This window comes from Oncorhynchus kisutch, linkage group LG24 (assembly GCF_002021735.2).
Source record: "Oncorhynchus kisutch isolate 150728-3 linkage group LG24, Okis_V2, whole genome shotgun sequence".
Taxonomy (NCBI): domain Eukaryota; kingdom Metazoa; phylum Chordata; class Actinopteri; order Salmoniformes; family Salmonidae; genus Oncorhynchus; species Oncorhynchus kisutch.
Genome location: NC_034197.2, coordinates 26,121,891 through 26,232,871, shown reverse-complemented (window position 1 = coordinate 26,232,871; position 110,981 = coordinate 26,121,891). Strand labels below are relative to the sequence as shown.

At 43.0% G+C, this 110,981-nt stretch overlaps 6 protein-coding genes and 1 pseudogene across 22 annotated transcripts; 3 read left to right on the top strand and 4 right to left on the bottom strand.

The window, feature by feature from the left end:
- The first annotated feature begins 15,241 nt into the window (after positions 1 to 15,241).
- On the top strand, positions 15,242 to 37,414 carry LOC109868972 (cadherin-like protein 26). The gene is made up of 19 exons (XM_020458759.2): positions 15,242 to 15,334; positions 19,346 to 19,417; positions 19,518 to 19,610; positions 19,868 to 20,029; positions 20,209 to 20,356; positions 20,616 to 20,788; positions 21,466 to 21,594; positions 21,740 to 21,925; positions 22,312 to 22,589; positions 22,714 to 22,859; positions 23,036 to 23,263; positions 23,635 to 23,856; positions 24,218 to 24,348; positions 26,749 to 26,832; positions 29,671 to 29,739; positions 33,207 to 33,314; positions 33,517 to 33,549; positions 33,689 to 33,760; positions 35,823 to 37,414. The coding sequence occupies exons 1-19, from the start codon at positions 15,305 to 15,307 to the stop codon at positions 36,027 to 36,029; spliced, it is 2,571 nt and encodes an 856-aa protein (XP_020314348.1). The 5' UTR covers positions 15,242 to 15,304; the 3' UTR covers positions 36,030 to 37,414.
- Positions 37,415 to 45,943: 8,529 nt separating this feature from the next.
- LOC109869422 (uncharacterized protein SCO4629) lies at positions 45,944 to 48,700 on the bottom strand. 3 transcript variants are annotated; one of them, XM_020459559.2, is made up of 6 exons: positions 48,563 to 48,700; positions 47,955 to 48,043; positions 47,457 to 47,580; positions 47,172 to 47,324; positions 46,366 to 46,548; positions 45,944 to 46,160 (listed from the first exon to the last, which is right to left on the bottom strand). In XM_020459559.2, exons 1-6 carry the CDS (start codon positions 48,588 to 48,590, stop codon positions 46,042 to 46,044), a joined length of 696 nt encoding a protein of 231 aa, XP_020315148.1. In that variant the 5' UTR covers positions 48,591 to 48,700; the 3' UTR covers positions 45,944 to 46,041. The 3 variants fall into 3 exon arrangements, with proteins under 3 accessions (XP_020315148.1, XP_020315149.1, XP_020315150.1); XM_020459560.2 differs by having other exon boundaries at positions 48,191 to 48,582; XM_020459561.2 differs by having other exon boundaries at positions 48,470 to 48,569.
- A 2,825-nt stretch (positions 48,701 to 51,525) lies between these two features.
- On the bottom strand, positions 51,526 to 56,287 carry mtg2 (mitochondrial ribosome-associated GTPase 2). Its single transcript, XM_020459409.2, has 6 exons — positions 55,556 to 56,287; positions 55,083 to 55,230; positions 52,889 to 53,004; positions 52,493 to 52,711; positions 52,192 to 52,330; positions 51,526 to 52,104 (listed from the first exon to the last, which is right to left on the bottom strand). The coding sequence occupies exons 1-6, from the start codon at positions 55,787 to 55,789 to the stop codon at positions 51,704 to 51,706; spliced, it is 1,257 nt and encodes a 418-aa protein (XP_020314998.1). The 5' UTR covers positions 55,790 to 56,287; the 3' UTR covers positions 51,526 to 51,703.
- Positions 56,288 to 60,414: 4,127 nt separating this feature from the next.
- Positions 60,415 to 87,274, bottom strand: LOC109869495 (calcium-responsive transactivator-like). 13 transcript variants are annotated; one of them, XM_031804242.1, is made up of 11 exons: positions 86,848 to 87,274; positions 81,437 to 81,513; positions 69,254 to 69,350; positions 68,968 to 69,115; positions 68,083 to 68,322; positions 66,888 to 67,049; positions 64,303 to 64,404; positions 63,617 to 63,709; positions 63,263 to 63,382; positions 62,893 to 63,085; positions 60,415 to 62,733 (listed from the first exon to the last, which is right to left on the bottom strand). In XM_031804242.1, the coding sequence occupies exons 1-11, from the start codon at positions 86,914 to 86,916 to the stop codon at positions 62,640 to 62,642; spliced, it is 1,395 nt and encodes a 464-aa protein (XP_031660102.1). In that variant the 5' UTR covers positions 86,917 to 87,274; the 3' UTR covers positions 60,415 to 62,639. The 13 variants fall into 13 exon arrangements, with proteins under 13 accessions (XP_031660102.1, XP_031660106.1, XP_031660103.1 ...); XM_031804246.1 differs by having other exon boundaries at positions 62,958 to 63,085; positions 86,848 to 87,273; XM_031804243.1 differs by having other exon boundaries at positions 69,266 to 69,350; positions 86,848 to 87,271.
- Positions 87,275 to 90,446: 3,172 nt separating this feature from the next.
- On the top strand, positions 90,447 to 94,857 carry LOC109868947 (proteasome subunit alpha type-7-like; annotated as a pseudogene).
- Positions 94,519 to 98,750, bottom strand: LOC109868946 (protein LSM14 homolog B-B). Of its 3 annotated transcripts, none has more exons than XM_020458719.2 (9): positions 98,186 to 98,750; positions 97,712 to 97,875; positions 96,888 to 97,017; positions 96,561 to 96,749; positions 96,175 to 96,252; positions 95,858 to 96,019; positions 95,449 to 95,587; positions 95,149 to 95,315; positions 94,519 to 95,055 (listed from the first exon to the last, which is right to left on the bottom strand). In XM_020458719.2, the coding sequence occupies exons 1-8, from the start codon at positions 98,304 to 98,306 to the stop codon at positions 95,168 to 95,170; spliced, it is 1,131 nt and encodes a 376-aa protein (XP_020314308.1). In that variant the 5' UTR covers positions 98,307 to 98,750; the 3' UTR covers positions 94,519 to 95,055; positions 95,149 to 95,167. The 3 variants fall into 3 exon arrangements, with proteins under 3 accessions (XP_020314308.1, XP_020314307.1, XP_020314306.1); XM_020458718.2 differs by having other exon boundaries at positions 95,157 to 95,315; XM_020458717.2 differs by having other exon boundaries at positions 95,161 to 95,315.
- Positions 98,751 to 99,246: 496 nt separating this feature from the next.
- On the top strand, positions 99,247 to 110,737 carry LOC109868945 (transcription initiation factor TFIID subunit 4). The gene is made up of 16 exons (XM_020458715.2): positions 99,247 to 99,607; positions 99,762 to 100,556; positions 102,385 to 102,533; positions 102,619 to 102,744; positions 102,837 to 102,965; positions 103,055 to 103,177; positions 103,301 to 103,390; positions 103,515 to 103,757; positions 104,230 to 104,365; positions 105,802 to 105,916; positions 106,027 to 106,196; positions 106,284 to 106,414; positions 106,679 to 106,804; positions 106,920 to 106,976; positions 107,748 to 107,867; positions 108,597 to 110,737. The coding sequence occupies exons 1-16, from the start codon at positions 99,376 to 99,378 to the stop codon at positions 108,759 to 108,761; spliced, it is 2,907 nt and encodes a 968-aa protein (XP_020314304.1). The 5' UTR covers positions 99,247 to 99,375; the 3' UTR covers positions 108,762 to 110,737.
- The last annotated feature ends 244 nt before the right edge of the window (positions 110,738 to 110,981 follow it).

Sequence of the window (110,981 nt, the reverse complement as noted above, 5' to 3'; positions counted from 1 at the left end):
CGTTACCTGAACGCCCATCTGCGGCCTGCTAACCGTTAGCTGTCTTACCGGCTGCTATCTGAATAGACAATCGGACAATTTTTTTTATATATATATTTTTTTATTATTTTTTTATTATTATTATTATGTTTTCTTCTTGGGCCTCTATAACTATATCTATTGTTTTTATTTTTGTTGTTGTTGTGTGATTTGGATTAATCCCCTCTACCACACGGAACCCCACTAATCTACTGACGAAACGCAAGAGGTAGCTAACAACAGACCTCCATCCTATGCTAGCTTGCTACCGATGCCCTGGCTAGCTGTCTAAATCACCAACCAACCTCTCCACTCACCGGACCCTTTTGATCACTCGACTAAGCATGCCTCTCCTTAATGTCAATATGTCTTGTCCATTTCTGTTCTGGTTAGTGTTTATTGGCTTATTTCACTGTAGAGCCTCTAGTCCTGCTCACTATACCTTATCCAACCTATTAGTTCCACCACCCACACATGCAATGACATCTCCTGGTTTCAACGATGTTTCTAGAGACAATATCTCTCTCTTCATCACTCAATACCTAGGTTTACCTCCACTGTATTCACATCCTACCATACATTTGTCTGTACATTATACCTTGATGCTATTTTATCGCCCCCAGAAACCTCCTTTTACTCTATGTTCCAGACGTTCTAGACGACCAATTCTCATAGCTTTTAGCCGTACCCTTATTCTACTGCTCCTATGTTCCTCTGGCGATGTAGAGGTGAATCCAGGCCCTGCAGTGCCTAGCTCCACTCCTATTCCCCAGGCGCTCTCTTTTGACGACTTCTGTAACCGTAATAGCCTTGATTTCATGCATGTTAACATTAGAAGCCTCCTCCCTAAGTTTGTTCTATTCACTGCTTTAGCACACTCTGCCAACCCGGATGTTCTAGCTGTGTCTGAATCCTGGCTTAGGAAGACCACCAAAAACTCAGACATTTTAATTCCAAACTACAACATTTTCAGACAAGATAGAACTGCCAAAGGGGGCGGTGTTGCAATCTACTGCAAAGATAGCCTGCAGAGTTCTGTCCTACTATCCAGGTCTGTACCCAAACAATTTGAACTTCTACTTTTAAAAATCCACCTCTCTAAAAACAAGTCTCTCACCGTTGCCGCCTGCTATAGACCACCCTCTGCCCCCAGCTGTGCTCTGGACACCATATGTGAACTGATTGCCCCCCATCTATCTTCAGAGTTCGTGCTGCTAGGCGACCTAAACTGGAACATGCTTAACACCCCAGCCATCCTACAATCTAAACTTGATGCCCTCAATCTCACACAAATTATCAATGAACCTACCAGGTACCTCCCCAAAACCTTAAACACGGGCACCCTCATAGATATCATCCTAACCAACTTCCCCTCTAAATACACCTCTGCTGTCTTCAACCAAGATCTCAGCGATCACTGCCTCATTGCCTGCATCCGTAATGGGTCAGCGGTCAAACGACCGCCACTCATCACTGTAAAACGCTCCCTGAAACACTTCTGCGAGCAGGCCTTTCTAATCGACCTGGCCGGGGTTTCCTGGAAGGATATTGATCTCATCCCGTCAGTAGAGGATGCCTGGATATTTTTTTTAAATGCCTTCCTAACCATCCTAAATAAACATGCCCCATTCAAGAAATTTAGAACCAGGAACAGATATAGCCCTTGGTTCTCCCCAGACCTGACTGCCCTTAACCAACACAAAAACATCCTATGGCGTTCTGCATTAGCATCGAACACTTTACAGTGTCCCAGAACTTTTTTGAGTTAGTGTTGCAGGAAGCAAATTTCTGCTTGAAAAAGCTAGCCTTGGCTTTTCTAACTGCCTGTGTATAATGATTTCTAGCTTCCCTGAACAGCTGCATATCACGGGGGCTGTTCGATGCTAATGCAGAACGCCATAGGATGTTTTTGTGTTGGTTAAGGGCAGTCAGGTCTGGGGAGAACCAAGGGCTATATCTGTTCCTGGTTCTAAATTTCTTGAATGGGGCATGTTTATTTAAGATGGTTAGGAAGGCATTTTAAAAAAATATCCAGGCATCCTCTACTGACGGGATGAGATCAATATCCTTCCAGGATACCCCGGCCAGGTCGATTAGAAAGGCCTGCTCGCAGAAGTGTTTCAGGGAGCGTTTTACAGTGATGAGTGGAGGTCGTTTGACCGCTGACCCATTACGGATGCAGGCAATGAGGCAGTGATCGCTGAGATCTTGGTTGAAGACAGCAGAGGTGTATTTAGAGGGGAAGTTGGTTAGGATGATATCTATGAGGGTGCCCGTGTTTAAGGTTTTGGGGAGGTACCTGGTAGGTTCATTGATTATTTGTGTGAGATTGAGGGCATCAAGTTTAGATTGTAGGATGGCTGGGGTGTTAAGCATGTTCCAGTTTAGGTCGCCTAGCAGCACGAACTCTGAAGATAGATGGGGGGCAATCAGTTCACATATGGTGTCCAGAGCACAGCTGGGGGCAGAGGGTGGTCTATAGCAGGCGGCAACGGTGAGAGACTTGTTTTTAGAGAGGTGGATTTTTAAAAGTAGAAGTTCAAATTGTTTGGGTACAGACCTGGATAGTAGGACAGAACTCTGCAGGCTATCTTTGCAGTAAATTGCAACACCGCCCCCTTTGGCAGTTCTATCTTGTCTGAAAATGTTGTAGTTTGGAATTAAAACTTCAGAATTTTTGGTGGTCTTCCTAAGCCAGGATTCAGACACAGCTAGAACATCCGGGTTGGCAGAGTGTGCTAAAGCAGTGAATAGAACAAACTTAGGGAGGAGGCTTCTAATGTTAACATGCATGAAACCAAGGCTATTACGGTTACAGAAGTCGTCAAAAGAGAGCGCCTGGGGAATAGGAGTGGAGCTAGGCACTGCAGGGCCTGGATTCACCTCTACATCGCCAGAGGAACATAGGAGGAGTAGAATAAGGGTACGGCTAAAAGCTATGAGAATTGGTCGTCTAGAACGTCTGGAACATAGAGTAAAAGGAGGTTTCTGGGGGCGATAAAATAGCATCAAGGTATAATGTACAGACAAATGTATGGTAGGATGTGAATACAGTGGAGGTAAACCTAGGTATTGAGTGATGAAGAGAGAGATATTGTCTCTAGAAACATCGTTGAAACCAGGAGATGTCATTGCATGTGTGGGTGGTGGAACTAATAGGTTGGATAAGGTATAGTGAGCAGGACTAGAGGCTCTACAGTGGGTGCCATTGGTTGCCATTGGTTTTGCACATTAAACCGCTCCAGTTATTACCCAGTTCTGCTCTCCTGCGCCTGACTTCCCTGCAGCAAGTCACACACCTCTTACAGAATTTCACACCCGAATATGGAGTCAGCAGGAGCAGGTGCCCCTGGTATAGGGGTTGAGGAGCGCGTCCGGGAACATGCGGCGATGCTCCACCATCTCGGTGCAACCTTGGACCACGTCGTCCAAACCATGGACCGCTGGGAGAGACAGGGAGTTCCTCCAGCGACTCCACCAGCACAACCGGGGTCTACACTACTCGCACCCCCTGCACCCAGTCCCAGTGGGATTCGTCTCGCCCTTCCCCGGGAGTACGATGGGACGGCTGCACGCTGCCAGGGTTTCCTGTTGCAGCTGGATCTCTGGCAACCTGGCAACCGTCTACCCGGCTCCTTCTGGACGTGAGAAGGTGTCCGCCCTTGTCTCGTGCCTCTCGGGAAAGCCCTGGAGTGGGCCAACGCCATGTGGGGAGAAGGAGATGCGGCGCTGGACCATTTTGAGGATTTAACCCGCCGCCTCCGAGCAGTCTTCAACCACCAACCCGAGGATAGAGTCTCCTTCCTAGGGTACCGCATTTCCACATCAGGGGTGGAGATGGAGAGTGACCACATTTCAGCCTTGCGTAATTGGCCGACTCCCACCATGGTAAAGGAAGTGCAGTGGTTTCTAGGGGTTTTGGTCAGGTAGCAGCATCCATTACCTCACTGCTGAAGGGGGTACCGGTGCGGCTGCAGTGTTCGGCTGAGGCGGACAGGGCTTTTGGTCACCTGAAGGCTCTGTTTATCTCGGCTCCCGTGCTGGCTCATCCGGATCCCTCTTTGGCGTTCATGTGGAGGTGGACGCGTCCGAGGCTGGAATAGGAGCCGTGCATTCTCAGCGCTCGGGCACACCACCAAAGCTCTGCCCCTGTGCTATCTTTTCGAAGAAGCTCAGCCCGGCCGAGCGAAACTGTGATGAGGGGGACCGGGAGCTGTTGGCTGTTGTCAAGGCTCTGAAGGCGTGGAGACATTGGCTTGAGGGGGCTAAACACCATTTTCTCATCTGGACTGACCACCGCAATCTGGCGTACATCCGGGCGGCGAGGAGACTGAACCCTCAACAGGCTAGGTGGGCCATGTTCTTTACCCATTTTGTTTTCACCCTGACCTAAAAGACCAGGTTCCCAGAATGCTAAGGCAGATGCACTGAGCCGGATGTATGACAAAGAGGAGCGGTCAATGGATCACACTCCCATACTTCCGGCCTCTTGCCTGGTGGCATCAGTGGTGTGGGAGCTGGACGCGGACATCGAACGTGCGTTACGCACAGAGCCCACTCCCCACCAGTGTCCAGCTGGGCGCCTGTACGTTCCGTGTGCTGTCCGTGACCATTTGATCTATTGGGCCCACACGTCACCCCGTTCTGGTCACCCTGGCTTCGGTCGGACAGTGCGTTGCCTTAGTGGGTACTGGTGGTCCACCTTGGCCAAGGACGCGAGGTTTTATGTTTCCTCCTGCTCGGTGTGCACCCAGTACAAGGCTCCCAGGCACCTGCCCAGATGGAGTTTACATGGTTGCACCCATCGGTGGACTTCCTGACGGATCTTCCTCCCTCACAGGGCAACACCTGTGAGGGTGTTGGGTGCATCCCTTTGGGTGCATCCCTTTGCCCGGTCTCCCTACAACCCTACAGACTGCGGAGGCCCTGTTCACTCACGTCTTCCGGCACTACGGGTTACCTGAGGACATAGTCTTTGATCGGGGTCCCCAGTTCATGTCCAGGGTCTGGAGAGGGTTCATGGAACGTCTGGGGGTTCTCGGTCAGCCTTACCTCAGGTTTTCACCCCGAGAGTAATGGGCAGGTGGAGAGAGTAAACCAGGATGTGGGTAGGTTTCTGCGGTCATATTGCCAGGAGTGGGAGTGGGCGACATTCATCCCCTGGGTAGAGATGGCCCAAAACTCACTTCGCCACTCCTCCACTAACCTCTCTCCCTTCCAGTGTATACTGGGGTATCAGCCGGTTCTGGCACCTTGGCATCAGAGCCAGATCGAAGCTCCTGCAGTGGATGAATGGTTTAAGCGCTCGGAGGAGACCTGGGACCCCACCCATGTGCACCCTGATTATAATGTTTTTTTTTTTATTCTCATCAATCTACAAATAATACCCCATAACGACTAAGCAACATTTTCAACATTTTTCAAAATGTATGAAAATAGACTGAAATAACTGAAATGTTACAGTATTCAGACTCTGCACTCAGTACTTTGTTGAAGCACCTTTGGCAGCAATTACAGCCTCGACTCTTCTTGGATATGACACTACAAGTTTGGCACACCTGTATTTGGAGAGTTTCTCCCATTCTTCCCTGCAGATCCTCTCTAGCTTTGTCAGGTTGGATGGGGCGCGTCACTGCACAGCTATTTTCAGGTCTCTCCAGAGATGTTTCGATTGGTTTCAAGACGGGGCTCTGGTTGGGCCACTCAAGGACATTCAGAGACTTGTCGCAAAGCCTCTCCTGCGTTGTCTTGGCTGTGTGCTTAGGATCATTGTCCTGTTGTAAGGTGAACCTTTGCCCCAGTCTGATGTCCAGAGCTCTCTGGAGCAGGTTTTCATCAAGGGGTCTTTCTGCTCCGTTAATCTTTCCCTTGATCCTGAATAGTCTCCCAGTCCCTGCCGCTAAAAAGCGGTACCGGAGCACCAAGTCTAGGTCCAAAAGGCTTCTTAACAGATCTACCCCCAAGCCATCTTGAAGCATGTGGGGACAGCAGACTGGGACAGGGAGAGATTGCATATGTCCATAAACACACCAGGCAGCTGGTCTGCGCATGCCCTGAGGACGCGGCTAGGGATGCTGTCTGGGCCGGCAGCCTCGCGAGGGTTAATACATTTAAATGTCTTACTCATGTCGGCCACGGAGAAGGAGAGCCCACAGTCCTTGGTAGCGGGCCGCGTCAGTGGCACTGTATTATCCTCAAAGCGGGCAAAGAAAGTGTTTAGTTTGTCTGGAAGCAAAACGTTGGTTTCTGTGACGTGGCTGGTTTTCCTTTTACAGCCTGTGATAGTCTGTAGACCCTGCCACATACATCTCGTGTCTGAGCCTTTGAATTGCGACTCCACTTTTTCTCTATAATCACGTTTTGCTTGTATGATTGCCTTGCGGAGGGAATAACCACACTGTTTGTATACAGCCATATTCCCAGTCGCCTTTCCATGGTTAAATGCAGTGGTTCGTTCTTTCAGTTTTGCACGAATGCCGCCATCTATCCACGGTTCTGGTTAGGGTAGGTTTTAATAGTCACAGTGGGTACAACATCTCCTATACACTTCCTTATAAACACACTCAACGTGTCAGCGTATATGTCAATATTATTCTCTGTGGCTACCCGAAACATCCCAGTCCGCGTGATCAAAACAATCTTGAAGCGTTGATTCTGATTTGTCAGACCAGCGTTGAGTAGCCCTTAGCACGGGTACTTCAAGTTTGAGTTTCTACCTATAGGAAGGGAGGAGCAAAAATGGAGTCGTGGTCAGATTTGCCAAAAGGAGGGTCAGTGGTCCTGCGTTTTTCAGCTTGAGTGCTACAGATGATATGCTGATAGAATTTGAATAGCCTTGTTCTCAAATTAGCTTTGTTAGTCCCCAGCTACAATAAATGCAGCCTCAGGATATATGGTTTCCAGTTTGCATAAAGTCCAGTGAAGTTCCTTGAGGGCCGTCATGGTATCGGCTCGAGGGGGATATACACGGCTGTGACAATAACGGAAGAGAATTCTCTTGGGAGATAATACGGTCTGCATTCTAGGTTAGGTGAACTAAATGACTTGAGTTCCTGTATGTTGTTACAATTACACCATGAGTTGTTAATCATTATATAGACTGTTGTGTGCCTTTCCAAATCATGTCCAATCAATTGATTTTACCACAGATGGACTCCAAGTTGTAGAAACATCTCAAGGATGATCAATCAATGGAAACAGGATGCACCTGAGCTCAATTTCAAGTCTCATAGCAAAGTGTCTGAATACTTACAGGATCAGTCAAAAGTTTGGACACACCTACTCATTCAAGGGTTTCTACATTGTAGAATAACAGTGAAGACATCAAAACTATGAAATAACACATATGGAATCATGTTGTAACCAAAAAAAGTGTTAAACAAATCTAAATATATTTTATATTTGTAGCCCTTACACAGCCTGAAGGTATGTTGGGTCATTGTCCTGTTCAAAAACAAATGATAGTCCCACTAAGCACAAACCAGATGGGTCAAACCAAGGTGGCATAGCAGTTCAGACGTCTTTTGTCCTCGTCTTGTCGTGTCCTGTATATATATATATTTACAACTTTTTCACATACATTTTATTTTTATTTTCCATCAACTCATCTTCAAAACACTCTCCTGCAACCCGCCTCACCAATGTATATTTATAAAAAAGTATTATTTACCTCAGATCTGTAATCCTCCAAGAAGCTAGCCAGAAACTCCAAGAAGCTAGCCTGAAACTAGCCAGAAGCTAATCCAGAAGCTAGTTCAGAAGCTAGTTAGCTCCTTTACTGGCAAATCGTTAGTATTCAGCTAACCACGGTTTGTGGTCATCAGCTATCCTTTAGCTCGAAAATCTATCGCCAGTTCTGTACGGCGCAGCGCGGCTCGGAACGGAACATACCGGACCAATTTTTCTCTCCATGTCCCTGGATTTCGACTGCTCTCTGGACATTCATACCCAGATCTCACAGCTAGCTAGCTGCTATCCGTGTGACTATCGGCCTTCGTCGATTCCGGAGCAAACATCAATTATTCCGGAGCTAGCAAGCTCCGTCAATCACTCCTGAGTTCCATCAATCACACCTGGGCTGCAGTCACCTATCCGGACCCGTTTTACTGCCTTCGCGGAGCCCCACCGGGCCTTCACAACTGGACTGCCGACGTTATCTACCCGAAGGAGTTATTCGGCTGGCTCCTCCGTCGCGACGTTACCTGAACGCCCATCTGCGGCCTGCTAACCGTTAGCTGTCTTACCGGCTGCTATCTGAATAGACAATCGGACAATTTTTTTTATATATATATTTTTTTATTATTTTTTTATTATTATTATTATGTTTTCTTCTTGGGCCTCTATAACTATATCTATTGTTTTTATTTTTGTTGTTGTTGTGTGATTTGGATTAATCCCCTCTACCACACGGAACCCCACTAATCTACTGACGAAACGCAAGAGGTAGCTAACAACAGACCTCCATCCTATGCTAGCTTGCTACCGATGCCCTGGCTAGCTGTCTAAATCACCAACCAACCTCTCCACTCACCGGACCCTTTTGATCACTCGACTAAGCATGCCTCTCCTTAATGTCAATATGTCTTGTCCATTTCTGTTCTGGTTAGTGTTTATTGGCTTATTTCACTGTAGAGCCTCTAGTCCTGCTCACTATACCTTATCCAACCTATTAGTTCCACCACCCACACATGCAATGACATCTCCTGGTTTCAACGATGTTTCTAGAGACAATATCTCTCTCTTCATCACTCAATACCTAGGTTTACCTCCACTGTATTCACATCCTACCATACATTTGTCTGTACATTATACCTTGATGCTATTTTATCGCCCCCAGAAACCTCCTTTTACTCTATGTTCCAGACGTTCTAGACGACCAATTCTCATAGCTTTTAGCCGTACCCTTATTCTACTGCTCCTATGTTCCTCTGGCGATGTAGAGGTGAATCCAGGCCCTGCAGTGCCTAGCTCCACTCCTATTCCCCAGGCGCTCTCTTTTGACGACTTCTGTAACCGTAATAGCCTTGATTTCATGCATGTTAACATTAGAAGCCTCCTCCCTAAGTTTGTTCTATTCACTGCTTTAGCACACTCTGCCAACCCGGATGTTCTAGCTGTGTCTGAATCCTGGCTTAGGAAGACCACCAAAAACTCAGACATTTTAATTCCAAACTACAACATTTTCAGACAAGATAGAACTGCCAAAGGGGGCGGTGTTGCAATCTACTGCAAAGATAGCCTGCAGAGTTCTGTCCTACTATCCAGGTCTGTACCCAAACAATTTGAACTTCTACTTTTAAAAATCCACCTCTCTAAAAACAAGTCTCTCACCGTTGCCGCCTGCTATAGACCACCCTCTGCCCCCAGCTGTGCTCTGGACACCATATGTGAACTGATTGCCCCCCATCTATCTTCAGAGTTCGTGCTGCTAGGCGACCTAAACTGGAACATGCTTAACACCCCAGCCATCCTACAATCTAAACTTGATGCCCTCAATCTCACACAAATTATCAATGAACCTACCAGGTACCTCCCCAAAACCTTAAACACGGGCACCCTCATAGATATCATCCTAACCAACTTCCCCTCTAAATACACCTCTGCTGTCTTCAACCAAGATCTCAGCGATCACTGCCTCATTGCCTGCATCCGTAATGGGTCAGCGGTCAAACGACCGCCACTCATCACTGTAAAACGCTCCCTGAAACACTTCTGCGAGCAGGCCTTTCTAATCGACCTGGCCGGGGTTTCCTGGAAGGATATTGATCTCATCCCGTCAGTAGAGGATGCCTGGATATTTTTTTTAAATGCCTTCCTAACCATCCTAAATAAACATGCCCCATTCAAGAAATTTAGAACCAGGAACAGATATAGCCCTTGGTTCTCCCCAGACCTGACTGCCCTTAACCAACACAAAAACATCCTATGGCGTTCTGCATTAGCATCGAACAGCCCCCGTGATATGCAGCTGTTCAGGGAAGCTAGAAATCATTATACACAGGCAGTTAGAAAAGCCAAGGCTAGCTTTTTCAAGCAGAAATTTGCTTCCTGCAACACTAACTCAAAAAAGTTCTGGGACACTGTAAAGTCCATGGAGAATAAGAACACCTCCTCCCAGCTGCCCACTGCACTGAAGATAGGAAACACTGTCACCACTGATAAATCCACCATAATTGAGAATTTCAATAAGCATTTTTCTACGGCTGGCCATGCTTTCCACCTGGCTACTCCTACCACGGACAACAGCACTGCACCCCCAACAGCAGCTCGCCCAAGCCTTCCCCATTTCTCCTTCTCCCAAATCCATTCAGCTGATGTTCTGAAAGAGCTGCAAAATCTGGACCCCTACAAATCAGCCGGGCTAGACAATCTGGACCCTTTCTTTCTAAAATGATCTGCCGAAATTGTTGCCACCCCTATTACTAGCCTGTTCAACCTCTCTTTCGTGTCGTCTGAGATTCCCAAAGATTGGAAAGCAGCTGCGGTCATCCCCCTCTTCAAAGGGGGGGACACTCTTGACCCAAACTGCTACAGACCTATATCTATCCTACCGTGCCTTTCTAAGGTCTTCGAAAGCCAAGTCAACAAACAGATTACCGACCATTTCGAATCTCACCATACCTTCTCTGCTATGCAATCTGGTTTCAGAGCTGGTCATGGGTGCACCTCAGCCACGCTCAAGGTCCTAAACGATATCTTAACCGCCATCGATAAGAAACATTACTGTGCAGCCGTATTCATTGATCTGGCCAAGGCTTTCGACTCTGTCAATCACCATATCCTCATCGGCAGACTCGACAGCCTTGGTTTCTCAAATGATTGCCTCGCCTGGTTCACCAACTACTTCTCTGATAGAGCTCAGTGTGTCAAATCGGAGGGTCTGCTGTCCGGACCTCTGGCAGTCTCTATGGGGGTGCCACAGGGTTCAATTCTTGGACCGACTCTCTTCTCTGTATACATCAATGAGGTCGCTCTTGCTGCTGGTGAGTCCCTGATCCACCTCTACGCAGACGACACCATTCTGTATACTTCCGGCCCTTCTCTGGACACTGTGTTAACAACCCTCCAGGCAAGCTTCAATGCCATACAACTCTCCTTCCGTGGCCTCCAATTGCTCTTAAATACAAGTAAAACTAAATGCATGCTCTTCAACCGATCGCTACCTGCACCTACCCGCCTGTGCAACATCACTACTCTGGACGGCTCTGACTTAGAATACGTGGACAACTACAAATACTTAGGTGTCTGGTTAGATTGTAAACTCTCCTTCCAGACCCATATCAAACATCTCCAATCCAAAGTTAAATCTAGAATTGGCTTCCTATTTCGCAACAAAGCATCCTTCACTCATGCTGCCAAACATACCCTTGTAAAACTGACCATCCTACCAATCCTCGACTTTGGCGATGTCATTTACAAAATAGCCTCCAATACCCTACTCAACAAATTGGATGCAGTCTATCACAGTGCAATCCGTTTTATCACCAAAGCCCCATATACTACCCACCATTGCGACCTGTACGCTCTCGTTGGCTGGCCCTCGCTTCATACTCGTCGCCAAACCCACTGGCTCCATGTCATCTACAAGACCCTGCTAGGTAAAGTCCCCCCTTATCTCAGCTCGCTGGTCACCATAGCATCTCCCACCTGTAGCACACGCTCCAGCAGGTATATCTCTCTAGTCACCCCCAAAACCAATTCTTTCTTTGGCCGCCTCTCCTTCCAGTTCTCTGCTGCCAATGACTGGAACGAACTACAAAAATCTCTGAAACTGGAAACACTTATCTCCCTCACTAGCTTTAAGCACCAACTGTCAGAGCAGCTCACAGATTACTGCACCTGTACATAGCCCACCTATAATTTAGCCCAAACAACTACCTCTTTCCCAACTGTATTTAATTTTTATTTATTTATTTATTTTGCTCCTTTGCACCCCATTATTTTTTTATTTCTACTTTGCACATTCTTCCATTGCAAAACTACCATTCCAGTATTTTACTTGCTATATTGTATTTACTTTGCCATCTTGGCCTTTTTTGCCTTTACCTCCCTTCTCACCTCATTTGCTCACATTGTATATAGACTTGTTTATACTGCATTATTGACTGTATGTTTGTTTTTACTCCATGTGTAACTCTGTGTCGTTTTATCTGTCGAACTGCTTTGCTTTATCTTGGCCAGGTCGCAATTGTAAATGAGAACTTGTTCTCAACTTGCCTACCTGGTTAAATAAAGGTAAAATAAATTTTAAAAAATTAAAAAATGTGATGGCATATCGCTGCTGAATGCTGTGGTAGACATGCTGGTTAAGTGTGCCTTGAATTCTAAATAAATCACTGACAGTTTCACCAGCAAAGCACCCCCACACCATCACCCCCACAACATCACTCCTCATCCTCAATGCTTCACAGTGGGAACCACACATGCAGAGATCATCTGTCCACCTACTCTGTCTCACAAACACACAGCAGTTGGAACCAGTAATCTCAAATCTGGTCTCATCAGACCAAGGATAGATTTCCCCCAGGCTAATATCCATTGCTTATGTTTCTTGGCCCAAGCAAGTCTCTTCTTCTTATTGATATCCTTTAGTAGTGGTTTCTTTGCAGAAATTTGAACATGAAGACCTTATTCACACAGTCTCCTCTGAACAGTTGATGTGTCTGTTACTTGAACTCTGTGAAGCATTTACTTGGGCTGCAATTTCTGAAGGCTGTTAAATCTAATGAACTTAGCAGCAGAGGTAACTCTGGGTCTTCCTTTCCTGATGGTTTTTGCGACTGCACTTAAAGAAACGTTCAAAGTTCTTGAAATTTTCCGTATTGACTGACCTTCATGATGTCTTAAAGTAATGATGGACTCTCGTTTCTCTTTGCTTATTTAAGCTGTTCTTGTGATAATATGGACTTGGTATTTTACCAAAAATGGCTATCTTCTGTATACCACCCATACCTTGGCACAACTCAACTGATTGGCTCGAACTAATTAAGAAGGAAAGAAATTCCACAAATAAACTTTTAACAAGGCACACCTGTTAATTGAAATGCATTCCAGGTGACTACCTCATGAAGCTGGTTGAGAGAATGCCATGAGTGTGCATTGCTGTCATCAAGGCAAATGGTGACTAATTTGAAGAATCTCAAATATATATTTGATTTGTTTAACATTTCTTTTGTTACTACATGATTCCATATTTGTTATTTATAGTTTTGATGTCTACACTATTATTCTACAATGTAAGAAAGAGTAAACATTTGACTGGTACTGTATGTAAATAAGGTTTTTGTTAATAAATTAGCAAAAAAATTAATAAAAAATGTTTTAATTTGGTCATTATGAGGTATTGTGTACAGATTGATGAGGAACACAATTAATTGAATCAATTTTAGAATTAGGCTGTAACGTATCAAAATGTGGAAAAAGTCAAGAGGTCTGAATATTTTCAGAATGCACTGTATCATGTGGCTTGCAATGGTACTGATTTCTGTCTGTGTGTGTGTGTTCGTGCTTGCATGCATGCGCAAGTTAAACAAAATAATGTTGACTCACCCTACTTGTAGATTAGTTGAATGCCAATGCCATTCTCCTTTCTTTCATGTTTGCAAAATGGTTTATGGTTCTGTCATACAGTACTCTTTTAGTTTTAGTTTTCATAGGCTACCTTGCTAAAAATGCATGGGCAAAAAGGAATCAGCTAAGTTAGCTAGCTAGTTAAGGCTACATATTGAAATTAAATCATCACAGACCAGTGGCTCAATATATTAATTAATGGTTAGATCAGAATCGCCTTCATAATCATTGGACTGTACAGAGAATTCAGTCAAAACCCCAAGTCCAAATCCAATCTCCATCCATGGCTTAGGAAAGGGCTGATTTAGCAAGCTAGCTACTGCAGGACATCAACACAAGCAGACCAGAAACAGACACGTTTGACTGACAACGATGACGCTTAGCTTAGGATGTGACTTGATTGGTGTAAGGCAAATCCAAACTGACTTTCCTTGGGGGGCATTTTTCTGTGCCAGGACAACCCACAATTGAGCTCAGCTCAACGCTGATTGGCTAATTATTTTATTTTGAAAAATTATCAAGGGAGGCCAAATGCTTGCTAGCATCAATCAATCAAATGCTATGGCGGCAACATGTCATTCTCTTTTGTTCCAGATAGCATCAGATACATGGGCTACACATACTGAGACAGAGGGGCACTGTTTCCCTCACTCGGATGATTTCTCCTGTGAGATTCAGCCACATGCTAATTGACACAGAGAGACGAAAGGTAAATTAATTTAGAATTTTTATCAATTTTATTGGTCAACAATGTCTAGAAATGCACATGTTTTGTGCTCTTGTAGGAGGTAATCACTCCTCCATTGCTGACTACACATTATCTGTACCGGAGCTAATAAATCACTTACAAGCAAAGGATATGAACAAATGTACAAATGTGCTCACGTCGCTACATGTAGCTCTCTCTTTGATCTCAAAACAAGCTCATCTAATTACAACCGCTGAAGGGCACAGATCCATACAGCACATTGCACTGGTCTATTTGCATATAGGCGTACTGCAGCTCTGACTGGTTATGACGCACAGGTCTGTGTAGAAGAGTATGGGCCTGAGTAGTGCCTGTCAATGCAATAGAATCCTACTCTCCACTGCATTCTGCCTACAACAAATGCATAGTTAGTTTTGTTTCAGTATGTTGCATTGAAAGTGGCTAATATTGCGTTGATTCGATCACAATTCCCACAGTAAAGGGAAACGTTGATAGTGTTAACTAACAGGGAAATCTCTAGTGGACTGAAGTTCACTCTGGTTCTTCTCTGCCTGGGCAGTCCCGCGCAGTCCTGTGCAGCGAACAGCTTAGAGAGAACAGTGGGTAGAACCCTCTGTGGAAAGTGTTTTACATGGAACCAAAAGGGGTTGTTCAAAGGGTTCTCCTATGGGGACAGCCAAAGAACCCTTTTAGGTTCTAGATAGCACCTTTTTTTCTAAGAGTGTAACCCTTAAGCCTAAAATAGCATTTTAACTCATTCAGAACATGATAAAAGTTAAGAATTTTCTAAAATCTTCTTGTTTTCCTACCTTGTTAGGACATTCTGGTGATTTGTTAGCACATTAGGGTCCTGATAATGTACACACACACACACACGCACACAGGATCAAACACGCCTGTTCTGCCTGGAGGGATAGTGGGCCGTCCCTCACATACATCCCTCACATAAGTGTCTCAAGCTGAGTTGTTGACATTCACCCAGAGGATATCAAGCGGGAACGGTCCAAAATGGGGAAGTTGTCCTTGCTTCAGCTGATAGTGAGTACAAAACCATCTTCTACAGAATTAATTGTGCTAAAGTAGATTAGCATTGACAAAATAGGCACATTTGTCTAAACCAGGGGTTGGAACTAAAATTATTTTCCAATCGTTTCGTTCTGAACAGAACCCTAATTTTTTGTGTTCAGTTTCACTGTTCTGACCAGCAAAATAAAGTTCTGAAACGTTTCGACCCAAAATAAGTCATGGTTAATATTGTTCCTCTCTGTTCCTTTTTAAATCTCAATTTTAAAAAAACATTTTTTTTACATTTAGCTTGACATTAAATTGCTTCACCAATGGATAGAGTAGCTTGCTGTGGAGCGGGCTAGCTATGTACATGCATTGTTCTTGGAAGTGTAGTGTAGGGTGCGACATGCGACCTACATTTTGAGGATGAAGAGAGCTCTTGGCATGAAGCACTGGGCATCTTGTTGTTATGACAGGCATTATCTGAATTAGACCCACAGAATTATACCTACGGAGGATCGGCTTCTATGGAGGAACTTTGAATGTCTTTGAACTTCAGAGAGTTGGCTTAACTAATGTTGGACCAGAGCTAGCTCTTGATCATGAATCTCAGATCCATTACATTACACATAATGTCACCTAGAGTTTTCCAGAGCTAGATCAGAGCTAGCTAATAAGCTAGCTAGCTAACAAGATTGTATGTGTGGAGCAACACCAGAATTCAAATAAAAACACTTCTTACCTTTTTGTAGTTGATAAATACAATGTGAAACGTGATAACTATAATATTGTTAACTGGCATTGAAAAAGTGTATCCATTGCTCTCTAATTAAAATCTCTCCCTAATGTCTGAATCACGCCTGTAACGTCAATAGCTACAGTACCCTATGCATGCTTCAGAGGGAGGGGCAGGTGGGCTTCACACACACACACACACACACACACACACTAGCAAAGATTTTCAGCAGGCAGACACATTTCTGAGTGACAGTGAGGGTTTTGCATAGGCGCTTTGTTGTGTTTTTTTTGTGGGATTGGAAAAAAAATGTCCAGAGTGTAAAACAACATTATAACCTGTTCCCATGCTTTAAAATAACAGTTCTGAACAATATAGATCACTTTTGTTCTCGGTTCTGGTAATGTTCCTCAAAAAAATGTATTTTCTGATTTTCGGTTCTGTTCTATGAACCGGTTCCAACCCCTGGTATAAATGTAAACATACCTGAAATATTGATCACAGAAGTGTCATCTGGGTGCAATATATCATGTTATAACATTAGTATGCCACTCTGCAATGCTTTGAGTGTTTTCTCTCTGAATGTTGAAAGGTTTTTAGTATATCTAGCCTACCTTATAAACAATGGCACAAAATACCTACCAGGGGTTTTAACCCTCCAGGCAGTCCTGGGCAATTCCAGTCCTCAGGGCTTGATTGGTGTCACACTTTTCTCCATCCCTAGCAAACACACCTGACTTAAACTAATTGCATTTTTAACTGAAGATCCTGATTAGTTGATTATTGGAGTCAGGTGTGTTAGCTGGGGCTTTTCATTGTATTTAACGAGGCAAGTCAGTTAAGAACAAATTCTTATTTACAATGACGGCCTAGGAAGAGTTGGCTAACTGCCTTGTTCAGGGGCGGAACAACAGATTTTTCCTTTGTCAGCTCAGGGATTCAATCTAGAAACCTTTTGGTTTCTGGCCCAACACTCTAACCACTAGGCTACCTGGTGCTGTTGATGTTCAGTTAGGCTACATATAGGCATATACCCATTACACTTTGGACAAATGGGAGATTTCATTGCCATCTGATTGACATTGTCTTGAAAACTTCATCGGGATCGGTGTCCCTTCCACGGGACGGTTGAGCTGGCGTAAGCTAATAAGATTAGCATGAGGTTGTAAGAAACAAGAACATTTCCCAGGACATAGACATATCTGATATTGGCAGAAAGCTTAAATTATTGTTAATCTAACTGCACTGTCCAATTTACAGTAGCTATTACAGTGAAATAATAGCATGCTACTGTTTGAGGAGAGTGCACAGTTTTGAACATGAAAAGTTATTAATAAACAAATTAGGCATATTTGGGCAGTTTTGATACAACATTTTGAACAGAAATTAAATGGTTAATTGGATCATTCTGAAACTTTGCACATACACTGCTGCCATCTAGTGGCCAAAATCCAAATTGCACCTGGGCTGGAATAATACATTATGGCCTTTCTCTTGCGTTTCAAAGATGATGGTACAAAAAAATACACAAAAAATGTTTGTTTTTTTCTCCTACATTCCTTTCACATTTCCACAAACTTCAAAGTGTTTCCTTTCAAGTGGTACCAAGAATATGCATATCCTTGCTAAAGAGCCTGAGCTACAGGCAGTTAGATTTGGGTCTGTCATTTTAGGCGAAAATTGAAAAAAGGGGCGGATCCTTAAGAGGTTTTAAGTGAGTGTGCAAGGATGCCTATTATTTTAGATTCAGCTGCGAAGTGTGCTTCAGGCCAGTAGACTACAAATCAAAACATCAACAACTGATGGGAAGAGACTATTTTCCCTAGTCTTCGAATCTCTGCTTCTGTCTGTTGGAGCATCAGTCAAGTTCATCCAAGTTTTACAAAGCTGATTATGTCCATATTAGCTGTCTAGCTAGCCGAATCACCTCAGAGAAATTAGCTAGCTGTACTGTAGGCTAGCTGAATCTAGCTTGCAAACTGGTATTATCTGGTGAACTTTTTTCAACTAGACTTTCCGTTGAAAATCATGTCAGGCGTAAGCATCACTTACTGAAATATGCTAAATAACTTTCTTGGAATGTTAATGCAAAACTACTCTCTACTAAAACGACCAGTCTGAGCATGTAGGGAGTTCACTGAGCTTTGAATCAATAGTGACTTTGAAAATCTCCCATGATAATTGGGACATCATTGAATGGGTGTTGATAGCTGAGTATGCAGGGCTTCTGGAGGATGAATAAACCTGAAGTCTTTATCAGAGGCCGTGGTGGTGAGAATGCAAGTGCCCTCATTTCACGTCCTACTTTGTAACATTCTCCAGAATTTAATCGGTCACAGATCTATCGAATTGCGTTTTCACTCTGAACTTCTTTACTGGACTGAGCCAAAACTGTCAATGTGACAGCCTTCATTGGGGTGTAGCCCCACATTCTCAAACGTTTAATGCCTGACCCTGAATAAACATATTATTCAGCTTTTTAATTTGTTAATTTGTGGTGCAACTTTTCAATTTGACCATCCCTTGACCAACTACAAGTGTCCACCTCTTAGTTTTCCTTCTAATTAAATGTACATTTGAGTAATTTAGCAGACAGTCTTATTCAGAGCAATTAGGGATAAGTGCCTTGCTTAAGGACACATCAACAGATCTTTCACTTAGTCAGCTCAGGGATTCAAACACACAACCTTTTGGTTACTAGCCCAATGCTATTAACCACTAGGCTACCTCATTGGATGATTCATTAGGTATAATCTGTGTTTTTTTTCATTATGTCTATACAAATGGAGGGAGAGAGAGAGAGAGAGAGAGAGAGAGAGAGAGAGAGAGAGAGAGAGAGAGAGAGAGAGAGAGAGAGAGAGAGAGAGAGAGAGAGAGAGAGAGAGAGAGAGAGAGAGAGAGAGAGAGAGAGAGAGAGAGAGAGAGAGAGAGAGAGAGAGAGAGAGAGAGAGAGAGAGAGAGAGAGAGAGAGAGAGAGAGAGAGAGAGAGAGAGAGAGAGAGAGAGAGAGAGAGAGAGAGAGAGAGAGAGAGAGAGAGAGAGAGAGAGAGAGAGAGAGAGAGAGAGAGAGAGAGAGAGAGAGAGAGAGAGAGAGAGAGAGAGAGAGAGAGAGAGAGAGAGAGAGAGAGAGAGATCATGTCTCCCAGATGTCTGTCACCTGCAATGACTCACCTGCAGGCTATTGGATCGAACACAGGGTGGGAATATGACTGGATGAACCACACCTTCATCTTTATGTATTTAATTTTTTTACTATGCACACATATATTCTCTCTAATTGCATGTTTGCACTGTTTATGTCATCAGGTCTCAATCATGGTTGCATTAGCACTGGCACACGATACTGGCAACTATACAATGAACAAGCGGGAAAAGCGGGTATGTCATGGGCATTTCCAGAAAAAAAGAGAGAACAATTTGAAATACATTTTTGAGTTTAAAGAAAGAAGTACAATGGCCCTCATCCCCTTTCCTAAAGGAGCTGCTGGTGCGTTCCAAAAGAAGGTGGGTCCTGTCCACCATTGAGCTAGTGGAGGAGGACCCTGGACCTTTTCCCAAGATAGCCACACAGGTAAAAACATCATACACCACCAAACAAGGTACAAAAGCACTGGGCACATAAATAGTCTAATAGTCATTCATCAGAAGAACAGTTGCTTCCAACATAACTCTGTAGTAAGTCATACTGTAAACCCTGGACCCATTTTGGGCTTCTCCTAAACCAGGGATCCAGTATTCATAGCACTGCAAACTGCTCATCAACAAGGCTGTCTTTCCAGATATTCAACGATAGAACACCAATGCTCATAAACAAGGCTGTCTTTCCAGATATTCAACGATAGAACACCAATGCTCATAAACAACTACCAGTTCCGAATAAGTGGAACCGGAGTGACCGAGGAACCGATGGGCGTGTTCTCCATCGGCGAAACGGACGGAGTAGTTTCTGTACACAAGCCCATCGACAGGGAGAAATACCCCTTCTTTCACGTGAGCATCAACACACGCAGACAGAAGGACGGACAGACAGACAGACGGACGAACAGACAGATAAAATATAAAACCACAGATAAACTACAGAACAGAGAGATAAAACTATCTTCACCAAAAAGAATATCTAAACATAAATGACAATAATAAATTGACAATCATAATATTATTTCCTACAGATTAATTTTGACATCATGGACAAGGAGACTGGTAATCCCGTGGACAGGACTCTGGGGTTCGACGTGGCGATTAAGGACATCAATGACAATGAGCCTTACTTTGAGAACCTTGTCATGAAAGCCAGTGTGAAAGAAAGTTTACCAGAGGGTCAGTACACAGAAAGGCTGTAAATCATATGCCTGCATATAGGCCTTGCACAAAATATACTTAACTAGACTGTTCGCACAAGAACCAATCAGTCATTGCGTTCGGCTGAGAAATCAAGTGGCAAGTGGGTGCTCTTTTTGAGCAGAGAGAACATGTAAAGGGGAACTAATTTCCCCTTCTCTCCTCTTCTCTCCTCTTCCCCAATATTTCTCCTCATCCTTCCTGATCTTCCCCTCCTGCCCTCGTCTCCCCGTCTTAGGCTATCTGCCAGTGCCTCTGATAGTCAAGGACAGGGATGAGGCGAAGACAGAGAACTCCGCCATCAGTTTAAGGGTGTTGTCTCAGGAGCCAGCTGAGCCCCAGATCAACTTGAAGCAGGTGGAGGGCACCAAGATGAGCCAGCTCATCTTCACCGGCTGCTTTGACTACGACGTGAGATTCCACTACAACACACACACACACTCAGACAAGCCATTACATGCACAGACACACACCCACTTGACGCACCCACGCACAAACACACCCACGCACAAATACACAAAACATTATGAACATGACATGGGGAGTCTGACCAGGGGAATCCAGGTGACAGCTATGATCCCTTATTGATGTCACTTGTTAAATCCACTTCAATCAGTGTAGATGAAGTGGAGGAGACAGGTTAAAGAAGGATGTTTTAGCCTTGAAACAAATGAGACATGAATTGTGTATGTGCCATTCAGAGAGTGAATGGGCAAGACAAAATATTTAAGCACCTTTTTGAATGAGGTAAGGTAGTAGGTGCCAGGTGCACCGGTTTGTGTCAAGAACTGCAATGCTGTTGGGTTTTTCATGCTCAACAGTTTCCTGTGTGTATCAAGAATGGTCCACCACCCAAAGGACATCCAGCCAACTTGACACAACTGTGGGAAGCATTGGAGTCAACATGGGCCAGCATCCCTGTTGAACACTTTCAACACCTTTTAGAGCCCATGCCCCAAAGAATTGAGGCTGTTCTGAGGGAAAAAAGGGGGTGTAACTCAATATTACAAAGGTGTTCTTAATATGTATATTAATCTGTATTTTAAAATGGTGGAATCAATATTTAATTTATTTTGTTCTTCATGTAGAAAGTAAAGATGTATAAAGTGACTGTTGAAGCTAAGGATCATGGGAAACCAGCCCTGTCCTCAACTGCAGTGGTCAACCTCCACATAATGGACTCCAACACTCACCAGCCAGTGTTCAAAAATAAGACTGTAAGTTCCAAGTTGGTTGACTGGTTGATTGACTGATTCAATGATTTGTTGGTTGATTGATCAATTGATCAACTGATTGATTGAGTGAACATGTCTTAAGTAATTTGTGAAACACAAATATTTACTTTACCTTCTTTCTGTGCAGTACAATACTCAGGTTATGGAGATGGAGTCCAATAGGGAGATACTCCGAGTGGCTGTGACTGATGCAGACACCCCCAACACCCCCGCATGGCGGGCTGTTTACTCCATTGTGAAGGGGAACGAGGAAGGGAACTATAACATTGAGACCGACCCCAAGACCAACGAGGGTATACTGAGTGTCATCAAGGTGAGTCTGTTTGACCTTATGACCTTATACAAGGTTCTGAGCATCAACGTCACTTACAGATATGCCATTTTAATTTGATCACTCTGTTGTTGCAGATCATTTTCCTGCACAACAGTAAATACAAACTTCTAGTGTATTCAAAGTTTAAAAAGGCTTCAAAAGTTTGTAATTTCCACCTTAAAATGTCAGACTTGATTTGCCCTGATGAAAAATGTATAAACCCCTACATAAATGACCATTAATTATACTCCACATATTAACTCACATGTCTTGTTGCTGCAGGATTACTTTCCTGCTGTGAGAAACTGGTCAAATTAAGATAGTATTAGTTCCAAGTAGTTTTTAAAATTTTTGTTCTGTATTGACTTATTGACTACATTTCCCAGGGGAAGGATTTTGAGAAGACGACGGTGACCAACGTGGAGATCGCCGTGGAGAACGAGGAGCCTCTGTTTGTGTGTGGCTCAGGAGGGCCCAACTCCCCTAAAACCCTGACCGCACTCCCCCAGACAGTGAACGTGGCGGTGAAGGTGATTGACGTGAACGACCCCCCGGAGTTTGACAAAAAGGTGGTAGACGTGTACGTGAAGGAGGAGGAGGTGACAGGGAAGGTGCTGTACACGCCCAAGGTCACTGACGTTGACTCAGATGTGGGAAAAATCAGGTAGGTGGCAACATGTGATGACTCAGATTCACCTGGGTTGTGAAATTGATTACCACAACTTATTTTGTATGTACAGTATGCATTCAAAGTAAGCATCTATCTGTCCCATCCATGTCCTGACCAGGTATGAGTTAGTTGAGGACCCAGCAGGCTGGGTCACCATAGATAACAAGACAGGAGCGGTTACCACAGTGAAGAAGATGGACCGGGAGTCACCTCACGTCAACAAAGACAACATATACACTATCCTAATCCATGCCATAGATGACGGTTAGTGCGAGGTGTGCGTTTGTCTGTGTCTGTGTGTGAGTGTTTGTGTGTGTGCCTGCGTGTGCACCTGTGTGCGTGTGAACATGCATGTAGCTGTGTGTGTACGTACGTATGCATATGTACAGTATATGCTATTGAGCATAATAAAGTATTTAAAGAATCTCTTCCTTTCTCAGGCAAACCTCCTGCCACAGCTACAGGCACCATTCTGGTTCACCTGGGGGATATCAATGATAACACACCCTCTTTGGTGGAGAAGGAGCTGGTTATGTGTGGTAACAAAGTGATTGTGCCAGTAGAAGACAAGGACAAACCTCCCTTTGGATGCCCCTGTTCCTTCTCCCTGGGAGTGGACAATGGAGACAAAACACTGAAGAGCCACTGGAAACTGGACCCTGCCAATGGTCAGCAGAATCACACACACCCATAAACACACGCACGCACACACACACACACACACACACACACACACACACACACACGCACGGACACACACACACCCACACACCAAAGCACTGCTTTTATACAACTACTATCTCCATACAACCTGCTAACCTAGAAAATACCACTACTCAGACGCCAGGTCCTTACGGCCAATAAACCACAGCTAAGGGCTGTATCCAGGCACTCTGGGTTGAGTCATGCGTAAGAACAGCCCTTAGCCATGGTATTTTGGCCATGTACCACACCCCCTCAGGACTTATTGCTTAATTAACCTCCTACCTTCTTTTCCTCTCCGTTCACCACTCTCCGTTGCTCTCCCCCCGGTGGTCAGGTATGGAGGCGGGTCTGGTCAGTCTGAAGACCCTGCCATACGGTAACTACACGGTGCCTCTGGTGATCCTCGACCAGCAAAGCCAGGAGGCACATGACATTGTCCAGGTGATAGTGTGTGACTGTGGGAAAGGAGACAAGTGTAGGGCCTCTCTCCCCCGGAGCTCCAGCCTGGGCCCTGCCGCTATAGGACTACTGCTGGCTGGACTGCTGCTCCTATTACGTGAGTTAGAAGGGAATAGGAATGGAGTACTGTATATAGGGATAAGGGATAGTTATAGAGTAGAAGGGTAATCAGTAAGTTAGTTACTCAGACACTCGTAGAACTTAGTGCTTGTGGCCTGAAATTCAGAGTGGAAAAAATGAAAAGAGACACCAATTCAGTCTAAACTAAATCACATCTATCAAATTGAGAGCAAACCTTTGATGCATTATTGTAATTAAAACATGTTGATAGATAGCAGTGATACAGCATGCTATGAAAAGTTATAAAAACATGACTAAACATCCATTCGTTTTTGTATGGTAAAATGCTATGAGATATGACTGTTAGTGGTGACTGTGGTTGTATGTCCCTCTCCCAGTGCTACTGCTTTTCCTCCTGCTGTGTGAGTGTGGCGGTAAGACGTTCACACACCTCCCCCTCAACCTGCAAGAAGAGGGCAACCAGACTCTCATCAAATACAACGAGGAGGCAGGGGGCAGTGCATGCAAGGTGTGTGTGGGTGTATATGTTCACGTGCATGCGTGCATGTATATCTACAGTATTTGTGCCGAATGTATACATTAAGTTATGTGTCTGGGTGTTCAGCACAAAGACAGGAGTGTACAATACAATCACTTACTGAGCTGTCATGTGTAGGGTTGCAAAGGGAGGGTATATTAATAATGGAAACGTTCTAAGTTTACCAGTAAACTACCAGAATTTGTGTGTCTTTCACAGATGTTATGTTATCTATCACAAGACATCTCGCGGCCTTCTTGGGTACTTCAGAATATCACAGGTGTCTGTAACTATCTATGGCACTCTGTGTGGCCTTATCACATGTAAAATATGTCATAATTAAACAAGATTATTTTAAAATAAAAAATAGAATGACAAAGCTGTAAAACATCATCCTAAATATAAACCATCAACTTAGTGAATACCATTGGTGTTTAATATGAGGGTTTCAGCATGAAATATCCTTTATATATATTTTACACACTTGTAGTTATTTTACTATGTCAGTATGTAGTTATTTTACTATGTCAGTATGTAGTTATTTTATTATGTCAGTATGTAGTTATTTTACTGTGTCAGTATGTAGTTATTTTACTATGCCAGTATGTAGTTATTTTACTATGTCAGTATGTAGTTATTTTACTATGTCAGTATGTAGTTATTTTACTATGTCAGTATGTAGTTATTTTATTATGTCAGTATGTAGTTATTTTACTGTGTCAGTATGTAGTTATTTTACTATGCCAGTATGTAGTTATTTTACTATGTCAGTATGTAGTTATTTTACTATGTCAGTATTTCGTTATTTTATTATGTCAGTATGTAGTTACTTTACTATGTCAGTATGTAGTTATTTTACTATGTCAGTATGTAGTTATTTTATTATGTCAATATGTATTTGTTGTCAATGTTTTGGCGTCAAACTGGTGGCAGTTGTGAAAAAGTCAATAGTTGAAGAGTTTCAGAGGTAATTGAAAATAATGCCATGTTAGTTAGATGCTTTATTCATGAATTGGGCTATTTTCTTTTGAAACATATGGTCTATCTACTAGATACTCATGGATGATATTGACACAGATATATAAAATATATATACATTTAAGTTATTCAAGTATAATTGACCAAAGTTACAATAGGTTGCCATAGATGTTCTGTAAATAACCAAAATTACTGAAGATTCTGGTAGATTTGGTAAATCACCAGTAGCTTTGAAACCCTAGTCATGTTATTGTTGTCATTGAGTCTGGGTAAGACATGTTTTTACTGTTGGCAAGACAGGTATTCTTCCTCTGGTATATGAACAGTTTGTAGTCTGACATGATGTTTCATCTTGTAATAACTTTCAATGTTCATTTTCTCTCCTCATCTCTTTTCTTCTTCCTTTCCTCATCTCTTTCCTCTTCTTGTCTCTTTCCTCTCCTCATCTCTTTTCTCTTTCCTCTTATCTTTCCTCTCCTCTCCTCATCTCTTTCCTCTCCTCATCTCTTTTCTCTTTCCTCTTCTCTTTCCTCTCCTCTCCTCATCTCTTTCCTCTCCTCATCTCTTTTCTCTTTCCTCATCTCTTTCCTCTTCTCTCCTCATCTCTTTCCTCTCCTCGTCTCTTTCCTCTTCTCTCCTCATCTCTTTCCTCTCCTCGTCTCTTTCCTCATCTCTTTTCTCTTTCCTCTCCTCATCTCTTTTCTCTCCTCATCTCTTTCCTCTCCTCATCTCTTTCCTCTCCTCATCTCCTTATCTCTTTCCTCTCGTCACCTCTTTCCTCTCCTCATCTATTTTCTCTCCTCATCTCTTTCCTCTTTCCTCTCCTCCTTATCTCTTTTCTCTCATCTCTTTCCTCTTCTCATCTCTTTCCTCTCCTCATCTCTTTTCTCTTTCCTCTCCTCGTCTCTTTCCTCATCTCTTTTCTCTCCTCATCTCTTTCCTCTTTCCTCTCCTCATCTCCTTTCCTCTTTCCTCTCCTCATCTCCTTATCTCTTTTCTCTCCTCATCTCTTTTCTCTTTCCTCTCCTCATATCTTTCCTCATCTCTTTTCTCTCTCCTTATCTCCTTTCTCTCCTCATCTCTTTCCTCTTTCCTCTCCTCATCTCTTTCCTCTCTTTTCTCTTTCATCTCTTTCCTCTCCTCATCTCTTTCTTCTTTTCTCTCCTCATCTCTATCCTATCCTCATCTCTTTCTCTTTCCTCTCCTCATATCTTTCCTCTTTTCTCTCCTCATCTTTCCTCTTCTCATCTCTTTCCTCTCCTCATCTCTTTTCTCTTTCCTCTCCTCTGCAATCATAAACTCTTGTTCTTTTCTTATCCTCTCTACTTACCTCTCCTGTCTCCTCTCTTCCGCTCTTATACCCATATCCTCCTTTTTTTCTTCTCTCCCTCTCCTCCTGTCCCTACCTTTTAGGGTGAGCCCATGTTGATCCTGACCCCCACCACTCCTAACAGGGAAGTGATAGATGGAATGAAGCAGGCCACCCCAGGCATACCGGTAAACTGGCCACTATTCTTACTTTCTTCTTGTCTTCTTTTTCATTCTTTCTGTAACTCATATTTTTCCATGTCACAACCCTTATTTAAAAAGACAAAAAACAGTCTATGGTCAACACAGGGTCTGAGATTTTTCAATGTCGTGTCTGTGGGTGTATTCTGCACGGTTAGATGGAGTTGTGTGAGAGTGTGTGAGAGAGCGTGTGAGAGTGTGTGAGGTGTCATATGATGGAGGGGAAAGGAATTAATATCACGACAGTTACAGGTAATTAGTGGTTTCTGTGTAGGGTGTGTGCTTCCCTCTAAAACGTACTGTATGTATGGTAATCACTGAATGAAGCAGGTTCGGTCACTATTAGCATCATTTAGTTTCTGTAGTACCAATGAGAGAGTTAAAGAGATCACATCCATGATTTTGGTGTGACTCATGAGAACATGTGCCACATGCAGAGTGAGTAAGCCTACAACACTGACCACATTCTCCAAACCACATTTATATGGTAAGGCTGACTGTGCAGGGAAGATGACTCATCTGCTCAAAGAATGTGTTAGAGCGCCCAGAACAGGTGGCAGTTCCACTGTAAAATGTGCTTTTAGAAACCTAAACATTTGCTTACAAGTCTTGGAGGAGACTTGCATTTTGTTAAGGGTGAATATTAATTATAGAATACAGTACAGATGTGACTACTAAAGAGCTAAGTATAGGCCACATCTAAGTAGTGTGTACCAGAGATGTATAGAGTGTACGGATATTATGGGGCGAATTAGTATGCACTAAGATATTGAGTGTATTGGATTGTGTAGGACACAGCGTGCATGGTGAAGTAGGCCCGGTGGACCACATCAGTGAGATTCAGAAGATTTAGAAGGGCGCTGACTGACATACACTACATGTCCAAAGTACGTGGACACCTACTCATTGAACATCTCATTCCAAAATCATGGGCATTAATATGGATTTGGTTCCGCCATTGCTGCTATAACGGCCTTCACTCTTCTGGGAATGCTTTCCAATAGATGTTGGAACATTGCTGCAGGGGACTTGCTTCCATTCAGCCACAAGAGCATTTGTGCGGTCGAGCACTGATGTTGGCCGACTAAGCCTGGCTCGCAGTCGGTGTTCCAATTCATCCCAAAAGTGCTCAATGGAGTTGAGGTTAGGGCTCTGTGCAGGCCAGTCAAGTTCTTCCATACCGATCTTGACAAATCATTTCAGTATGGACCTCACTTTGTGCATGGGGGAATTGTCATGTTGAAACAGGAAATGGCCTTCACCAAACTGTTGCCACAAAGTTGGAAGCACAGAATCATCTAGAATGTAATTGTATGCTGTAGCGTTAAGATTTTCCTTCACTGGAACTAAGGGGCCTAGCCCGGACCATCAAAAACAGCCCCAGACCATTATTCCTCCTCCACCAAACTTTACAGTTGGCACTATGCATGGGCAGGTAGCGTTCTCCTGATATCCGCCAAACCCAAATTCGTCCACCGGACTGCCAGAAAGTGAAACGTGATACATCACTCCAGAGAACACATTTCCACTGCTCCAGACTCCAATGGCAGCAAGCTTTACACCACTTCAGCCGACGCTTGGCATTGCGCATGGTGATCTTAGGCTTGTGTGGGCGGCTGCTCGGCCATGGACACCTATTTCATGAAGCTCCCGATGAACAGTTATTGAGCTGACATTGCTTCCAGTGGCAGATTGGAACTCGGTAGTGGGTGTTGCAACAGACAGACATCTTTTACGTGCTACTCGCTTCAGCACTCGGCAGTCCCGTTCTGTGAGCTTGTGTAGTCTATCACTTCGCGGCTGAGCTGTTGTTGCTCCTACACTTCAGAATAACAGCACTTACATTTGACCGGGGGAAGCTCTAGCAGGGCAGAAATTTGGCAAACTGACTTGTTGGAAAGGTGCCATCCTATGACGGTGCCATGTTGAAGGTCACTGAGCTCTTCAGTCAGGCCATTCTACTGCCAATGTTTGTTTGTGGAGATTGCATGGCTGTGTGCTCTATTTTGTTCACCTGTCAGCAACGGGTGTGACTGAAATATCTGAATCCACTAATTTGAAGTGTCCACATATCTTTTGTATATATAATGTAACATTAAATGATAGTTTCCTAAGATTTAGGGATTTACAAGCAATATGTATCATATGCTTGCCCATGGAGAATGAGTTGGAGCCAAGTATCCTATCTGTAAGATAGTGCTACTGTTTGAACAGAACTACCTATTATATACTTGTCCCTACCTTTCTATCTGCTACAGAAGTAGGATTCTAATTTGAGCCAGTTTGCTACAGCAGGAAAATAATTCTGCAGCAACAGGAAATGTGATTTATTATGTGGATTATAATTAATGGACAGTTTTGTAGGGGTTGATAGATTTTCGTAAGGGAAAATCAAGTCTGAAATTTCACAGTGGAAATTACAAACTTCCGAAGCCTTTTAAAACCTCAAATACACTATAAGTGAAAAGTTCTCCTGCAACAGGGGGATCAAATAAAGATCCTACATCTGTACTACACCACTTCATTTGCCACGGTTAGAGAAATTCTACTCCACATACCTGTATATCATATTATGTGGCTCAGTTGGTACAGTAGAGCATGGCGCTTGCAATGCCAGGGTTGTGGGTTTGATTCCCACGGGGGACCAGCATGGATAAGAGTGTCTGCTAAGTGACTCAAATGTAAATATTATTATATTCTTAATTCTGTCACCACCAACAACAAGACTAGTTACTATATCTTCTACCATCTTACTACAACACTTTGATCACAGTCTAAATAACTGCTGTTTATGCTGTGCTTAATTCTTGCTCTCTGATTGGACAGTTTACTCAGAAGACTAATGAGATGACCCAAGAGACCAATGAGATGTACAGAACCACAGGGAGGACCATTGTGAGTGACATCCTTACTGACAATGACAATTTTCAAGCATTGAGGTATCAGCCTTAGGTCCACACAATGCAAACATGAATGCATTATTTTAAAACTTTTTGTTAAAAGTATGTGTTTTTAAATACCTTGATGGAAGTCTCACATTACATCAAACCACTTGGGCAGTGTGAAATACTTGCAGTTCACTGGCTACAGCTCAATCTGAACTGTGGGAAACATTGTTTCAGGGAGGAGATGTTTTATTTAGCTTGCCCCCGTTGGACTATCCTGACTGGTCAATAGCACTGATACGCATTGCATTTGACCTCTGTCAACTATTTGTGAGAGACATTTCAAAGAGTGAAGATAAATGCCCTACCTGTCTCAGTGGTATACTTTCCGTAGTTCTACACTGAGTGGTACTACATCACAGTGTACATAACAGAATTTAACTCTTCGTAATCCTCAGTTATGCTTTCATTTTGCACATTTTCCCTTTTACTATGTCATTATCTAACATGCTCATACCATGTTAGATACTTAACGCAACAAAATAGTGGTGACAACAGTGGTACACAATTCAGTCAGCTGATGGAGTAGGGCATCAGTCTACATTAAAATGTATATAACCTTTCAAGTTTTGATGTCACATGCCTTTCTTGCAAACTATAAACAATGCAGTAATCAATATCGATGTAATACTAAAACAAATAAAAAAGTAGAACAAAAACACACAAGAAATAAAAATAAGAAATAAGAAGAACATGAGAAAGTAAGTAAGCATACGAGATACAGGGTCAGCTCCAGTACCATATTTACAATGTGCAGGGATACTGGATCACTAGAAGTAGATATGTACTGTATAGGGGTAAGATGACTAGGCATCAGGATATATGATAAACAGAGTAGCAGCAGAGTAAATTATGATTGGATATGAGTGGGTGAGTGTAGCGTCAGTATAAATGTATGTGTGTGAGCAAACTATGGAGTGAGTGTTTACGTGTGTTGGAGTGTCAGTGTGTGTGACAAGGGTTAACTCAGATAGTGCGTGTAGCCATTTAGTTAGCTACTTTGTTAGCTATTTAGCAGTCTTATGGCTTGGGAATAGAAGATGTTCAGGAGCCTGTTGGTGTCAGACTTGATGCACCGGTACCACTTGCTGTGTGAAAGTAGAGAGAAAAGTCTATGGCTTGGGTGGCTTGAGTCTTCAACGATTTTCCAGGCCTTCCTTTCACACCGCCTGATAGAGGTTCTGGATGGCGGGGAGCTCGGCCCCAATGACCTACTGGGCTGTTCATGCCACCCTCTATAGCGCCATGTGATCGAGGGCGGTGTTATTGCCATACCAGGCAGTCATGCAGCCAGTCGAGGTGTTCTCAATGGTACAGCTGTAGAACTTTGAGAGGATTTGAGGGCACATACCAAACCTTATCAACCTCCTGAGGTGGAAGAGGAACTGTCAACATTTTAAGTCCTGAGTGATTTAGACACCCGCTCTACTGCAGCCCTGTTGAAGTGGATGGGGGTGTGCCCCCCGTTTCCTGTTGTCCACGATCAACTCCTTGGTCTTACTGACGCTGAGGGATTGTTGTGCCAGGTCACTGACCTCTTCCCTGTAGGCTGTCTCATCAATGCCGAAGATCAGGCCTACCTACATCGTGTCGTCAGCAAACTTGATGATGGTGTTGGAATCATAGCCACCAGTCGTTGATGAACAGGGAGTACAGGAGGGGACTAAGCACACACCCCTGTGGGGCCCCCATGTTGTGGGTCAGCGTGGCAGAGGTAATGTTGCCTACCCTCACCACCTGGGTGTTTAGTCCCAGGGTCGTAAGCTTGGTTACGAGTTTAGAGGGGACAATGGCATTGAACACTGAGCTGTAGTCAATGAACAACATTCTCACATAGGTATTCCTTTTATCTATGTGGGTGAGGGTAGTGTGGCGTACAATTGAGATTGTGTCATCTATGCATCTGTTGGTGCGGTATACAAATTGGAGTTGATGTGTGCCATAACAAGCCTCTCAAACCACCACATGATTACAAATGTGAGTGCAACAGGGCAGTAGTCATTCTGGCATGAAGCCTTATAGTTCTTGGGAAGAGGAGTGATGGTGGTTATCTTAAAACATGTGGAGATTACAGACTGGAACAGGGAGAGGTTGAAAATTACTGTGAATATGCCTGCCAGCTGTTCTGCACATGCTCTGAGAATGCGCCCTAGAATACTGTCGGGCCCCGCGGCCTTGTGAGTGTTGACCTGATTAAAGACTTTAGTCACGTCGACCTCTGAGAGCGATATCACCCAATCATCTGGGTTCGGTGACGGCCCTCACACCCGGCACAATGTTGGTATTTTCGAAGCATACATAAAATGCAATGAGTTCGTCTGATAGAGAGGCAATGTTGGGCAGTTTACGGCTGGGTCTTCCTTTGTAATTCGTAATGGACTGTAGCAACTGCCACATGCGGCGGGCATCTAAGCATGTGTAATATGATTCCCCCTTATTCCTATATTGTCCTTTTGCTCGTTTGATGACTCTGCGGAGGACATAGCAGGACTTTTTGTACTTGTTCCAGTCCTCAGCCGTAGCCTCGGGGTTGGCTGCGAAAGCCCTGTCTGTGGTAGCCCTATCCTTTAGTTTAGCGCCAACCTCAGTGTTAATCCAGGGCTTTTGATTGGGGACGCAGCGAACCTTCACTGTGGGGACAAATTTGCCGATGCATTTCCTAATGAAGCCGGTGAGGGAAGTTGTTAGCTTGTTGATGTTATCGGCGGAGTCTCAAAACATATTCCAATCAGCGCTAGCAAAGTAGTCCTGTAGCATATTCTCTGATTCTTGTAACCATTTTTCAATGAATTGTGTCACGGGTACTTTCTGTTTGAACTTCTGCTTGTAAACAGGAAGCAGGAGTACAGAGTTATGATCTGATTTGCCGAATGGCGGATGAGGGAGGGCCTTGTATGCTTGCTTGTGGGTAAAATAACAGTGGTCAACGACTTTATCACCCCTAGTGGTGAGGGAGACCGAGAGCCATGTTTCAGAAATGCAGAGAATATTGCAGTTCGAGAATCACTTTAGATGCAAATTATTATCAAGTGACATTGGAAAGTACAATAGAGGGAAGAGGTGGCCGGTTTTCCCTTTGCCTTACACTCTTCAGGATCCTTCCTCTCTTGCCTCTGTAATGGCGGCGTTTCCTCTTGCGTATCCCAAAAATTGGGTCGGAATTACAAAAAGAGCTCAGGGCAGATGAGTTGAAGATGAAGGCTGAATTTAGGTAATTAACTGCTGATCTGATGTTCAAATGTTCTTGTCGGTTGTAAGAAATGATAGAGGATACATTTCATGAAAATAAAGTTAAAATTAATGACAAAAGAATCACAAAATAGTGAAGTTGGGTCAGAGCTTGCAAAACAGCGGCCATCCAGTACAGTCCCAGCAGCAGCGCCTGTGTCTCAGAACTCAACCTCCATCTCTCCCCAGGTCACCCAGATGTCCTCGTCAGGAGAGGGAGGGTTCTCAGGAGGGGGAACATTCCAGAGAATGGGCGAGGCCAACGGAACTCTGAGAAGCCAGGGTGGGCGGGGCATGGTGAGTGACATCTCCAGGCAGCCACTAGAGGGAAACATAACCCTCCTTTTATGAATTCTTTACCATAGTGCTGTATGATTTGACAGGTGTATAGATACAGGTTATTACAGATTAACTACAGGTTATCAAGGTTTTATACAGTGAAGTGGGTGCATTAATGCAGTCGATCCTTATAATATGAATGTGTATTTTCTAATTGCAGTACCAGACTACAAACAGGAACAATACCATGAGGGTAAGTGTTGCCGTGCACTATCAGGATGTGGTCGACTTGACACCACACCATTGACACATACATACACACGACATACACTGTTGTTCCTCCATCAATCATCCATGTTTGTTTTTTTGTGTTTTCTCCACTCTCTCCTCAGAGTAACTCTTCGAGGTATTCCCGTTCCTTCGGCTTGCTGTCAAACCAGCACATCTCAGAGCACATAGACCGGGTAAGAGACCAAAAAAGTGTTCAACAAATTCAAATATATTTAATATTTGAGATTCTTCAAAGTAGCCAACCTTTGTCTTTATGACAGCTTTGCACACTCTTGGCATTCTCTCAACCAGCTTCATGAGGTAGTCAGTCTTGAAGAAATTCCCACATATGCTGAGCACTTGTTGGCTGCTTTTCCTTCACTCTGCGGTCCAACTCATCCCAAACCATCTCAATTGGGTTGAGATAGGGTGAATGTGGAGGCCAGGTCATCTGATGCAGCACTCCGTCACTCTCCTTTTTGGTCAAATAGCCCTTACACAGCCTGGAGGTGTGTTTTGGGTCATTGTCCTGTTGAAAACAAATTATAGTCCCACTAAGTGCAAACCAGATAGGATTGTGCATTGCTGCATAATGCTGTTGCAGTCATGCTGGTTAAATGTGCCTTGAATTCTTAATAAATCACAGACAGTGTCACCAACAAAGCATCACAACAACATCACACCTCCTCCTCCATGCTTCACGGTGGGAACCACACATGCGGACATCCTCCGTTCACCTACTCTGCGTCTCACAAAGACACGGCGGTTGGAACCAAAAATCTCAAATTTGGACTCATCAGACCAAAGGACAGATTTCCACCAGTCTAATGTCCATTTCTCGTGTTTCTTGGCCTAAGCATGTCTCTTCTTCTTATTGGTGTCCTTTAGTAGTGGTTTCTTTGCAGCAATTCAACCACGAAGGCCTAATTCACGCAGTCTCCTCCGAACAGTTGATGTTGAGATGTGTCTGTTACTTGAACTCCGTGAAGCATTTATTTGGGCTTAAATCTGAGTTGCAGTTAATTGCCGATTTCTGAGGCTGGTAACTTATCCTATGCAGCAGAGGCAACTCTAGATCTGCCTTTCCTGTGGTGGTCCTCATGAGAGCCAGTTTCATCATAGGGCTGATGGTTTTGGGGACTGCATTTGATGAAACTTTCAAAGTTCTTGAAATGTTCCGCATTGACTGACCTTCATGTCTTAAAGTAATGATGGACTATCGTTTCTCTTTGCTTATTTGAGCTGTTCTTGCCATAATATGGACTTGGTCTTTTAACAAATAGGGTGATCTTCAGTTTTATTTTTTTATTTAACTAGGCAAGTCAGTTAAGAACACATTTTTATTTACAGTGACGGCCCACCCTGGCCAAACCCTAACATTGGGTCAATTGTGCTCCGCCCTATGGGCCTCCCAATCACAGCCGGTTGTGATACAGCCTGGAATCGAACCAGGGTCTGGAGTGACACTTCTAGCACTGAGATGCAGTGCCTTAGACCGTTGTGCTACACTGGAGCCCACTGTATACCACCCCTACCTTGTCACAACACAACTGATTGGCTCAGATGCATTACGAAGGAAATAAATTCCCCAAATGAACTTTTAACAAGGCACACCTCTTAATTGAAATGCATTCCAGGTGACTACCTCATGAAACTGGTTGAGAGAATTCCAAGAGTTTGCAAAGCTGTCATCAAGGCAAAGGGTGGCTTCTTTGAAGAATCTCAAATATACAATAGATTTTGCCTTGGTTAACACTTTTTTGGTTACTACATGATTCCATATGTGTTATGTCATGGTTTTGATGTCTTCTCTATTCTACAATGTAGAAAATAGTACAAATAAAGAAAAACCCTTGAATGAGTAGGTGTGTCCAAACGTTTGACTGGTACTGTATGTGACATGCATGGTGTCATGGTGACATGTGGAAAAGGTTACATACAGTAAGTAGCCTGTGGTGTTGGAACAGAGAGAGACATTTAGGTAAAGATGTGTGTGATGCACCATGTGGTCTTGAAAACAAGAACAAATGGTGGTAATATTTGTCTTATCATTAATACAAATTCTGTAATGTAAGAAGTATCCCTCTATTGGATCTATTACATATAAATAGCCTACTTGTTTAGTTACTAGTATTGAGAGTTTTATAAGATTTTGTAGAATCTAATTCAAATATGATATATAATATAATATATAATATTAATATAATATAATATTTAAGATAACTTTTTTCTAACATTGACACATTGGATCTCCAGAAGCTGCATATGATTGGAGACGAGGTGGACTACCAACCCTACGGGTATGGCTACGAGGGGACAGGCAGCAAGTGCCAGTCACTGGACGAGCTGTCGCTAAACAATCTAGATGACAACCTGGAGTTCCTGGGGGACCTGGGGTCAAAGTTCAACACCTTGGGGGGCATCTGTCGGCAGGACATGCAGGAGAGGAACATCAGGCTGTAGACACGCATACACATGAACACAAACACAAACACAAACACACACAACTGGCTGGACAGGGACTGGAGATGGTTCTAACGTAACTGCTCTACGACACTGATAGGGTGAGAGCCATCAGCTGGAGAAGAGGACACACCAAACATCGTCCATTGAGATTCTGGATCATGCTTTGCGTCATATACGACAGAGGGGGAAAAAAATACCGACCAAAACCAAGCTGGATTGGCTTTTACCCACACAAGGAGGGACTGGGAGAGACACTTTCGATATTTTGGATGTCTGAAGACACAATTAATCACTGCACTGAATAAACCACATCATGCTCGGATGGATTTATGGATTTATGTTTTGACAGGGCCGGGGTGTGTTTGTATGGTGATTGTTTTGCAGTGGTGTAAAGTAAGTACTTGAGCATAAATACTTTATAGTACTTTTTGACAACTTTTATTTTTACTCCAATACATTACAAAAGAAAATAACTCATTACATTTTGAATGCTGGGCAGGACAGGAACATTTTCCAATTCACACAATTGTCAAGAGAACATCCCCTGGTCATCGATAGGGTCTTTAATCTGGCAACCTCACTAAACACAAATGCTTTGTTTGTAAATAATGTCTGGGTGTTGGAGTGTACCCCTGGCTATCCGTACATTTTACTGGGTGACTTTCACGTTTACTTGAGTACTTTTTTATTAAGGTAACTTTACTTTTGCTCAAGTATTACAATTGGGTACTTTCCCACCACTGTTGTTTTGTTGTTTCATGTGTTTTTTATCATCACGCTTCACAGTACTTTTCAGCAGCAGCTTTATCATCTCTTGATCTACGAGCTAAGCCAGAATGGGATAACTTCGATGCCAACACTTGAATGGAAACGTCAACATCACCTCTGTGGGAGTTTTACTATTGTGCGAATGATAATTCATAACCTCTCTCTGTTTAGGATAATGATTTACACATGTTGCTTTCAACTAATTTCTTGACCTCGATGGAGTAGAATCCAACACGATATCTGGTAGTATAGAATTGGGACACAGCAGATTCAGGAGAACAATTGATAGCTATTTTGGAATCATCACCTATCTGCAGAAAAGTGACAATGCCTAACCATGGCTAATCTGAGAGCCTGGAACCAGTGTGTGCCCTGCCCTCACCAAACCTTTAAGAGCAATCAAAGCTGTGCTGTTGTGTATCCTAAACATAACGTAAAGGTTCACTGTATAATACTAGACTTGGTTTCCTTCACTTTTGCGCACTGGTCTTTTTTAAATTTTTGACTTGCTTCTCTTTTACTCCCTGCTAACGTCCACTATGTATCAGTAGTCAATATATCAAAATGTTTTTGTTTATATTTCAAATTTGATTAAAGTATGCACATCATGGAAATGTGTCTCCGTATCTCTCAGCCATACCTCACAACAAACACCATTATGATCCTAAACGGTTTTCAAGGTTAGTCACACTAAACATGACATGAAATCACTTCAATGACATGGATTCCTTGGAACACCCCCTTGTGTTCTCTGTAAAACTGACACACCCACTGTAACAATTCATGTGAATAGGAGAACGTCATTGTTTGTGTAGTCCTGGCACTAATTTGCCCACTCTTTTGCAGGATATCTTAAAACGTGTAGTGTATTTGAGGTTTAATAAAAAGGCTTCGTAAGTTCATCATTTCCACTTTGACATTTCAGACTTGATTTTCTCTTATGAAGAATATATCAACCCCTACAAAAAATGGCCATTAATTATAATCCACATAATAATGCACATTTGCTGTTACTGCAGGATTATTTTCCTGCTATAGCAAACTGGCTCAAATTAAGATCTAAATTTGTACCCATATCTAACCCATTCTAATGATCCCTCAGCAAACTGAGTTTGAATCATGCTGATAGCACATGCTCTGACCCTACCTTCTTGTTGATGCTACAGACAAAGTTGTAGAACAGGTTCTGTAATACTACAGAATAGAGGAGTGGAGAGACCTAGGGTGTAGAGGTGCGGTACAAGACTTGATTCTGTAAAGTTTGTGCCATATAAAAAACAGTATGCACACAACATCAAGCACTAGATAATATTGTCCTCTATGTTGCAGTAGAGCTGCAACTTTATGTAATACATATCCTAAGCAGAGGATCGATAAGGAGCTAACAGTTTGATTTGTTTATAATATATTATGCATTTGCTAGAAAACCAATTTCTATTAGTAACATTATTGCAAGTCCTAATATTTTTTTTTATACAGTATCCACCTTCTAAAGTAAATGACATTGGGGCTGAATTGACTTCCCGTCACGGATGGACTGGGACAAGAATTCAGCCCTGGCATTTTATCCTATTAGACCGTCCTAGAGACATTAATGACGCTCAGGTGTGTCCAATTTATCAAATCAAATCATACTTTTGTAATGAAACAGCAGGGAACAGGTCTCGAACCCTTGACCTTCGAGCCCGAGGTCCGGCGCGCTATCGACTATGCCAAAAAAGCATGCTCGAGCGGCAGGGTCGATTTCCGCGCTTATAAACCCAGGGTCGTTACACTTTATTTGCCACATGCACCGAAGACAAGAAGTGTAGACTTTACCATGAAATGCTTACTTACAAGCCCTTAACCAACAGTGCAGTTCAAGAAGAATAAAATATTTACCAAGTAGACTAGAATAAAAAGTAATAATAAAAGTAACACAATAAGAATAACAGAGCTACAGTATATACAGGGGGCACCGGTACCGAGTCAGTGTGCAGGGGTACAGGCTAGTTGTGGTAATCTGTACATGTAGGTGGGGGCGAAGTGACTATGCATAGGTAACAAACAAACAGCGAGTAGCAGCAGCGTACAAGAGGGGGGGGGGTCAATGTAAATTGTCCCAATTTTTATGAATTGCTCAGCAGTCTAATGTCTTGGGGGTAGAAGCTGTTGAGGAGCCTTTTGGTACTAGACTTGGCGCTCCGGTACTGCTTGACTTAGGGTACTGCTTGCCTTAGGGTTTCAGAGAAAACACTCTATAACTTGGGTGACTGGAGTCTCTGATGGTTTGGAGTTCTGCCTGGCCATGCAGTCGAGGGTGAACAGGAAGTACAGGAGGGGACTGAGCATGCACCCTTGGGGAGCTCCAGTGTTGATGATGATCAGAGTGGCAGATGTGTTGCAACCTACCCTCACCACCTGGAGGCAGCCCGTCAGGAAGTCCAGGATCCAGTTGCAGAGGGAGGTGTTTAGTCCCAGGATCCTTAGTTTAGTGATGAGATTTGAGGGCACTATGGTGTTGAACGCTGAGCTGTAGTCAATGAATAGCATTCTCACATAAGTGTTGCTTTTGTCCAGGTGGGAAAGGGCCGGGTGGGGTGCAATAGAGATTGCATCATCTGTGGATCTGTTTGGGCGGAATGCAAATTGGAGTGGGTCTAGGGTTTCTGGGATAATGGTGTTGATGTGAGCCATTACCAACCTTTCAAAGTACTTCATGGCTACGGACGTGAGTGCTACCAGTAGGCAGGTTGCCTTTGTGTTCTTGGGCACAGGGACTATGGTGGTCTGCTTGAAACATGTTAGTATTACAGACTAAATCAGGGACATGTTGAAAATGTCAGTGAACACACCTGCCAGTTGGTCAGCACATGCCCGGAGCACACGTCCTGGTAATCTGTCTGGCCCCGCATCCTTGTGTATGTTGACCTGCTTAAAGGTCTTACTCATGTCAGTCTCAGAGAGCGTGATCACACAGTCGTCCAGAACAGCTGATGCTCTCATGCATGCCTCACTGTTGCTTGCCTCGAAGCGAGCATAGAAGTGATTTAGCTCATCTGGTAGGCTCATGTCACTGGGCAGCTCACAGCTGTGCTTCCCTTTGTAGTCTGTAATAGTTTGCAAGCCCTGCCACATAAGACGAGTGTCGGAGTCGGTGTAGTATGATTCGATCTTAGCCCTACATTGACGCTTTGTCTGTTTGATGGTTCGTCGCAGGGCATAGCAGGATTTCTTGTAAGCTTCCGCGTTAGAGTCCCGCACCTTGAAAGCGGCAGCTCTACCCTTTAGCTCAGTGCGAATGTTGCCTGTAATCCATGGCTTCTGGTTGGGGTATGTACATACAGTCACTGTGGGGACGACATCCTCAATGCACTTACTGATAAAGCCAGGGACGGATGTGGTGTACTCCTCAATGCCATCGGAAGAATCCCTGAACGTGTTCCAGTCTGTGATAGCAAAACAGTCCAGTAGTTTAGCATCTGATTTATCTGACCACTTTTTTATAGACCGAGTCAATGGTGCTTCCTGCTTTAATTTTTGCTTGTAAGCAGGAATCAGGAGGATAGAGTTGTGGTTGGATTTACCAAATGGAGGGTGAGGGAGGGCTTTGTACGCATCTCTGTGTGTGGAGTACAGGTGATCTAGAATTATTTTCCCGCTGGTTGCACATTTAACATGTTGATAGAAATTTAATAGAACTGATTTAAGTTTTCTTGCATTAAAGTCTCCGGCCACTAGGAGCGCCGCCTCTGGGTGAGTGGTTTTCTTGTTTGCTTATTTCCTTATACAGCTGACTGAGTGCGGTCTTAGTGCCAGCATCTGTCTGTGGTGGTAAATAAACAGCCACAAAAAGTATACCTGAAAAGTCTCTAGGCAATTATTGTGGCCTGCAATCTATCACAATATGCTCTACTTCAGGCAAGCAAAATCTAGCGACTTCCTTCGATTCGAGCTGCTGTTGTTTACAAATATGCACAGACCACCCCACCTTGTCTTACCGGGGTGTGCTGTTCTATCTTGCAAGTGCAGCGTATATCCAGCTTGGGTGGGGCAAAAAAGTATTTAGTCAGCCACCAATTGTGCAAGTTCTCCCACTTAAAAAGATGAGAGAGGCCTGTAATTCTCATCATAGGTACACTTCAACTATGACAGGCAAAATGAGAAAAAAAAATCCAGAAAATCACATTGTAGGATTTTGAATGAATTTATTTGCAAATTATGGTGGAAAATAAGTATTTGGTCACCTTACTTACGTAACTTACTCTTTAAGAGGCTCCTCTATCCTCCACTCGTTACCTGTATTAATGGCACCTGTTTGAACTTGTTATCAGTATAAAAGACACCTGTCCAAAACCTCAAACAGTCACACTCCAAACTCCACTATGGCCAAGACCAAAGAGCTGTCAAATGACACCAGAAATACAATTGTAGACCTGCACCAGGCTGGGAAGACTGAATCTGCAATAGGTAAGCAGCTTGGTTTGAAGAAATCAACGGTGGGAGCAATTATTAGGAAATGGAAGACATACAAGACTACTGATAAGATCAGTGATTTGATGTCATTTTATCTGTGGCTAATGTCCTTGACCCTTCTTGGATGGGCACTTCTAATGTAACTCTATGGCATCTCCCAAGGGGCTAGAATGTTTGAGGTCTCCCCTTCGACTTTGCAGTGATGTATGGCCCCATGAGTGACAGAATACTGTCACTCATGGGGACACTCCGTATTTTCTGCTGGCCAGCCCCACCACCACAGAAAGCACTGAGCTAGGCTGAATCACCTTCCAGTTTGTAGCTGCCTTATTCAAGAAAACAAAAAAAGAGACCATGTTTGTACTTGGTTTTATTAACTCAATTATATATATATATTTTTTTTTTTTTACATTGTTTGCAAACTGATATGTGACACGTATTAATACCAAAATAACATGCAAAACAGGCAAGCCCAAAGAATGTTATAATTTTTTTGCAAAAAATGTGGGGGTCCATCACTCTCGTTCTTGGTCAAATAGCCCTTGCACAGCCTGGAGGTGTGTTTTGGGTCATTGTCCTGTTGAAAAACAAATGATAGTCCCACTAAGCACAACCCAAATGGGATGGTGTATTGCTCGTGTTTCTTGGCCAAAGCAAGTCTCTTCTTCACATTGGTGTCCTTTGGTTGTGGTCCCATTGCAGCAATTCAACCATGAAAGTCTGAATCACGCTGTCTCCTCTGAAGAGTTGATGTTGAGATGTGTCTGTTACTTGAACTCTGAAGTATTTATTTGGGCTGCAAATTCTGAGGTGCAGTTAACTCTAATGTTAACTATAATGAACGTATCCTCCTCCAGAGGTAACTCTAGGTGTTCCGTTCCTGTAGTGGTCATGATGAGAGCCAGTTTCATCATAACACTTGATGGTTTTTGCGACTGCACTTGAAGTTCTTGAAATTTTCTGGATTGACTTACCTTCATGTCTTAAAGTAATGATGGACTGTCATTTCTCTTTGCTTATTTGAGCGGTTCTTGCCATAATATGGACTCTGACTTTTAACAAATAGGGTTATCTTCTGTATACCAAACCTACCTTGTCACAACACAACTGATTGTCTCAAATGCATTAAGGAAATAAATTCCACAAAGGCACACCTGCTAATTGAAATGCATTCCAAGTGACTACCTCATGAAGCTGGTTGAGAGAATGCCAAGAGTGTGCAAAGCTGTAATCAAGGCAAAGGGTGGCTACTTTGAAGAATGTCAAATGTAAAATATATTTTGATTTGTTTAACACTATTATGGTCACTACATGATTCCATGTGTTATTTAAGTGTTGATGCCTTCACTATTCTACAATGTAGAAAATAGTAAAAAAATAAGAAAAACCCTTGAATGAGGTGGTGTGTCCAAACATTTGACTGGTACTGTAGTTACTGCATGACTGACTAAGGCCTCAGAGAGAGAGAGAGTAAAAGAGAGCAAAAGAGCGAGATAAATACTGAAGCCAGGACACGTCTCTTGAGCAGTTTTTTCACCTCAGGTGGACTGTATCTGTATTGTACTTAGGGATCAAGTCCACACTGTGGCATTGGAGTAACATAATTTCACACATCTGGATACATGATGGGGATGACTACAACTACATGTCTGCTCATGATACTGGTAAGGGTTGATGTTTGCTATCGATTATCTGCTGAATAGAGGGATGCAGGGTCACTGGACTGACGGGCAGACAGACACAGTGGTTTATCATGCGCAACTATTAGTTTGGGTGTATGGGTGTCCCCATAGGAGAACTCTTTTTGGTTCGAGGTAGAACCGTTTTTGGATTCAGATAGAACCCTTTTGGGTTCTCATGTAGAACCATCGGTGGAAAGTTAGACCTAGAACCAAATTGGTTCTACCTGTAACCAAAAAGGGTTCTTCAAAGGGTTCTCCTATGGGGACAGCCGAAGAACCCTCTTAGGTTCTTGAAAGCACCTTTTTTAAAGAGTGTACACACTATCTGGAATCTCATTCCTCATCCATTATTACATATGGTCTCTTTGACCTTTACACACCACTCTTGTAGGTTTCACACACCAAGTAGGCACAAGTCTCATACTATTAGCCTACACTTCATGCAGTCATAAACTAGCTAAACTAATGTTGTTAATGACTCTTTCTTACTACACATCCCTCCAGGATACACAGTGAACCTGGTGAAGGAGAACCCAGGGTACGCAGGTCACTACGACCTGCTGCTCATGGTGTTGGACCAGCAGGGTCCGTCACCGTGTATGACTGCTCTGGTGGCCAGCTGCAGTCTCGGCAGGGCCTCTGGAACCAAGATTGGAGCGAAGGCTGTAGGGATTGTCATCTGTGTCACGCTGCTACTGCTAAATAAGTCAATCTTAGGAGTAGGGTGAAGATTCCCCTAGATGTTAATTGTGGGCCAGTTTTGCATTTTCCCCACTAATGGTTAAGGTTAGGATTGGGAAGGGGAAGCTGATCCTAGATCTGTGCCTAGGGGAAACTTCACCACTGATCTGAATCTTACACTTGAGAAAGACATACTGGCCTACATCCCCACCTAGTGTTGATTTGGTATAGTTTGTTAGAACTTCAGTGTGTGTGTGGAGATTATATTTGTATTTATTAAAGTGTGAGTTCCTCCTAGGTTTTCTACGGTTGTCCCTCCTGTTGACCAGTAAAAGAACTGAAGCTGATCCCTACAGATGAAAACTCTGAAGAACGTCAGATCAAATCTAACATTGAGATCCCAGGAACTGATTGCAAGGTAACAACAGACAACATTACTATCACATTTATCTCTAGTCATTGCTTTTTTCCATCACAATATGCTATTTTGATCATAGGTGCCTACATGTATCACACTCAAAGTGGACAGTCTGCTGGGAACAAAAGCTGCTTTTCAACCAATCAAGATGCCAGTTAGGAAACCAGCCATATTTAATCACCATTCATCAGTACTGTTTTGGTTCACATTGGGCATATTTGGCAAATGGAAAATTGTTGATCCATGCAAAGTAAATATGATACTCTCTTTCCCCAGGCTGAACAGAGGTCCACCAGTATGAGAGCACCGGTATGTTCAGGATATTTTCCTCATACCAAGAGCAACGGGAACAGTTTCAACAAGGAACCTCTCTGCGCAAGGTAGGCTATATAAGTCTAAAATCTACTACCTTCATCCACTTTTGACCTGCCAATTACATTTTCAGTGGCACTGAACTACAGCAACCTTTTGAATTTGGTTTCAGAGTGCGCCCACAAAATTACACTCCAATGGTTATGGACAGGTATTTCAAGATCTAAAATTTCAATTAAACTTGTGGAACTCTCAGAAAAAGTAGTTGACTTGATTAATGTTGCATTGTATTGGTTGTGTGTGTAGAGTATGTTTCTGATCACTCAGGGGTCAATGATGAGCAGATCAATGATGACAAAAACAAGATACTCCTCATGGGGAGAAAATTATTCTCTCTAACACCAGGCCCTTGGTGACTCTACTCAATCATGTAACAATGTGCAACAGTCATAAACAATCATGACTGTGACAAAAAAAACAACTGTTTAATGTTTATTTTTTAAATCTATCTGGTGAACTCTATCCCTTCATTAACCTTTTTGTGACCTCCAATCCCTCTCCAGAGGATGTTAATTCTGCAGATTCCCGGAGAGGAGCTGGGGGACTATGCCCCCCACCCCTACGCTAAAGAGGGGGACCTAGAGACCGACCTCCAGCTGGGTGCTATTGCCATCCCCGAGACCCCCTTCAACCAGGAAAAGCTACTCTACTTGGGCGCCAGGTTCAACACGCTGGCCTCCATTTGCAACACCCCATACCCCAGCACATCCTAAGCCCACCTCTCCCTCACCCTCTTGGGCAAGAGGCTCTGCCAGGACTGGCTAGTTAGCATGGGCATAACAGGCTAGGTCTCATGGATTGTAAATTGAACTGGATCACTCATGCTTAAAAATGAGGTAGAACAGCAAACCTGCTCTTGGAAAATCTGGATAACAACAAGCAATGTTAACCTTACTTTTTTTTAAAGCTTAAAATACACAGGACTATGGAGATCAATGACCAATACAAAGACCAAGATGGAACTCAGTGCTGGAAGGAAAATAAATGCAATTTACAAATGGATCTTACATGGGCAGTAGCTATGTACAGCTGTGCCGTAGGGAGCCTGGTTGTACATATCAGGCATGCTACATTCTACTCTATTGTACACTAGCTAGGGCCCACTGGTTTGACCAGCCAGCAAAAAACAAAAGGATTTCTGCACCGAGAACAGACCAGGGAAGTGAGCAACGTGGAGAGGAAAATACTTGAATGTCAATTACTTTTTAGCTCGGATTTTACAAATGCGATGGCTGCAATGAAATAGTGCTATAATGGTGAATGAGAGAGAAAGAGGTCATTCTTTTAACATACCATCTCTTACCCACATATGGCAAGACAAATAGTCTGTTATATATGATGGTCATGTTTAAGATTATCATCAATTAAACACTTGGGCTTAAGTCCAGTTGTTTTATTTGGGTGTATATTTTGAGGTTGTCTTTTAATGTATATTCTATATGGCATGTAAATAAGGGTAAGCACAAATTGAGTTCTGTGGCATATTTTCATACGCCTCAAGTCACGGTATCAATAAAACAACGATCTTCGCAAAATATGATTTACTGTAATTTAATGTTAAATTCCCAACCATCAGCAGCATCAACATGTCCATAGCGAAACTTAAGCACAAGTGTGTGTGTGTGTTGTGTATTCACTTGGGAATGTAGCCAGCCTGCAGGAACCAGTGGTAGGCAGAGAGAGCACTGGGTGTGATCTCCTGCTCCACCTGGAAACCTTTCTGTGGGTAGTCACGGATCCTCTCTAGAACACCTGGAACACACGTTTACACCTTACTCACCGCATCACTCTGGTCTGTTGTTTCTACACGTCTTTTAGAATATTTTATTCTGAAATCCTTCATACATTCCTGCACTAGAAAGATGACAGGTGGGCTTACCATATAAATATTTATTTTACATGGGCTAAATGCTTTAAGACAACACACAAGTCCTGGGATTATGGACAGAGTACATACCTAGCATGTATGTGATGAGGTCTGTGGCAGTGCCCACAGTGGGATGGGGGTAGGCAGAGATGCCCATCTGGGGGGAGGTAACGATGGCATGCGTGTGTTCCCCTTGGTCAGGCCACTGGCGCAGGAATGTTGCAGAGACCCTGCGCTCCATAAAGGGCTGCTGGACCAGGATCACCCTGTTGGCTGGGGTAGACATGACAACCACAAATGGGTACATGACAAAATACACATCGGCATACTGTACATAGGAATCACAGAAGGTTGGTGGCACCTTAACTGAGGAGGACGGGCTCGTGGTAATGGCTGGAGTGGAATGGTTGGAATGGTTTCCATATGTTTGATGCCATTCCATGGAAACCATGTGTTTGATGCCATTCCATGGAAACCATGTGTTTGATGCCATTCCATGGAAACCATGTGTTTGATGCCATTCCATGGAAACCATGTGTTTGATGCCATTCCATGGAAACCATGTGTTTGATGCCATTCCATGGAAACCATGTGTTTGATGCCATTCCATGGAAACCATGTGTTTGATGCCATTCCATGGAAACCATGTGTTTGATGCCATTCCATGGAAACCATGTGTTTGATGCCATTCTATGTTTTCCGTTCAGGCCATTATTATGAGCCGTCCTCCCCTCAACAGCCCCCTGTAATAGGAATACAATATTGGCTTGGCTGAAATGTGTTCCAGTGATTCAGTTGTGCCGTCCTGCCCCCTAGCTGTAGAATAACGCAACAACAATAACAGACATTTCATAAGAAAGGTTCTCCATCATTGTGTCTAATGAGGAGAGTCTCACCTGGGATGTTTCTCTCCTTGAGGAGCCTGTATGAGAAGCAGATGTTGTCTCCAGTGTTGGTGGCCTCTGTCTCCAGCAGTATGTTCACCCTGGGCACTCCCATCCTCAGAGCCACATCCAGGAACACGTCAGCCTCTGGCCTTGACCACACACCTGGACCACACAAGACACACATCAGACATTAGAGACATTGGGTAGAAAAATGTAATATGTGCATGCCTTTGTGCTTTCTTGCATTGGCAGAAAGAGGGACAGAAAGAGGGAATGATGCTCAGTCTTGCTGACCTGCAGTCTGGTTGCCTTGGTAACCAGTGAAGAGCAGCCAAGGAGCCCACCCTTCCAGGAAGAGAGCGGCTGACCTCTCCGCCACACGCACATCATGGCAACCCAGGCCTATTATGACATCACTCTGAGATCAGACAGGATTATGATGCAATTTCAGATAAATAAATTATGACATCACTATGACAGGATTATGGCACTTCAGAGGACATCATGGCATTTCAAATTATGACATCACTGACAGAACATACATGATTATTCAGAGGAGACAGCATTGATTGTTACAAAACCCTGAGAGAAAATCTAGGAGTATGACATCATCCTAAAAGAGTACAGATCATTATGTTGTTAAGCCAGAAGAGCATATCATATAATCATATCAAATCAAAAGATAATGGGGAAGGATGTAGCATCATAATGCTTACAATTCTGATTGCAGTTCATTTTAAATCCAGTCAAAACGTATCTTATGTGTCTGTACAATCAGATATGAAGGCTTGCCTTTTCCAGAGAATGAGGCAGACAAAGGTAGTCCCACAGAATTCTGGCCCACTTCTCACTCTCTTTGTCCATTTCTCTCACATGCTGGTCTGTGGGAGAGAAAGACACTTCAAATGCAGAACCAAATGGAATAAACAACATGATACTGAATGAATCAATACTTAAAAGTAGACCTTTTCACAGGTCAACAATGTCCTCATTAAATACATGTGTGGAGAGGAGGCACTCCACCTCACCTCAGGGGAGAACAAACTGAGCTGTAGTGGAGGCCCGTCGAGTTGACAATGAACATGTGACGCAACAGCAGCATGCAGACCACAATAACAGCGCCCTGAGGGCAGGTGTCGTGGGTCATCCTTTAAAAGTACAGACGTCTGGTGCAGAAGTGGCCATGCTCAACACACTACACTACACTGCACCAGTGTTAAACTCATTAACTCCCCGAACATCATTCAGAAGCCATTAGAATTGTCGTTCTATTTCTCATTTGTCGCAAGGATGAAAGCTTTACACACCCCAGCGGCTCTCTATCCAGGTCTCTTTCTTTCATCCTGCGCGATACTCTCCCTATCTCGACTATTCTCATTCACCTGTCAATGTTTTCTTACCCAGGATGCACTGCCAATGTTCCGGCATATTCCGCTGCAGATTCCACTCTATGGCATTATTGTGATTGGCTAGTCTAAATTATATCCAGCTGCTCAGTCTAACTCTCATTGGCTAATTTGCATTTCACTCTTTATGCGACCGGCTGATTAGGCCTCCTTTCTCTTATTCGATTGGTTGGTGAGTCTCTGTAATGCCGCGTTCAAAACAACTAGGAACAGGAAAATCTCCGGCTATAGCGTGTTCAAGACAACTGGAAACTAGGGGGAAAACGATATCCGATTAGGATAAATCGTTTGAACGGTCATCCAACACGGAATTCTAAATCGGAAACTAGAGTTCCGACTTTCTGACCTGAAGATCACTGATGTCATGATTTGACCACATTTCTTTCCGAGTTCCCAGTTATTAGCTAGCTTGTTTAACATTGACATATGGTCAAATTAGCTACATTATACATATTGATAAAGTCAATATGTATTGTAATAAACTGATTTATTGTCATCTTTTGGTTGAAAAGGTAAAAGGTCAGTGAGTGAAAAGTCACAACTTGGCAAACACAAGTTTCCCACTTGTAATTACGATTTGGTGTGTCTATCAAGCGAAATTTCCCACAGGGAACTTGGAGCTTCCGATAATTCTTATAGCACGAACGCTGCATTAGTGTATAACTGTCTTTGTCCATTTTTATTTGACTCTGACTGGTCTGAGTGTAGGCTGATGATTGTGTTTCTAAGTGGAGTAGAAAGAAGTAGACACAAATCTGAAAGGTTCCAAAGTGAAAGATCTGTGAGAAACCATCAACAGAGCTCTACTGCTGTTAAAGCCTAGCTATTTCCTGCTAACCTGCTTGCACACCCACTCAAGTTTAAATTGGATGTTGTTTTGTTTGTCACATGACTAGACCCAACCCCATCCATAACACAAGCGCTACATTTGATCCCCTTCTATTCTCTAATGGTTTCCCCTTTACATACATTAGCTCCACCTAGTTTCTGCCATATAACAAGGACAGAGGGATCAGTTTTCTAGAATGAAACCTATCCATGGTGTGCCAGCCCATACCTGATCTCGTTTGCTCCGAGGTCAATGGTCAGCAGAAACTCACGGTTTTGTTTTTCAACCAAGAAACACAGAAAAATCCTTTAGCGAAGGTGACAGATGCAATGAGAATTCCTGTCATTATACTGAAATATATAAAACGCAACAATTTAAGATTTTAATGAGCCACAGTTCATATAAGGAAACCTGTTGCGTTAATATTTTTTATCAGCGTAGTTAAAATAATCCAAATGTCTAAGATGTACCAGTACTTGCATTTTTGATGAAGTGTGTTTCTAGACATCCAAGGGGTAAAATGTGTGATGTTGATATAAGGGAAAACACAAGTACATATGACATCACAATAACTATCTGATGTAATCAATACTGACCCTTGTACACAGATCTCAGTACTTGTGTAAATAAAACAATGAGGAATCAGATTTACTGAAACGCATTTATTAAATCAATTCCATTTTCACAGTTGAATAAATACACTGCTCAAAAAAATAAAGAGAACACTTAAACACAATGTAACTCCAAGTCAATCACACTTCTGTGAAATCAAACTGTCCACTTAGGAAGCAACACTGATTGACAATACATTTCACATGCTGTTGTGCAAATGGAATAGACAACAGGTGGAAATTATAGGCAATTAGCAAGACACCCCCAATAAAGGAGTGGTTCTGCAGGTAGTGACCAGACCACTTCTCAGTTCCTATGCTTCCTGGCTGATGTTTTGGTCCCTTTTGAATGCTGGCGGTGCTTTTACTCTAGTGGTAGCATGAGACGGAGTCTACAACCCACACAAGTGGCTCAGGTAATGCAGCTCATCCAGGATGGCACATCAATGCGAGATGTGGCAAGAAGGTTTGCTGTGTCTGTCAGCGTAGTGTCCAGAGCATGGAGGCGCTACCAGGAGACAGGCCAGTACATCAGGAGACGTGGAGGAGGCCGTAGGAGGGCAACAACCCAGCAGCAGGACCGCTACCTCCGCCTTTGTGCAAGGAGGAGCACTGCCAGAGCCCTGCAAAATGACCTCCAGCAGGCCACAAATGTGCATGTGTCTCCTCAAACGGTCAGAAACAAACTCCATGAGGGTGGTATGAGGGCCCGACGTCCACAGGTGGGGGTTGTGATTACAGCCCAACACCGTGCAGTACGTTTGGCATTTGCCAGAGAACACAAAGATTGGCAAATTCACCACTGGCGTCCTGTGCTCTTCACAGATGAAAGCAGGTTCACACTGAGCATGTGTGACAGACGTGACAGAGTCTGGAGAAGCTGTGGAGAACGTTCTGCTGCCTGCAACATCCTCCAGCATGACCGGTTTGGCAGTGGGTCACATGGTGTGGGGTGGCATTTCTTTGGGGGGCCATGTGCTCGCCAGAGGTAGCCTGACTGCCATTAGGTCCTCAGACCCCTTGTGAGACCATATGCTGGTGCAGTTGGCCATGAGTTCCTCTTAATGCAAGACAATGCTAGACCTCATGTGGGTGGAGTGTGTCAGCAGTTCCTGCAAGAGGAAGGCATTGATGCTATGGACTGGCCCGCCCGTTCCCCAGACCTGAATCCAATTGAGCACATCTGGGACATCATCTCGCTCCACCAACGCCGCCACAGACTGTCCAGGAGATGGCGGAGGCTTTAGTCCAGGTCTGGGAGGAGATCCCTCAGGAGACCATCCGCCACCTCATCAGAATGCCCAGGCGTTGTAGGGAGGTCATACAAGCACGTGGAGGCCACACACACTACTGAGCCTCATTTTGACTTGTTTTAAGGACATTACATCAAAGTTGGATCAGCCTGTAGTGTGGTTTTCCACATTCATTTTGAGTGTGACTCCAAATCCAGACCTCCATGGGTTGATAAATTTGATTTCCATTGATCATGTGTGATTTTGTTGTCAGCACATTCAACTACATAAAGAAAAAAGTATTTAATAAGAATATTTCATTCATTCAGATCTAGGATGTGTTATTTTAGTGTTCCCTTTATTTTTTTGAGCAGTGTATTTATTTAGTTCTATAATTTAAACAAAGTACACTTAGCAGTGAGGAAAAGGCATGGAAGTCTTTCAGTCCTTTTCCAGGGCAGACCTACCACCTGGTGGGCATGTCCTGCCCACTGCCCTGTCCATGGGTCTGTAGATAGCCATCATATAACTCCCTGAGGTGCAGGATCAGCTCCTCTGTGTTCTGGCCTGTGAGGGCAGACACAGGGATCACCCTGTGGGCCACGTGGCCCCGGAGGGCCTCAAGGTTTCCCCGAGCCCCAGGCAGGTCCATTTTGTTGGCTACGATAGCGTGGGGCCGGTGGGTGAGGCCGGGCTCGTACTGGTCCAGCTCATAGCGCAGTTGTTGGAGCTGAGTCCAGGGTTCTGGGGAGGACAGGTCCAGGACAAAGAGAAGGAAGCGACAGCGCTCAATATGGCGCAGGAAGGAGATCCCTAGGCCTCGGTTCAGATGGGCCCCACAGATGATACCAGGAATGTCAGCCACTAGACAAGAGGATGGGGACAGTAAACTACAACACCAACCTTTGTGCCCAACATAATATTCAACACTAAAATCAAAAACTCCTTTACCTGCCACTTGCTCATGGTCCCTGTAGTTGACAATACCCACATGGGGGTTAAGGGTGGTAAAAGGGTAGGCAGCCACAGCAGGCCTGGCATTGGATATGGCCCTTAGAAGGGAAGACTTCCCTGCATTGGGAAACCCAACCTGGAGTGGAAGACACACACCAACAGGTAAATCAAGAAAATGTTATACATTTTGGGGGGGATAGACTACATACCATTTATATTTCTACAATATTATTTTAACCAGCCCACATTTAATAAGATGGGCCTAGTCAGTGGAGTGAGTCCCTCTTCCGTGTCTCACCAGTCCGGCATGGGCCATGGTGCGCAGCTCCAGCTGGAGGACCCTCTCCTGTCCCCTCTCTCCCAGGGTGGCCGTCATGGGGGCGCGGTTCTCATTGGACAGGAAGAAGCGGTTTCCCTTTCCCCCTGCCCCCCCAAACACAGCCACATACTCCTGGTTGTGCTGGGAGAGGTCTGACACCGTCTTCCCTTGCTCCTTCACCACCGTGCCCACTGGCACCTGCACCATCACAAAATACCAAACAATATTCAGTTACACTATTTTACAGTCAGCATTTTAGTATCTGGTATTTGTGGCAATTACACGGCTAAACAATAGTTTTAAAAAAAAACTAATAATATAAAGAACCCCTAATTAAAAGCAACACCCCAGCTGTAGTCATGGGAACTAACTCACAGCGATGTAGGTTGAGCTGGCGTTGCGTCCGTAGCAGTTCTTACTGCCTCCTGAATCGCCGTTGTCTCCTTTGTAAACGGGGGCGACCTGCGCCAGGGATTTCACCTGGAGGTCGACTGGAGGCACGCAAATCACAGATATTCGGAAATAGGACTTGATGGCTTGAAGTACACATACGAAAACCGTCTCCAATGCCCTGGTTAAAATATCCCTACAAATTTTTTTTTTTTTAAGTTCTTCGGCCTGATTATATCCTTGTGTGAAATTGTAAGCCTATTGTGGATCTCCTGATGATCAAAATATTGATCTGAATAGCCAAATGAGAGCACCTCAGAAGACCAACACATTGTAACGAGATTATAAACAATGTATAAACAGTAGAGGTCGACCGATTAATCGGAATGGCCGATTAATTAAGGACGATTTCAAGGTTTCATAACAATCGGAAATCTGTATTTTTGGGCGTCGATTTTGCCTATTTTTTATACCTTTATTTAACTAGGCAAGTCAGTTAAGAACACATTCTTATTTTCAATGACGGCCTAGGAACGGTGGGGTAACTGCCTTGTTCAGGGGCAGAACGACACATTTTCACCTTGTCAGCTCGGGGGACCCAATCTTGCAACCTTACAGTTAACTATTCCAACGCTATAACCACCTGCCTCTCGTTGCACTCCACAAGGAGACTGCCTGTTACGCGAATGCAGTAGAAGACAAGGTAAGTTGCTAGCTAGCATTAAACTTCTCATAAAAAACAACCATAATCACTAGTGATAACTACACGTTTGATGATATTACTAGTTTATCTAGCGTGTCCTGCGTTGCATATAATCGATGCAAAGCTGGGGGATGATTTAACAAATACGCATTTGCGAAAAAAGCACAATCGTTGGACGACTGTACCTAACCATAAACACCAATGCCTTTCTTAAAATCAATACACATAGAAGTATATTTTAAAACCTGCATATTTAGCTAAAAGAAATCCAGGTTAGCAGGCAATATTAACCAGGTGAAATTGTCACTTCTCTTGCGTTTATTGCACACAGAGTCAGGGTATTTGCAACAGTTTGGGCAGTCTGGCTCATTTCGAACTAATTTGCCAGAATTTTACGTAATTATGACATAAGATTGAAGGTTGTGCAATGTAACAAGAATATTTAGACTTAGGGATGCCACCCGTTAGATAAAAAACAGAACGGTTACTTATTTCACTGAAATAATAAACGTTTTGTTTTCGATGATAGTTTCCGGATTCGACCATATTAATGACCAAAGGCTCGTATTTCGTGTGTTATGTTATAACTGAGTCTATGATTTGATAGAGCAGTCTGACTGAGCGATGGTAGGCAGAAGCAGGCTCGTAAGCATTCATTCAAACAGCACTTTCGTGCGTTTTTCCAGCAGCTCTTCAAGCCTATCAGCCTAATGGCTGGTGTAACCGATGTGAAATGGCTAGCTAGTTAGCGGGGTGTGCGCTAATAGCGTTTCAAACGTCACTCCCTCTGAGACTTGGAGTAGTTATTCCCCTTGCTCTGCAAGGGCCGCGGCTTTTGTGGAGCGATGGGTAACGCTGCTTCGAGTGTGGCTGTGGTCGATGTGTTCCTGGTTCGAGCCCAGGTAGCGGCGAGGACAGGGACGGAAGCTATACTGTTACACTGGCAATACTATAATGCCTATAAGAACATCCAATAGTCAAAGGTATATGAAATACAAATGGTATAGAGAGAAATAGTCCTATAAATACTATATTAACTACAACCTAAAACCTCTTACCTTGGAATATTGAAGTCTCATGTTAAAAGGAACCACCAACTTTCATATGTTCTCATGTTCTGAGCAAGGAACTCAAACGTTAGCTTCTTTACATGGCACATACTGCACTTTTACTTCTCAAACACTTTGTTTTTGCATTATTTAAACCAAATTGAACATGTTTAATTATTTATTTGAGGCTAAATTGATTATCGATATATTATATTAAGTTAAAATAAATGTTCATTCAGTATTGTTGTAATTGTCATTATTACAAATAAAAATGTTTTTAAAAAAATAATTAAAAAGATTGGCCGATTAATCGGTATCGGCTTTTTTGGTCCTCCAATAATCGGTATTGGCGTTGAAAAATCAATCGGTCGACCTCTAATAAACAATTCTGTTTGGGAACAGTGCAACACTTGAGTGTCTGACACACCTTTGATGATTATGTTCCCACCATCTCCTCCATTCCCTCCGTCTGGTCCACCCCACTCTTTCCGGGGCTCACTGTGGAAGGTGCAGGCCCCTTTTCCACCTGCTCCAGCCAGTAGCTTTACATTGCGGTGGTCCACAAAGTGGCGAGTCTGAGCAACACAGAGAGAGACCCAAAGTGAACATTAACATAAGCTTCGTTAACTAGCCACCTGCAGTCTATATACACAAGTCATTGGTCTAAACTCATATTACACTGGACTGGCATAGCACCAAAGTTTCATCTTAACTCATTGTGTCATCAATATCTACTTATCCATGTGTGAGTGCATGATAGAGCAGAAGACCAAGAAAACAAGCAATCTAAACAAACTAGCTAACTTGGGTATTGCAAATATAAACAAACCAACGTGTTTGGCTAGTGTGATGAGGACAGAGGATATGAGATAGCAATCTGCCTAGTATATCATGACATACCAGTTTCTTTTCTGAAAGTTCTTTCTTTTTAGAAATTCGAGGTTTGGCGCACAATGCACAGGACGTGCTGACATTCATGATTCCAGTTGTTTTCCTCTGTGCTGCCAAGTTGCTTTTGAGCCCTAGCAACAAGCTGCCAATGAACTCGTGCCTAACGCAAACTTGTGCAAATAGTCGACTTATCTCTTGGACAAACCATCTTCGGCTTTGAAATCTGGTCAATGTAGTTAACATTGCAAAATAATCAAATGTAATCTCAGAGCATAGACCGTAGTTATTTCGTAGTGAGACAGCCACTACGAAATGGCTGTCTCGTTTCGTTAAAGCAGGGTATCCCGAACTCTGTCCTGGGCACAGTTTAGTTTTTTTTGCCCTAGCACTACAAAGCTGATTCAAATAACCAACCAATCTTCAATCTTCGATTATTTGAATCAGCTGTGATGAGCTAGGGCAAAAACCAAAACGTGCACCCAGAAAACCCTGCGTTAGACCAGCTGTAGCCTGCAAGCGAATGTTAGCTACTATTGCTAGTTAACGAAATCACCGTCAATAAACCGACTAGCTAATTAAATCGATAACAAATGACAACAATAATCTATCTAGAGTTTACACATAACATCGCCATCTGCAACTCTAAGTCATATGTAGCTTTTAGATCAAATGAGCTAAACAGTACCTATTTTGAATGTCATCTTCAACGAGATCTACCTACGGGACCTACAGAGGGTCAAAAAGCACAGCAAATCACAGCGATGGGTCTACACATGGCTTCTTAATAAATAATGCAATACGGATACAAAACTAGCGGAAAGTCGATTTATTTTACGTATTAAAACAGTAAAATAAATCGAAGCTGAACAAGCAGCTAAACATTCATAATTGGTTATATATATACAGTACCAGTCAAAAATATATATTTTATATTTGAGATTCTTCAATGTTTATTTATTTATTTTATTTCACCTTTATTTAACCAGGTAGGCAAGTTGAGAACAAGTTCTCATTTACAATTGCGACCTGGCCAAGATAAAGCAAAGCAGTTCGACACATACAACGACACAGAGTTACACATGGAGTAAAACAAACATACAGTCAATAATACAGTATAAACATGTGAGCAAATGAGGTGAGATAAGGGAGGTAAAGGCAAAAAAAAGGCCATGGTGGCAAAGTAAATACAATATAGCAAGTAAAACACTGGAATGGTAGATTTGCAGTGAAAGAAAAATAATGGGGTGCAAAGGAGCACAATAAATAAATAAATACAGTAGGGAAAGAGGTAAAATCAAAATAAAATAAAATCAAATTTTATTTGTCACACATACACATGGTTAGCAGATGTTAATGCGAGTGTAGCGAAATGCTTGTGCTTCTAGTTCCGACAATGCAGTAATAACCAACAAGTAATCTAACTAACAATTCCAAAACTACTGTCTTATACACAGTGTAAGGGGATAAAGAATATGTACATAAGGATATATGAATGAGTGATGGTACAGAGCAGCATAGGCAAGATACAGTAGATGGTATCGAGTACAGTATATACATATGAGATGAGTATGTAAACAAAGTGGCATAGTTAAAGTGGCTAGTGATACATGTATTATATAAGGATGCAGTCGATGATATAGAGTACAGTATATACAGTGCCTTGCGAAAGTATTCGGCCCCCTTGAACTTTGCGACCTTTTGCCACATTTCAGGCTTCAAACATAAAGATATAAATCTGTATTTTGTTGTGAAGAATCAACAACAAGTGGGACACAATCATGAAGTGGAATGACATTTATTGGATATTTCAAACTTTTTTAACAAATCAAAAACTGAAAAATTGGGCGTGCAAAAATATTGAGTGGAGGGGGAGCCAGGCCATTGAGGATCTTGAATACAAGACATGCGTCGGTGTATTGCACAAGATTTTCCCAACTCAAGAGCTCATGCTTTCTAAGGATGTGACAATGATGATGGCTATTGGGCTTCCTATCAAGCACTTTGAGAGCCTGTTTGTAGACAGACTGAATAGGTTTTAATGTTGTACAGCAAGCTTGGGCCCAACTAGTCAAGCAGTATGTTAAGTGGGGGAGTATCATAGATTTGAAGTACAGTTTTGCTACCTCTGTAGTCAAACAATTTCGTATAAATCGGAAATTAGCTAGGTTGAATTTGGTTATTTGAATGACCTTTTTCACATGCTTTTTAAAAGAGAGGTTGGAATCAAGTATGATGCCAAGGTACTTAAAATCGGATACCACCTGGAGCTTCTCCCCTGACACATAGACATCTGGCTCAGTAGCATCTGTTGCCCTCTTTGTGAAGAACATGCAAACAGTTTTTTTCACATTGAGATGCAAACACGAGTCACTGAGCCACTTTGTAACCTGGACCATTACAGTAGTGAGTTCTTGTGCAGCTTGTTGTTTGCTCTTTGCATGCACATATATCACTGTATCATCTGCATACATTTGAACTTCAGACCCAGTACAGACAGAAGGCAGATCATTAATGTACAGGCTGAACAGGAGGGGCCCCAGTATTGACCCTTGGGGCACGCCCACATCATAGCTACGAGTGGGCGACAGCTCATTGCTCACTCTGACACACTGAGTTCTGCCTTCAAGGTATGATTTCATCCTCATGGTGGGTAGTATATGGGGCTTTGGTGACAAAACGGATTGCACTGTGATAGACTGCATCCAATTTGTTGAGTAGGGTATTGGAGGCTATTTTGTAAATGACATCGCCGAAGTCGAGGATTGGTAGGATGGTCATTTTTACAAGGGTATGTTTGGCAGCATGAGTGAAGGATGCTTTGTTGTGAAATAGGAAGCCAATTCTAGATTTCACTTTGGATTGGAGATGTTTGATGTGGGTCTGGAAGGAGAACCAGTCTAACCAGACACCTAGGTATTTGTAGTTGTCCACGTATTCTAAGTCAGAGCCGTCCAGAGTAGTGATGTTGGACAGGCGGGCAGGTGCAGGCAGTGATCGGTTGAAGAGCATGCATTTAGTTTTACTTGTATTTAAGAGCAATTGGAGGCCACGGAGGGGGAGTTGTATTGCATTGAAGCTTGCCTGGAGGGTTGTTAACACAGTGTCAAAAGAAGGGCCAGAAGTATACAGAATGGTGTCGTCTGCGTAGAGGTGGATCAGAGACTCACCAGCAGCAAGAGCGACATCATTGATGTATACAGAGAAGAGAGTCGGTCCAAGAATTGAACCCTGTGGCACCCCCATAGAGACTGCCAGAGGTCCGGACAGCAGACCCTCCGATTTGACACACTGAACTCTATTAGAGAAGTAGTTGGTGAACCAGGCGAGGGAATCATTTGAGAAACCAAGGCTGTCGAGTCTGCCGATGAGGATATGGTGATTGACAGAGTCGAAAGCCTTGGCCAGATCAATGAATACGGCTGCACAGTAATGTTTCTTATCGATGGCGGTTAAGATATCGTTTAGGACCTTGAGCGTGGCTGAGGTGCACCCGTGAACAGCTCGGAAACCGGATTGCACAGCGGAGAAGGTACGGTGGGATTTGAAATGGTCAGTGATCTGTTTATTAACTTGACTTTCGAAGACTTTAGAGAGGAAGGGCAGGATGGATATAGGCCTATAACAATTTGGGTCTAGAGTGTCACCCCCTATGAAGAGGGGGATGACCGCGGCAGCTTTCCAATCTTTAGGGATCTCGGACGATACGAAAGAGAGGTTTAATAACAGACTGGTAATAGGGGTTGCAACAATGGCGGCGGATAGTTTTAGAAATAGAGGGTCCAGATTGTCTAGCCCAGCTGATTTGTATGGGTCAAGGTTTTTCAGCTCTTTCAGAACATCTGCAATCTGGATTTGGGTAAAGGAGAAGCTGGGGAGGCTCGGGCAAGTAGCTGCGGGGGGGACGGAGCTGTTGGCTGGGGTAACCAGGAGGAAAGCATGGCCAGCCGTAGAGACATGCTTATTGAAATGTTAGATTATCATGGATTTATCGGTGGTGACCGTGTTACCTAGCCTCAGAGCAGTGGGCAGCTGGGAGGAGGTGCTCTTGTTCTCCATTGACTTTACAGTGTCCCAAAACTTTTTGGAGTTAGAGCTACAGGATGCAAATTTCTCTTTGAAAAAGCTAGCCTTTTGCTTTCTTGTCTGACTGTGTGTATTGGTTCCTGACTTCTCTGAACAGTTGCATATCACGGGGACGGGGGATGTTATTCGCAGGAACTATTCACGGGGACTACTCTTGTCCAGATGAGATAGGGCAGTGTGACTGCCATTGTATTGTCTGTGGATCTATTGGGGCGATATGCAAATTGAAGTGGGTCTAGAGAATCAGGTAATGTGGAGGTGATATGATCCTTACCTAGCCTCTCAAAGCACTTCATGATGACAGAAGTGAGTGCTACGGGGCGATAGTCATTTAGTTCAGTTACCTTTGCTTTCTTGGGTAAAGGGACAATGGTGGACATCTTGAAGCAAGTGGGGACAGCAGACTGGGATAGGGAGAGATTGAATATGTCTGGAAACACTCCAGCCAGCTGGTCTGCACATGCTCTGAGGACACGGCTAGGGATAATAATACATTATTATGCAATTTAAAGAAGCCTATGATTGTCACTGTATAGTTAATTTAACATACAGGTGACCTGTTTGACTGCCAGATATTCCCACTGTCTTGGTAAGTTATGGCAACTTCCAGGTTGTGCTGTCCCCTTTTGAGATTCATATAATTTCAGCACCATATAGGAGAGTTCTAGTCTGACATTACTACAATTATTACAGAGGATATATTAATGGTGGCCTATACAACAAAGCATACCATGATTTTCAAAAATGATAAAAATCTTTTGAGGTAAATAAAAACCACCACAAAATCTTTTTACAAAATCTCTTTATTGTACTTTGTCAATAAATAATAAGGCAATGTGTTTGTGTGACAAACTGATTTGACAATTGTCTTCTATAACACTAAGGCCTTACCCCCGAACTTGATCTATGATCACGTCAAATATAGTCAATTGAGCAAGACAAATGGCAAACTTTTTAGTTGCTGGAAACCAAATATGTCAGTATGTCATATGCACTCACAGATATAGGCTATGACTACATCAATTTCGTAAGAACGTAATTTTTTTAAAACAAAAATCCATTCATATGGGCTAAGACAGTTGAAGCAAAATCCAAACCCAATTGGCAACAATAATACTTTGGGTTATGTATTCAACAAGACACAAGGCTAATAAGACTTTCATTTTTGTACTCTAATAGGCTATAGACTCAAAAATGTGTGGTGGCACACAGAAAATCTAATTACAAGCCTACTGACAATATCACTCTGCTCCAATGACTGACTGTATTGCTCGTATTGAAAAGGTGTTGTACCGATTGCCAAACACATTCTTCTGTTTGGAAATAATTTCTTAGAAACAACTTGAATGACACTATGATAAATAAAAGTGCATTACAGAGAATGAAACAGAATAATAAACTGAAACATCTGATAATTAAATCAAATTATTGTATATTGATAAATAAATATAGGATGGAAAAAGTTCCAATATACCATATAAAAGTTAAATGATTTAGCTTAATTTAAAAAACACTTAGTTAAAAAATAGAAAGGCAATCAGACCAAATTTAAGAATGAACAAAAGGGGTTGATCATGGACATGGATTTTCCATACTGTATTATGTGATGAGATTATGATGGTGTTGATACACTATATATACAAAAGTATGTGGACCCCATCAAATTTGTGGATTCAGCTATTTTAGCCACACCCGTTGCTGACAGGTGTATAAAGTCGAGCACACAGCCATGCAATCTACATACACAAACATTGGCAGTAGAATGGCCTTACTGAAGAGCTCAGTGACTTTCAACATGGCACCATCATAGGACGCCCCCTTTCCAGCAAGTCAGTTTGTGAAATTTCGGCCCTGCTAGAGTTGCCCCGGTGAACTGTAAGTGCTGTTATTGTGAAGTGGAAACGTCTAGGAGTAACAACGGCTCAGCCGCGAAGTAGTAGGCCACACAAGCTCACAGAACGGGACTGACAGAAGCTGAAGTTGCAACACTCACTACTGAGTTCCAAACTGCCTCTGGAAGCAACGTCAGCACAATAACTGTTCGTCGGGGGCTTCATGAAATTGGTTTCCATGGTCGAGCAGCCGCACACAAGCCTAAGATCAACATGTGCAATGCAAAGCGTCGGCTGGAGTGGTATAAAGCTCACCGCCATTGGACTCTGGAGCAGTGGAATCACGTTCTCTGGAGTGATTAATCATGCTTCACCATCTGGCAGTCTGTTCGATGAGCAGGTGTCCACATACTTTTGGCAATGTAGTATAGTTGATGCACACTTGTCAATTCACCAGCTATTGTGTCTATTACCTTACTAAAACATTGGTTCTTCTTACACAAAGAGAGTGTTTACACAAAACAGTCGGTCACACCACACACTGACCTACACAACTTCACAGATTTAAAAAAACAGGTTGAACACCACCGACAAGCCCCATTTTCACCTTAATCAAAGTACACTTATCAAGAGTCAACTCTAAGTTATTCTCTACACTGAATAATAGATGCTGAATGTATTATATTAGATGAATCTTATGTAAATGTGAACAACCTAATTGGCACATTTCCAATTACATTCTTAAAGAGAGGAAAGCACTTGTATTGTGCACCCTGTGAAAGACAAAGACAGAAAGGGAGGATATGAGGAGCCAGGTAGAGGCTGATAGAGGTCATAGACCAAGGAAGGAAGACATTTAGAGGCAGGTTTAACATTTCACATGAGTTTAAAACACATATAGTGCCCATGTTAATATAATAATAGTATTGAGGATGCCCCGATTTGTTACCAGATACCCCCCTAATTCAAAGCCTCTTATAGAGGGTGAGGAGAGAAAGCAGAGATGAGAGGTGCTTCATACAGGATCTCCTGAACCAGTTAACCTCTACTCTGCTAGAAAATATTGAACAAGCGGACAATGGAGCTGATATTCTAGCCTTCTAATCTGTCTCTCAGCAAACTAAAAGGATTCAGAGCTTAATCTAACTAATTTACTCAGACTGGTTTACACATGACTGTTAAGGGGCATTCACAGAAGTGTTCCCTTGCCTAACCTGTCCACCAGTTTGCCCAGGAGGTGGTGCCTTATTGCTGGTAGTTTCCATATTGACCCTAAGGGAGTGGGAGGTAGAAAAGAAAACACAAATCTTTAGTCATTTCAGGTCAGCATGAGATGGGGAATACTTTCGATCATTAATACTTTCTCATGATTAAAAGCAACCCATGGGCATCGCCATTGTGGTAATTTGCGGTGTGAGTTGCCCAATTTACCCAATGTTTGGTTGGACAGCACCGTCCTCCTCAAAACGTGGGGTCAGGGGTAGCTGTAGCTGTACCTGTTCGTAAGCGTAGGGCCTCTGTGTCTGTGCCCCAGGGGCAGCCTGGGAGGAGCGGTAGGAGCTATACTGCTGGCCCTGACCCTGCTGGTACTGGGAGTACTGGGACGACGCACCCTGACCTGGACCTGGAGACCAAATCAGTCAATCAACCAAGTATTCAATCACTCTGACAGTAAAACAATCATCTTTTCAAAATACCAATTTACTGATTTAATGTTCAATTCCCAACCATCCCAACTATCTGCATCAACATGTCCATAGCTAAACATAGGCAAGTGCGCACCTGTGTGTGTGTTCCTTACCATAGCCCTGTTGCTGTGTGCTGTAGCCCTGCTGTGAGGGGTACTGTTGTTGGCTGAAGGGCTGCTGCTGACCTGAGCCATGCTGGTACTGGGCTTGCTGCTGACTGTACTGGGAGTTGCCTGGGGGTCAGAAGTAGGGATGAAACTACTTCAAGATTGACTTCAGACTTGTATTAAGCGGACTGTAGTTCCTCGTGGACAGATGCACATAACATAAATAGTAATCAAGCATCTGCTATATTTTACATCTGGGTGTCTGAGATTAGGCCTAGTGTGGCAGATAGCTAGCAGCTACAATACTATCACAACCTTTATGCTTATTAGGCATGAGTCTGATGTAGTTTGGGAACATACCTCCTTCGTAGTAGTGCTGTGAGGACTCGTCAAAGGGCCTCTCATAGCCCTGTTCGCCGTAGGACGACTGTTGGTAGGAGTACTCGCCATGACCTGAAGTGGGCAGGAATGAGCACGTGCCAAAACCACTCTATTATAAACAATGAGGGTCCTCACAGATATGCTAGAGAGCTTGGTCCTCTCACAGTTCATAAAGCTTATACATACATAGGTGTGCACCCATAAGATGACAAGAGAACAAACAGACATTTGCCGTGCCTCTGACACTCAAATACAAACTCACATTTAAACAAAGCACACACAAACACCCTACATTCAGTTGAGGCTTTGGGAAATCTCTGGGACCAACTGCAAGTTTAGGTACACCAAAGGGGAACACTACTAACAGAGACACACCAGGAGGTAACAGTTCTGGGACCAACCTCTGCACTTTGCCATAACAATCACAATCCATCCATATTATGACCATACAAAAGACTCCCATTAAACTCCCACAAGAAGATAAAGAAAAGACAAGAAGCCAGAGGATTGATTTATTGAGTTCAGCGCTGAAGACAGGGCAGTGGGATAACACAGACGGGAAGGCATGTATATGTGTGTGTGTGTGTGTGTGATTGAGATGTCTGAAAGGTGTGTATGTGTTTGGATTGTGTGTGTGTGTGGGGGTCAAGGCTCTGAATGATTACCATCAGGGTAATACTGCTGGTTTATGGGCTCACTGGAGCTCTGAGTGTGTCCATACTGCTCTCCGTAGAACTCGTCTTGTCCCATGTACTGCAGTGCACATCCTGCAAGACAGGCGACACCAGGATTGGTTAATCAGCTGGTCCGACCAATGGGGCTCTGTTGGTGACTAAAGGAGGCTGGGCCAGGACACTTTGGGAGTTGGAGAGTTGGAGGGGAGTGTCTGCGTGTTTGGTTTTACTATCCTTCTGGGGACCAGAAGTCCTCACAAGAATAGTAAACAAGGAATATTCAGACAAGTGTGGACATTTCACCGGTTCCATGAAGGAAAATTACTATTTTAGGCTTGGGGGTCAGAATTAGGGTTAGGAGTTTGGTTTAGGAGTTAGGGTTAGGGCTTAAGAGTTAGGTAAAATAGGATTTGTTATTCAATTGTTTGGTCCCCACAAGGATAGTAAAACAAAAGTGTGTTGGTTCTTCTATCTTTGTGGGGACCAGAAGTCCTCACAAGGATAATGAAACAAGGAGAATTCAGACATGTGGGGACCTTTCACAAGTCCCAAGAAGGAAAATGACTATTTTAGGTTTAGGGCTGGGGTTAAGGTTAGGGAAAATATTTTATTTTACGAGGCAAGTCAGTTAAGAACAAATTCTTATTTTCAATGACAGCCTAGGAACAGTGGGTTAACTGCCTGTTCAGGGGCAGAATGACAGATTTGTACCTTGTCAGCTCGGGGATTCGAACTTGCAACCTTTCGGTTACTAGTCCTACGCTCTAACCACTAGGCTACCCTGCCGCCCCCATGAGGATAGAATAGCAAAATGTGTGTGAGTGTGAGAGAGAACGAGAGGCACGAGAGTGAGAGATGCACAATGCGTGCCTGCGTGCATTAGTATGTGCATGAGTGTGTGTCTGTGCATATGAGAGTGAGAGAGAGGAGAAGTGGCGTCGTATGGGTGCTAATGATGTCATGAGAAGCTTTTTTTGTGGTTGAATGACTGAAGTTCAAGTAGAATTAGACTGAATACATGATAGTGTAGGAGGCGGTAAGTAGACTGAAGTCTCTTTGTTGAAACCCACGTATTCTGGTTTTCACTTATTTTGTTCCGAAGGATGGCTATTCCCTATCTGAAATGTGAATTGATAATGTTTGTGTTGGGAAGAAAAAGCATCAAAGAACTGAAGGATTTTGGCTGCCATTTGAGTCCAATCATTCTCATTTCAGAATGTTCAGCCCTATCCAAACCATGATCTGAAAAATTATAGATTCCTATGAGAATTAAATTAAATATGACTTTCTGAAAAGATCAATGACAGAGATGGAAGTTTTCAGAAATCTGAGCGGGTCAATCACATGAGAAAGCAGTGGTGTTGGTGGTGGTCTTGGTGGTGTTGGTCTTGGTGGTGTTGTTGGTGGTGGTGTTGTTGGTGGTCTGCTAAAACTAGATGCCATTCCTTCCTTTTACATCACAAACTACCAACTCAAACATTTTTTTAAATTTTTGTTGCCAAATGTATTCCTGGAAATATCGTTATATCTGCAAGATAGAAACTCACAGTCTCGCAAAATATAAATATTCTACAACATATTGATCCTATGACGTAATGCAAAAGGCCCATTATCACAGCAGTCAACAGCTAGAGAAGAAAGCATCTTCCATGGCAAAAGAAAGTCTTCTTAAATCTCCAATGATAAATCTCCATTGTCAGAGATGAACTATACACCGGCAACAATTTGCCACAAAAAAAGTCTGACAGTGTTAGAAAGACAATCTCCAAGCGTGATATCCGACAATACAATACCCAATATCACCAGACACAGTCGAGAGAAGCGCCTTAGCAACAACCATTCGACCAATCAGAGGATGGCTTGTGAGCTGGTCACTTAACCCAATTCGGAGTCAGAACAATACAGTCCATGTAGACAGGACCCAGTGACTGTACCTGGACAAGCTGGGATAAGACCAGGGTAAGTCACAACATACAACCCAGGGCTAGTGACCTCTGTTGCCCTGGAGACAGTGTCTCAGAAATCCAGTACAGACAAGCTACTGACGAGTCTCTGTGAGGAACGTGTCTAGCCCACATCCCACACCAAACAAGGGGATGTTGGGGGACTATTTTTAGGCACATGCTGACACAGCGTGGGTAAAGTGATTTACAGAGACTGGGACTCCAAGTGACAACAGCCATAAATCTTCAGTCTGCTTCTTCCTAAAGTCATTGGCAGACCATTTCCATAGGTCAGATCCTCTAGGCTACACACCTGCAATACCATGGTAACGTACGTGCATCATTGACAGATTACATCCACCCTACATATCATAGTCTGTTTTTTAGGCGCACACTTCCTAAACGCCTGCTAACTATTAACATCTCAAAGTTTCACCCCACATCCATGTCCTTTGCAATCACTTTGGCTACATCTTTCACAAGTAATCACCTACACCCAAAACCATACAGCCATCTTCTCCACCGATAGATCACAGTGAGCCACATGCATCCCTGCAGACTTAGCATGCCCCTGCAGCCCTTAACCAAAACGCAGCAGCCTGTAGGAACACAGAGAAAGACATGGTCACCTACCTTGCTGTGTGGGTCGGTAAGTCCCCATGGGCCTCTGGCTCACCATACTGTTGCCTTGTCCGCTCTGCCCCAACATGCCCATAGCAGTCTGTTGGCCCTGGTAGTGCTGCTGCCCGGCCCCAGTCTGGGACGACGGGTAATGAGGCTGCTGCATCATGGAGACTAGAGGATGGTGGGGGGGAAGGGCCATTATAGGGTGAGATCTTATACATCAACACACACACCCAATGTCAACATCATCATCGTCTTCATTATTGTCGTCATCATTCATAACCAGAACAGAAATTGGGGGAGTAAATCTCTGCAGTAAATGCAAAAGAAGCCAGAGAGGGGTCAGTGCATAAAACAGAGATAAATACACATTGACAACCAGGGAGACGAGGGCGGGCTGCAGGGATGCATGTCAGGGGTTAGAGGTCAGGAGAGGAGAGCCTGAAGCAGGGTGGTGACTGGGATTAGGGACGATACTAGACTCCAGAGGGAGGAAGGGGATGCCTAACAGTCTGATGAACTGAATATGTTTGGATCTTCTTGTCGTTCATACGGGACAATGCGATATTCAGAGGTTATGGATTGTGAAGTTCAAGCGTATAAAGACTAGAGAAGGTTTTCTAAAAGCTAGGGAAGAGAAGGGAGGTTATAGAGAACGATGTGGAAGAGTTGTGGAGGTGGAATACCTTCAGGGTTCCCTGGATCAGTCAATAATTCACTGGTGTCCTGTCTAAATCATTACAATCGTCATTTTCTAGAATCCTCAGAGAGAGCACAACTCCCTATCGCTCCCTCCCTCTCTTTGCCCTGCTGAGAGCTAGGCCAAAACTACAACCTCACGCAAACTCCAGAATACACTCCACTCTCAGATTCACATCTTTCATTCTAAGATTCATCCTCCAATGTTCATCCTCTCAGCTTCCCTTTCTCCTTGATCATCCCCCCTTCCCCTCCAGAGCTCTGACATTTACTGTAGTGGGGGCTGGCCAATCACACTCCCTGATCTAGGAGTGGACTCGTCATTCACTAGTAACGTACTTAGCAACAAGACTCACTAGAGGCAAGTAAAATAGAACAGCCAAATTAGAAATCATGTATTTCCAAAGGAATTGTGTTTTCAATTATTGAATATCATTGGCTTTGATGGCGTATTGCTATGCCACTGGTCCTTGGTCTCTGGTTCCTCTGCACCTGGCTGGCTCACCTGGGTTGGACTGCATGTTGAGGTTGCTGCGGGAGGAGGAAGAAGAGGAAGAACCGTAGCCTGGGCTTGGGCCAGGCCCCTGGATCATGCTGCCCTGGGAAGAGGGGGGCACGGGGTGGCTGTAGCCCAAGGCTGAGCAGTGGGTGCTGGCCGGCAGGCTGAGGGGCGTGGAGGAGGGCCCAGCCGACTGTGTCTGACCCGCATGCTGCTGCTGCTGCTGCATGGGAGCGTGGCTGGGGCCTGACAACACACTGAGCAGTCAAAGCAGCCGGACCCTCAGGCACACGCAATGCCACCATGGCCACAGGCACCACGGCAACGCAACAAATTCAGTTCATCGCTACACCACAGGAGGCTCGTGTAGGACTAAATTAAGAGGTTTGGGGTGCTGAGATTATGCAGAGACACTTAACGAGAGAAGAATTAGTGGAAACAAGGAGGGACAGATTGACAAGAGGAAAAAGACCTGTATGGATACATAAAGGTGCATCTCAATAGTCTAAAGTGGCTTCCTCTCCATTTTTCCATTCCTTAATGTGCAATACCATGAGAGAACTGGCCAGGTGAAAGCAAATGCACAGTTAGCATCTGCCAAGATCAGTGCAGCTGAAGAAGATTATGAAGATATTAGAATAAGAAGCCACTTTAAACTATCAATATGCACCCATATAATGATGTCTGCAGAGATGAGAAGACTTGAGTTCCGAGATGCTGCCAAACTATAGGGGGGTGAATTGGAGGGGCAGACAGACAGACCATGCAGCAGACAGTCAGTTGAGCAGAGAAACCAGCAGTGAGATTGTACACACGTACAGATAAAGGTGTGTGAGTGTGTGTGGATGGAGGTGTGTGTGTGTGTTCGTGTGTGGAGATGGGGGGTCTCACCATTGCTCATCTGACTCTGCATCATGGAGGGGGGGGGCAGGCCAGGTGTCATGGCGTCGTTGAGGTTACTCTGGGAGTGTATGGGCCCACTGCCCCCGTTCTGCCCCATCCCTCCAGGACCCATACTCCCCATGTTAGGGGTAGGAGGCTGGCAAAAAAGAAAGAGAGGAGAGATGTGAATTTACATCTCTCGAGAATTGTGTTACAGAAAAATAACAGCTCTAAGGGTGAGGGAGGAAGAAAGACATTAAAAGAGAGGTGTGTGGTGAGAGGAATTGAGACTTACATGCAGACTTACCGCAGGTAACAGTGACTGCATGTTCTGATTAGAATCTGCTATCGTAGCCAGATAGACCAGGTTTCTGTGAAGAATCTGCTGATACCTATCAAAGCACAGAAATAATGACTATCATTAACCTGTGATATACTATCTTCATGCTTAAAACATCTTCATCCAAGTATACATCTGCTTTGACTGGAAACCTGACGTTGAATTAGGTTCTATGTCGGGTAGAAATGAGCGTTTCAATCAGGAAAGTTTCCTCTCACGATCTCTACAAGCCAGAATATTGAATAAAATACAATTTTAAAGTACTTTACCGTTTGTCCACGCGGTTAGTCCTTTTGGTTGTAGGAATGTGAGACAATATATCCACAGGAAAGTATAACTACATCAACTTTCAAAGCGCTGGTAAGGCGTTCAGATTTCTATCACCTGAAGCATGTGTACAGGATAAACATACATCCACAGAAACAGGCATACTTTCTTCAACTCTTGCATGTGTTTACAAGGTTCTGCGCATTATTCAAATGATAAGACAGTTCAAATGCCTTGTTTAATTTTTCTGTAGATGTATGTATGTGTATGTATACCGTGTACAGTAAGTATATGTATACATATGTACAGTACCAGTAAAAGGTTTGGACAAACCTACTCATTCAAGGGTTTTTCTTTATTTTTACCATTTTCTACATTGTAGAATAATAGTGAAGACATCAAATATTAAATAACACATATGGAATCATGTACTAACCCAAAAAGTTTTAAATAAATCAAAATATATTTAAAGTAGGCACCCTTTACCTTGATGACAACTTAGCACACTATTGGCATTCTCTCAACCAGCTTTATGTGGTAGTCACCTGTAATGCATTTCAATTAACTGGTGTGCCTTTGAGACAATCAGTTGTGTTGTGACAAGGTAGGGGTGGTATACAGAAGATAGCCCTTTTTGGTAAAAGACCAAGTCCATATTATGGCAAGAACAGCTCAAATAAGCAAAGACTAAACGACAGTCCATTACTTGAAGACATGAAGGTAAGTCTATTCGGAAAATGTCAAGAACTTTCAAGTGCAGTTGCAAAAACCAAGTGCTATTATGAAACTGAGGACCGCCACAGGAAAGGAAGACCCAGAGTTACCTCTGCTGCAGAGGATAAGTTCATTAGATTGCAGCCCAAATAAATACTTCACAGAATAAAAGTAAAAGAGACATCTCAACATCAACTGTTCAGAGGAGACTACGTAAATCAGACCTTCATGGTCGAAGAAGAGACCTGCTAAGAAACACGAGCAATGGACATTAGACCGGTGGAAATCGGTCCTTTGGTCTGATGAGTCCAAATTTGAGATTTTTGGTTTCAACCGCCGTGTCTTTGTGAGACGCAGAGTAGGTGAACGGATGATGTCCGCATGTGTGGTTCCCACCGTGAAGCATGGAGGAGGAGGTGTGATATTGTGGGGGTGCTTTGCTGGTGACACTGTCTGTGATTTATTTAGAATTCAAGGCACACTTAAACAGTATAGCTACCACAGCATTCTGCAGCAATACGCCATCCCATCTGGTTTGCGCTTAGTGACCAAAAACACACCTTCAGGCTGTGTAAGGGCTATTTGACAAATAAGAAGATTGATGGTGCTGCATCAGATAACCTGGCCTCCACAATCACCCGACCTCAATCCAATTGACATGGTTTGGGATGAGCTGGACTACAGAGTGAAGGAAAAGCAGCCAACAAGTGCTCAGCATATGTAGAAACTCCTTCCAGACTGTTGGAAAAGCATTCCTCATGAAGCTGGTTGAGAGATTGTCAAAAGTGGGCAAAGCTGTCATCAAAATATTTAACACTTTTGGTTACTACCTGAATCCATGTGTTATTCAATAGTTTTTATGTTTTCACTATTATTCTGCAATTTAGAAAATAATAAAAATAAAGAAAAACCCTTGAATGAGTAGGTGTGTCCAAACCTTTAACTGGTACTGTATATATATATATATATTTATGTATGTATGTGGTGACCCGTCATTCATTCATAATTATTTTTGGGGCGGCTTGCCTGTTTTGCATGTTATTTTGGAATTAATACGTGTCACATAGTGCTTTCTGTGGTGGGGCAAGCCAGCAGAAAATACGGAGCGTTACGCCATGATTGGCTCAGTGTTCTGTCACTCATGGGGACACTACGTCACTGCCAAGTCTAAGGGTAGACTTTAAAAATTCTAGCACCTTGGGTGCTGCCATAAAGTTACATTAGATGTGCCTATCCAAGAAGGCTCAAGGTCATTGGCCACAGATAAAATTACGTCAAATTACATTATATCTACAGTAGCTTTGACATCATACTTTCAAAATCTTAGCTAGCAGTCATCATCATGAATCAAGTCGAAAATCTACTGGCAAATAATGTTTAATCCTTGAAGAGAAAAAATGAAGAGAAATCATAGATAAAACGTATCGGTGGTCATTGGCCATTGGACATAAACATTACAGAACAAGTTGGAAATGACGAATTCAAAATGATAAACATTCAACATTGGGCATTCTGTCAATGAAGCATGATTTGTATCGTGCTCAAAACAACTGTTAACCCAGAACTGCGAAAATGTGACTTCCATGAGTTCAAGACAACTGGGAAGCCGGGAATAAACAAGCTTCGACTGTAAAAATACGTTTTGAACGGTCATCCAACTCGGAATTGTAAATCAGGCCTCTTTTGAGAGCTGCGACCTAAAGATCAATGACATTGTCATGACTCGACCATATTTTTTTCAGAGTTCCCAGTTGTTTTGAAAGCACCATGAATCCAGAGAATGCCAGACTTTGATGATATAATTTGCCGACGAAGGACAGCCGCGCCACCTTCCTGTTCAAGTGAGAACACCAGAACAAGGTGAGTCCAAAAATGTATTGTATCAAATCAAATCAAATTTATTTATATAGCCCTTCGTACATCAGCTGATATCTCAAAGTGCTGTACAGAAACCCAGCCTAAAACCCCAAACAGCAAGCAATGCAGGTGTAGAAGCACGCTACTGCATAAATGATGTAATATGCCAGGGAGATATGTATACTGTAGCTAAGAATGTAATACTAAGTGTATGTTGTGTAGTAAGATGTTAGTAGCTCATGTGCCTCACCCAAATAATTTTATTACGCCTACTGTTCTGACTTGGTGGTGCACATGTAGCCTTTAACCTGTTTTAGAGAAATGTAAACATAGAATATTGTAAGAGCTTTCATTGTCTGCTTATATGCCCCTTGTTAATGGCAGTAAATGAGGCTGAATGAACTGAACTGTTTTGCTGACAGACAAGGCACCACTGATAGCCAGGTGGAGCAGTGGTAAGACTTTGGGACTGCTTTTGGGACAGCTTTATGTAGGCCCTAACCGTTTGTGGGCCCAAAATGTCACATTTAGAGTGCAATTCCTATATTGTTCAGTGTTGTATTGTGGAGTGGCTTTGCTCGCATGCATCCAACTTTCTTTTTTTCCCCCCACCAAGATTTACATACTAAAATCGCCAATGCATGTATGTACAGTTGAAGTCAGAAGTTTACATACACTTAAGTTGGAGTCATTAAAACTTGTTTTTCAACCACTCCACAAATTGCTTGTCAACAAACTATAGTTTTGGCAAGTCGGGTAGAACATCTACTTTGTGCATGACACAAGTAATTTTTCCAACAATTGTTTACGGACAGATTATTTCACTGTATCACAATTCCAGTGGGTCAGAAGTTTACATACACTAAGTTGACTGTACCTGTAAACAGCTTGGAAAATTCCAGAAAATTATGTCATGGCTTTAGAAGCTTCTGATAGGCTAATTGACATCATTTGAGTCAATTGGAGGTGTACCCGTGGATGTATTTTGGGGTCTACCTTCAAACTCAGTGCCTCTTTGCTTGACATCATGGGAAAATCAAAAGAAATCAGCCAAGACCTCAGAAAAAAAATCGTACACCTCCACAAGTCTGGTTCATCCTTGGGAGCAATTTCCAAATGCCTGAAGGTACCACATTCATCTGTACAAACAACAGTACGCAAGTATAAACAACATAGGACCACGTAGCAGTCATACCGCTCAGGAAGGAGACGTGTTCTGTCTCCTAGTGATTAACGTACTTTGGTGCAAATCAATCCCAGAACAACAGCAAAGGACCTTGTGAAGATACGTGAAGATACTGGAGGAAACAGGTACAAAAGTATCTATATCCACAGTAAAACGAGTCCTATATCGACATAACCTGAAAGGCCGCTCAGCAAGGAAGAAGCCATTGCTCCAAAACCACCATAAAAGAGCCAGACTACGGTTTGGGGGACAAAGAACTGCAAATGGGGACAAATATCATACTTTTTGGAGAAATGTCCTCTGGTCTGATGAAACAAAAATAGAACTGTTTGGCCATAATGACAATCGTTATGTTTGGAGGAAAAAGGGGGAGGCTTGCAAGCCGAAGAACACCATCCCAACCGTGAAGCACGGGGGTGGCAGCATCATGTTGTGGGGGTGCTTCGCTGCAGGAGGGACTGGTGCACTTCACAAAATAGACGGCATCATGAGGAGGGAAAATTATGTGGATATATTGAAGCAACATCTCAAGACATCAGTCAGGAAGCTAAAGCTTGGTCGTAAATGGGTCTTCCAAATGGACAATGACCCCAAGCATATTTCCAAAGTTGTGGAAAATGGCTTAAGGACAACAAAGTCAAGGTATTGGAGTGGCCATCACAAGCCCTGACCTCATCCTGTAGAAAATTTGTGGGCAGAACTGAAAGAGTGTGTGCGAGCAAAAAGGCCTACAAACCTGACTCAGTTTCGCCAGCTCTGTCAGGAAGAATGGGACAAAATTCACCCAACTTATTGTGGGAAGCTTGTGGAAGTCTACCCTAAACATTTGACCTAAGTTAAACAATTTAAAGGCAATGCTACCAAATATTAATTGAATGTATCTAAACTTCTGACCCACTAGGAATGTGATGAAAAAAACCCTGAAATAAATAATTCTCTCTACTATTATTCTGACATTTCACATTCATAAATAAAGTGGTGATCCTAACTGACCTAAAACAGGGATTTTTTACTAGGATTAAATGTCAGGAATTGTGAAAAACTGAGATTAAATGTATTTGGCTAAGGTGTATGTAAACTTCCAACTTCAACTGTATATGTACAGTGCATTCGTGTATTCAAACCCCTTGACTTTTTCCACATTTTGTTACATTACAGCCTTATTCTTAAGTTAATTCACAAAAAATATATAATCTTCAAACTACACACAATACCCCATAATGACTAAATGAAAACAGGTTTTCAGAATGTTTGAAAATGTATTAAAAATAGAAAATAGAAATACCTTATTTACATACTGTACCGTTCAAAAGATTGGGGTCACTTAGAAATGTCCTTCTTTTTGAAAGAAAAGCTCATTTTTTGTCCATTAAAATAGCATCAAATGAATCAGTGTAGACATTGGTAATGTTGTAAATGACTATTGTAGCTGGAAACGGCAGATTTTTAATGGAATATCTACATAGGCGTACAGAGGCCCATTATCAGCAACCATCACTCCTGTGTTCCAATGGCACGTTGTGTTAGCTTATCCAAGTTTATCATTTTAAAAAGCTAATTGATCATTAGAAAACACTTTTGAAATTATGTTAGCACAGCTGAAATCTGTTGTTCTGATTAAAGAAGCAATACAACTGGCCTTCTTTAGACTAGTTGAATGTCTGGAGCATCAGCATTTGTGGGTTCGATTACAGACTCAAAATGGCCAGAAACAAATAACTTTCTTCTGAAACTCATCGGTCTATTCTTGTTCTGAGAAAGGAAGGCTATTCCATGCGAGAAATTGCCAAGAAACTGAAGATCTTGTACAACACTGTGTACTAATCCCTTCACAGAACAGCACAAACTGGCTCTAACCAGAATAGAAAGAGGAGTGGGAATCCCTGGTGCACAACTGAGCAAGAGGACAAGTACATTAGAGTGTCTAGTTTGAGAAACAGACACCTCACAAGTTCTCAACTGGCAGCTTCATTAAATAGTACCCGCAAAACACCAGTCTCAACTTTAACAGTGAAGAGGCGACTCCGGGATGCTGGCCTTCTAGGCAGAGTTGCAAAGAAAAAGCCATATCTCAGACTGGCCAATAAAAATATAAGAGGTGAAAGAACACAGACACTGGACAAAGGAACTCTGGCTAGAAGGCCAGCATCCCGGAGTCGCCTCTTCACTGTTGACGTTAAGACTGTGGTACCACCTGTGGTAAATTCAATTGATTGGACATGATTTGGAAAGGCACACACCTGTCTATATAAGGTCCCACAGTTTACAGTGCATGTCAGAGCAATTGTCCATAGAGCTCCGAGACAGGATTGTGTTGAGGCATAGATCTGGGGAAGGGTACCAAAATAATTCTGCAGCATTGAAGGTCCCCAAGAACACAGTTACCTCCATCATTCTTAAATGGAAGAAGTTTGGAACCATCAAGACTGTTCTTGGAGCTGGCCACCTGAAAACTGAGTAATAGGGGGAGAAGGGCCTTGGTCAGGGAGGTGACCAAGAACCAGAAGGACAACCATCTCTGCAGCAGTCCACCAATCAGGCCTTTATGGTAGAGTGGCCAGACGGAAGCCACTCCTCAGTAAAAGACACACGACAGACCACTTGGAGTTTACCAAAAGCACCGTAAGGACCCTCAGATCATGAGAAACAAGATTCTCTGGTCTGATGAAACCAAGATTTTCAGCGGCAGGGACTGGGAGACCAGTCAAGATCGAGCAAAAGATGAACGGAGCAAAGTACAGAGAAATCCTTGATGAAAACCTGCTCCAGAGCACTCAGGACATCAGACTGGGTTGAAGGTTCACAACAACCCTAAGCACCAAGAAAATGCAAGAGTGGCTTTGGGACAAGTCGCTGAATGTCCTTGAGTGGCCTAGCCACAGCCCGGACTTGAACCCGATCGAACATCTCGAGAGAGAGCGACCTGAAAATAGCTGTGCAGCAAAGCTCCCCATCCAACCTGACAGAGCTTGAGGATCTGCAGAGAAGAATGGGAGAAACCCCCCAAATACTGGTGTTCCAAGCTTGTCGAGTCATACCCAAGAAGACTCGAGGCTGTAATCTCTTCCATAGGTGCTTCAACAAAGTAATGAGAAAAGGGTCTGAATACTTATGTAAATGTGATATAAGTTTTGTATTGTTAAAAAATGTGCAAAAAATTCTAAAAAGCTGTTTTTGCATTGTCATCACAGGGTATTGTGTGTAGATTTATGAAGGGGAAAATTGATCAATTTTACAATAAGACTAACGTAACAACATGTGAAAAAAGTCAAGGGGTTTGAATACTTTTCCAAATGCATGTATATATATATATATATATGTGTAGTGCCTTGCAAAAGTATTCATCCTCTTTCGTGTTTTTCTTATTTTTATAACCTGTAATTTAAATGCATTTTTACTTGGATTTCATGTGATGGACATACACAAAATAGTCCAAACTGGTGAAGTGAAATGAAAAATAACTAATGGAAAAGGGGTGAGTGCATATGTATTCACCTCTTTGCTATGAAGCCCCTAAATAAGATCTGGTGCAACCAATTACCTTCAGAAGTCATTTAATTAGTTAAATAATGTCCACCTGTGTGCAAACTAAGTGTCACATGATCTGTCACATCATCTCAATATACACTGCTCAAAAGAATAAAGGGAACACTTAAACAACACAATGTAACTCCAAGTCAATCACACTTCTGTGAAATCAAACTGTCCACTTAGGAAGCAACACTGATTGACAATACATTTCACATGCTGTTGTGCAAATGGAATAGACAACAGGTGGAAATTATAGGCATTTAGCAAGACACCCCCAATAAGGGAGTGGTTCTGCAGGTGGGGACCACAGACCACTTCTCAGTTCCTATGATTCCTGGCTGATGTTTTGGTCACTTTTGAATGCTGGCGGTGCTTTCACTCTAGTGGTAGCATGAGATGGAGTCCACAACCCACACAAGTGGCTCAGGTAGTGCAGCTCATCCAGGATGGCACATCAATGCGAGATGTGGCAAGAAGGTTTGCTGTGTCTGTCAGCGTAGTGTTCAGAGCATGGAGGCGCTACCAGGACGCAGGCCAGTACATCAGGAGACGTGGAGGAGGCCGTAGGAGGGCAACAACCCAGCAGCAGGACCGCTACCTCCGCCTTTGTGCAAGGAGGAGCAGGAGGAGCACTACCAGAGCCCTGCAAAATGACCTCCAGCAGGCCACAAATGTGCATGTGTCTGCTCAAACGGTCAGAAACAGACTCCATGAGGGTGGTATGAGGGCCTGACGTCCACAGGTGGGGGTTGTGCTTACAGCCCAACACCGTGCAGGACATTTGGCATTTGCCAGAGAACACCAAGATTGGCAAATTCACCACTGGCGTCCTGTGCTCTTCACAGATGAAAGCAGGTTCACACTGAGCACATGTGACAGACGTGACAGTCTGGAAACGCCGTGGAGAACATTCTGCTGCCTGCAACATCCTCCAGCATGACCGGTTTGGCGGTGGGTCAGTCATGGTGTGGGGTGGCATTTCTTTGGGGGGCCGCACAGCCCTCCATGTGCTTGCCAGAGGTAGCCTGACTGCCATTAGTTACCAAGATGAGATCCTCAGACCCCTTGTGAGACCATATGCTGGTGTGGTTGGCCCTGGGTTCCTCCTAAAGCAAGACAATGCTAGACCTTATGTGGCTGGAGTGTGTCAGCAGTTCCTGCAAGAGGAAGGCATTGAGGCTATGGACTGGCCCGCACGTTCCCCAGACCTGAATCCAATTGAGCACATCTGGGACATCATGTCTCGCTCCATCCACCGACACCACGTTGCACCACAGACTGTCCAGGAGTTGGCGGATGCTTTAGTCCAGGTCTGGGAGATCCCTCAGGAGACCATCCGCCACCTCATCGGGAGCATGCCCAGGCATTGTAGGGAAGTCATACAGGCAGGTGGAGGCCACACACACTACTGAGTCTCATTTTGACTTGTTTTAAGGACATTACATCAAAGTTGGATCAGCCTGTAGTGTGGTTTTCCACTTTAATTTTGAGTGTGACTCCAAATGCAGACCTCCCTGGGTTGATAAATTTGATTTCCATTGATAATTTTTGTGTGATTTTGCTGTCAGCACATTCAACTATGTAAAGAAAAAAGTATTTAATAAGAATATTTTATTCATTCAGATCTAGGATGTGTTATTTTAGTGTTCCCTTTATTTTTTTGAGGAGTGTATATACACCTGTTCTCAAAGGCCCCAGACTCTAAGCAAGGGGCACCACCAAGCAAGCGGCACCATGAAGACCATGGAGCTCTCCAAACAGGTCAGGGACAAAGTTGTGGAGAAGTACAGATTGGGATTGGGTTATAAAAAAATATCTGAAACTTTGAACATCCCACGGAGCAGCATTAAATTCATTATTTAAAAAATTGAAAAAATATGGCACCACAACAAACCTGCCAATAGAGGGACGCCCACCAAAACTCACGGACCAGGCAAGGAGGGCATTAATCAGAGAGGCAACAAACAGAACCATTTTAAGCCGTACACTCCACAGAGCTGGGCTTTACGAAAGAGTGGCAAGAAAAAAAAGCCATTGCTTGAAGAAGAAAATAAGCAAACACGTTTGGTGTTCACCAAAAGGCATGTGGGAGACTCCCCAAACATATGGAAGAAGGTACTATGGTCAGATGAGACTAAAATTGAGCTTTTTGTCTGGCACAAACCCAACACCTCTCATCACCCCGAGGGCACCACCCCGAGGGCACCGATGTTTTTCATCGGCAGGAACTGGTCAGAACTGAAGGAATGGTGTATGGCGCTAAATACAGGGAAATTATTGACAGAGTCAACATTAATCAGGAAAGACTAAGACAAGAACAGTCAGCACATGGGAACAAAAACGACAAATGACAATTAATGCTGAAGCAGGGAACAGAGTGGGGAACCAGACAGATATAGGGGAGGTAATGACAGAGGTGATTGAGTACAGGTGAGTCCAATCATTGCTGATGCGTGTGACGGGGGGAAGGCAGGTGTGCGTAATGATGGTGTCAGGAGTGAGTAAAACTGGGAAGCCTGGCGCCTTCGAGCACCAGCGAGGGGGAACTGGATTAGGCGTGACAGTACCCCCCCCCCCCCCCTCTAGGGGCAAAACCCGGCGTCCCACCTGGGCGAGCCTGACAGGCCTGCCCGAGGCACGGGCGCTGGACAAGCCGGCTGGGCGTAAACTCCAGACGAACCGGGAGAGGCATGGGAGCCTGGCGAGCCAGCTGAGGCATAGGAGCCCAACGATCCGGCTGGGGCGTGAAAACCTGTCGATCCCGCTGAGGCGTGGGAACCCAGTGATCCGTCTGAGGCATAGCAGCCTGACGAGCCGGCTGGACGTAAATCCCTGACGATCCGGCTGAGGCCTGACGTAGGATGGGTGCCTCCCGAGCCAACCGGGGCAAGAAACCTCTCTAGCCAGCTAGGGCATGACAGGCCGACGAGCTGGCTTAGGCACCCCCGGGTCCATCGGTGGCGGCCCCCGGACCCAACGTCACCACCAACCGGAAAGCCAGCACTCCCCGAAGCTTCGTTTTGGGGCTTCAGCATTCTGTAAAGACCGACGCCAGAGATGAGAAGCAGGTACCGGGAGTCAACATTTAATCAGGAAACAGACAATGACCAAGACAAGAACAGCGTCAGCACACGGGTACAAAATGACAAACGGCAATTAATGTTGAAGCAGGGAACCAGACAGATATAGGGGAGGTATTGACAGAGGTGATTGAGTCAAGGTGAGTCCAATAATCGCTGTTGCGCGTGACGGGGGAAAGGCAGGTGTGCGTAATGATGGTGGCAGGAGTGTGTAATGTGGGGAGCCTGGCGCAAGGTGCCAGGGAGGGGGAGTGGGAACAGGCGTGACAGGTATGTGTATGTATATATGTAATTGTATGTATATTATTTACTGCTCTAGGGATATAATTACTGTGTGGATAACCTTGTTTATTATTATGTATTGATTTTTATCTTTAATTTTGTTCACTTTTTATGTGAAAACCCCGGAAGAACAATTATCACTGAATTATCACAGTTAATTATTGTATTGTTTGTTTATGTGTCAATTAATCCCATAAGGGATGGGTTGCCAACTGGCGATTTGACGCGAACAGTAATTCAAATCAAATCAAAATCAAATCAAATTGTATTTGTCACATACACATGGTTAGCAGATGTTAATGCGAGTGTAGCGAAATGCTTGTGCTTCTAGTTCCGACAATGCAGTAATAACGAACAAGTAATCTAACTAACAATTCCAAAAAAACTACTGTCTTATACACAGTGTAAGGGGATAAAGAATATGTACATAAGGATATATGAATGAGTGATGGTACAGAGCAGCATAGGCAAGATACAGTAGATGATATCGAGTACAGTATATACATATGAGATGAGTATGTAAACCAAGTGGCGTAGTTAAAGTGGCTAGTGATACATGTATTACATAAGGATGCAGTCGATGATATAGAGTACAGTATCTACGTATGCATATGAGATGAATAATGTAGGGTAAGTAACATTATATAAGGTAGCATTGTTTAAAGTGGCTAGTGATATATTTACATCATTTCCCATCAATTCCCATGATTAAAGTGGCTGGAGTAGAGTCAGTGTCATTGACAGTGTGTTGGCAGTAGCCACTCAATGTTAGTGGTGGCTGTTTAACAGTCTGATGGCCTTGAGGTAGAAGCTGTTTTTCAGTCTCTCGGTCCCAGCTTTGATGCACCTGTACTGACCTCGCCTTCTGGATGACAGCGGGGTGAACAGGCAGTGGCTCGGGTGGTTGATGTCCTTGATGTCCTTTTCAGAACTTTGAAAAGTTTATGTAATTATACTTTCCTGTGGATATATTGTCTCACATTCCTACCGCCAAAGTACCAACCGCACGGACAACCGGTAAAGTATGTTAAAATATAATTTAATTCAACATCAGGAAAGGAAACTTTCCTGCACTGGTAATCCATTATACACTCATTTCTGCCCAAAGTGGAATTCAATGCAATTCAACATCAAGTTTCCAGGCAAACATCTGCTATACAGTAACCTATAACATGCATATGTGCACAACAGTAGGCCTATGAAGACAGATGTGACACCTACTGTGTGCATTCTGCTGTTTTTCCTTTGTTCTGGTAATCCATTATACATTGTATCAGATGGTGATTTTCATCCAGCATCTTTGGGAGGTAAAAAAAAAGGTAACACCTCACTTGACACACAGAGTCATAACACGTTATGACACGGTGATAACGTGCCATAATATGTTATAACAGCTGGCATAACCTGTTATAATATGGTCATAACACTGTCATGACACACACATTATATATATATATATATATATATATATATACACACACAGTAGTGGCCAAAAGTTTTGAGAATGACACAAATATTAATTTTCACGCAGTATGCTGCCTCAGTTTGTATGATGGCAATTTGCATATACTCCAGAATGTTATGAAGAGTGATCAGATGAATTGCAATTAATTAATTAATCCCCAAAAAACATTTCCACTGCATTTCAGCCCTGCCACAAAAGGACCAGCTGACATCATGTCAGTGATTCTCTCGTTAACACAGGTGTGAGTGTTGACGAGGACAAGGCTGGAGATCACTCTGTCATGCTGATTGAGTTTGAATAACAGACTGGAAGCTTCTAAGGGAGGGTGGTGCTTGGAATCATTGTTCTTCCTCTGTCAACCATGGTTACCTTCAAGGAGACAAGTGCCATCATCATTGCTTTGCACAAAAAGGGCTTCACATGCAAGGATCTTGCTGCCAGTAAGATTGCACCTAAATCAACCATTTATCGGATCATAAAGAACTTCAAGGAGAGCGGTTAAATTGATGTGAAGAAGGCTTCAGGGCGCCCAAGAAAGTACAGCAAGCACCAGGACCATCTCCTAAAGTTGATTCAGCTGTGGGATCGGGGCACCACCAGTACAGAGCTTGCTCAGGAATGGCAGCAGGCAGGTGTGAGTGCATCTGCACGCACAGTGAGGCAAAGACTTGTAGGATGGCCTAGTGTCAAGAAGGGCAGCAAAGAAGCCACTTCTCTCCAGGAAAAACATCAGGGACAGACTGATATACTGCAAAATGAACAGGGATTTGACTGCTGAGGACTGGGGTAAAGTCATTTTCTCTGATGAATCCCCTTACCGATTGTTTGGGGCATCCGGAAAAAAGCTTGTCCGGAGAAGACAAGGTGAGCGCTACCATCAGTCCTGTGTCATGCCAACAGTAAAGCATCATGAGACCATTCATGTGTGGGGTTGCTTCTCAGCCAAGGGAGTAGGCTCACTAACAATTTTGCCTAAGAACACAGCCATGAGTAAAGAATGGTACCAACACATCCTCCGAGAGCAACTTCTCCCAACCATCCAGGAACAGTTTGGTGATGAACAATGCCTTTTCCAGCATGATGGAGCACCTTGCTATAAGGCAAAAGTGATAACTAAGTGGCTCAGGGAACAAAACATTGATATTTTGGGTCCATGGCCAGGAACCTCCCCAGACCTTAATCCCATTGAGACCTTGTGGTTAATCCTCAAGAGGCGGGTGGACAAACAGAAACCCACAAATTTGGACAAACTCCAAGCATTGATTATGCAAGAATGGGCTGCCATCAGTCAGGATATGGCCCAGAAGTTAATTGACAGCATGCCAGGGCGGATTGCAGAGGTCTTGAAAAAGAAGGGTCAACACTGCAAATATTGACGCTTCGCATCAACTTCATGTAATTGTCAATAAAAGCCTTTGACACTTACGAAATGCTTGTAATAATAGTTTAGTATTCCATAGTAACATCTGACAAAAATATCTAAAGACACTGAAGCAGCAAACTTTGTGGAAATTAATATTTGTGTCATTCTCAAAACTTTTGGCCACGACTGTATATATATATATATATATATATATATATATATATATATATATATATATATTTAGACATATATTTTATGGCTGGTTATGACACCTACATAATAGTGTAAAAACCCACAAAACCTAATAGTGTAAAAACCCACAAAACCTATCACACAAGGCAAAACATTCCATTACACCATAGCCTACTTTTCAACAGTCTGTTTATGCTGTTTAACATTTTGTTAATTATCATTGTTATTGCTCACACATTGTTCAGACATGCACCTACCCCAATGCTCTGTTGCTGATGACTGGAATGAATGCAGGAGCAGATGTTAGGAGTGTGTATTGGAGGTGAAGTCAGGTGCAGGAGAGCAGAGTGTAGCGAACAGGCGCACTTTTTATTCCGGGCAAAATTACAGTGTAACAGTATAATTTTAAACCGTCCCCTCGCCCATACCCGGGCGCGAACCAGGGACCCTCTGCACACATCAACAATAGTCACCCATCGCTCCACAAAAGCCGCGGCAAGGGGAACTACTACTTCAAGGTCTCAGAGCAAGTGACGTCACCGATTGAAACGCTATTTAGCGCACACTGCAAACTAAGCTAGCCGTTTCACATCCGTTACAACAGCACAAAGTAACATATAATATGCCGAAAACAAAGAGCATAGAACAAAAAGTAATGCGCGTAACAATATCCACAATAACAAAATACACGTAACACAAACATACCTACACAAAGACATGATGGGGAACAGAGGAATAAATACATATGAATGGATTGGGGAATGAAAACCAGGTGTGCAGGGAACAAGACAAAACAAATGGATACGTGAAAAATGGAGCGGCGATGGCTAGAAAGCCAAACGCCGCCAGAACAAGGAGAGGAACCGACTTCGGCGGAAGTCGTGACAGCAGATGTCAGGAGAAGGACAAGGCACGCTCTTCTTGACTGATGACTGATATAAGGGCTTGTACGTGATAGGCCTATCTGGCTTATATGATTATGGTCAAAAAGAGTATATTATTAGTCCAAGTAAAGTGACACAGGATGGTTATAATTCTTCTTGACAGTGTCATAAAGTGTATTTTCTACAAGTTAATTAAAATATGATGAAAAAAAAACATGACTGTAAAGAATTCATTACAACATCAAAGGACTTGAGAAACAAACTTTCAAACTAAAGAAAACTTATTGGCAGGGAATACAATTATTTGAATAAATAACACCTACACTCTTATGTCAGTGTCAGAACCAGCCATAAGATAACGCAATATACATTACATGACCAAAGGTATGTGGACACCTACTTGTCGAACATTTCATTCCAAAATCATGGGGATTAATATGGAGTTGGCCCGCCCTTTCAGCTATAACAGCCTCCACTCTTCTGGGAAGGCTTTCTACTAGATGCTGGAACATTACTGTGGGGACTTGTTTCCATTCAGCCACAAGAGCATTAGTGAGGTCGGACACCGATGTTGGGCAATTAGGCCCGGCTCGCAGTCTGCGTTCCAATTCATCCCAAAGGTGTTTGATGGGGTTGAGGTCAGGGCTCTGTGCAGGCCAGTCAAGTTCTTCCACATTGATTTCGGCAAACCATTTATGTATGGACCTCGCTTTGGGCATGGGGGCATTGTCATGCTGAAACAGGAAAGGTCCTTCCCCAAACTGTTGCCACAAAGTTGGAAGCACAGAATCGGCTAGAATGTCATTGTATGCTGTAGAATTAAGATTTCCCTTCACTGGAACCAAGGGGCCTAGCACGAACCATGAAAAACAGCCCCAGACCATTATCCCTCATGCACCAAACTTTACAGTTGCATTGGGGGAGGTAGTGTTCTCCTGGCGTCCACCAAACCCAGATTTGTTCGCCGGACTGCCAGATGGTGAAGAGTGATTAATCACTCCAGATGCTCCAGAGTCCAATGGTGACGTTTTGCATTGCGCATGGTGATCTTAGGCTTGTGTGCAGCTGCTCGGCCATGGAAACCCATTTCATGAAGCTCCCGACTAACAGTTATTTTGCTGATATTGCTTCCAGAGGCAGTTTGGAACTCAGTATTGAGTGTTGCAACCGAGGACAGACAATTTCTACATTCACTCGCCAGACCCATTCTGTGAGCTTGTGTGGCCTACCACTTCGCGGCTGAGCCGTTGATGCTCCTAGATGTTTCCACTTCACAATAACTGCACTGTAGTTGGCTGGAGCAGCTCTAGCAGGGCAGAAATTGGCGGACTGACATGTTGGAAAGGTGGCATCATATCACGGTGCCAGGTTGAAAGTCCCTGAGCTCTCCAGTAAGGCCATTCTACTGCCATTGTTTTACTATGGAGATTGCATGGCTGTGTGCTCGATTTTATACACCTGTCAGCAACAGGTGTGGCTGAAATACCTGAATCCACTGGGTGTCCACATACTTTTGTATATATAGTGTATGTCACAACAGGTGTAAATATATGGGTCATGACCATATTATGACAGGTTATGACAAGTTATGTCTGCTATTATGACATATCATGATCGTGTCATGACACTGGGTGTCAAGTAAAGTGTTACCAAAAAAAAACGTTAGAGTAGTTTACTATAATGTTACTACACTATAATAAATTGTCCTAAATACCCCCCCCCCCCCCCTTCTTGCTCAACACAATTATCTGGGTAGGATGTTTTTCTTGGAGCATCACTAACGTCGCAGAACAGACTGTTTCAGTGGAACGGAGCCATTGTTTCTTTTTTTCCCTGCAACTCAAGTCTTTCATTATCTTCAGCCAATCATAACATTCCGTCATCAGTGACAAAAAAAACAGAGTGAACTAGAAAGGAGAACCTGTGCTGTCCTCTATTAACTACGGTACGCATATCCAAATTAAGCGCTCTAACCGTGTTTGATTAAAATACTTCCAGATGCCCTAAAACATTTGAAAGCCACCCTAAACTAATGCAATGCCTGCCTCATTCCCTCTAGGCTTAACAAAGGTCCAAGGATGTTGCACGTAGGCTCAAAACTGTCCCGTAATCCACACACCTTCCATGAATCACTCTCTGTCGCCAATGTCGGACTATCCGTTCATCGAGTGCACGTGCCTCTTACCACTCATTGGCTGTCCAAAGAATTATCACTAGTCTACTCTCACGTCTCTGTCACGGTTTGCTATTTTTGATAACAATTTGGAGTATGGTTTTCAAAAGAAACAATATTGATCCATGAAAAAAATCACTCGCAACAGTTCACAAAAAAATCATATGAAGGGCATGCACCAGAATAAGCAATATTTCAGTCAGACTCGGAACAAACTTGCATATTTTTCTAGGATGTTTATGCTCTGTTATTAGACAACATTGATGTTTTAACGCATAACATAGTAGCCGTTATGTAAGCTTACATAGAAAGGCACACTGAAGTTTTAGGGGGCAACGGAAACAACAACTAAAGTAGCCTTTGAGTAATGTCAATCTGTTTTAATAGTGTCATATCATCCCCTCGCTGTTTGCCTCGCTCTACTGTACCAGTTGCCTTCTCTGTGCTGATGTTCACTACTTTCCCACCATTGACACTGACTGACTATGCAAGCTCTCAAGTCGACAAAATATGTCATATTTGACGACGTAATGGCGCAAAAAGAAATAGCATTACCTTTTGTATAGTTTGTTGTGTCACCTCCCCTTTGCTCCTTGGGCGCGCCGATGAAAATGCAACCGACATTGTGATATTAGGAAATGGAAAAAATGAAAAGCCTATTTTTATTGTAATATGTAGCTTATATCTAGCGCGCAGCCCTCTATAACATAGTTGCCCTCTATAACATAGTTAGGTTTCCCATTTTATGAAAATCATAGGGGTGTGTGAACCCCTGGATTATACCAAAATGAAAATAAATTACGAATAAACAACAATATTCTCTTGGACGCAAATTGATAGTTTACTCTACATTTGGTGATGTTGCAAAAATGGAGAGTCCCATAATGTCTATGAAAAGATTCGCCTTGATCGAGAAGCTCACTCAGTAATTTTTTGGTATAAACCAGACATAGGCTGCAGGCTGCAGTAGATTTTTTCTCACAGTAGTAGGGTCGTCCCTAGTTACCACAGCCACAAAGTCTAAAACCCCGCCCATTTCTACAATTTGTCTTCTTAAAATGTGATTTTAAACATAACCCTAACCTTAAATTAAGACCATAAAGCAAATTTTTGTTTTCATACATGTTTAAGATATAGCCAGACAACCCAGTAGTAGAGGCAAAGACAGTACAGTAAGAAGACCACAGAGAGAAGAGGTAACCCAGACACGTCACATGGCTATAAAGCTGAATGAAGCATCCGTTTAGAACGTTCTCACCACCAAATATGGTAGTGAGTTTACTGTTAATTTTTATTGTTTATTTCACTTGTGTATATTATCTACCTCACTTGCTTTGGCAATGTTAACACATGTTCCCCATGCCAATAAAGCCCCTTGAATTGAATTGAATGGAAGTCCAGTCGCGGGTAGTGAGAGAGAGTGGAACTAGATGAAACTGAGCCGACATTACGCTAATTTTCTCATCCATGAGACATCTGACCTCAATACCTTTTTCTGTTCCCAAAACTAGAATCTGTTACGAACACAGTGCACTAAGTTGTAAAATATCGCGTTGTTAATTAAGAAGGAATGAATTTAGTTTGTACACACGCGCACTTCACAGACGTGTCGAGCCCTAACGGTAATATGCAAATACATGCTACAACGCGCCAATAGGATTTCACCAGCTAGTACTTAGCTTTTCCGACCTCCTTGCGTGTTCCGCTCAAAATGCTTCATTTGCGCCCACTGTGAACGACACAGATTAACTATCTTGGCTTAGTTATATCTTTGCTAAAACTGCTTCTCCAATAACTGCTTCTCCTTCTCCCATCACACTTGTAGTCGATGTCATGGCAACGTTGGATAGCTAAACTAATTCGTAAAAACACGAAATCGGGTCCTTTCGCGCCGAATTTCGCAGGTGCTGGGCCCAAATTCATAAAACCTTAAGAAGCAATTTCTTGTTAACTGCCATTTTTTTCTTAACTATATACTTAAGAAGAAAGTTAAGCAAATGTGCAATTCCTCCAAAAGGTTTTTGGACATTTTCTTGCTCTATTTCATATGTTTATACTTAAACAAAAAAATAAGACGAAATGTAATAAAAAATTAAGTTATTGGAAATGTTCTTAATTCCAAGATAGCTAAACCCTTGTTTTAAACTCAGGGTAGTGAGAGAAAAAAGCTCATGAAAGCAATTGACCATGTTTAATTCACTCACAAACTTAATCTGAAAAATTCAGTATGGATTATTTAAAACCGAAGAACATGTTTTAGAACAGTAATCTCAGTAAGAAATATGCTAACATGATTGCCATTGCTAGATAGCTAGCTAGAACAGTTGCCTAACACATAACAACACACCTAGCAACAAACATCTTTGGAAGATTTGTAAGAAGATATTTGGGAAGTTCAGAAGAAGATCATTAAATCTTAAAATATTGTTGAGGAATTACACTTACGAACTATCTTATGAACCTCTTATTTGTTTTCTTAAGAACCGTCTTAAGTTTTTGCGTAAGAAGTGTTTTGTGAATCTGGGCATAAATTGTTCAAATCAAAAGGTACTCCTTCAATATGTTTCTCCCGAGTGGTGCAGCGGTCTAAGGCACTGCATCTCAGTGCATGAGGTGTCACTGCAGTCCTCGGTTTGAATCCAGGCTGCATCACATCCGGCTGTGATTGGGAGTCCCATAGGGCGGCACACAATTGAGTTTGGCTGTCATTGTAAATAAGAACTGACTTGTCTAGTTAAAAAAATATAAAGTTGTTTTTGATTCAAATGTATCAGTTTGTCACTTTCACGAGGTTGGAGGAATAACATGTTCAACTACCTAAGAGATTTGCTCGAATCTAGGTTGTACCTTTTAGATTTTGAGAAAAATAACAACCAGGGAAGAATTTTTCACTTCTCTCATTGACTTCTCAAACTCAAACAAAGGTCCTGGGCCTAGATTCACAAAACACTTCTTACCCAAAAACTTAAGAAGATTCTTAAGGGAAAAAAATGAAGAAGTTGATTAGATAGTTTGCAAGTGCAATTCCTCCACAATATCTTAAGATGTAAGGATTTTCCTACAAACTTCTCAAATATCTTGTTAGAATATTCTTAGAATGTTTGTTGCTATGCAACCGACAATCATGTTAGCATACTTCCTACTGAGATTACTGTTCTAAAACTGTTCTTGGGTTTAAAATAATCATTACTAAAACTTTCAGATGAACTTTGTGAGTGAATGAAACATGTTCAATTGCTTTCATGCACTTATTCTCTCACTGCCTGAGTTTAAGACAAGGGTTTAGCTATCTTGGAATTAAGAAGAAATCTAAAAACGTTATTTTCAAGAATCAAATTTCTTCTTAACTTTTGCTAAAGGAGAAACAAGCTAAATAGTTTAACAACATTTCCAAGATTAACTTTCTTTGTCAATCTATAGTTAAGGGGGAAATGGCAGTTAAGAAGAAATTTCTTCTTAAGAAGGTTTTGTGAATCTGGGCCCTGGTCTGTTTCACAAGCGTTACCCGGAAGTCTTGCGATGTTGCGCCTCTGGGTTTAGAAACTGTATTTTATTTTTTACTAACAGTAACATGCAAAACATAAACAAAACAGCCAATGAGATTCCACAAAGAAATGAATTTAAAAATAAAATAAAACGAATCCACATTATATCAATTCAAATACAGACATGTATCGAATACTTTTTTAAAAACATTTTGTTTTGAATACGTTTTAATGACTCTAAATAGTTTCCCAAATCAGACTAAAGAAGGGGCTTTTTCTTCATAAATTTTGATGTGTATGAAAAATTATCCTAATAAAATAAAGAGATTTATGACATACTCACGTTCAATTGTGGAATCAATGTAGTAAAATAATATGTCAAACAAAGTTTCAACGGTTGTATGCAATTTGAGGCCAAGATACAGTTTTACATCAGTCCAGAAACGGTGGTATGGGTGTTTTTTGATTCACTACGCTCGCTCTCCAACGTAAATAGAGACAGGTTGATGGCCGCAATAAATCAGACGATGGCTGTTCCACAGAATCACAGATAGAACAATTATACAGATATTTCACCGGATGTGTAAGTGTGAAGCACCCGGTTGGCGTTTCAACTCACTACTAAATATGGTGATGAGGAAGCCTAGTGTCCGGCGGTGGGAGAAGATGGATTTTGGCCGACATTATGCAAATGTTTTCATTTTTCCCAATACAGTTTTCTGTTCCCAAAACTAGAATATGTTACGAACCGAGTGGGCAAGGTTTGATAGATTTGACCTTTTGCCAAATTGCGTTGTTTAGAAGGAGTGCAAGGGCGAATTTAGTTATTGCACAACCGCACTTTACAGAGTAAGCATCGTTCCCTAAAGGAAATATGCAAATACGTGCAAATACATGCCCCAATAGTATCTCGCTAGCTCGTGCTTGGTTGTTTCCTTCAGTCTGATTACTTTCACTTTTGTTTACAGAGCGTAGGCAAGTCAAGGACACAGAAATAATATTGTATGTAAAAGTGAATTGAATGAAGGATGAGCTACGATCGTGCCATCAGTGTTCTCACCTGATGGCCACTTATTCCAGGTGGACTACGCACAGGAGGCGGTCAAAAAAGGTTCAACTGCTGTAAGTACCACGTTATGTTCTTAAAGTTCCAATGCTAAAAAAAAATTATTATCTCAATATCAAATCATTTCTGGGTAACAGTACCTTACTGTAATTGTTTTAAATTAAAATGGTTAAAAATAAACAAAAATAGCTTCCTAGAAAACTAACTGTTATTGGCAGAGAGGAGGGCAAACTCCCTTAGCTAATTAGTCTGTTAACCAGGCCGTCAAAAAAAACAACACCCAGCCAAACAAGCAGGGATCTTTTCAAACTCCTCTTACACTGTAAGTGCATCATCATAATTTTCACAAAATTAATATATACACACACACACACACACACACACACACACATACATACATACATATACATATATATATATATACACACATATATATATACACATATATACACATATACACATATATATATACACATATATATGTGTATGTATGTATGTATGTGTATGAAAAAAAATATCTATATGCAAAAATATGAAATCAGGTTTTTGACTGCACTACCCCTTTAAATATTTAAGTGACTTTTGGGTCAAGCATGCCACCATGTAGCCTATCAAAGAGAAGTGCATGGTGGGAACCAAATTGAGCTCCAACTGGCGTAACTGTATCAATTGTGCCTAATTCTTTTACAGGTTGGAGTGCGAGGAAAAAATGTTGTTGTTCTAGGAGTGGAGAAGAAAACTGTTGCCAAGCTCCAAGAAGACAGGACAGTGTGCAAAATCTGCTCCTTGGATGACAATGTTTTCATGGCCTTTGCAGGTACATTTTAAACATAGGATAGTGCACACCAAACCACAGACGGTGTCAAGTGGTGATTGCAAATATGTAATTACCATGTCTGGTATATAAAATGTCATCAACATTTGAGTACATTCAAAAAGTATTCACACCCCTTGACTTTTTCCACTGTGTGTTACAACCTGAATTTAAAATGGATTCAATTTAGATTTGGCACTGGCCTACACACAATACCCCATAATGTCAAAGTGTAATAATGTTTAGAATTTTTACAAATGAATTAAAAATTAAAAGCTGAAATGTATTCTCAATAAGTATTCAACCCCTTTGTAATGGCAAGCCTAAATAAGGTCAGGAGTAAAAATGTACATAAGTCACATGGACTCTGCAATGTGTTTATCATGATTTTTGTATGTCTACCTCATCTCTGTGCCACACACACATAGGCCTTACAGATAATTCTATCAGTCAAGCAGTGAATTTCAAACACAGATTCAACCACAAAGACCAATGCCTCGCAAAGGGCACCTATTGGTAGATGCGTAAAAAAAAAAAAATACAGACATTGAATATCCCTTTGAGCATGAAGTTATTAATTACACTTTGGATGGTGTATCAATACACCCAGTTACTACAAAGATACAGGCGTCCTTCTTAACTCAGTTGCCAGAGAGGAAGGAAACCGCTCAGGGATTTCACATTGTAGTTACTTCACAATACTAACTTAATTGACAGTGAAAAGGCCACTTGTGCAGAATAAAAAATATTCCACAACATGCATCCTGTTTGCAACAACGCAGTAAAGTAATGCTGCAAAAAATGTGGGAAAGCAGTTAACACTTTGTATTCAGGATGAAAAGTTGTTTGGGCAACTCCAATGCATTACGGAGTGCCAATCTCCATATTTTCAAACAGTGGTGATTACATCACGTTATGAGTCACTTTACAAATGATCTTGACTAACCTGTACCCCCGCACATTTACTCGGGACCAGTACCCCCTGTATATAGCCTCGTTATGTAATTTACTTGTTAGTTTTTTTTCACTTTAGTATATTTTGTAAATATTTTCTTAACTCTTTCTTGAACTGCATTGTTTGTTAAGGGCTTGTAAGTAAGCATTTCAGCACGTGACAAATAAAATGTGATTTGATGCTTGTAATCATTAAGGAATGGGGAGTTTGTTTTTAAAAACAAATGGCAAGGCCTGAAAATGGTTGTTTAGCAATGATCAACAACCAATGAAAGAGCTTGAAGTATTTAGAAAATGATTTTAAAAATATGGATTGTGCAACATTTGGCTGTGTGGAAAGCACTTAGACTTACAAAGAAAGACTCACAGCTGTAATCGCTGCCAAATGTGATTCTAACATGTATTGACTCAGGGGGTTGAATACTTATTTAACCATGTTGGTTTAATGTGTGTGTTTTTCTTCCTCTGACATTAGTATTTTGTGTATACTTCACAAATTTGAATTAAACCCATTTTAATCCCACTTTAACAAAATGTGGAAAAAGTCAAGGGGATGAAATACCTAAGGCACTGTAGGCCTACTTTGAATGATACATGTAATGTTACTGCTGAAATTGAGCAAATTGATTTTACACCAAGTTGGGTGAGGTGTTTCATTGGTGTAACATACTTCCTCCTTATCCAATGGCCTGCAGGATTGACCGCCGATGCCATTATCATTGTTAACAGGGCCAGGGTGGAGTGTCAGAGTCACAGGCTCACAGTAGAAGACCCTGCAACAGAGTACATCACACGCTACATCTCCAGCATAAAACAGGTACCGCCCACCCATCCACCCGTGCGGATACGTCATTTCTATATATATTTTCCGACTTTCAGCGCTACACCCAAAGCAATGGGCGAAGGCCCTTTGGCATCTCCTCCATCATTGTGGGGTTTGATTTTGATGGAAAACCCCATCTGTACCAAACAGACCCCTCAGGAACATACCATGCCTGGAAGGTAGGGGTGTTTTTCCTGACCCATACATCTGAATCATTGATGAGATGCTTCAAAATATGAAAAATAAAATGTGGTTGTGTACATAGGCAAATGCTATTGGAAGATCTGCCAAGACTGTTCGGGAGTTTCTAGAGAAGAACTATAAAGAGGATATGGAGTCCGATACAGACACCATTAAGCTTGCCATCAGAGCGCTACTTGAGGTGAGGCTTACACCACTTTAGAACATTTGACGGCGACAATGTAGTGATTGGAACACAAAGCACAGATTTTCCTCCATCAAAGTTTGCACCCTGTGTTCGCAGGTTGTCCAGTCAGGGGGAAAGAACATTGAGCTAGCCATTATGAAGCGGGATGAATCAATGAAGGTCTGTTTGAAATCGTGACATCTCAGCAAATCCAGAGGATCTCACCTGTGTAATAGTGCAACTTAATGTTCCCCTAATTATTTATTTTCCACTGTAAATAGATTCTGGTCCAAGAGGAAATCGAGGAATATGTCATGGCTATTGAAACAGAGAAACCATGAACACTTTGACCAGTCATGACAAATTTACATGAATTCTCATTGTTTCTCTAGCCATTTCTGGAGGGACCCCCAAGGATTGCATATTTTTGTTCTAGTCCGGCATAAAACACCCGATTTGACTAATCAGCAGACTGTTGTTTGGTTGAATCAGGTAGGCTATGGTAGTGCTGGTAGACTCCAGTGCTCAAGGTACTGGGTGTTAAGACTAAAACAAAATGCTCCCACCCTGGGAGTCCCAATGGAATGGATTGAGAAACACTGGTGCCCTAATGGATCACATGCAATCTTAAGATTTTACCTTATTCTTGCAATGTAAAATATCTGCATTTAAAAACTACGACATCCACCTAGTATCATTGAACAGAGAACAAGTGAATAAGCAATTTCCCATGTTTATTTGAGTTGTGACAATTGAACACTTATTTTCTCAAAATGATAGAAAACAAACCAATACATGGGAATTCAATATTTTTAGCAGACATGGTCTGTTTTAATTAAGTTAAGTATAATTATATTAAGTAATATTTACAATATCATGAAGTATTTTACCCTCACCAGTTTCACCTTCAAATTGATCCCTTGAACAGTTTAGGAAGTTTGCATGTCATCCATTTATCCGAATACAGAAAAGGATGAAAAGCACAAGCAAATTCAAAACAATGTCAAAAGCCAAAATGTACCTTAGGCTCAAAGAAAATAAAGAAAAAGCAAAGCATTTCACTTCTCATATACTTATTCAGGTGTGGGGTCCCAAGAGTCTAAATACATTCTCATTACAAAACACTTCATGATGGCAGAGAAAAATAATGGAATGCAAAATGTTACATTTTGGTTAACTACAAAAACTAAAGTACATACACAACCAACCACTGTGGCAATTCATGCACAAGGTAACCCAAGCGTCAAACGAGGCCTGCAGGGTTAAAAAAAATATATATATTACTAGCCTTGCCTGGTTAGACTCAAATCTCAAGCAATATATACCCAGGCTTTTGAATAAACATACGTCCTTACTCACTTGACCCTCACAGCCTCCCAGTTCGCTGGGAGGGCCGGCGCTGTGCGGACCCTAGCCCTCTCCGGCCGCGGTAGCCACCACGGAACCTCAGGAAGCGACCAGGAACCCCAAAGGTCTCAACGTTCAGCTTCCTCTCCTCTGCCCTGGTAGTGCGTCTGGGGCATAGTGTAACATGATTAGACAAGCACAGAGATTAGTCAGATCTTCATAAGCATTTTGTGACACATGAAATTGACAGCACAATAGATAGTCACTTTCAGAGCACATCTATAAAATAAACATGGTCACCTGGATTTATGGTCTGACGAGATGTTGTCAAAGAAGGATTTGGCCTTGTCATAGTAGCACTTGGGCCCAAATGGATCCCTCTCCACTGTCTTCTCACCAGTGTCTACTTCTGGTTTCGCCTTCCCTTCATCCTGTGTTTCTAGTGAAGATGCAAGCATGGATGAACAATATCATGGTTCTGAAATGCTTGCAAATGATACCAAATAATATTTTTGCAGGATACATTTCCGCCAGAGTTATAAGTCCCCTTTTTGTATTAATTTCCCCAATCAGTGATGGCCAAATCATGAGCTAATGGTTGCCTAATGCATCATCACAGTCATGGTCAAATTGCCACATTCCTGCAACTACAGTACAAAGCACGAAGGCCCATTGGTCACGGACATGTGGTTATTTTAATGCAACCAACCTTTGATGTTCAACTTGTCCTGCATCTCCCGCTCTAGCGCTTCCTTGTCGAACTGGGCATTTGCAGAATCAAAGTCGAAGTCTGACTCAAACTTGAGGGTGCTGGGCATGGAGCTCTTCACAAGTAGCTGGCCCCGATTACGATTCCTGGGCCTACGAGCTCCTGCAGGACAAAAATGGAAAGAATGATAAGTCATTCATTCTAAGGTATGAAAAATTCTATAACAAAATGGTTTACTATAAAACCATCCAGAGCAAATTAGATTTGTCCCTGGCCCAAGAGCTAAAACAAAAAAAGGGGGGGGGGGGGGGGGTCACCTTGTCTCCTCCTTGGTGGTGGCCTGTTCTCGTCATTGGCTTGGGAAGTTGTATGCCGAAGCTGTACATCGGAGCCACCTGATGGTAGAAAACTAGTTGCAAATCACATTACATAGTCCGTTTTACAGTGTGAACGCATGTTTTTCCACAGGGGTAATTTTTTTTATTACATCTACAATTTAACCAGAGCAAACAAGTGAAATGACATCAGTTAAATTCAAAATCAGGCATTATGCCAATGTATACTATGGGAAGTAGTGCATCTTCTACAGTGCAAAAGCTGAACACACATTCAGGTCCTTTCTATTTTTCATATTCTACAATGCATTTCTTTATCCTTATTTTACAAGCATAAAGTAAATACAGCTTGCTCCCAGTCTGCTTACTGCCTGGTCCAGAACGTCTCTGGGGCTGTGGGCTCCCTCGTGCAGCTCGCTGCATGGGCCTACTGGTCTCCCTGCGCTGCTCCTGAGACAGAGTCTGGCCTTTCTTCTGCCCTGTCTCATCTAGAGGCACAGTCTGGACAGCCTGCTCCACCATAGGACCCCTTCTCACTTGAGGGCCATGAGTTCCACCTGAGTAGAACAGGACCAAGAGGGAGGTTATATATCATCATTGGAAACAAGCACCCGATAATATATTTTATCATTCAACTGAATAGTGTTGCAACATGAATCATCTCCATCAGTTCCCAGTCTTATTCACTGACTCACCCAAACCAAGGGCTGCAGCATACTGCTGGTTGAGCAGATAGTTTGCGGCTAGCTGGTTATACGATGGAATCCTGTAGGGACTGATTGGTCCTGGAGTTGGATTATAGGACGCTGAGGTGCTGAGTGATGACTGAACCCCACCAAAACAAGGAAAGAATACAGCAAATGTATAAATAATTTACTCGAAACACTGATATTATGGCCGGGCTCATGGCATAGCCCTAGATCATGACTCAATTACATTACACAGAAGTCATTGGACGAAGACGTTTTCTGTAGGGGGAGTTTTGTTAACTAAGATCCCCGATGCTCAATGTGAACATTAACGTGTCGCTTGCGGTACAGTATTGGAAGCAGAAGGACTTTAGCTTTCATTACACAACACCGAGAAATATTTAAAAGTAAAAACGTTTAAATTGATAAACACCCAAGGGCTAGTGTTCCCAAATTGCCATATCTCCATATTACAGCGTTTGTTTACGGAAAACTGCGACTACCTTTGCTAATTAGCGTGTTCCAAACACCTTTGTGTAAACCAACTCTGGAAATGTGGTGGAAGTGTAGTTTTGTTGGATGGAGGCACCCATTGCTGTATCGATCTGTGCGAAACGGCTACAGTAAGTGTATCTTTAGTATTTGAATGACGTTTTCCCTTGATGAAATGGCCATATGTTTCAAAAGCAGTATCGCAAGCGATGATTGGCGTTTCTTAACGCTAAAACACAGCGTCAGTACTGTAGTTCACACTAGGCAGTCTTGGGCGAAGCTAATGGTTGAGAAGGCAGAATGTCGCTTAGAGTGAGAGGGAGGCATAGCCTGCCTACCTGCACAATGGCAGTGTCCTGGGGCAGGCCATGGTGGGATTTTGGAGGCTCACACAATGAGATGTCTTTGATATCACTTCCTCTGAATATGATGTACTCATAGACGTCGTCTTTGGGAGGGGTTGGCCTGTCTGTGGGTCGGCCCTCTGATCCAAATGACTTCACTGCATATGAACAAGAAAACAATCATGGAAGGTCATTGACAGGCCAAAGCAGATGTTTTTACTATGGAATCCATTGACATCTGTACACACAAACTATCCGGTAAAATACAACAGTAGGCCTAAGTGACCATATTGAAACTTTACTTTCACATCCCACTGCTCGCATTGTCTGTGTTTAAAGTATGGTCTCCATCATCTATTTGTAATGCCACATGTGATCAGAATCACTTATTTTAGGAGCAAACAGGTCTTCTTTGACTACAACCGTCTGAGAGTGGATATACTCTCTTTGGCCGCTCGCATAATTTACCTTTTGTCAACACCACTGTCGAATTCACGGTATCGATGGTGTATAAAATGCCCTCATACCGATTTAGAGCTTTGGAAATCAAGCCGATTTTACTGCCGATATAAGGAGTCCCGACGCTCATGGTGGCTGGTGAACTAATGGCAACAAGTAATCGTCAAGTAGCCTAATCTCTGCGTTGTATTTTAAATGTGATTCACATGACAGCAAGCTAATATGCGGCTCATTAGAGGGAATTTATGGACCATCACTCCAAGGTGAGCCATGGGCCACGCCTTCTCATTTACAAGTGCACCTGTGCCTCAAGGGGTCATGGTTGGATTGCATTTGCTGAAGAGTTATAAAAGTTCATTGGAACTTAATCAACTATACTCTATATGTAACAGTTATTGATGGCATATATGCATATTGGCTAAGTGTCGTTGCAAATATGCCGAGTTCATGCAATTTCGTTCTATAATATTTATTGTAGCCCATAAACTAATTTACAATATGACCGAAACCAAGAAATATATGATAATTGTATAGGCCTATAATGTTTTTATTCAACTTTATTAAAATTACATTTAGCCTATACATTCTCTCTCGAGCGCATAATTGAGGCAATAGCACCAACATACCAAGTGAAAGTTAAAATATCACATGTACATCAATCTCTAACGTATGAATAGGCTACCGTTACATGTCCGCAGTAAAACAAAGTCAATGACAGATGCTATTGTCCTGCATATGTGTCAGTGTTTGTCAGTGGGCACGAAGCTGGTTGTCCAGTTCTGACAGTCGGCAGCGAGCGCTCGACCAGCGCCCTCGTGCGGGCGGTGACAGCAGCTGTAGGACAGACAGCCTGAAAAACAACGCAGCCATTTTGAGTCGAGAATAAAAGCTCAAAGAAAGCCGCTGCATTTCCTCTATAATGATTCAAAATAGTAACAAAACTCGGTAACATAATCGATGTGTGGTTCGTTTAAATTTTGGCAACGCTAGCCGCACAACTACCAAATGCAACCCTGTCTGTACTGTCGTCCCATTTTTTTTCGCCCGTGCTATATCGCATCCTGCTGCGATTCCTTAAATGTAATTTATAACAATTCATCCCAAACTGTAAATCTAACAATAACCAATCAGAGCACCCTGGAATCCGATGTGAGTGACGGAGTATCCAATCGGTGCATGCGTCTCACGAGCGAGTAAAGATGGCGGCGGGCTCCGATTTACTGGATGATGTTTTCTTCAACACAGAGGTGGACGAGAAAGTAGTTAGTGATCTAGTCGGGTCTTTGGAGTCTGAGCTCACGGGATCGGGTCGTGGAAAGTCTTCAGTTAGGGTCCAGGCTGCAGCAAATCACATTGACATCTCAGCTGTAGGTCGCAATTCCAATGTCCAGGACAGCGAAATGGGACTTTCACAAGAGCTTGCTAAACCAGGTAAAATAGATTACTGGTTAACGTTAGCTTATTCTGGTCACGTTGTTTTTCTGTTTTTGTCTCTTTTAGCCACACAATTTGACAACTTGCTTATACAGCTATCCATGTTCAATTGATAGATATTCCCATCCCTCATCTGTTTCCTATTTTGTAGGGACTGGCGTGCCAGGGGGGGTCATTAATAGTAGGAGGTCCCAGGGTTCAACCATATATGCTGCGGTCGGGACAACGGCGGTGGGATCGAGCATGACAGCCGGGCACAGTCCGAGCAAGACTGGGGCAGTCAGTGGTGTGATAACGGAGGTTCCCGATCACGGAGCTGGGATCAGAAAAACTGGGGCGGCTGGTGTACAAACTTTAAATGGAAGGAGCGTTGTGATAAACTCTCATAATTCAGGAAGTGTTGCCGCTTTGGTGAGCTCGGCAAGCAGCACAGTGCCCGCCGTCGCGGTTGTCAACAACGGACCGAGCTCCGTAGTCAAAGGAAACGTAGTCTTACCCTCAACTTCCAGCACAGTCATTCAAACACCTCTTATGCACAATGCTGTCACTTCAACTGTGATATCGTCTCAGCTGTCTGTTCTAAACAGTGTGCCCACTGTCACGCTCGTGAGGCCGCCTATGCAACCCCTCGGAACAGTCACCGCGCAGAGCGGGAGTAATAATACGGTTCTGATACGATCTGTCAACGTTGCCCACCCTGCAAGTTCAGAAGCGCAAATCAACACATTGGAGTCTCCAAAAACGACCACACAAACGACTTCAGAAGTGACCGGCCCCAGTGTTGTAGGTAAAAGCCTGGTTTTACAAAATGTGAGGACCTCCATCCCATCGACTATTGCAGCCTGTCCTGGTGGGATAAAGGCGATCGCGCCACAGGTGTTCTCCCCGAGACTTCCGCAACCCCAACAAAATGCTTCAAACATCCAAAACATTCAGCTCCCTCCAGGTAACTTTCATTCTCAGGTGTTTTGACGTAGTAGTAGCCAGTTAGGGAGAAGTCAGCATTAGTGGGCCATTTCTTTGAGGGTACTGTGTCTGTACTATAATTTTGCAGCCCAGTCCCAACACATGTTATTAGTCTTTTTGCTGAATGTATTCTGTGCATGAAAACATGGTTTTGGTGAGTGTGACATCGTTGTGGTGTTTGTGTGTGATCAGGTTTCTCAGATGGAGAGACCAGATGAAACATGCTGTACATAGGAAACATATAACCTGTCATTCTGTCAACTATAATTCAACAATCTAGCTTTTCATGTTAAAGTTCATATTTACTGGTAGTGTTTTGAAATATAATAACCATTCACGTAAATAGTTATAATATTTATGAAAATCTGATTTATATCCACTGTTTGGATAGTGGGACAGGGACTTTTTCAGCTATTAAAATGCACAAAATAAACTTTTTAATCAAATTTAAATGTCAATTCACTCATTGGTTATTCTAAAATACATTGAAATATATTCTTTTAGTTGTTCCTAACATCTGTAAATCGATTCTAGACGCTATTTAGCACATAAACAGCATAGGATGATGATGGATAGAATTAGCAGGAAATAGCAAGAGTAGGAAAGGAAAGAAATGACAGTGACATAGAAAAGAGGCACAATTTTTGAAAGGGACAGCGTTTTTTTTGGGGGGGGGGGTAAAGCTGTGATGTCTCTGTTAGATTTTTCACCAAGAGCTTGGAGTGTTCCCAAATACATTTTCCAAGGGCATTGAGAGGGTCTAGTCGAAGGTTGTCTTTAACTTAATTTTTTTTTAATACAGATGGTGTGTTTTCTATAAGCCTCTATAAGCTATAAGCCAAAGTATAATTGATGATTTCACAAGTGCCAGGTGCAGTGGGCCACTGTGTTCTTAATGAGAAAATAGTGTCCCACTTCATCTACTAAAGTGTCCCACTAGCATTGAAAGACTCTTCATCAAAAGTAGGGCTCTGGTTTTGTTTTAGGGGATGTAGCATCCACTGAATAATAAATTGTTAACTTGTGTTATCATTAAAATGTAGATAAGACATTAATTAATTTAAATAAACATTGCTTGAGTAGGGCTACACTGATGTTGACTGTCTACATGGCAATCTACCAAAAAGTGTCCCACTAAAGCTGACTTCACCCTATGTCAGTTAGCCACAGTCGAGCCACAGTCGAGAGAGGCTACAATGTATTTTGCGGGCAGGGTAAAACAGAAACTTTGTTGCAAACTTGTAGTTAACATTTGAGATGTCATATCAGCTACAGTTGCCATCGCTGCTGCACCTGCTGCACCTTTGGTTTGTTTATTAGACAAAAGTCCTTGTGCTGGTGTGTTTTGCTGTCAGTTGTTTATGCTCCACGAGCACATTGACCTGTGGGAACGTTCTATTGATTCTGTCTACTTGTGTCGTCTGTAAAATCACACACAGGCTACCCTGGCACACATACAATGGACTGATTTGATCAATAGGCACGCTGACACCATAGCACATCATGTAATGTAGTTGCATGCATGTGGCACATTTTCTGTGGGAGTTGCATGTCTCACAGGTTCTGGCTATCAATGCTAGCTCTAGTTAAACTCTCCACTGAGACCTGAATGTTTTTTGTTGTTGTTGTGACAGTAAAAAAGGTACATTTCTGCCAAGAGTGGTCAACACTGTATTTTCTAACCAAACAAAGTGTTTCCATAGTTATTATTAAGATATGTAACGTTATTTGTATTTAGCAAGTAAGTGTCTGTCGATCTATATCCCCTGTTTGACTTCTTACCCCTGACCCCTCCACGCCCTGTGTAGGCATGGTGCTGGTACGCAGTGAAAGTGGGCAGCTTCTGATGATCCACCAGCAGACCCTGGCCCAGATGCAATCCCAGTCCCAGAGCGCCATGACCCCACGGGCAGCCACCCCCACCAGCACTCCCCCTGTCCAGATCACTTCTGTACAGGTGCACAGACACACACTAATCATCTCTTACCTACAGTGATGGAGAGATCACAGTGTGAACCCTTGTCCTCTCCTCTGTCCTACAGGCTCCAGGGACGCCCATGATGTCCCGTCAGGTGACCCCCACCACCACCATCACTAAGCAGGGCTCCACGACCCAGACCACCGTCCAGGCCACCACCACCCTCCAGAGGCCTCCTGTACTACAACAGGTAGGTACACAACTCATCCCCCTCTTCAATTCTCTTCAATCTCCCCCTTAGTCTCATTTCATACCCTGCTTCCTCTTTCCCTCCTCCTATAGAACACCATTATGCTGGGTGGAGCGGCCGCCACCTCAGGTCAGGCTCCAGTGCAGCCTTGCTCGGCAGCAGTCACCCAGAGAGCAGGGACCCCTGGGACACCAGGCGCCCCCACGGTCGTTTCTACCACGGTGAGACAACATTCATCTCCCTCCTTCCGACATTTATCTACTCCTAAATAGTCATGCAGTAGTCCTAACTTGTGTATATGTGTGTTTAGGAGATCCTGGAGAATGTGAAGAAGTGTAAGAACTTCCTGTCCACGCTGATCAAACTGGCATCCAGCGGGAAGCAGTCGTCTGAGACCACAGCCAACGTCAAGGAGTTAGTCAAGAGCCTGCTGGTACACCTTTCTGTCTGTTTGGCCATCTGTCTGGCCATATGTGTCTGTCTCTTGCACTCACTTTCACTCTCACTATTTTTCTCACTTTATCTTTCTATGTTGTCTGTTTTTCTACCACCACAGGAGAGTAAGATCGAAGCGGAGGACTTCACCAGTCGGTTATACCGGGAGCTCAACTCCTCTCCTCAGCCATATCTCGTGCCTTTCCTCAAGGTGAGACGGATGGCTTTTCCCTTCTCTAATGTAGCTAGCTATACACCCAAATAAATACATGTGGCCAACGATGCAATATACTGTAGATGAGAGAATGATTTGTGCTCTTCCTCCCCATCTCCAGAGGAGTCTTCCTGCACTGCGTCAAATGACCCCAGACTCGGCAGCCTTCATCCAGCAGAGCCAGCTGCCTCACACTGGCGCCCAGCCTTCCGCCCCCTCCAAGGCCTTGACTGCTGCGGTGCTGGGGGGCACGTCCACGGCACAGAACTCCCGTCTCAACAGTAGTAGCCCTGGGGCCAAGGGGACCATGCACCAGTTTCCTGTTATCAGCCTGGCCCAGACACCTCATAGCAAGCCTGGCCTGGTATACTATATCCTAACGATACTCCACTCAGTGTTTCCTCTGTTGTATGGGTAGGGTGCCTTGTTGTTTTAATGTAATGGGAAGTCTATATGACTGTATGTTATGTTGAGGGATGACCCCAAGTGTATCGCCTGGTTATGCGTCCAGCATAGTTGCTGGAAAGGACTATGTGAAAAGGAAATACCCGAGCCTGCACAGTAAGGTTCAGGTCTGCACTCTTTCTTTCTCTCTGGCCTCTCTCGCTTTCCCTCTCTGTTTTCTCTCTCTGGTCTCGCTCTCTCTCTCTGGTCTCGCTCTCTCTCTCTGGTCTCGCTCTCTCTCTCTGGTCTCGCTCTCTCTCTCTGGTCTCGCTCTCTCTCTCTGGTCTCACTCTCTATGGCCTCTCTCTGTCTCTCTTTGTCTCTCTCTGTCTCTCTCTGTCTCTCTCTGTCTCTCTCTGTCTCTCTCTGCCTCTCTCTGTCTCTGTGTGTAGATGGTGCCTCAGCAGCAGGGGGCAATGGGGAGGCCTCAGGTGACTCTGGCCCAGTCACCCATGGTTACTCTCCGAGGCCAGCCCCACAGTCACATCATCATGGGGCAACCGCAGGTGGTCAGACAGCTTCAGACAGGTGTGTGTGTTTTGTATTTTCTGTGTCCTTTCTTATCCCATTACAATCTTAGCCCTGTCGAAGCCATTTTCTCTGCCATTCCTTTCAAGCTCTGTTAGGTTGGATGGGGAACGTCGCTGCACAGCTATTTTTAGGTCTCTCCAGAGATGTTCGATCAGGTTCAAGTCCAGTCTCCGGCTAGGCCACTCACTTTTATTGAGGAGACGGTTGTCCTTCTGGAAGGTTCTTCCATCTCCACAGAGGAACTCTGGAGCTCTGTCAGAGTGACCATCGGGTTCTTGGTCACCTCCCTGACCAAGGCCCTTCTCCCCTGATTGCTCAGTTTGTCTAGGCGACCAACTCTAGGAAGAGTCTTGGTGGTTCCAAACTTCTTCCATTTAAGAATGATGGAGGCCACTGTGTTCTTGGTGACCTTCAGTTCAGCAGAAATGTTTTGGTACTCTTCCCCATATCTGTGCCTTGACATAATCCTGTCTCTGAGCTCTATGGACAATTCCTTCGACCTCATGGCTTGGTTTTTGCTTTGTCATTACGGGGGATATTGTGTACAGATTGATGAGGAAACCAATTCATTTAATCAATTTTAGAATAAGGCTCTAACGTAACAAAATGTGGAAAAAGTCCAGGGGTCTGAATATTTCAGAATGCTCTGTATACTTCCATTCATTTTTTCAACTGGTACGAGGGACCTTCAGATGTGTCTTGTGAGGCAATGCTAATTAGATTTCCGCTGGGGCGCAGACATCGACTCTATCTGCATTTTGCCTGTGTGTTTGATGCATGCATTTGTGTACTCGTCATAGATGAACATTCTAATAGAAATATAATTTATACAAAAGATAAAATATACTATGGGCCTAATAGTACTTTGTATTACCTGATTAATTGTATTATTTAATGCTTTGATACCATCACTGTAGAATGTGATATGACACCTGTGCAGGATTGGATCTTTCCTGTGTGAGGTATTTCCCACTGGGCTGTGAGGCTCTGGGACAAAGACACACACTGTGAACAATGCCAGTTAGCAGTGTCCATGATCGAAGGCGACAGATAGAAAGAAGTGTACTGGTTCTGTCTGTGGCCAGCTACTATTAGCTAGTGGAGACGGCAGTAATATGATAAGTGCTGCTGCTGTGGGTGTGTATGTTTGTCCAGTGTCCTCCTGGCTTGCCTTGCTGGCTTCACTGACCGAGGGACCCTTGGAAAGCTCTCCATCTGTGACATGTGTTCTTCCTCCATCTCTCTTCCTCTTGACGTCCGCTTCTCTTTTCGGCTCACAACAACTCTACCAAGAAAAAGTGAATTATTTATTACTGAGTTATGATATACAATGTGAAAGGGTTAGGAGGTTAAATAAAAAATATAGTGTCTCTGTTATGTAACTGCCCCCTCACTTTCTCCTGCTCTCTCTCTGTCTCTTCCCTCTCTCTCAGTTCCTGTAGTGAAGCAGGCTCTAGCACCAGGAGCCAAAGTAACAATGGGGCCCCAGTCTATGCTCTCTGTAGTACTGAAGAACAGGCAGAAGGAGGCAGGCGGAGGAACCTTCAAGTAAACACATACATACACACACTCATAGACATACATGTACAAATCAGATGATTTTGGAATTCTTCAAGTGAAAATGAGGCCTTATAAACAGTTTCTCTCCCTCCATTCAGGGATGATGATGATATAAATGACGTGGCCTCTATGGCTGGAGTCAACCTATCAGAGGAGAGTGCCCGCATTCTGGCAACCAACTCTGAGCTGGTCGGCATGGTGACTCGCTCTTGTAAAGACGAGGCCTTCCTCTACACCTCCTCACTAACCCAGAGAGTACATGAGATAGGTGAGACACACACACACACACACACACACACACACACATTCTGTACCTAAAATCTATGACATCTCCTGTCCTCTTGTGTTGTAACAGGCGGGAGGTTAGGGGTGACTAACCTGGGGCCGGAGGTGATCAGCTACGTGTCCCATGCAACACAGCATCGGCTGCAGAACCTGCTGGAGAAATTGACGGTGGTGGCGCAGCAGAAAAGCATCACCTTCAAGGTGAATGAACACAGCTTCTGTGGGTGTTTGTGTGGAAGAGGTTCACTAGTAAATTTATTTCATGAGTTATTCAAGTTGTATATATATTTAGTCAAAACCAGTTTATTTGGTATTTGATCTTCACTGGTGCTCATTGCAACAGTTTTGCAAAAAGTGCTGAAATAATTTGATGATGCCAGTGATAATATCTGATTGAACCATTTTACCCATGTAATTCATTATTTATCTTTCCCCTCTCCATCCATCTCTCTCGCTCTCCTTCAGGAGGATGATAAGTGTGAACAGGTGAGTGACGTGCGAGCACAGCTGAAGTTCTTTGAGCAGCTGGATCAGATGGAGAAACAGAGGAAGGAGGAGCAGGAGAGAGAGATCCTGATGAAGGCAGCTAAGGTAACTAACTCTCCACCAGAGGCAGTAATGTATAGCTGTTTATGCCGTCTAGTGGTCATATACTGTAAGTGCTAGTAGTGTTGATACTGAATACTGTGCCTCTTTCTTCCCCCAGTCTCGATCACGACAAGAGGACCCAGAGCAGCTTCGGCTCAAACAGAAGGCTAAAGAGGTAAGAGTACAGGCTGGTGTAGCTGTATACATGGTGTGTGTAACATGTTGTATGTGAATGAGAGAGACTGAAAAACAGCTTCTATCTCAAGGCCATCAGACTGTTAAACAGCCACCACTAACATTGAGTGGCTGCTGCCAACACACTGACTCAACTCCAGCCACTTTAATAATGTGAATTGATTGGAAATGATGTAAAATATATCACTAGCCACTTTAAACAATGCTACCTAATATAATGTTTACATACCCTACATTATTCATCTCATATGTATACGTATATACTGTACTCTATATCATCTACTGCATCTTTATGTAATACATGTATCACTAGCCACTTTAACTATGCCACATTGTTTACATACTCATCTCATATGTATATACTGCACTCAATACCATCTACTGTATCTTGCCTATGCTGCTCTGTACCATCACTCATTCATATCTTTATGTACATATTCTTTATCCCCTTACACTTATGTCTATAAGGTAGTAGTTTTGGAATTGTTAGTTAGATTACTTGTTGGTTATTACTGCATTGTCGGAACTAGAAGCACAAGCATTTCGCTACACTCACATTAACATCTGCTAACCATGTGTATGTGACAAATAAAATTTGATTTGATTTGAATTGTAGTGTTTCTCATACTCTTTGTGTGTCAATATGTTCATTTATAGTGGGTGCCGGTATGTGTGGTCATGTGTCTGTCTTCAGGCAAAGTAGTCGTGTATTGTAATGCCTGTTCCCTCTCTCTGTGTGTGTGTGGTCTAGATGCAGCAGCAGGAACTGAATCAGATCAGGCAGAAGGAGGCCAACATGACGGCCCTGGCAGCCATCGGCCCCAGGAAGAAAAGGAAAATGAACTCCCCTGTCAGCGGAACCGGGGCTGAGGTAGAGTACCATAACCAAACATAGACTTGTACTCTGGGCTAGATCATTGACTCCTGATCAATTACATTCATTTATAAAGCCCTTCTTACATCAGCTGATGTCATAAAGTGCTGTACAGAAACCCGAACCATGCTATGATGGGTGGCCAGTCCTCTTCTGGCTGTGCCGGGTGAAGATTATAACAGAACATGGCCAAAATGTTCAAATGTTCATAGATGACCAGCAGGGTCAAATAATAATAATCACAGTGGTTGTATAGGGTGCAACAGGTCAGCACCTCAGGAGTAAATGCTGACTCTAGAGAGGTTAAAACGGCAGGTCTGGGATAAGGTAGCACGTCTGGTGAACAGGTCAGGGTTCCATAGCCGCAGGCAGAACAGTTGAAACCAGAGTAGCAGCACGACCAGGTGGACTGGGGACAGCAAGGAGTCATCAGGCCAGGTAATCATGAGGCATGATCCTCGGGCTCAGGGAGAGAGAGAGAATATATACTTAAATTCACACCGGACACCGGATAAGGCAGGAGAAATACTCCAGATATAACAGACTGTCTCTAGCCCCCCGACACAAACTATTGCAGCATAAATACTGGAGGCTGAGACAGGATCCTAATGGATATTAACAAAGAAAATGATGCTTTTAGATGATAGCACCCTATCATACACATATTTGAAGATCAAATGGACTTTACTTCCTCTCTCTTCCCTTTTTCCTCCTCTTTCTCTTCAGGACTTGTGCTCTGGTCCCTCTCCGTCAGGTGGGTACAGTAGCGGAGGCTCCAGGCCTCAGCGCCAGCGCATCACCCGGGTTAACCTCAGGGACCTGCTCTTCTGTCTGGAAAATGAGAGGGAGACCAGCTGCTCACACCTGCTCTATAAAGGCCTCCTCAAATAACACAGGGAGACCGGACATGCCCAATAAAGCTTTTCTAAGGGACAAGAAATGAATGAGACTAACCAGCCACTCCCTATAGCACCTCCCTAACAGACAGAGACCAGCCACTCCCTATAGCACCTCCCTAACAGACAGAGACCAGCCACTCCCTATAGCACCTCCCTAACAGACAGAGATCAGCCACTCCCTATAGCACCTCCCTAACAGACAGAGACCAGCCACTCCCTATAGCACCTCCCTAACAGACAGAGACCAGTCACTCCCTATAGCACCTCCCCTAGAGACTAGAACAACCAATAGCACCTCCCTCAAAGGGCAAAATAGACCAGCTACCCTTGATGGTACCGTCTCTTCTTCTGTACTCTCCTAGAATCATGACCTCTTAGACTAGAGGAGAGACCAATGACACCTGGAAAATGAATCATCAGCTGAACCCTACACTCCCTCCTCAAGAGAGACCAGGCTGTTGCAGCTGTGAAACAATGAGTTGTTGGGACTGACCTATCAGACTAGCTCTTCTGGCCTTCTTCATGATTGCCTGATCCCTCCTGATGACCCAGTTGGACATGACTTCAACAAGGTCACCAGGAGAGATCTGCCAATAAAGTTGGAAGTCCCACCTAGTTGACCACATTAAAATGGTGGATGCCCCCAATGGCGCTGCCTATGCTAATATGGCCTTTTGTCCACTAGAGGCCTCAATCATTCTCCATGTTAGAGACCTGCTACTGGCAACCAGGTCCCCTCCCATACACTCCCCTAGAGGGGAAATGCTCTTATTTGTGAGGTCTCCTTTCGGTCTGGAAATATCCTCATGTTTTGCAGTAGGGACATGCATTAGCTTTTCCATCCTTTAACCTCATGCAATATATGATTAGACGTTCTTTAGAAAGATCCCCAGCTAGGGGACTTTTTAACACGTTTAACCAACAAATGTATAAACCTGCAGGAGTAACGTCAAATACCTGACGATACAGAGACTCTGTGCATTTTGTTGAGGAGACGTTTTATTTTTCCTATTTTCTAGTCATTCATTCTAGTGCCCTTTTACTGACTGAGGATCATTTTAATTTGACTGGTATTACTCTTCCATGGAGCTGCCTTGCAGCCATAATAAGCCATATTAATCATACATCTCTAACTCTCCACCTCTGATGACAGAACTCCTTCTCAATCAGTCAATTTTCCACAGAGATTTCTGCTTTAGCATCTCTTCCCAGGTGCTTGTGTGTTGGACTTTGTTTTTAATCACTTATAATGATTATTTATTTTGTCAGCATGTCTGTTGATAACATTTTGTACATGTATATGCATACATGAAAACACACACACATCCTATGGAAGCAGTCGGTAAATTGTAGGTTTTTATCAGTAGACCGTGTGAAGAAATTGATATACAATATATATATATATATATATTTTCAGAGGAGTAATGTAAAACAATTTACATTAATTAATTGATGCAACAATGAAAAGTGAGACTGATGCAAAGTTGGCAATAGATAGCGTTTATGATTGAATGGAGGCCATTGCTAGCTGCCATGGTGATGTGGGATGGAATGCAGAATATGGTATATAGAATGCACCCCCGAACGATCTGTTTTTTTAATCAAGCAGTCGGTCAGAAGCATACACCCACTTTATGTATATTCTTTATATTTCTTAGCGCACATACTAATCGGTTGGTTGTTAAGCTTTTGGATGGTATTGATGAAACCTTTCAGACTGTACTTTTCAATACCGTAGCCCCTAGCAGCTGTTACGCATCTGTCCCTTATCCATGTTCTATCAGAGAACTGTTTTTAGTGAAAAACCTGAAGCAGATTACTTCTTATTAATATCTTGTACATTTTGCACAGCCACTTGTTAATATGTAAATATTCTAAGTGAAATAATGTTTTTTAATTGCAATTGTTTTATAGATGATTACGAGAGAATGCTCTCCTTCATTAAAAGAATGAAAAATAGTACAACAACCTATCTTTCTGCCTGGTCCCAGTGAAAACCTATCGGTGGATCTTGCCAATGTCTGTGTTTTATAGTTTGTCTTATACAGTGGTTATCAACTTTATTAGCCCAAAGACAGATGGGCTCAAATGATGTAGCTATGATGAATGATTTACATTTTAATTAATATAGTTCCTGAGTTAAAGTGCATAATTCTTCCACAGGAGGGCACTATTTCGTCACAATCTCTATGTCCCTCAAACAGCGAGGAAG

Coding starts and splice junctions, on each gene's coding strand:
- LOC109868972 (XM_020458759.2), top strand. CDS start 15,305: ATGGGGAAGTTGTCCTTGCTTCAGCTGATA. Junction 20,357..20,615: donor GAAAGAAAGTTTACCAGAGG/GTCAGTACACAG, acceptor TCCCCGTCTTAG/GCTATCTGCCAGTGCCTCTG. Junction 21,926..22,311: donor GTATACTGAGTGTCATCAAG/GTGAGTCTGTTT, acceptor TACATTTCCCAG/GGGAAGGATTTTGAGAAGAC.
- LOC109869422 (XM_020459559.2), bottom strand. CDS start 48,590: ATGCCGGAACATTGGCAGTGCATCCTGG. Junction 48,044..48,562: donor ACATTGGCAGTGCATCCTGG/GTAAGAAAACAT, acceptor TCTCTCCCACAG/ACCAGCATGTGAGAGAAATG. Junction 47,325..47,456: donor CCAAGGCAACCAGACTGCAG/GTCAGCAAGACT, acceptor TGTGTGGTCCAG/GTGTGTGGTCAAGGCCAGAG.
- mtg2 (XM_020459409.2), bottom strand. CDS start 55,789: ATGTTAACTACATTGACCAGATTTCAAAGCCGAAGATGGTTTGTCCAA. Junction 55,231..55,555: donor AACTTTCAGAAAAGAAACTG/GTATGTCATGAT, acceptor TGTGTTGCTCAG/ACTCGCCACTTTGTGGACCA. Junction 52,331..52,492: donor CCATGGCCCATGCCGGACTG/GTGAGACACGGA, acceptor CTTCCACTCCAG/GTTGGGTTTCCCAATGCAGG.
- LOC109869495 (XM_031804242.1), bottom strand. CDS start 86,916: ATGTCGGTTGCATTTTCATCGGCGCGCCCAAGGAGCAAAGGGGAGGTG. Junction 69,351..81,436: donor AAAACAGCAGAATGCACACA/GTAGGTGTCACA, acceptor GTGCTTTGATAG/GTATCAGCAGATTCTTCACA. Junction 68,323..68,967: donor GCAGAGTCAGATGAGCAATG/GTGAGACCCCCC, acceptor GTGTGTTGTCAG/GCCCCAGCCACGCTCCCATG.
- LOC109868946 (XM_020458719.2), bottom strand. CDS start 98,306: ATGAGCGTCGGGACTCCTTATATCGGCAGTAAAATCGGCTTGATTTCC. Junction 97,876..98,185: donor GACAGTGGTGTTGACAAAAG/GTAAATTATGCG, acceptor GTTCATATGCAG/TGAAGTCATTTGGATCAGAG. Junction 97,018..97,711: donor AGGACACTGCCATTGTGCAG/GTAGGCAGGCTA, acceptor GGTGGGGTTCAG/TCATCACTCAGCACCTCAGC.
- LOC109868945 (XM_020458715.2), top strand. CDS start 99,376: ATGGCGGCGGGCTCCGATTTACTGGATGATGTTTTCTTCAACACAGAG. Junction 103,178..103,300: donor AGTTAGTCAAGAGCCTGCTG/GTACACCTTTCT, acceptor CTACCACCACAG/GAGAGTAAGATCGAAGCGGA. Junction 106,805..106,919: donor TCCTGATGAAGGCAGCTAAG/GTAACTAACTCT, acceptor TTCTTCCCCCAG/TCTCGATCACGACAAGAGGA.